The sequence below is a fragment of the Eurytemora carolleeae genome, unplaced genomic scaffold (genome assembly GCF_000591075.1).
Source record: "Eurytemora carolleeae unplaced genomic scaffold, Eaff_2.0 scaffold277, whole genome shotgun sequence".
Classification (NCBI taxonomy): Eukaryota; Metazoa; Arthropoda; class Copepoda; order Calanoida; family Temoridae; genus Eurytemora; species Eurytemora carolleeae.
The window spans coordinates 8278-144163 of record NW_019396330.1 but is presented as its reverse complement, the minus strand read 5'-3'; the positions used below and the strand labels follow the sequence as shown (position 1 = coordinate 144163).

The following is a 135886-nucleotide window of genomic DNA, read 5'->3' as shown; positions in this document are numbered from 1 at the left end:
CTATTCTATTCTATTCTATTCTATTCTATTCTATTCTATTCTATTCTATTATTCTATTCTATTCTATTCTTTTCTATTCTATTCTATTCTATTTTATTCTATTCTATTCTATTCTGTTCTATTTTGTTATATTCTATTCTATTCTAGAATGTTCCTTTGCCTGATAGTTGTAACACTTCTCTCTGAGATAGCTGGGATCATTTCTCTCAAAGTTCTGGATATCACGGTAAACAAACTGGTTAAAAGTTCTGGATATTACGGTAAACAAACTAGTTAAAAGTTCTGGATATCACGGTAAACAAACTAGTTAGTTCTGGATATCATGGTAAACAAACTAGTTGTAAGTTCTGGATATCACGGTAAACAAACTAGTTAAAAGTTCTAGATATCACGGTAAACAAACTAGTTAAAAGTTCTGGATATTACCGTAAACAAACTACTTAAAAGTTCTAGATATCACGGTAAACAAACTAGTTAAAAGTTCTGGATATTACCGTAAACAAACTACTTAAAAGTTCTAGATATCACGGTAAACAAACTAGTTAAAAGTTCTGGATATTACGGTAAACAAGCTTGTTTAAAGTTCTGGATATCAAGGTAAACAAACTTGTTTAAAGCGCAGGATATTACAGAAAACAAACAGTAAACGGTAAACAAACTAGTTAAAAGTTCTGGATATTACGATAAACAAACTTGTTTAAAGCTCTGGATATCAAGGTAAACAAACTTGTTTAAAGTTCTGGATATCATGGTAAACAAACTTGTTTAAAGTTTTGGATATGACGGTAAACAAACTTGTTTAAAGCTCTGGATATCACAGTAAACAAACTTGTTTAAAGTTCTGGATATCACGGTAAACAAAATAGTTTGAATTTTTGGATATGACGGTAAACAAACTTGGTTAAAGTTCTGGATATCACTGTAAACAAATTTTAGATAAATAGATAAAAAGATAGATATATAAGGAAAATTAGTATATATATAAACTTTAATGTCTATATATATATATATATATACAGGGTGTCTTAAAAAACGGGGAATAAGGGTCTACAGACTCGTTTAAAATCGGATTTTCAAGATTGAAACCATTTTTAAAATCTACTTACAATTTCTGATTCCATGGGGGCTAGAAGATCAAAAAATGACAATTTAAAAGGCTCCAAAGTTTCCAACTGGAAATAAAGAATTTCCGTTTGTACATAAGGGCAGACTTGTTTGTCATCGGATTTTAAAGATTGAGACAATTTTTGATGTCTACGTACAATTTCCAAGTCAATGAGTCCATTTTTTGGCTTGTACTGTCGTAAAATGTAACCTAACATTGAATATAAAATTGTGCAAACGGATATTGTCTTTTACTTTTCACTTCACTCCAGTTGGAAACTTTAGGAGCCTATAAAATTGTTACTTTTAAATTTACAAGACTAAAATTGGACACGTTAAATCGGAAATTGTACGTAGATGTAAAAAATGGTCTAAATCTTGTAGACCCTTATCCAAAATTTTTGAAACGGCGATTATCTTATAAAAAAGGAAATTGAAAAGATAACATCATACTTGTTGATAATATGTAATCAGTTTAAACAAAAAACATAATAAGATTAACTTGAAACAAAGAAGGAATTACCAAGAAAAAAATAGAAGAAAAATATCCAGCTTTTTAAAATTGTTACTAAAACCATAACCGCAAAAACGTATTAATACTGAGAAAATTTGATTAGAAAATCCATTACGTAAATTACAAAGCAGATTATTAACGGATAAGTGATGTCCCGCCATCACGCTTTTAAAGGGACTGTAAGCGTAATTTCGTGTAACCCTCAATGCAAAATGGAAATAGCCTATTCAGAACGGTACCCTTGAAACCTTTGTCTGATTTATAAGTGGAAGATGCCGTTGTTCTATGTTTCAAATTGTTAAATTGTCATGTTCTCCTGCAGTACAGAAACGCAAAAGTAAGTTCAGTAGAGAACACACAATTAAAAACAATTAGTTCATAAACATTTAATACTAGATCAGACAAAGTTTTTAAGGGTACCGTTGTGAATCGGAAATTGACATCTGTCCACGGAGGGTTGACTCGAAATTACGCTTACAGTGAAGTTTAAATCTTAAACATGTCTTACTTGCCAAGCTAAGATGAATGAACACTTGCACGGCCGCGGAATGGTTTGTTCCCTAACGATTCCGCATATTCCGTTTCCGGAAAAATAAATGTAAACAGTAGTAGGACATTCCAGGACGCATTTCTGTGCTGTAATTCTACGCAATTTTATATATTTTTTTAAAAAATCATGCGTTAGTTCATGATTATCACATAATTAAACCTAATTACTTGACTAAGTCATCCATGGAAATTTTCTTTTTTGTAAAAAGAAATTCAACGTATGAATAATTTTCAGGAACAAACAAAAACAGGATCGATTTTTTTCTTAAATATTTTTTTGTTTTAAACAGATTTTTTGCACTTACGATTTTTTATGTCTATTTTTCAGCATAACTTGCACATGTAGATGAAAATCCCTATTTTTTGATAGAACATAAAACAGTCTTTGTGCTTTTGCTGCAGGAAAACCAATACAAATTTACAGAATTAAGCACTTTTTAATTGATAAAAAACTGTCTTCCACATTATATTGAGCAGATAAAGGCAAGAGTACCGTGCAGGGGAAGGTATCTTGAAATTATTTTACACAAATGTTTGCTGAAGAATGTAAAATCAGAATTCTAGTACCTTATGGTAGTAAAACTATATTGCGTAATCCTGGTCATACACCTGGGCTAACATTACGCATTTTTTACGCTTACCGTAATTAACAGAGCACCAGAGGAACTAGAGTTGCGTAATATATAGACTAGAATTTACGGTTCAGGGGTGGGGGGAGGTTATAGGAGACATTGGATAATCGTTAAACCATTGTCGAAAGGGAGGGAGGGGGTTAGCATGTGTCGGAGGGGTGAGGGGGGGAAACCCGGCATGTCAGTGATAAGTGGTTTAGTGTGGACTATTTATAACGTTATTAAATCTGAAAGACATGATTTAAATTTTATTTTAAAAATCATAATATTTGTTCATTAAACATTTTTAGTAGGGTTTACATTATATTTTATAGTTTTATAGTTTGTTATACGGATTATTTTGATGTCAGCTAAACCTCTATTTATTCGATTCGAAAAAAATAGCTTTTAAAACAAATAAAATCAAACAGTTTTTACCCTTTATGTCATTTATAGAATTTTTAAGTTAAACATATTTATCTTTTTATTAAAGCACCATTGGAAGTAAGAGTCAGACACAATTTGAGAAGACATTTAAAGGGACCGTTCACTTATTTGGGTAATTTCAGGGTAAACTGAACTGCCTATTCGCTCTTGATTGGTAATAGTCTTACTTTTCAAAGACAACTGTGGCCGGAGAAAAAGCCGATTTTTCGTTCAGAATTTGAGCGGAAAGGGACGGTCCCTCTCTATAGACACTATTTGATGTTTTTTTCAGTAACAGCAGCCCAATAACATTTAAATTTATTATATTTGAATGTTATTATGTGTTCGTTATTATGTACTAAAATATGAAAACTTTTGATATTTGAGTTAGCAAGAAATTTACATTTTTCGCATTAAAACATGTAAAATGTGTATACAAAGACGACGTCTCTACGACAATCAATTAATCATTACTCGTATTTAGGTTCGTAGATTTTGTAAATTTTTTCCCGCATGTGCACAACTTTTCATTTGTCATGCCGCGTTCAATGCAGCTTTTTACACAGGCAATACACAATTTTGAATGCGATAAAATAGTGTTATTTTAGAAATAGAAAGTTAAAAAACAACAAAAATTAAAAAAATAATGACATTAACAATTTACGATTAGATACTACAGTTTAATTTTATATTCGAAATTTATTTTGATCCACAACATACTGAAAAAAACATCAATTAGTGTCTATAGAGAGGGACCGTCCCTTTGCGCTCGAATTCTGAACGAAAAATCGGCTTTTTCTCCGGCCACAGTTGTCTTTGAAAAGTAAGACTATTACTAATCAACAGCGAATAGGCTGTTTAGTTTACCCTGAAATTACCCAAATAAGTGAACGGTCCCTTTAATAAAATCAAGAGTAGTGGTATGACACGTGGTATATTTGGTATATTCGAAAATTATGGATTTTTAATGATTCACGAATTTAGCTCTGAACTTTAAAACTCAAAGTATATTGTATGCATTTGACAAAGAAAGTAAGCAAACTTAAAGGGACTTGTAGTTTCATGTGACCCTAGAATCTAGATTCATTTAAATAGTGTCATGCTTCATTCACAATTGGTAACCTTTAATCGGGTCAAATGTATGTTCAGATGCAGGTTTGAAGGGTTAAGCCGTTGTGAAATAGAGATACCCCTCTCAGTAATTGAAGGGTAACTTTGATTATCTTTGCTGGCCCTTTAAAGAGAATGTACGCATTATTTTAAAGAGAATAATAAGTAGGATATCAATGTTTTTTAACGATTTCAAAGCGAGCTAACATTTTGAGTATTATGTTTAGTATTCCAAACTGTTTTTGCATGGACTGAATTACTGACAACTTGTAAATTTTAATATTTATCAATATCTTGAAAAATCAAACAATATTTTGAACTTTATTCTCCTTGTTTTAAAGGGACTGTAAGCTCAATTTTAAGTAATTCTGCACAAAGATGGCAATGTCCGATTTAGAATAATCAGTTTTCAAAATTATAAAGATTGATATTAAATACATGTTTGATCAGACAAAGCCATCTTTGCATGGAGGGTCACTTGAAAATACACTAACAATCCCTTTAATTATCATAAATTTGAATGGAAATATCTTATTCTCATTATAGAGAGGATTAGAACAAGTTTGTTGAAGGAGAAAGGATAAACCCTAATTTCTAAATCTGATCTTTAACAATAAGAATATTCTATAGATTATTCTCAAGATAAATCTATTCTAATGCATAGACTCTTATCAGAAAATACATAGTACATAAATATAGTATTTAAATATAAAATGATATACATTATACATATAGATGCATCGTTTATATTCGGCTGCATAGGATGCATAGATACAGACAAGTTTATATTCGGCTGCATAGAATGCATAGATACAGACAAGTTTATATTTTGTTGCATAGGATACATAGATACAGACAAGTTTATATATGGTTGCAAAGGATGCATAAATACAGACAAGTTTATATTCGACTGGATATTGTTAGAATTGATCAATTTTACGAATAGAAAAAACTACATCTTCTCATTTTCTCTTCAGATTCAGATCGAAAAAGAACAATTAACAGTGACAAAGTATCTTTTTAAAAAGACAAAAAAAAATGTATTTAAAAAGAATGTTTTTCTCTCCTACTGTTTTTGTCTGTTTTTGTTGAAGAGCTAAATATTTGTTTGTTCAAGGTGTTTTGTTCTTTAATTACTACGCAGAATAAGAAACCAGTCAAAATAAGGTTTTCTTCAAAGGGAAACTTGTTTAGTTAGCGAGAATTGATTGTATTCATTAGGAAATGTTGGAAAAAAGTTTTTTTTAAAAGAATTTTATTACATTATTTATGCCCGATCGGTTCAGTCGTTTTGACGTTTCTTGGAAACAAACGGACGGAAACCCAGACAAGGAAAGTATATATAACTAGGCTTTCAGGGCGCTTCGCGCCCATCTTCTATTTCAATTGCTAACGTTTTCTCTTACATTGTAAAACAAAAATAAAATATTTTGCATATTTTAAAAAAATCGTGTATTTTCAAAATTTAATGAAAATCGAATTTTGTTTGAGGACAATTTTTTGAAATTTTGACCATCCATTAACCTTCCTTAGGGTCATGTGAGGTCCCACACAAAATTTGGGCCCAATCGTTTCTTTGATTTTGACGTTTATTGGATACAAACAGACAGACTGACAAGCAAAGTATACAAAAGAAAGAAGAAGGTTTGGGAATTAGCAAATATTATATTAAAATCAGAGTAATTATATCTCAGGTTTTTCAGATTTGTATCAATCAATCTATCAAAATGATACTAAAATTATTTTCCTGTGTAATTACATCTGGAATGACTTCCCGGAATTGAAGTTCAAACTCATGGATAAACAATCGTACATTTAGAACACTAGATCCCGTCTTTTCAAGATTTAGAGGTTTTTCATTCATAACAGCCCTGAGGAAGAGGTCCAAAGAAGTTACAAGCATGCTCTCTCTCTCTGTCTTGAAAATCAACGCTGCCTGCGCGGAACTCCTTTGGAACGAAAAACCTATGAACCTTGAAAAGACGACATCTAATGTTCTAAATGTACGTAAATTGTTGTTAATCTATCTTCAAACTTAACAGATTGAAGACATATCATATATAGATATTAGATATATATGATATCAGATCTATACATATTTTCAACCCTAGAAGAAGACGACAGATGCCGCAACTCCGCGACGTTTTTTCTTCTCAGCTACAGGGTGTCCCACGAAACATGACAGTTGGTAAATAGTTTAGAGAGTCTTTTTCCATTATTTGTTCAGTTGTTTGATACCATCGATCAATGAAAATATTATATGGGAGTCAAGTTATATTAAAATTGATTTAAAAGTAAAATATATTTAAGCAAAAGATTTGTTTAACTAAAATTAACTATTTATTAAATGTCATGTTTCGTGGGACACCCTGTAAGAATATTGAATATTACTTTTTTACCAGATGTAACATCAATCCATAAATTAGAAAAAATTAAGATCATATCCCCACAGTAGTTGACGACTATCTGAATAACCATTTTAAAGGGACTTACGCATAATGGGATGTAAGAGACCTTTAAAAGCGTTTCACGGACTTTAAAATAAATGAGATATATTCATGTTTTTTTCATTGAAAAAAAAAATTCTTAATTAGTTTGGTGCGTCACTTAAAATCCAAACGACAGACTATTCTAGAAAACTTCTAGATTTCATAGTATTAGAAAAACATATTTTTAATTTCCCTCGGTAGACTATAGACTCTTATCTGTACTTTCTCTCTAAAACAAAATACTCTAATTCTATAAACTTTAAAACAAAGTTAGAATATATGCAAAATATTCTAAACTTTAAATATTTACAAAAAAAACTTTAAGAAAGTTTTGAATCTCTATTTTAGTATTTGTTTGAATAATTTTTACCATTCATGAATATAGAACTTTACTCCCTTTTTCAACTTTTACTGTTCTAATTCCTTTTTTGAATCGTCGCGTTAAAAAAAATAAAATATTATTCTCCATATTTTTAAAGATCATTCTTCGCATTTTCATGTATTAAAGAAGCAATTTTTACTTTCTAAGTTTTCTTTTCTGCAATCATACTTCTAAATTCAAGTCTGGTACTGAATGCAAGAACAAAGAACAAAATTAAAATCAATCAAAAAGTTCAAAACAATCTTGGAAATGCAGAGTTTAGGTATTAACAAAAGAGCCTACTTTTTTTTTAACGCTTGCTAAATAAAACGACATTTTGAAAAACTCTAAGATTTTAAAATCCCAAAAATTTGATATTTCAAATTATAAATTCTGTTAGACCAAATAAAAAGGTTTAGACATTAGGTTGCAAAGATATAGGGATAAAAAACTTGTTGAGTTTGTTGCAATAACTAAATTTCTTTATTGCACAATGAATAATTGAAATTCTTTCAGCTATTATTGACCCTTCATCAGTCATCCTTATTCGTCTTAAGAAATCTATTTTTTAGGGCTTCATTAAAAAAATACGAACAAAAAGAAAAAGAAAACAAAAATACTAGAAATCAATCTTCACAACTTGCAATTTCAGAACCTTCAACTCGAAATAAATCATTTATTCAAGTTTAGAATTGAAAATATATTCAAACTTTTATCAACAGGCACTGATATAGTAGTGTAGTGTAGTGTAGTGTAGTGTAGTGTAGTGTAGTGTAGTGTAGTGTAGTGTAGTGTAGTGTAGTGTAGTGTAGTGTAGTGTAGTGTAGTGTAGTGTAGTGTAGTGTAGTGTAGTGTAGTGTAGTGTAGTGTAGTGTAGTGGAAGATAGTGTAGTGTATTCGGAAAATCAAAAGAAATGCATATTCGAAAATCGAAAGATAAATTTCAAAGTTCTGAAAAAGAGAAAAATTGCCTAACCATTAAATATATTTATTCTTTGAATAAAAAAAAAACTAAAAAAATTACGTTAAAGAAGAAAAGAATAGATTAAAATCCATGAAAGTACTCATCAACGATTTCTCCATATTTCGGAATTTTTCCAGAAAATGAAAATAAGAATACAATGTAAAAAAACACATATCTTTTGGTACCTAGGAGTTAGGACCGAGCCGGAGGCAAATTTATTATTTATTTTTGTTAAAAATGTTTGTATTTTTATTTTATTGACAAGTATTAGCAAAGCAAATTCATCCGTTTAAATATTATACATATTATACCAGGGGAACCAGGGGAACCAGGGGAACCAGGGGAACCAGGGGAACCACGGGAACCAGGGGAACCAGGGGAACTAGGGGAACCAGGGCAACCAAGGAAACCAGGGGAACCATAGGGACCATGGGAACCAGGGGAGTCAGGGGTACCAGAGGAACCAAGNACCAGGGAACCAGGGAACCAGGGAACTAGGGGAACCAGGGGAATTAGGGGAACTAGGGGAATCAGGGGAACCAGGGAACTGTGGAACCATGGAACCAGGAGAACCAAGGAACCAGGGAACAATGGAACAAGTGAATCAGTGACTTAGGAACCAGGGAACTAGGGAACCAGGGAACCAGGGAACCAGGGAACTAGGGAACTAGGGAACCAGGGAACCAGGGAACCAGGTAACTAGGGAACTAGGGAACCAGGGAACTAGGGAACAAGTGGAAACAAGGAACCAGTTAACTAGTGAACCAGGGGAACCAGGGAACCAGTAAACCTGGGAACCAGGGAGCCAAGAAACCAGGGATCAAGGGAACCAGGGGGGGGGACTAGGAAACCAAGGAACCAAGGAACTAATAATAAATGTTTAGTTTGAGAATGTACTAGAGGAGGGATGGAGTGAAGTGAACCAAGGAACAAGAAACCTCGTCCAACATCATGTAAGAGATCTATTTATTTACTTTTTAGGATTTTGTGCCATAACGAATTAACTCAAATTTATTTATCCATATCTTTGTAACTTGATTGATGTAAGTATTTGATATTTCAAACGTAGATTATTTTATTCAACAGAATTCATAGTTTGAAATATCTAAGGTCTCTCGCTCTCACGTTGCTCTGCAGAATATGGTGTAAAATATTTAATAGTTCGTTCTTCTATTGAATTCCATAATTGGTCAAAATTCTGGAAAAGCCGCCAATTAGGATAAATATAATGGTTAATGATATCAATGGACACTGGGCAGACATATTTATAAGAAAAGAAAATGCAGGGATGATATTTGAGCAATTTAATATCTGGTTTCAAATTAGACTTGCAACTTTTATGCTTTAGTTCACTTCAGTTTCAGATTTAATATTTAATTTAATTAATAATATGTCCCACGAAACATAACAGTTGGTAAATAGTTTAGAGAGTCTTTTTCCATTATTTGTTTAGTTGTTTGATACCATAGATCAATGAAAATATTATATGGGAGTCAAGTTATATTAAAATTGATTTCAAAGTAAAATATATTTAAGCAAAAGATTTGTTTAACTAAAATTAACTATTTATTAAATGTCATGTTTCGTGGGACACCCTTTATAGTAATATACATAAACAGACGGCAAAACTGAACTACTGAATCATAAAGTATAACATTTTATTTTGATTTCTCTTCACCAAGGGCAGAATGAACGTGTCCTGATGAAAAAATTAGAAATGTGACGGCAAGATGCTCAAAGTGTAAATATGGATCACAAGTGAACCATTCAAAAAACATTTACACATACAAATAAAAACTGCCAAATCATTTATTGCAGACAAAGTTTTGGATTGAGCTGTAAAAGGTGAAAAATAAATTTCTTTCCTCTTTTTCCTTTTTTTCAATTTTAGTTTACTTGTTCTATTTTTTTTTGTCTCAAATGAGGNACACACACTCTTTTGGTACAGACACACACACACATGACGTTTCCGCCCCCTGGTAAGAAAGTTACAAAACGTGATTTGGCACAGACCTGACATTGTGTTTTATGCCTTCTCAGCTCTTTTCTAGCTTCTAAACTGTTCGAATACGTCGGAGCAATGTGAGTAGAACCCCTAGTTAGATGAGTCCTCAGGGTGACCAAGTACAGTGAAACCCTTAATAACGAATACATCGAAAGAATTAATCAAATGTCGTATTCTTCACTTTCTGATAATGGAATGTTGCAGATATTCATGGCTATTTCTTTATTTTCACAAATACTGAAATTTACGTAATATAATATAAAAATCATTAAAAAATTGTCAAGACGACATTTGATAAAGTCTTCCGATGTATTCGTTATTAAGGGTTTCACTGTATAAAAAATGAAAAATCCAATAAAAATCCTCTTCATCCACTGAATGAAAATTGAAAAGCCAAAAATTTGGAACAATTTTTAAGGAAAGGTTTGACAATTAATTCAATATTCACCAAACATAAATTAGATTTTTAAAACAAAAATAGGGATAAATAATAGTTTTTAGACAAATAATATATTTTTTAGTGTTAATTATTGTTTTTCTGGTACAGTTCTTTTCTCTTATACGATCTATAAAATAAAAAATATCAAAATGAGTGAGTTCTTACTTATATTATCATTGGTTTACAATACATAACAACAATTTAGAGTTCAGAGTAAACTCGTACTGTACACTATACAGTACAGTACAATACAGTGTACAAGTGCTCATTTTTCAGTTCCCTGCATGTGCTGGAGAGTGGTAAACCAGTACCGACATTTTCTCCCAGAACAAAAATTCAATCCAAGATATTTTATGAAACTCAGTTTTAGGATGAAAATTCAGATCTTAATCTCTGTATTTGTGGTTACATTAAACTCTCCGGGTTGTTACGGACAATTCGGCTCCGGGTTCAGAAGCTCTTTCTCTTCATTTGGCTCCTCCTCCTCATTCAAGCCTGAAATTGAACCAGAATCCTCCTCCCCCATTCAGGTATTAGAATTGAGGACTGGAAATTTCATAATATGGACAGGACTTAAAATAAATTTTATTTCATTTTTTGTTTGTTTAGCGTCTGTGCATTAAACGTAACTTCTTTGTGCTATTTTGCTCCACATTGTATCTAAGTTTTTGTTGAATTTTCTTGGTTTTGTTTTGAGGTATTCTTGAATTTTCTTGTTTTTGTATTGTGGTCATCTTGAATATTCTTGGTTTAATATTATGGCTTTCTATAACATTTGGTGGTTTTGTATTGTGGTATTCTTGAATTTTTGTTGGTTTTATATTGTGGTATTCTTGAATATTCATGGTTTTGTATTGGGGTATTCTTGAATTTTTATGGTTTGTAATGAAGTATGCCTGAATTTTCATGGTTTTGCATTGTATTCTTGAATTTTCGTGGTTTTGTTTTGTGGTCCTCTTGTATTTTCTTGGTTTTATATTGAGGTTTTTCTTTAAAATTTTGTGGTTTTGTACTCTGGTATTCTTGAAGTTTCTTGGGTTTGTATTGTGGTCCTCTTGAATTTTGTTGGGTTTATATTGTGGTCCTCTTGAATTTGCATGGTTTTGTATTATGGTCCTCTTGAATTTTGTGGTTGTAAAAATTTGGTGGTTTTGTACTGTGGTATTCTTGAACTTACTTGGTTTTTGGCATTGCTTAATAATATTTATGATTAGTCTCTGGGATCTAGTGGCAGGTTCTCTATCTTTGGTTCAAGAAAACCCAGTGCTTTCAGTAGTTCATTTAACTCTGATACAACTACTCCGGATTCTACAACTACAGTTACCTCTTTTACTACAACAGCTTCAACAACAACGCCTACATCGACAACCTCAACTACAGAGACTGCTTCAACTAGAACTCTAACCCCAAGTACAGCTTCATTAACAAGACCTTCAAGACCACCTATACAAAGAACCCCTGAAGCAACCTCGGACCCAGATACTGACCCAAGATCATCTTTCACCTTTAGATCTCATTCCAGGTTTTTATTCATTCATTCATATAGTTATGTTGAAACTATTGTCAAGATAGTTTTAACCATTTCTTTTTAAGATTGCTCAACTCTCCGGGTTTAACCAAGGAGAACCCTAACCAAGAAATCCAAGAAGATTCTGTAAAGTCAACGCCTTTTCAAGGAAGGATTGATGGGTTTTCAGGGATTCGTAAAATCAAAGAACAATCTTTGCTAGTATCTGAGAAGATCGAACCTCGTCCTGGGATTGGTTCCAAGTTTTCTAATGGCACTGTGCTTCAACGTCTCCGTTTACCAAATAAACAAACGCAAAACTTAAGGTGTAGTTTTTGAATATTTAATTTTATTTTAAGAAAAATCTTTAGCAATGTTTTAGTCTATATTTGCAATGTTCTAATACATTTTAATATAGAATTAGCAGTAATATTTCCCGTCCAAGCCCCGTTTCTCAACCAGAAAAATCAGACTCCATTAAACCGATCTTGTCAACTCCGAAACCCAGAAAATCAGAAGAGGACTCTGCTAAAGAAAAACTTAAAGTGGGGAGTAAACCTGAGCTAACTATGGTTGAAAGGAAATCTGTTCTCCAACGATTGAATTTGCGAGGAAGTCTTCGAGATGGACGGAGAAAAATTAATTTTCTTCAAACCTCAGCCAATCTAGGAAAGAAAAAGCAAATATTTAGAACTTTTAGACTTTTAAAAAATCCAATATTTAACAAAATTCAGTTTTTAACCCTTTTACTTTTTTCAACTTTTCTTCAGACAAACCAGTGGTGGTGTCTTCAGTAGGACTTTCTTCAGGTCTCACTCCATCTTCAAGAACGACAACAACAACAACAACTACAGAATCAACTACATCTTTTAGAACAGAAACTTCGTCCTCATCGTCACAAACCAAGGACGAGTCAACTCCTCCTAGCAGGAGAGTTGTGACAGTTTTAGAGTTTTTTGGTAGTGATCAGTCAAAACATACCATTCCTTCCTCCCAGTCTTCCTCCACACATCAAGATTTTAGTGATAAGGACTTATCCAAGATACTCGACTCATCTACAACAGAACCTTATTCTACTACAAAATCGTATTCTTCTAGAGAACCTTATTCCACTACAGAATCCTATTCGTCTACGGAACCCTATTCGTCCATGGAACACTATTCGTCTACGGAACCCTTTTCAACTACAGAATCTTATTCCACTACAGAATCTTATTCCACTACAGAATCTTATTCCTCGACAGTTTATCCCGTTACAGTACTTTATTCCAGAACTTCTCCTACTCAAGTTTACTCCACTACCCAAGCATATTCCACTAGTTCTAGTTCAGAGCAGAATTTAGGTTCTGAAACCTCTACTACGGAACCTACGCAGTATCCGGATACTTCTACACACTCAGGGATAGAATCAGATCTAACAAAACATGGTTCTAGCAAGGTTGAAGGTTCAAACTTTTCTCCAGATCTGCCCGAAACAACGACTAAGAGAAAGATTATTACATTCTTTAATAGACAGGAGTTAAAAGATAAGCTAAAGGATGTTGTTTTATCCGCAATTCAGGATAAATCTGCAATCAGTATAGAGGAAAAGGTAATTCGAACATAATATTTATAATTAAAACGAACATATTATTTATAATTAAAATACAATGTTAACAAAAATGATTTTAATTTAGGTTTCACGCTTGCGTGATAAGATTGAAGCAGCAGCCCCTGAGGAGATAAAACAGCATATTCAGGAGAAACAGGAACAGTTTATGAAGGATGCAATCAGACTCTTCTCTCTTGAAAGGAAATCTCAACAGAATGAAGAAGAGGACAGCAGAGTTGTAATTCAGGAGTTTATGAAAACCATGGATATTCTGGAACCAACCTTGAAAGAATCTACCACAAGTTCTTCTGTGTTAGAGTCTAGAACTTCAACAGAACCTGGAGAAATGTCAACTATTGAACCAACCACAACAACTAGTGCTGGTAGAAGAATATCCTTGTTTAGCCATGAGAAGAATGAAGTACAAACCACACCCTCTGTCACAACCAACATCAAGCTTCAACCTGTGGTCCCTCTAACTACCACAACTACTACAAACCGACCAGAAGTCTCAACCACATATAAACCAACTTCCACATCTTCTCAACCTGACACAAGAACTGATTCTTCTGAACCTGATAGTTCGTTGCTCTCTAATCAAGGTACTGGAGAAAATATAAATATTTCTCCAGGGTTTCTGTTTGCTAGACCAAGCCTTGTTCAAACAATCAAATTGGAACCTGAATTGAAAGAAATGGCTAAGAATATAATTCCAGATAAACTAGGTAAGATTCTTTTTTCATCAGAGAATGAAACTTATGTATTGCATATTGTTGATCCCTTCAGAATACACTTCGTGGTAAGTCGGATTAACCTGTTTTTCAAGTTAAATATACTTTCCTTATATCTTTTAAGTGTTGACCATTAAAAAGCCATTGAAAAATTGTGAAAAGTCAAAAATTTTAACAGATTCAGCTCGTCAATTGTGTCAGAGGTTTTACACAGAGGTTCCAAACTCTGATTTACTATCCTGAAAAATATATTTTTTAATAAAACCTGTTTCCCTAGAATCCCAGATGAACAAGATCTCCAATCTATCCGAGGATGAGGCTATGACGGAACTGATTGATGAAGTTTACTCCAAGCGTCCTAGTTTTAGGATCAAATTGATCCAACCCAGCAACCATCCGGAGAAAAGTGGAACTGAATCTAAAATAACTGAGGAATTAATGGAAAATACGAAAAAAATTATGAAAATTATGAATCTCTTGGAACCTGAAGTTCGTCCAGCCTTGACCCAGCAAGCGACAGTGAATACACCTCAGCAATCAATTATCTTCCAGCAAGCTCCAGTGCTCCAATCAATCTCTGAGCAACCAAGTCTGTCCCAAAAGGTTTCAGTTTTACAAACAATTCCTGAGCAATCAACACGCTTTATGCCTAGGAGAAAGCTTGATGAATCCACAAAAATAACTGAGCACTATGAAACCTTAATACCCCTAAACCTTGGACGGATTAAGAATTTTAGAGAAGAGGAGAAAATTGACTTTGGTTCACTTGTTCAGAATGTTAACCAGAAGGTTTTCTTTGGGAAATCTCCGGGCACAACTACAAGAAACATCTCCCCTGAACCCACTAATCTAGTCAAAAATGGGAAGATTGAACCTGAAGCTGAGTTTAAACAAGAACCTAGTTTAGTAGTTCAACGGTATTCCTCTCCTCTATGGTCCGAACCTGTAGAAAGCTTTGATTTTCAAAGTGATCTGAATCCAACCTTCACTACAACCGTCACTGATTCATTAAGAACACAAGATTCAATCCAGGATTTTCCAGGAGTGGATTCAAAGTATTCAATCCAGGATTATCCAGGAGTGGATTCAAAGTATTCAATCCAGGATTATCCAGGAGTGGATTCAAAGTATTCAATCCAGGATTATCCAGGAGTGGATTCAAAGTATGAAGAGGAATACTATTATATATCAAATGATTCAGATTCAAGAAATCCAGATTTTGTTTATCTCGGAGAAAATGATCCATATGTTCATCCTTCATTAAGCAATTCTCCTGTTTATCCTACAGAAAGCAATTCTCCTGTTTATCCTAAAGATACTAATTCTCGTGTTTATCCTAGAGGAAGCAATTCTCCTGTTTATCCTACAGGAACCACTTCTCCTGTTTATTCTACCGGAACCACTTCTCCTGTTTATCCTACAGGAACCACTTCTCCTGTTTATTCTACAGGAACCACTTCAATTCTCCTGTTTATCCTACAAGGAGAAATCCTCCTGTTTATCCTACAGGAACCACTTCTCCTGTTTATTCTACAGGAACCACTTCTCCTGTTTATTCTACAGGAATCAATTCTCCTGTTTATCCTACAAGGAGAAATCCTCCTGTTTATCCTTCAGGAAGCAATTCTCCTGTTTATCCTACAGGAAGCAATTCTCCTGTTTATCCTACAGGAACCAATTCTCCTCTATATAATTATGAAACTCAGGTAAATTCGGGTTTTTATTCTAACGGTTGAATTCAGCCATATTTGTTTAAATTTATAACCACAAATAATAATTTTTTTCTGCTAGGGTTCTCTTCTTCCACGTCTACAGTTTGCAAACTTCGATTACGATGATGCTGGAAATATTATTCTCCTTAACTCTAGCGGAGAACCCATTGCTCAAGCTCCACAGGGTTCAATAATACCTACTAGAACTAGTATTGATGATTTACAAGGATCCGTCCGGATTACTCCGGTCTTTATAACCAACACAGGTTACAACTAATTAACAAAATGATAAGTTGAATAAAAAAAGGTTTTTAACATATATTTTATTAAGGTTTAAAAGAAAGTGATTCAACTGGAAGGTCTAGGGTGCACGTTGAACTAGAGCGCCTGCAGAATAGGTTTAAAGATGGTAAAATTCAGAGCTCAGGTCAGAAACATCAAACTGATCTTCTTAAACACCAGCGGGAAGTAGATAAGATAATCCAGCTACAGGAACTAGCTGCTCTACGGTTTGGATAACTGGAAAAATCAGATTTGAAGAAACAGAAACCAAAAACCAAGTGCTTGAACCATTGACATATTTTATTCTACTTTTAATATTTTGATATTCTACGACTTCTGTTTAAGACAAGATCTAATAAATATGACTTTGCATTATTTGTTTGATTTTTGCAGTATTTTAGTTAGACTAGAGTTTAGTCAATGGGTAGAATAAGAAAATTTAGATGATTATGTTGCTTAATCTTCGACTAAGATAGTACTTTGTAATAATAGGTGTTCCTTGAATATGGAATTTCCGCCGATTTACATAACCTTTATGATCATCTCTGATTCTTATAGTTTAAAGTTACATTTTACCCTGGATTAACCATGGTGAGACGGGTATGGTTTCTTAATTCCTCAATTTTAATTCAATCGCGTTTTGGTCTTCAATTCAACGAACTTTAAACTTTGGCAATCTAACGGCATCCGTCGTCAAAAATGTATAAATCAGAGAAAAAGCTAAAATATCTTTATTTAATGGTTCAATTTGTGATAGAAAGTCGCAGGTTGCTGGAACAAGAACCGAAGTGTTGAATTAAGAATGCTAGAGATATAATCGACTCCTTTTTAAAAATAATTATTTAATTGTTGGTTCTCTGATTTTCTTAAAGGGTACCGTTGTAAATCGAACGAATTTGACACATATACGGTATACCTATCTTTAATTTGAAGGTATAACTTAAAATTTCAATGACAGTCCCTCTAAAAGAATATTCTTCAGTGTTTTCGTTCAGATGAAAAATTACTTGAAGGACTAAAGACGTAATTCTTTATTCTAAAAAGAATTGGGATGTAAATGTACAGTACAGGGTTACCCACAAAGGATGAAAAATCAGAGACGACTGTACGGAATTTTCACTGGTCTGTTTCCTTATATTCACGATTTCCTGCATCTGCAGATTTGCTTTTTCTTTCTTTGCCAAATCATATTATAAAACATTAGATAACTATATCTCAGGAAGATTTAAATTAACCTTGGGATGTCAATGTTAGTAAAGTTTAATGGTCGTCTTTACAGTCTCATCCTTTATGTGTAGCACTAGTATCCCGTCTACGGACCGATATGATGAAGAAAACTTCAAAGGTCGTGCCACTGATTAAGTAGTAGTGTACTGTATACTTTTATAAAGTTTAATAAAAACCCATTTGAATTACTTTTGGGAAAAAATCCCATTTAATAAAGGAACAAACTTATTGCTAACCTACCCCACCTAATTTTAGCCTGTGCCTATTAATCTCTTTAAATTTTTTATCATGTGGAGATTTTTTCGAAAAAAAACCTTTTGGTCCAAAGACTTCAATGGAGATCTGAATGCTGGACGTGGAGACAGAATTGCAGAGGCTCGGAGACGGTTTTCATGGACTTTTAGGTCATTTTGCGAATCATTTTATTTTTGCTAGGCTCATGTGGTGGCCCTGCACTCTTATCCTCGATAAATAAGCTCCCACAAAAATCAAAACTGTCAGAATATGACTGAATTGTCTTCAGGTTGAATTTCAAGTATTAGGCTTAGTGATTTGGCAAAAATAAGAAACAATTTTACAGCTAAAACTAACCAAATTTTAAAGAAATTCTTGGAAGAATTATTTAGCATTTTATTGAATAGCTTGATTTTAGGAAACCAGCTTTGCCTGGACAATTAGTGGGTTAGACATGTACAGATAAAATATTTAATATTTAGCATTTTATTAAATAACTTGATCTTAGGAAACCAGCTTTGCCTGGAGAATTAGTGGGTTAGACATGTACAGATAAAATATTTAATATTTAGCATTTTATTAAATAACTTGATGTTAGGAAATCAGCTTTGCCTGGAGAATTAGTTGGTTTGACATGCACAGATAAAATATTTAATATCTAGCATTTTATTAAATAACTTGATCTTAGGAAACCAGCTTTGCCTGGAGAATTAGAGGGTTAGACATGTCTAGATAAAATATTTAATATTTAGCATTTTATTAAATAACTTGATCTTAGGAAACCAGCTTTGCCTGGAGAATTAGTTGGTTAGACATGCACAGATAAAATATTTAATATTTAGCATTTTATTAAATAACTTGATCTTAGGAAACCAGCTTTGCCTGGAGAATTAGTGGGTTAGACATGTACAGATAAAATATTTAATATTTAGCATTTTATTAAATAACTTGATCTTAGGAAACCAGCTTTGTCTGGACAATTAGTTGGTTACACATGTACAGATAAAATATTTAATATTTAGCATTTTATTAAATAACTTGATCTCAGGAAACCTGCAGCTTTGTTTGGAGAATTAGTTGGTTAGACATGTACAGATAAAATATTTAATATTTAGCATTTTATTTAATAACTTGATCTTAGGAAACCAGCTTTGCCTGGAGAATTAGTGGGTTAGACATGTACAGATAAAATATTTAAAGGGACAGTCCAAACACATTTATAGGATCAAGGAAAAATAGAATATGAAAGAGTAATGCATCCCTCTGTATATAGTTCTGTATTAGTCTCACAAGTCCTTAGTAGTCTCCTGAAGACAATCATTAGTCCTCCGTCCTCTTTTCTCTTATATCCTATAATTTTCATACTGACTGTATTTTATAACTCAAAAAGTATTGGTATGAGGTTGTAAATTTTTTTTGACTTACTCATAACAAACTTGAGTGCCCCTCGCTTTAGGCTAAAAGCTGGGCTTTTATACCTATACTGCCTGAGTCCTCAGGTATATACTGCCTGAATACCTTATTTCATCTATACCAGACTAAATCAATAACTTATTCCAACGATGCAATTTTTCGACACAATTATAATAAAAAAACTGGTATTTAATGACACATATTTATTATGAACAGACATTTGTGAATACATATTACAGATGAACTATACTTCTTCTCTATCATTTATAAAATCCCAACTTAAATCCCAACTCTGTTCTTCTAGTGATACTGATAACATCATTAAAATTAAGCAAAAATATATACAAAAAGAGACAAATATCTTTCACAACAAAATTTATTAGCAATTCATTAAATACAATGATATCATCTATATATAAATTTGGCTTGTCTGTCTGTTTGTCTGTTTGTTTGTTTGTTTGTATCCAATCCAATAAACCCCAAAACGGCTGAACTGATTGGGCAAACATTTTGTGTGGGACCTCACATTACCCCAGGAAAGGTTTATGAATGATCAAAATTTAAAAATTTAGCCTCCAACAAAATTGAATTGTCATTAAATTTTGAAAATCAGCGAATTTTTTGTATGTTTTTGTTTTACAATGTAAAGAGAAAATGTTCACAATTGAAATAGAAGCCGGTATTTGTACATAATAGAACAAATGTTTTTAAGGGTGGTGACGGGATTAAGTTTGTCGGGGGGGGGGGGGGGGGAAAAATTATCTTCGCGACAATTTTTTTGACCCCCTGTCATAATTTTTACCAAAAAAACAAGCGCAATTATATCCCCCCCCCCCCGGCTAATAAAAGTTCAATACAGGCCTCTCTGTCTCTTTGTTGCAAAGAAAAGTAGAAAGTAGAATAATGTAGTCAACGCCCTCCCCTTGATCTGTATACCACTCATACCACCCTCCCTGGAACTTTAAAGATATAAATCCTGAAAGGTCCCCTTTTTTCTTTTTGATCCCATAAAAGGACTTTACGAATAACTATATTGTGAAAAAGGAGCTTCACAGGGAAGATATTTTTAAAAATCCTTTATTAGAAACCGATTTAAAGGAACTGGGAGCGCTTTAAAATTTTAGGAAGTAGTAATTAATTTGCAGCCCCTCTGTTCCCTAGCCCCCTTGCATAAAAATTCTAACATCCCTATAAGCTAGCTGTGCTGTTTTCGCTGTATTCAGTCAATATTCAGCAAATAGCAATTCATATCGTACACATGTACTGTGTCAAAGTGACGTTGTAGCATTATATTAGAGTTGATCTTTCAATCATTATTAAGTTAACATTAGAGAAGAGCGTACCGTCAAACAGGCAGCTGCAAATCAGTGTTACTCGCGAATGCCGCAATGAATTATAAGACAGAGAGAGTGCCAGTTCTAGCCACGGCGCTCGGCCCCCTAGTCTGTCCTAACCGCAACGCGCGGCCCTAGCAGAGCCTCTAAACCCCTAACCTAATCCTAAACTATGCACTAATCTCTCTTCTTACAATTCATTGCGGCATTGGCGAGTAACAAAGTTTGGCCGCTACCCGTCAAACAAATGTTCCTTTTGTACCGTCACGACTTTAAGCTTTGTCACTCAAAATTATTTCCTTATATGGTCTTAGCCGGTAATGACGTCACATTTACTGCAGTCTAATATTAAAAATATATTTTTCTATTGATTAAAAATTTCACCTTTAAATTCAATAATTTTAAGTTTAAATTCAATAATTTAAAGTAAAATTTTAAGTTTTTATAAACTTAATCTACAAAATGTTGTTTAACCGGTGTGGGGTTGCACGCGGCAAACTGTTGGCCCGGCACGCCAGGGACGGCGGCGCCATCTGTGACTCATTCTTTCTCATTCTCCCAGTCCCAGTCTATAGTACTCTATCGTCAATTCAATTCTGCCGACGCATTCCTCTGACAGAAAATACGAAGGAAATTAGATATGTAACTATTAGTAGATTTCCCCTAGTTAATGTTGGTTTATTTGTTTCTACCCTTCTTGTAGATCGAACCGGATAAATCAGTTGAATAAAGAACGTGTGTTTAGTGTTATATGGTCGGAAGAAGCTGCCGGCTATAAGCTTTAACAAACATATAGAAAACCAATAATTCAATTTGGGTCCTTCCTTGTATACGATTTTTGGACCCCCCCCCTCCCTTTCCTCCTTCTCCTATAAATTTTGTAGATTTTGTACCACTTATTTTTCAGCAAAACTATTTATTTTTTACTAGTTTAGGGTTAGGTTAGGTTAAGACAATTTCTGGGCCTTTTTTAGGGGGATAGGTGGTATATTTAAAGATTAAATTTCAAAACTAATTAAATGTTGAAACTTTTTTAGCTTATGTTACCTTTAGGGTACCCATGGGTTACCTTTTGGCCAGCTATAGTGAACATGTAATACATGTATATCCTACAAATGTATATATGAGCTAAGAGCTTTATTATTTATTATTTAGATAGTACGTAAGAAGTCTACATCTTCACAATAAATCAGATCGACAAATGATAATTTTTTATCTTTATTTCAACTGCATATTTTCGGTTTTAGTGATATTTGCGTTTCAATCCCCACGATCTGAGAATCATTTTTAATTGATATTTTCTCACATTTTTGATCAACTTTGAGTGTCAAAATGTTTTGATCAAATAATTATCATAATTAAAAAACAAAATGTTTTGTTTTATCCATTGAATTAAAAATATTAATTATCTGCTTGTCATTCAGGATTTGTTTACTTTCAGAAGATAAGATTAAAAACCGCATTGAGTCAGATTCAGTCGTATTTGTGTGAAAAGAGGAGTCAAACCTAAACCTACCAAGATGGCAATGTCCGGAGTAAAACTGACTGAATCCTGTATGTCAACATACAACGATATTCAGAAGAGTAAGAAACACAGATACGCCATCTTCATGATCAAAGATGGACAGATTGATGTTGAGAAGGTGAGATCATTTAATGTTTATAATTAATCATTTTCTTTGTTAAATTGCAAAGTTACATTTGAGTTTTTTAGAAAAATTATTTTCAAAGAAGAATTTTATGCCTAGAATGTAGCGAGAATTTAATCAAGGAGAATTTTTAAATGTGAAAGTTTCCAATTTTATTTCCTTTTCTTTATTTGCCATTTATTCTATTAGATTCATCCTTTTCTTTAGCGTTAAGGTGACCCTCCAGTCGTATATAATAAGTTACATTCATGATTCACAACGGTACCCTGGGGCGAGAAAAAATTAGTAAACTTGATGGAAATATCCTCTTTTTAAATTTTCTTAGTAAGTGATGCAGATTTAAGATAAGGGAGTAAATTTGCTCATTACCTCAAAGAATGATGTTTTAATCATTGATATTCAATAAAAGGTTCTAATTATAGTCTTAAAGCAAAGCGCAACTCCTAAAATTCGTTAAAATAACACTGACGTATCAGGTTTCAAAAATAATTGTCGCTTTAAAGTTTTTTTTCTTCATTTTCATATTTCATATTTTTGTTCAACTACAAAGCACGAGATAATACAAATAAAAAATCACAATTTACTATGTAGTTTGGACCCATTTCGCATTTCATGTTTCATTTTTCGGTGCAATCTTCTAAAATAAGTCTTGAATTTTCATTAACACTCATAAAGATAGAATTTAATATTTCCTCCAGAGTTTTAACACAAGTCACAAGTGTTTTTTTTAAGCATGCAGAATAAATAATTGTTCAGAACTATGCTTTCGTTTTTAATCCTTTACTCCCCCTCCCAACACACTAGTTTTGTAAGAACAACCAATTCAATGCTATTTACATATTCGCCTGAGAAGTCATTTTTCCTCGCAATTAATTATAATAATTAAATTTTTTTAAGGTCGGAGACAGAAACAACAGTTTCGAGGATTATCTATCCGACCTTCATCAGAAGGACGGAGAGGCTGAGGACTGCAGGTATGGCCTCTACGACTACGAGTACAAGTATAATCCCGACGGAGCTGAGTCTACCTTCAAATCCAAGATATTCCTGATGAGCTGGTGTCCTGATAGCTCAAGGATTAAGAAGAAAATGCTCTACTCATCCAGGTTTGATTATAATTTGCTAAAAGGTTGTCCATTTTACATTTATCGCGTCTTGGGAGAATATTAACCTGAGGCCGAATTTAAAGAATTTGAGCGGCGGCTTAAACTTAAGCCGCGGCTCAAATATGGGGAGCTCAATTGAAACCGGTTTTTGGTTGATTTAAAACGCGGCTCAAATTCATTAAATTCGGACACTGGTCTCAGCTAATTTTAATTTTTGAATGTTTCGGATATTTCCGATAGTATTTCATCTTTTAGATTGATCTTGATGCGCAGAGTTTTATCGTTTCTTTAGTAACAACTTTTTATACGACACTTGCATTCGAAGCCTTGAATACGCAAGTTTTTTTACTATTCGGATACACTGTGCCCAAATATTCGAATCTCGGAATTTTTATTTTATTTCGTAGGTTTTTCGTTTTGACCTGTTGGATCTTTTGTTAAAAATGTTAACTTATATTCAAGAATAATAACCTATTTTTCGAATATATTAGTTTTTTTAGAAAATTCTGTTGAAAATAATAAAAATAAATATTTTAGTTTCGATACTCTGAAGAGAGCATTTGTCGGCGTGCACAAGGTTATCCAGGCCAATGACAAGAGTGAATGCGCACAAGATGCTGTAGAGGAGATCTTGAGATCTACAGATAGAAACTAGTTCAACCCCGACCCCCTGGCCTATGATGTATTTGTGTGATATATCGTGATAATTTCGCATTTAAAAAATATTATTTCAATCTGAGCTGTAATTTTAGTACATGTGGTTCTAAATAACATTTTAACTAAATCTACAATGTTTTGTTATATTCTTGAAAGGATGAAGAGTAAAGGACTGTCGGGATGTTGTTATATAATTTTCAAGGACATTCCAATTATTCTGTTTGGTTTAAGGTATCCTTTAAACTATTATCTGGTCAATAATTTAAAAGATATAACTAAACCCTATTGTTTCTTAAATTAAAAAAAAAACTGCAAGTTACTTTTACAGAGAAATCTTAAATGTAAAAAAACCTTACAAAAAGAGAAACCTGGATAGTCATTCATACTTGATCAGACACGCTTTTAACGTTTTAAATTGGACACAAACTGTACCATAAAACTTAGGAATTAAAAAAAAACTAATTTTAAAATCAAGTCTTGTCTAATGAACACGTGTCACGGTAATTGTCAAAATTGTGCCAAGGTTGTAATGCAAGGAAAGTTAATTGCAGTTACGTATTGCGTACATATTGAATCCAGTTCTCTCTGGGCGGAATTTGTAAACACGAATAAATGCATCTGTGTTTGTTTAGTATCCGAGAAGGTTAAAAGCATTAAATTTTGATAATTCACATAATTGTTTCCTATGACCAGAATATTTCATTGGTTTGTTATGTGAAGATCCCATGTCAGACTTCGACATCCATCTTGTGTACATTACCGCCCAGTGACAGTACACTGCAGTACAAAAGATGCGTACACCTCTGAAATAACTTTCCTTGCATTAAATCCTTGAATTGTGCAGAGAAACAAGACTCTTTTCACTTTCTAAGTGATTAAATAAGTTACTAGTCTAACTATTTACTTTGTAAAAACTCGATTTAATAGTCTTCATATTCCAGAGCCTTCTTGGTTCTCATACATATAAGTATATTTCGCTTGTCCGTCTGTTGATTAGATCCAATGAACGTAAACGGCTGAACCGATCGAGCCTATAAATGAGTTTTAAAGTTCAAAGCTAAAACTATTCGTATTAAGGAAGTGGATGGTAACATAAAATAACGTTTAGTAGCCTTTAGTAGTGAATTAATATTAATCTTTTAATTTTTCGAAGGCGGTAACAACGTAATTTGAGAAGGTTTTATTCAGCACAAATCATAATAACCGCGTCGATAATACATGAAAAAGGAAGGACTTCGGCAAGTAACGTGCTCGAGGAGAAAGTCGTAACAAAAAAATATGTGAATTGTATTTGTGTATATATTTGAGGCCGTAATCCTTATCAACCACATTGGGGGTTATTTGATAACAAGTGAACAGGTCGTAGATTTATTAGATTAAAGGAATATATTACGGAAAAGAAAATAAATAAAATCTTTTAACTCAAATCTTTAACAAGATCGAGAGATGCACAAGTTTTTAGAGAATCCTATGAACTATAAATCTGACAATGATTGATCTTATTTCCTGTCTTTAAAATGGGTATTATATAACACTTTATATTATATAAAGTTATACGCAAAGGGTGAGACGAGTGAGACTGTAAAGACGACCTGAAACTCCATAGTACGATGTTTTTAAGGGTTAAATTAAGTATTTTGTCATGAATATAGTCTTTTTCCGGTCTTCTTAATGTTAAGCTAAGGCAAAAAAAAGAAACAAGTGTATAGTTAGTGAATCATGAATCTAAGAAACAGACAGTGTAAATTCCGTGCAGTCATCCTTTGTGGGTAACCCTGTACAACACATTACAAAGATTTTCAGGGTTCCATAAAAATCTGAATCTCTAAACATAATAACGCTTAATGAGTAAAACACAGAAAATCGTTCTCAAATTGATTTTCAGACAAAACTTATTATTTTAATAATTTTTATTCTGTTTCAGTAACCCACAACTTAAGTTATCAGAGATAAAGGGAGTTACTTCTCGGGTCCTGAGAGAAAACCCGTAAAATTTCGTCTGTAAACTTGGCAATTTTTGCAAGAATTTCGCTAAACATACATTAATTTAACTATTGAAAGTTTACTCTTATGTAATGTGTTCAGAGAGTTAAGATGTTTACAGAAAGGTGAGCGCTTGTTGACCAAGAAAACATTATTTTTTCTATTTCAATGTGTCCCCGAGAACATTGTGCGCCATGCAGGGGTAGATATTTCCAATGTGTCCAATTGAACTTTTTGAAAGTGAAACATTTTCTTAAAGAAAAAGGTCGACAAGTTTAAGTCGATAGAACTTATCGTAATAAATTAAGAAGCAAGAACAGGAATCGTAATGAAATAAAAAAATGTCAAAATTTTTCCTGTATGAAATAACCGAAACAAGAAAAATCCTAGATTATGGGGGGACCGGTAAATCTGTGAAATATGACGACGACATTCTACAGTTTAAAGTCTACAGTCTACAGAGTCTATTGTCTATACTGTCTGCTGTCGACAGTCCACATTTTACAGAGTCTACCGTCTACAGTCTAAAGTCTACAGAGTCTACAGTCTACCTTCTAAAGTCTACAGTTTTAAAGAGTAACCCGCACAGGATGAGACTACAGAGACGACTGTACAAAATTTAATCAGACGTTTTTCTTTCAGTATTGTATCCTCACAACAGGAAACTTTTCTTTTCTTCTACAAATCATAAAGTAGATTAGTTGAGCTAAATCGACACAATTATAACCCTCAGATATTTATGTTCAATCAGTTTTTCATCGTCATTTAAGTCTTATCTTTTGTGGGGAACCCTGTACTTGTATTTTAAATCGATGTGTAAAGTATTTGTAGGACTCATAGACAAGTACAGCAGAAATTTCTGCGATCAGTATCGACAAACCCTGCAGATAAGAATAAATAAATTGTGAAAAATTGTCATCCCTGTTTGTGGGCGGATGAGCGAGGGGGGGGGGTAACTAGAGTATTTTAAGAGTATATAGATATATTATATAACTAAATAGCTGCAGGTCATCTCATCCTGTAAACATTTATACCTGACCAGTTCTATACAATTCAACCTTCAGACATATACAATAGACAATATAATCATAAAGTACACTGTACAATTTTAATATGAAGGGTACAGTACGTGTACTGCAGTGTAATTCAGTGCAACATCCAGTGATCTGTGAAAAGCGTAAAATGAAATGTTATGTATACACATCTGCGCGGGTACAATGTAGAAATTCTAACTAATCCATGAATATGTAATATTTATCATACTTTTTTTTTCTAAAACAGGAGATATATACCGATTCATATTGTTGTCATCTATGTTTCTAAAACAGGAGATATATACCGATTCATATTGTTGTCATCTATGTTTCTGAAATATTTCCAGATCAAGTTATAAAATGCCTAAAAATATTCTTTCATTTGAACTGCACAGGGAGGAAAAATAATACAATTAATTGTTCCTTGTATCAGATTGGAAATTGATAAGATGTCAAGAACACATTTTCAGAGAATTAAAAAAAATAAAATTGACATTTTTCAGAAAAATAAAAATCATTTTATCAATTTTTTAGAAAAATTTTGTTTGACAGAATGTTTAGAATTCATTAAAAAAATTTTATCAAATCTTTTAAATGAGTAAATTCTTGTTACTGTGCGTAATTGCAAAAATTATATAAAAAGTAACTCATCTCAATTTAATAACTTTTAATACACACAGGGGGGCTGGATCTTAACTACCTCCCCGTGTGTAATAGCCTGAGTCTATGCACTTTGGATAGTTTACTGATAAAGGACATCAATAGATTATGGCCTATTCATACAGTACAAACATCAAATATGCAGTACGCTTTCGGAGTACAAGTGTATGTTAGGGTTTTGTATCTTGAACAGATGATTCCCCGAGTACTGTAATATACAGATTGACCTTTGGAAGTGAAGTACATGGCCTGTACAATTAGTAAAGGATTAGAGTACATCATCACTATATACTATAACCTCGTTGACTGTACAGCTTGTTTCAGCTAATTAAAAGTCGGCCAGGTACTTAGAATGAACCGGAGTTTGTGCAGTGAATAATGTAGTTTAAGATGATTTTCACAAATTTTTATTTTATAAAAGACAAAACTAAATGATACATATATTTTCTGGAAATAAGAAATAGACTTTGCGAAAGGGGTTTAATGGTGGCGGGGGATATGTGTAAAATAAAAGAGATTTTAGTAGAAGAATCTTAATTTAAAAAAAACAGATGACCCCAAAGTTTCTGAAAATGGAAAATCTATAATCGAATTTATTTTCAATAAATTGAAAAATATTCATCCCTTTCAGAGAATTTTTTCTGTCAACTTTTTAGTATGAAATGCATGAAAACAAAAAAGTGTAAACTTTTTTCTTACAAAGAATTTGTCGTTCGCAATTAAAATTCTATAACTCTATTGTCTCAGGCCTTTTGGTGTCAGAAATAAAGACTTTTTAATGCGACATTGTTTGAAATAATTATTTATATCTATAGAGGATCCGACGAATCCGACCCTGTGGTTTGTTTTTAATCTTTGTGACAGAAACAATCTCAAGAACTGACGAGGGTCCACCCAGACCGAAATATATTTTCAATTAATGTGGAACTAACATCTACTTTTTTTTACTCTATACAGACTTTTGGTCCATCACCATTACCGAATTTAAAAATCAAAGTCAAATTAAGATAAAAAAGTCGGATATCGGCATGTTTTCGGTGAAAAATTAACAGATTTAGTAATTTTACACGACACGGCAATAACCAGAAAATTGGAATAATTATTGTCTTTTTTTCTTTCAATTATGAAATTTTTCTGTGTATATACTTTGGACATTTTTATCATAATATCCGAGAAAATGTGAAGAGGTAGGCATACTTCGACTTTAAACTGATGATCCTGTTACAAATTCTAAAATTCAAATAAAAAAGAAAGATAGAAGACGACGATCCCTCTAATGATTTCTAGCAGGGGCGTACACATGAATTTTTCCGGGAGGCTGGGGGGCTCAACTTTTTTCTCTCCAGGGGGAAGGGGGCCTCAGCACCCTTTGTGTATGCCTCTGAATTTTCTGGCTTTCACTCTGTACAAAGATTTTAGAATTTTAAAGATATTATTTGAATTTAAAGAGGAAACCCTTCTCTTCCTTGGGGCTTCTGTATTGTCGGAGGAAAAGACCAGGTGAAGTCCAAACTAAATTTTTGATGCTCCGCGCCTCAAAATTCAATTATTTATTTCGGAATTTCTGGGTTTGAAATAACTTGATTTTGGTGATGAAAATAGTTTTAAATCTTTTTTTGTGGACTTAATGAGCGGTCGGATAAATCAGGACATCTACAAAATGTGTGTTTCACTTTCAACTTTCAAATCATTTTAAAGGGAGTGTTCGCGAAAAATGAAAGGGAGTATAGGCTTAATGCGATAAAAAGGCGCTTTTGATCGCTACTAATCTTACTTCCATCTGTTGCGTCTATAAGGAGAAAATTGTTTAAAACGACTCACACCGAAGAACGTAGTGTTCATACAAATTCAGAAAGATGCAACATTCAACTCTGATCGTAAACAAATCAATTTAATTCCAAACAAATCATTCAGATATTACAAACAATAGTCATCGATTATTTTTGACGCATTCGTATGTTAATATTCCACAATATTATGTATTTTTCATGATCTGAGAGTTACTTTTGAAAACATTTATTCCTAATTCGAGGATTTTTGATAATGAAGACGACATTTTAATATTTTCCAGGAAATATTATGAAATATTAACTATATACGAATGCGTCGAAAAATAATCATTGACTACTGTTTGTAATATCTGAATTTGTATGGACGCTGCGTTCTTCAGTGTGAGTCGTTTTTAACAATTTTCTCCTTATAAACGCAACAGATAGAAGTAAGATTAGTAGCGACCAAAAGCGCTTTTTTAACGCATAAAGCCTATACCCCCTTTAATTTTTCGCGAACACTCCCTTTAAGACGTGGATCGATCTTTGTAACTATGTGTCTTTAAATAAACAGATATCAAGATTTTTTTCTAGGCGAAATATTTTTATACAGTTAAAATTGTCTAATATCTTACTCAATTTTGAACCAATATAAAAACGGATGATCGCAATTTCCGCTCGATTTCTTTAATAAGAAATGTCGCTTAGAATTTTATCCGTCTCCGCTTTTTTCAAAATTTTTAAAAACCTCTGTTTGTTGATCAGTTCCTCAAATTTTTGGTCCGCTTCCTCATTTTTTGATTCGTTTTTGCTTTTTTCAAAAACTTTAAAACTCTCAATTTGTTGATCGGTTTCCTCAAATTTAAGGTCCGTTTCCTCATATTTTTGATTCTTTTCTGCTCTTTTCAAAAACTTTAAAACTCTCAATTTGTTGATCGGTTTCCTCAAATTTTAGGTCCGTTTCCTCATATTTTTGATCCGTTTCCGATTTTTTCGAAAACTTTTTAAATCTTAGTTTCTTGATCGGTTCCCTCAAATTCTAGGTCCGTTTCCTCATATTTTTGATTCTTTTCTGCTTTTTTAAAAAAAACTTTAAAACTCTCAATTTGTTGATCGGTTTCCTCAAATTTTAGGTCCGTTTCCTCATATTTTTGATTCTTTTCTGCTTTTAAAAAAAAACTTTAAAACTCTCAATTTATTGATCGGTTTCCTCAAATTCTAGGTCTATAAACTATAAGACTGTAAGAATACAACCCTCTTTGAAGTCTCATTCTTGGGTAATCCTGTTTTTAACTGTTATTACTGATTTAGCCCTATAACAAGGTCCACAGCATAAAATAAAAATAAGCAGTTATAAACTCCAAAATCCTCAGAAACATCTATAATTTAAAGGGACTGTAAACGTACTTTCCTGTCCCCCTCCATTTATTACGGTTTTCATTAAACCTTCGTCTGTTCAAGGATGAATGAAATATCCTTTGTCTTCTCCCTGTAAAGTGTAAATTGATTATTCTCAATTGTTGTTCCTTAAAGGGACGTAAAGGAAAAATGAAAGGGGGTATAGGCTGAAACCTGAGCATTTTAGGAGTAGATCGATACCTATAAGAGTTCTATCTGATATTCCTGTCTCGAGGAATTGTGTCAAAGTTATACCAAAACTCATATATGTGAGATTTGGTGTAAGACTCACAGTTTTAAACAGATCATATTCAGCAAATACTTAACTAATCTGAAAACGACGATATCCCAGAGGAGCCTGAAAAATTCAGGTTTGCTCCTTTTATAATTTGAATTTAATAATTGTTCATTTTTAATAGATATAATTGATAATATAATTAGTACGTCTGTATCACATGATCAGAATTCCCACTAAGGCAGTGCAGTATCTTTGTCACGTGACACAGACGGAAAACTCTTATTGGTCTCGATCAACTCCTAAAATGCTCAGGTTTCAGCCTATACCCCCCTTTCATTTTTCATTTCCAGTCCCTTTAAATAAATGGAGGGTCTCTTGAAATTACGTGAACAGTCCCTTTAAAGAAAGTAAAAGACGAAAACTGTTCCGCTGATTATCATAATGTCTAATTTAGTGCACATGTGTACATGACTAGAGATACTGGAGATAATGTGATTTTAGGGTTTAACTGTGAAGATTGGGAATGTGAAGAGAAATACCCCTGCGTCTAGAGCAGGGCTTCATAAAATGGATTATCTAATCTCGGTAAATCAAGTTGAGATTTTTAAAACTAATTTTACACAGTTTTTGAAAACTGTATAGAAAAACTTTAAACACACAGATTCCTCAATTATTTGCTCAAGGAATAAACCATGAACCCTCAAGTATACTGCAGTTTATTTTCAGAGGAATGTAATTATTTAACCTGGAAATCAAGTTTTTACTGAACCCAGAGCCCAAAACTTAAGACAGGGTATCGTTATGAAAGCCAGTCTTGAAACCCGGGTTTCACAAATGGGGTTAGACAGTTTTGTTGATATCAATATTTTTGTTAAGAATATAATTTTATTTAGTTTCTTCAAATTCTCCATTTTTCTTCGAATCTCTCAAATCAAAATCTACACAAATGTTAGACCCCAAAAATCTAAAGTTTCGTTCAACGATACTCTTTTAAATTTTGAGCTCAAAGTACTCATGTTTCAAACCAAGAATACATTTACTGATTCTTAAAAACAGCTTTTAGCTCATTTACTTNAATCTAGAATACAACCTCCTATTTACTGAATCTAGAATACAACCTCTCATTTACTGAATCTAGAATACAACCTCCTATTTACTGAATCTAGAATACAACCTCTCATTTACTGAATCTAGAATACAACCTCTTATTTATGTAATCTAGATAGAATATAACAATGAAGTGTGAGACAAAAAATATAAATTCTATTCTAGATAAATGGAAAAGCTGTGTTTAACCTGACACATGGAGAATGTGTGAGAGATATTAAATCTTCAGCTCAACACCTGGTTCTGGAGTGTGAAAGGTAGAAAATATTTGACGCAAATCAAGTTTTTTTTTTAAAAATGAGGCATTGGAACTCATAGCTTTTGAATAAAAACTTTGTAGATTCTGTATAAGAATTTGCGGAAAAATAAGATTTTAGGAAACGGCGGATCTGACTGAGGGGTCCAAAATGTAAAAAGTTAAAAAATCATCGTACTTACTATAACAATTATGTGTCAAAGGAATAAAAATCAGAAAAAGTTCAAGAATGCCCACTTTCCTATTATTTTTTGTTGTAAAAATAAATGACTATTTAAAAATATTTTTTTACACAGTTTAAAATGTTAAGAATAAAATTTAATGCAACTTTCAAGTGTTAAAATCAGAAGTTCCTTTATTTGGCTACAGCCAATAGAAAGATAGAAAGATTTTGAAAACTATTCTATTTTCCATATATTTAGAGGAGATCATATAGTTCCTAGTTTTGAGGAAATGTTTCCTGGATTAAGATCCGGAGATAATGATCCTGAAACCACGAGTAGGAAGAAGCATATCGGAGACGACTACTACAATGATGCTATGCAGGTTAAAGACGATCTTAGTCTCCAGTATCAACAGTTTTCCTGAGGGACACTATTTTCAATACAGGGTGTCCCAATAAACATGGGAATTAAGAGACGACTTGAATATATCGTCTTTTATTTCCGATTGGTGATAAATGACAAAATATGTATCATAAAAAGATTTTATGTTTTATGAGCTTTTCAAAATGTGTTCTGCCTTCTTTGTATCTTCAAACATTTGAACAATTTTGTTGTTATTTAATAAATTGGAATCTGAACAGATTTCTCGATATCAACTTTGATGGAGCAAAATGGTAGACCTCATTTAAAAATTCTTGTGTAGTTTCTTATATTAATTGTTTAACTAGAATACTACTTAATTGTGTTCACGTAATAAAGCCGCGTTGAACTTTAAGACGAAATGGAACTCGTCACTTAATTCCCATGTTTATTGGGACACCCTGACCCTGTGGTTGTTATATGTTGAAGCCTCCATGTTTATTGGGACACCCTGACCCTGTGGTTGTTATACGTAGAAGCCTGTTCAGGGAGTTGAGGGCTGTAAGTTTGTGTTCTGTAAGATCTAATGTGCAGGGAACCTTGTGACAAAAAGTGGAAACTTGAAGGAACGTCATGTTCTTAACTTTATAAAAAATAGACCAGCCATGCATTAAAATCTAAAACAAAGAATTAAAGGGTTTATACTTCATAGTCTTTTAAACAGAGCTGGTAAATTTTAGAATTGGATAACTTTAATCCCGATCGCTTAATCTGAATATCCAATGTGGACACTTCTAATTTCTTGCTTAATCCACTCTTTTTGGATAAAGTACAGACAAATCAAAAACCAGTTTTTCAAATGTAGAGAGTCCATCCTGTCTCTGCATATAAATCTTATTTAAATGAGAGAACCCATTAAATTTCAAATTTCCTGGCTTCTTATACACCCCTCTTAGGCTCTGATTGGTTGAATTTTATACATTTTTCAGGATACAAACACAAGATTAGGTTAGTCTCAAGATTAAGAAAAAGAGAGGATCACACATTAATCTTGATATCCATCATTCTAAAGTTCCCAGCTCTGACCAATATTACGTACAGCTTACTGCACGCTACACTCTACATCCTGTACACCCTAGAGTCTATACACTGTACTAACATTTATTTTTTTCTGTTTAGAACCATGGACTAGGACATCTTCCACAACCAAACAATTTTACAACAGTTGGAAATAATCTTGGTATAGAGATTAATCAGTACAATTGTCCTATAGAGGTAAATACAGAGATTAATCAGTACAATTGTACTATAGAGGTAAATACAGAGATTAATCAGTACAATTGTCCTATAGAGGTAAATACAGAGATTAATCANTTTGTACAATTGTACTATAGAGGTAAATACAGAGTATAATCAGTACAATTGTACTATAGAGGTAAATACAGAGTATAATCAGTACAATTGTACTATAGAGGTAAATACAGAGTATAATCAGTACAATTGTACTATAGAGGTAAATACAGAGTATATTCAGTACAATTGTACTAGAGAGGTAAATACAGAGTATAATCAGTACAATTGTACTATAGAGGTAAATGCAGAGTATAATCAGTAAAATTGTACTATAGAGGTAAATACAGAGTACAATCAGTACAATTGTCCTATAGAGGTAAATGCAGAGTATAATCAGTACAATTGTCCTATAGAGGTAAATACAGAGTCCAATCATCACAATTGTATTATAGAGGTAAATACAGAGTATAATCATTACAACTGTACTATAGAGGTAAATACAGAGTATAATCAGTACAATTGTCCTATAGAGGTAAATACAGAGTTTAATCAGTACAATTGTCCTATAGAGGTAAATACAGGATATAATTAGTACAATTGTGCTGTAGAGGTAAATAGTAAATACAGAAATACAATCAGTAAAATTGTACAATAGAGGTAAACACAGGATACAATCAGTACAATTGTACTATAGAGGTAAATACAGAGTACAATCAGTACAATTGTACTATAGAGGTAAATACAGGATATGATTTGTACAATTGTACTATAGAGGTAAATACAGAGTATAATCAGTACAATTTTACTATAGAGGTAAATACAGGATACAATCAGTACAATTTTACTATAGAGTTAAATACAGGATACAATTGTCTTATTACAGTATACATATGGTCGTCGTCGTTTATATCAATAAAATAAAGACAACTTTATATTTTAATTTAAATTTCTGCAAAGTTTTTATACAGCATGGATAAACATAAATTTGGAAAGAAAGAGAATTGCTGTTAATTAACGGATTCTTTTATTGTCTACTTGTAATCTTGTAAGTTGAAAAACGCTTGTTATAAATCAAAACATAAATAGAAAAGTCATCTTCATTAAATTGATGTTAACACCGACCCCTGTATAGTCCCTGAAACTTAAGATAAATAACTGAACATAGTTCTGAAACCCCATAGTTTCCGAAATTTTGATGATTTAAACTATTTTAACGAGCAACAAGATCATGTTTGTTCAAGGAAATATTATTATAGGCAAATAAAGTAATACAGACAAAGCAATACACTGCATTGCATGCTTACAGCCCATCCCCTCACTCGTCTTGGTCTATTCTACCGGGGGCTCGGTTACTTCATTCAAATTCTCAAAATAAATATTTTTAAAATCTATTTATTTCAGGCGTACAGCGAGCAGTCAATAGAGGAGATGAAAGGAATGAAAGAAAAGGGAGGTTTAGAGATTGCAGGTACAGGGTGCCCCACAGAACATGACAAGCTAGAAGAAGCTTCAAGGTCGTCTTTGACATAAGAATTAATTTGCTAAATAAAAGTGAAATCCGAACGATGCTTAATATCTCCCGTATTGAAAGCATAACAATGGCAGACCACATTTTGGAAATGCCAGACTAGGTGAATTTTGTGGATATTGTTTTGAGAACCATACTTGTAAAAGTAGGTTGAAGACTGAATGTCACAAATAAATTTAAAGTTCTAAGACGACTTTCAAAGCGTCTTCCTACTGCTATTTTTCATGGAACACCCTGTATAAAGAATTTGGTTCCGATTTCAATTTATTGAGTAAGACCGAAATTGTCGAAATAAGCACAAAATATGCCGTGCATATTTTGGAAATACACTTGGACTAGAGCACTTTTAAAATAATAGTATTTAAATATTGGATATTAAACATTAGATGCCGGAAATTATCTATGACGAACCCAAAGTTGAATAACGTCCTTTGCCTTAAATATAGAAAGCTAATGGCTTTTTTAATGATTTGACAAAGAAAGAAAGAAGTTCGAGTTGCAGGAAATCGTGAATATAGACCAACACAGTATAAATTCCGTACAATCGTGAATATAGACCAACACAGTATAAATTCCGTACAATCGTGAATATAGACCAACACAGTATAAATTCCGTACAATCGTGAATATAGACCAACACAGTATAAATTCCGTACAATCGTCTCTGAAGTCTCATCCTAAACGGGCAATTCCCTGTATTAGCTCATTAGTTTTGTGGGTTTTGATACAAATTATTACTATTTTTTACTTAAGACAATGCATTTTATATATAGCTACTATAAATAAAAGATCAACCATTATTCCGTGGAAATCAAGGCGGAGGTCCCCTAAAAAATAACCACTGAAGGACGGAAATTGATGTAATAGTAATATTGTCTCAAGAGTCTCAATTCATTGAAAACAGAACATTTTTCATTCATAATATGAATGTTCCATGCACAGAACCAGACTTCCGAATAAACTCATAAAAATATGTAAAACAGTACCTTAAGGTTTCTCAGTAATAAATTTTGATATAGAAAGAATCTATGTACTATGTACAGGGTGTCACACAAAACATGACAGTTGATGAATAGTTTGGAATGTCGTCTTCCAAATACTGGATAAGATTTAAAGACTTTTTGCAGTTTAATTCGGTAGAAAAATCTTTTACTTCAATATATATTAATCTGCGATCGATTTTACTATAATAAAACTACCATATAATGTTTATTATTATTCTCTTTGGTATCAAGCAACAAGAAGATATTTTAAAATATTCACAAACAGTTGTGTTTCGTGGTACACCCTGTAAATTTTGGTCTTTTCGTAACCCAAGGAGTATTGAATAACATGGATCAGGGAGAGCAAAACGACCCATTTCACCTCTTCATATGGTTAAACATGTTTTGCTGGCCAGTCCAGTTGGAAAAAATGTCTTAATAGGTCGTTTTTGAATTAGATGTAGTTTTTTCATTTTTACTTTACTACATAAACTCATCTTTTTATTACAAAAATACCCACTCCATATTATTCTATACTCCGTGGGGTAAAACTGTATCAATTATCTTTTATGTTTAGGTCGTTTACCTGTAGTAGCCCAGGATAGGTTCAAGTTTGATCCAAACCGTAGCAATGCCATCAAGGAATAGCTTAAACATTAAACATTTTAATAATTTGATTTCATTCACAAACATTCTTTATTCGATCTCTCTTTTTTGTTTGAAAAATGGTTTTAAATATTTTTATTGTTTTAATATTATTTAAATTTAGTTTTTATCAATAATTTTTATTTTGACTATTGATTTATGCAAAACTAATGTTTGGCCGGATATAGGTTATAAATCAGATGGAAGGAGGGGATGGTCGATCTGCTTAATCTCATAACTATCAGTTCTTTTTACTACATCCATATTCGTGGTACCATTATAGGAAACTAACCTTTTCCTAACTTTAGACCTCTCCGTTTCCATAGGATTCTATTCCATGTACTGCAGTCAGGTCTACGGTTTCATAGGATCCTATTCCATGCACTGCAGTCAGGTCTACGGTTTCATAGGATCCTATTCCATGCACTGCAGTCAGGTCCACGGTTCCATAGGATCCTATTCCATGCACTGCAGTTAGGTCTACGGTTCCATAGGATCCTATTCCATGTACTGCAGTCAGGGATGGGCAAATAGCTAGATTCGTTTTACAGAAACTTTTAAGATTTTTAGACTTTTAAAAGGTTTTACGGCAATCTGAGAAGGTTCCAACATTTTAAAATTGTATTGTATAGAAGTCTGCTTTTTTCAAACATGTAATTTTCAAGGCAAAAACAAACTAAAAACGATAGTTTTTGCCCTATATTTTCTTTGATAAAAGCAAACTTCTACAGAATATAATTTTAAAATTTTGGAATCTAGCTATTGCCCATCCCCAACTGCAGTTAGGTCTAAAATTCCATAGGATCCTGTTCATGTACTACAGTCAGGTCTACGGTTCCATAGGATCATATTCCATGTAATGCAGTCAGGTCTACGGTTCCATAGGATCCTATTCCATGTAATGTAATGCAGTCAGGTCTACGGTTCCATAGGATCCTATTCATGTACTGCAGTTAGGTCTAAGGTTCCACAGGATCCTATTCATGTACTGCAGTCAGGTCTACGGTTCCATAGGATCCTATTCATGTACTGCAGTTAGGTCTAAGGTTCCATAAGATACTATTCCATGTACTTCAGTTAGGTCTACGGTTCCATAGGATCCTATTCATGTACTGCAGTTAGGTCTAAGGTTCCATAGGATCCTATTCCATGTAATGCAGTAAGGTTCCATAGGATCCTTTTCATGTACTTCAGTTAAGTCTAAGGTTCCACAGAATCCTATTCCATGTAATGTAGTTAGGTTTAATATTCCATAGGATCCAATTCCATGTACTGCAGTTAGGTCCAGGGTTCTATAGAATCCTATTTCATGTACTGATTTAGTTAGGTCTACGGTTCCATTGGATCTTATTCCATGTACTACAGTTAGGTCTAAGGTTCCATAGGATCCTAGTCCATGCACTGCAATTAGGTCTAAGGCCAGTTCTATTGGATCCACTTACATGTACTGAAGCTAGGTTCTATAGGATCCTATTAATTTAATGCAGTTAGATCTAAGGTTCCATAGAATCCTATTCCATAGGATCCATAGAATCCTATTCCATAGGATACTATTAAATGTACTGCAGTCAGGTCCAAGGTTCTATAGGTTCTTATTCCATGTACTATAGTTGGGTTCTATCTTCAAGTTTTATTGGATACTATTCTATGAACTGCGGTTGGTTCTATTGGATACAATTCCATGTACTGTAGTTGGGGTCTATCTTCTAGTTTTATTGGATACTGTTCTATGAAGTGCTGTTGGGTTTTATTGGATACTATTCCATGTACTGTAGTTGGAGTTTATCTTCTAGTTTTATTGGATACCATTCTATGAACTGCAGTTGGGTTCTATCGGATACTATTCCATGTACTGTAGTTGGATATATGGTTCTCCTAAAGAATATGTGTACCTGTATTTACTAACATTCCATTTATTTTAACAAAATCCTTTTACTTCTATTACCCTGGAAATAAATAAAGCGCATAGAGATTATCCCACATAGAGTTCATGATATATCATAAATAAATGTTTTTCTTGTGGATGAAAAAAAAATACAAGTTTTCCAATAAAGATTTAATAAATTCATTAAACATTAGAAGGAGAGTAATCATAAAAGTTAATTGTTAAGTCACTTAACTGTAATGATATGATCGGGTCAAGTTAAGAAATTTAATCATTCTTTTGCGTAATGTTATCAGCACGGAATAGTTATATTTGGATGAGTAAAGCCAATCCTTTAACTTGCGTGCGCTTCAGACGAATCAGTTATTTAAAAAGTTAGTCTTGTATAGAAAACATTTATTTGAATTGTTACAAACAAAAAATAAAGTAAATTAATTATCAGAATTTTTCAGTTTTCTTCTTTCTCTTGTCTCCATCTTCTAGTTTTCATCCATCTCCTCATCTAGAAATATTCAGAATTTAAATGTTTTATTATCAGAATACTATGACGAGCTTTGAAGGGTTTTTACATACAGGAATAACCACAAAGGATTAGACTGTAAAGACGACCTAAAAGTCTTGACATATGAAGATCTCAATGTTTAGATGGGTTTTACGCCTTGAATTTAGTCTTTTAAAGGCTGATTAATGATTTGTCAAAAATAGAACCTAGTTTACAGTTGCAGGAAATCATGGACATTAAAATAAAAGAACAGACACACACGCTGCATTTACATATGTCTCTGATGTACCTGTAGATGTAGGTTTAGCTCCTCCTGGTATCTGTCCTGTTCTCAGCATCTGGTTCAACCTCTCAACCTCCTCCAACGAACTGGCTTTAGCAATCGCAGCTTTGATATTCTTAACCTGAACAATATCTCTAGTAAATATAAACACAACATTAATTGGCTTTCCTAAACCCCAAAACATCGATGTTTCTTAATTCTGGTTTGAAAACTGAAAATTAACCGATATCTTTGGTTCTAGTTATCAAATTGACCAAAGGGCAAATCTCACAATAGTTATTACATTTGTCATTTTCCTCTACATCTTAAACGGCTTTTATACAATTTTTTAAATAAAATTAAGTAAAAAAGGTAAATATCATACAAATTAGATCTTCGAAAAAAATAAAATCAAAATAATTCGGAAAACAGTAAAGCTAGAATATTGCATATTGAGTAAGATTTCTTTCGATTATTTCTCCAGTACCTGCTCAGGGTTGAGACCAGCAGGATTGGTAGCTTTGTTGGTTGCCTCAGGCAGCGCCGCTCCGGGTACAAACGTCTTGGCCTTCTGTTGAATATCCTTCAACTGGGTTTTCCCTTCCTTAGATTTAAAGAGAAGTTTGGCGGTTTCTCGCTCCTTCTCTTTTATCTTCTTGAAATCCAATACCTAGATACAAGATATCTTGAGTCAAGTTTTATACCTCACTCTTTTACCGGCATTATACATTTATTTCCGTAGTTTAGAAAATGAAATTAAAGATAAAAATGTGACATTAATGAGTAATCTCTACCCATACTTTCCACAATATTTTCCTCGTAAATTTATTAACTTTCTACAATTTAGTGATAAAACATTCACTATATATTGGTAACAAATTATTTTTGGAAGGGTGAAAGTAATGAAGGAATGAAAGATGAGTGATTTTTCAACAAAATATTATTCATGTATCTATTGAGAAAATCATATACGTTTTGTGATTTAATTAATAAAAAGAGCAGACGATACATGAAAAACGAAAAAAAATACGAGAAGCACAAAATTTAAAATGAATTTTTTTAGAAATATGTAAATTATTGAGCTCTAGTAGATAATACATTTATTTCACCTTTAGATTAGGGAACTTATGAATGACGTAGGATCTATAGTTTCTCCTGGTTATAACAGGATTGTGTAACAGGGACAGCATTCTCAGACCCTGACAATATTACCTCATTTTTATTTGTTGATTACAGAATTTATAAATATCAATAAAATGTACGGTGTGTTCCATTAAAAAAAAAAACAATATTAGGACGAGCAGTTTTTTCAAGTAACATTTCAAAATGAATCGTAAAGTCTTTATCGTAAGTTACTTTTTATATTTTATTAGAAATAAACCCTCTTAAAATACCTTGATGGTAGTGAGAGGTTCAAGGTCTGCCAGCTCCTGGATTGAGTTGTTAGTGAGTATCAGAGTCTCTAGATGGGGTAGGTTCAACTCCAAACCTGATCAAATAATCAATAATTAGGAGTTAAGGTGGGGTAGGTTCATCTCGGTAAATTCCTAGAGAACGATTATTGGACCCTCCGCCCCTCCCCCCTCCTATCAATTTTGAACATGATTTTTTTCAACAATTTTCAATTAAATGGAAGACATGTGGCCGCAGCGCTCGGCCCTCTAGCCTGTCCTAGCCGCAGCGCTCGGCCCAGAGTGTCTTAACCTAACCTAACCCTAAATAAATAACAATTTAATTGAAAATTGTTGAAAAAGTCATGTACAAAATTGATAGGAGGGGGGGTGGGTCCAAAAATCGTTCTCTAGGACGGACCCTTCATCTCCAAACCTGATCAAATAATCAGTAATTGGGAGTTAAGGTGGGGTAGGTTCATCTCCAAATCTGATGTTAATTAATTACTTTTATATACAATTATAAAAACAATCTGGGAATAGATGCATAACAACTAGAAGTTAAGACTCATCTACATTTTAAGCATTAAAACATTTTGTAATTTATTTTATGACAAAAAAAGAAGGTAACATCCTTACCTTCTGAAATCCTGACAATTCTGTTGTTGTTCATGAGAAGAGTTTTAACCCTGGAGAGGAACGGGAACCCGTCTAGTTTACGGATCTCATTGTCACTGAAGTCGATTGTATCAAACTGGTCCAGGGTAGAGCCTAAGTTCTCTATGACCGGAATCTTGTAACCACGAAGATCTAGTTCCCGGTCACGAATAGGGTTGATATACTGCCCAGCGCACTCTATCAGGTCCGGAGTGCATTTCACCATTTTGGAAATCTGAGGAAAAATGATTATTAAAAAGACTTGTATAATATAATTAAATTCCAAATCTTTGAATGGACAACCCCCATATAAAAACATATATAAATATTATAAATCTCATGTCGATATCCAGACTGCAGTATAAAATTGACAGCTGAGTAGAGGAGATCGATATGGAGTTGTGTAAAAATATATTTTCTAGGTAAATGACGTGCATTTACCTAACAAAAATTTTTTAGAGAAAGGCGAAATTAAACATTGCAAAATAATAACATTAGTGATAAAATTTTAGAAACGATGCGCACTCGTAAGCGTAAATAAATAGAATGCCGCGCTGTATTATATCCGGTTATATTTCTGAAATGGAATCATAAAACTAAACAGAAATACAGTTATCAACCAATCAGATTGGTACACGGAGATCTACACTCTTCACAATCCGTCCTGCAGTTTACACAGACACAACAAATACTTTAATTAAGCCAACATTTAATGTTAATTAATTATAATTAATTCGTTAAAATGGCAGTCAGTAAATAATTTAATTTATCAGTTAGTCGTATCAAAGTGTAAAATGAGTGAAATATTTCGAGAAAAGTTGAGAAATGCGTCTAAATTATCGGAGGAGCGGAGGAAAAAAGAAATCGGAGAGAGTAAAATTCAAAAGCAAGATGAATACGACAATATGTTTAAGGTTGGTATTATATTTGTTCTATTCCTTCTTTTCAATAGTTATTCCACAAAAGTTTGATATCATCTATACCTTTACATGATCTGCACTCTCTGCACTGTTGACATTTTACAAAAATCCCAATAATAGGAAATTGGGTCCGTCCTAATATACAAATTTTTGCCCGCCCCCCCCCCTCCCTCTCCTGTAAATTTTGTAAGTGACCACTAATTTTCAGCAAAATTATGGGGGGGGGTCCAAAAATCGTTCTATAAGGAATTACATTTTCTATAACCTATCAACAGTAGAAAACCTTCCCATTTTATATATCCATAAAAATAGAGATTACTACGTAAAGTAACTAAAAACCCTAACTTTTTTATAAAATTTTCCATGTGTTAAACGACTAATTAAAGTTCAAATAAGTAAAATTCTGAATATTTAGGACGAATATCTCCGCCTAACTGGTAAAAATGAGAAACTAACTGGAACCTACTCCGTGATCCCTCCTTTCTATAAACCTCTTCCTAAGGAGGAGGACGTTTTACAGCAGAAACTCAGGTATTGTGTATTGGTAAAAATATAAATTAAAAAACTAGGTATGAAATAAAACAATGTTAAGTGTACATAAAGAAACATGGATACTGCTCCTTTAATAACTCAAAATCCTCATCTGAACTAAAATTAATAATTAAGAATATTATTTAGAGAGGAGGCAAGAGCGCATTTTTTACAACGAAGATCCCGCCAACTTCTTGATAACACGGAGCTCAAGGAACTCTGGGTCATCCTGGATACACATACCACTCCCCCACCCTCGGGAGAGGAGCAGATGATGGACTACAATCAGTACAAGGTCGTCTCCGGGCTTGTCGGAGAAAAATGCAGGGTATACTTGACTCCGACCTTGTTTGCTAAGCTTCAACAGGGGGATAGGATGGGACGAATATCAATCATGGCTCTGTTTAACTATATCATGCGTAAGGTTTGGTTGCATCAGACCAGGATAGGTTTGAGTTTGTATGATGTTACAGGACTTGGGTTTCTCCGGGAGTCTGATCTGGAAAATTATATTCTTGAATTGATTGAAACATTACCTCAGCTGGACGGATTGGAGAAATCATTCCATTCATTTTATGTCTGCACTGCAGTCAGGAAGTTTTTCTTCTTTCTAGATCCGCTGAGAACAGGAAAGATAAAGATTCAGGACGTTCTCGCCTGCTCTTTCCTTGATGATCTTCTTGAACTTCGAGATAATGAACTACCAAAGGATGCTCAGGACGCAAACTGGTTCTCAGCACCCTCCTCACTTCGTGTATATGGACAGTACCTCAACCTGGATACGGATCATAATGGAATGCTAAATCAAACTGAACTAAGAAAATATGGAACAGGAACACTAACACCAGTCTTTGTGGAACGCGTTTTCCAGGTGTGTCTGACCTATGAAGGAGAAATGGATTATAAAACCTACCTTGATTTTGTGCTTGCAATGGAGAACAAGAAAGAACCACAATCTCTACAGTATCTGTTCCGTATCCTGGATATCCGACATGACGGGTTCCTCTGCCTCTTCTCTCTCAATTATTTCTTTCGCGCAATTCAGGAGGAGATGAAGAAACATAACCAGGATCCGGTCAGTTTCGAGGATGTCAAGGACGAGATATTCGACATGGTTAAACCTGAAGATCCGCTCAAGATCACCCTCGCAGACATGATCCGTAGTGAGCAGGGGGACACCGTGGTGAGCATACTCACAGACCTCAACGGGTTCTGGAGTTATGAGAACAGGGAGGTTCTCGTTGTTGACTCCGGAGATAATGATGATTCTTGACAGGACGAGGAGATCATAATCTAATCTCGAGAGAAAACAAATCTATCCAACTTGATCTCAATGTAACTATTCTTAACTACATATTTCAAATTTCAGAATAAAATGATCTTTAAGTTTTTGACCTGTTTCCTTTTAGCTGTAAATCAGGTTCATAGCAGGTAAAAAAACATAATTACAGTGGTACATAGTTATTTTTGTTTTGTTTTTATGCTTGAAAGTATGTATTCGAAGGCGTTAATTTTCTAATTTGAACGATTTTTTAGCAACTGTAATTTCTATGGAGTTAAGGTAAATGGAAATATGTAAAATCTAAAATAAAATAGTTCTGTTGCGTATAGGGGTCCCCAGCATGTAACCTGTGGGAGTGTTGTTAAACTGATAAACTCCGGACACAAGATCCGTCTGCACAGTCATGATGTCAAGTATGGATCAGGGTCTGGTCAACAATCCGTCACAGGGATCACTCTCTCCGTAAGTATTTGATTGTTTGCAAATTGTAAAAGAAATAACGACGTCTTCTTCCACAGTTTAAATTTTGAATGTAATGCCCGACCTTTTAATCTTTTAACTCAAGCTGGTGTTAAGGCCAAATCTTGGGTTGACTTTTTATTGGTTCAGTTTATCCAATGAGATTAGGTTGGCTTCTTATTGGTTCTGTTCATCCAATGAGATAAGGTTGGCTTCTTATTGGTTCTGTTCATCCAATGAGATAAGGTTGGCTTCTTATTGGTTCTGTTCATCCAATGAGATTAGGTTGGCTTCTTATTGGTTCTGTTCAACCAATGAGATATGCTTTCAAAATTGTGTCTGAATAATCACAGCTTAATAGATCCAGATGTGCAGTGTGAATTTAAAAAACTCAAACTTTACTTACCTATATTGTGTGTTTATTTTATAAATCTAGCCTTTGACACAATAGATAATACTCGAGATTTAAAAATGTAAAAATGTAATAGTAAGTTTAAAAAAATTACAATCTCCGGCTGCAAGTCTGATGGAAGATAAAAACAAATAGGCCAGCTTTACTAGCTTAAACTTTACTTGGACGTAAATAGACGTTAAAGCCGAGATTTACTCTAACTTAAGCTTTCAAAATCTCAGCTTACTAATACAGTTTTAAAATGCAATCTTAGTTTAATTTTCGATTTATTTATCTAACCCTGGTTTAAGGACGTTATATCCCGGGGGGGGNCTGCTTTTCATGCACACAGAAAATTCCTTTTCACAATCCAGTAGCTAATAAAAATTGCTTTTCATCCAGGTTTTAATAATTTGTTTTTGTTTCTCCAGGAGGATGTGAACAGTCACTGGACGATAAAGGGACCCGGAGAGCTGAACTACTGTACACGAGGAGAACCTGTACAGTGTGGACAGAAGATAAGATTAGAACATCTCACAACTCATCGTAATCTTCATTCTCATCTATTCTCCAGTCCTCTCTCTAATGCACAGGTTTACAATTTTGTAAAGGAATTATGTTTATGTGTTTATGTTTTGATTTGAATATTTTCAGGACTCCAGGTGGAGTTTACATTATAAAAGAGAATTCATATTCATATATCACATAAATATGCAGATACAATTAAATTCAATATTTACGTATATTTAGCACATTAAATGTAAAAAGGAAGGAATTTAAATTTTTGGTCGATTTTTTTCGACATTTTTGTTTTTAGCCTTTTTAATATTCTTTTTTGTCCCAACATTATTTGATAAAAAAGAATCAAGACAACACTTCATTAAGCAGATTAGATGACAACAGATTATAATGTTTACATAATTTTCATATATAGATTTAAAAGTTAATGAAAACCTTAATAAAAATATTTCTTGAAAATTAAAACTTTCAAGAATAGAGAAAACACTCTAAAAAATCTCTTTTCTGAAAACTAAAATTTTGTAAATATTAATCCTTTTTACTATTGTTTAAAATCAAAAGCAACAAAAAAATTAAAATAACAAAAGAAATCAAAATAATAAAAGAAATCAATACGTTTTTGTGTGAAATGCATTCTAAATTCTACAATCTACAGAGTATAGTTCTAGATTACTAATTATTTTATTAAAATCAAAGAAATACATAGATATATTAGGGGAAATTAAAAAATCAATTAAACACTTGCATTAAACTAAAATATCTTAGCAACCTTATGACTTAGAAAGAACTTTGATAGTTTAAATTTGTATTTTGCTAGATCAAATATTTAAAAAAAAAACAATCATTTTAAAATGGATAGAGATAGGAAATTTAGAGTTTGAGACAAATATTTAGTTCGTTTTATTTTAGGAAGTATCTGCATTCGGTGAATCTGGTGTAGGAGATACCGGAGATGTCTGGAGCGTGATTTGTGAAGGAGATTTCTGGAACAGGGACGGGAAGGTTCGGTTCAAGCACCAGGATACTGGAGTTTATCTTGCTGCCAGTGGACATGCTTTCGGTAGACCAATCAATGGACAGGTTGGACATTTGTAAATAAAAGAAAGTTCCAAGATCATTTATTTTTGAAAGATTTACTTCATGTCTTGAAGTTTAAGTAATCTTCATATGATATCAAGTTTATAGACCCATTGATAATCAAAAATATACAAACTTTTCTTCTATAAAAGTTTCTCTTTGATTCTAACACTGTTGTAAGGTGGTTACGAACTTCACTGTATGTAAAACGGATGTTGTAATGAACACTGTACAGTGGACATTGTACACAACAGTGAGTAACGTAAACTTTACATGCTGAAGTAAACAAAGCAGTTTAAAATGTACCATTTGAAGAAGGTTATGGGTAAAAAAATATTAGCTAATATTTATCAAAATAAACCCATTTTTCTCTGTTCACTTTTCTTGCCAAGAAATTTGGAATTTATGAATAGAGAAGAAGTTAAACTAGGTACGGATAGTTGCTTTTTCTCTAGTGTTGCCCAGAGTGCTCTAGAAAAGTAGTTCAATAAGCCAAGCATAGTTCAATTACTTCTTCCTTTATATACAGAGCGTCCCATATCAAATTGGATTATCTTCAAGCTTTAACGCCGAAATACGCTTATAATATTCAAAAATAATCTAGTATTTTCTGCAAGAAATTCTTATATTAGCCTCATACACTTTTTTAAATTTACTGAAAAGTCCCTAAAATCTCTATTTAGAGCTATAAACGATCTAATATGATGTGTGCATTCCAATAAAATCTGTGAATGAATTTCTAAACTGTGTTCTAGATGGAGATTGTTGGATCTAGTTCTGTAGATGGATCTACCAGCTGGACTGCTCAGGAGGGAGTTTATATTCATCAGTCAGATTTTAATCCAAACAAATCCACATTGGGGCACGATGAACTTTAAACATTTTCTTGTGTTTGCACAAAACTGTGATATTTTAGTTGTTTCCTCAGTCAAGGATTTCTTGCAGTTTTTTTCTCTTAGATTTATAAATTGAATCGGAATCTTAACAACTTAGTAAAACTTAACGGGAACTTAAGTAGATCAGTAAATTTTCCTACTGACATGTACAATCGTGTACACTGTACGATGTACATTCATTTTCAGTAACGCTAACTTACACGATTTTATCCTTGTTAGTGAACAAAGTTGTTAGTCATTTTATGATTTTTTTTGTCAAAAACAGCATGATTGTCATCAAATATTCGTCTGATCGTTGACAAATATTATTAGCTTTATAAGTTATGCTATTTTAAGATATGTCGTTTTTTTCTAATTTTAACTATCCCTCTGCTCCCACAAAAATAAAAAATAAGAAAATTATAAAATTTAGTAATCTGCTCAACAGATATCAATATTAAAAATATATTGAACGTTGATGATCTTTCTTCAATATTTGTTCTCTTAAATTGTTGGATTGCTTGTAAAAAGTCGGTGAAATATTTTTATTGTTCATAAATAAGAATTTTGTTTTTAACCTTAAATCTCAGTTTTTTGGTTAGATTATCGCAAAATTTCCCGAATTACACGATTTTGTTAATGTAGTGAAATTTTCGTGTGTTTAATAAAAATCTAAGTTAAAAACCTAGTTAGATTAAATTTAGTTTTTAACAATATGTTTTTATAACTATATTCATAGAACAAGTAATTTGAAAAGTCGTCGATTGTGATTTTTCTTCTTATAACAATTTAGGAGGAATATAGGGAATTTAAAGGGAGTGTTCGCGAAAATGAAAGGGGGTATAGTCTTATAGCGAAAAATAAGCGCTTTTAAACGCTACCAGTCTTAATTTTATCTGTTGAGTCTATAAGGAGAAAATTGTTAAAACCCACTGATAACGAAGAACGTAGCACGTCCGTACAAATGCAGAAAGTTGCAGCATTCAACTCGGATCGTAAAAAAATCAATTTGATTCCAAAAAAATCAAACAGATATTACAATCAACAATCACAAATAATTTTTCGACGCATTCGTTTATAGTTAATATTTCATAACATTTTTATTTTTTTTATGATCAGAGCTGAAAATTTTAGAATGGGATATTCTTAATCCCGATTTGTTAATTGATCTTGAGATTAATAACAAGAGGAGTACAAGCTCTATTTAATCTGGAGATTAATAAAAAGAGGAGATCAAGCAATGATATCAATATCCACTATTCTAAAGTTTTCAGCTCTGATAGTTAATTTTGTAAACATTTATTCCTGTTTCGAGGATTTTTTATAATGAAAACGACATTCTCATATTTTTCAAGATTGTTCGAAAATCCAGCGACAGCGAAATATTATAAAAAAAATCAAAATATTTCATAATATTAAATTTATACAATGCGTTGAAAAATAATCGATGACTATTGTTTGTAATATCTGAATGATTTGTTAGGAATTAAATTGATAATTTTACGATCCGAGTTTATAACAAAATTCTCCTTATAGACTCAACAGATTAAAGTAAGATTAGTAGTGATCAAAAGCGCTTATTTTTTCCCGTAAGCCTGTAACCCCTTTCATTTTTCGCGAACACTCCTTATAATACCAAAATTCATTTGATGAATTTCGTTTGAGTACATTTTCCCGTCCTAAATCTGTAACCACAGTTCTAACCAAATAACAGGGGTTTATAATTTCCAAAAATAATTTCCCCCTTTAGAAAGTAATTTTCATTTTCCATAAAATTGAAGAATATTTGGGTATAAGTATCAAAAAAGAATGAAAAAACTTTAGCCTTTTGATGTCCCATTTTTCATTATTTCCCCCTTTCATCAAAAATCACTGGAGGAGAATTCTGAAAATATACACCCTTGTCAAATTATCACCCTTTATGACCCATTTGGGACTAGATCGAAAATTGTCAAGCTTATTTGAATCCCAGTTTGAATTTATTTTAGTTTTATGATTCCCTTGAAGGTTTCTCTATTTCCCAGCTCTGTATCTCGTCTTTACTCCGGGTAATACTAACTACTAGTCTGCAGACCCAGAGCAGAGAAACCTGCCACGTAAACCTTGCCGAGAGCTTTACTAAAATAAAATTAGAAAATGTTATCGTATACAACTCTAGATTTGGTTTCATCAGAAATTGTCATCGTACGTTATTTCTCAGTTGTCGTCCGATGTTTATCCTAATTTTGTCAGTTTTATTGTATTACGGTTACAAAGTGCATAGTGCAAAACATGAAAGTTGTTTATGTGAAAATTATCAGAAATCTGTAGTCATTTAGTATTATAAGTGATGTGAACTCGATTATATGTTTTTTTTTTATGTGCCTTTATTTATAATCTCGTCAACGTGGTTCTTTATTTCAGTGAGAATGCCACTAAAGCTTGACATTAAGCGGAAACTGACCGCTAGGTCTGACCGTGTAAAGTCATGTGACCTCCACCCCACTGAGCAGTGGATGCTGGTCTCCCTGTACAACGGGAATGTGCATATATGGAACTATGAGTCCCAGCAACTCGTTAAATCGTTTGAAGTTTGTGATCTACCGGTGAGAGCTGCTGTATTTGTTCCCAGGAAGAACTGGGTTGTGACTGGATCCGACGATATGCAGGTGAGCTACTAAATAATGTTTTGTATGTATGTCTCATTTCTGTGCGTCTGATTTATGGGTTCTCAATTTGCGTCCTCGTTATAATACAATACCCCGTAGTACGGTCTCATTTGTATGTAAGAATAAGTGCCTCCTTATTATAATACATACCCCATAGTACGGTCTCATCTGTATTTAAGAATAAGTGCGTCCTTATTATAATACATACCCCTTAGTAAGGTCTCATCTTTATGTTAGAATAAGTGCGTCCTCATTATAATACATACCCCATAGTACGGTCTCATTTGTATGTAAGAATAAGTGCGTCCTCATTATAATACAAACCCCTTAGTAAGGTCTCATCTTTATGTTAGAATAAGTGCGTCCTCATTATAATACAAACCCCATAGTACGGTCTCATCTGTATTTAAAAAAAAGTGCGTCCTCATTATAATAAATAGCCCGTAGTAAGGTCTCATCTTTATGTTAGAATAAGTTCGTCCTCTTTATAATACAAACCCCGTAGTACGGTCTCATCTGTATGTAAGAGTAAGTGCGTCCTCATTATAATACATACCCCTTAGTAAGGTCTCATCTGTATGTAAGAATAAGTGCGTCCTCATTTTAATACATACCCCATAGTACGGTCTCATCTTTATGTAAGAATAAGTGCGTCCTCATTATAATACATATCCCGTAGTACGGTCTCATCTGTATGTTAGAATAAGTGCGCCCTCATTGACTTAATTCCACAGAAAATGTTTTTAACTATTGCCAGCTTCATTGAGGGACGTAGAGTCTTTTATATATAGAGTTTTATATGTTCTCTAAGTCGTCTTGGATACCTGGATTCGGATCCTGGCCCAAATACAATATTGGATTATATCCAAGCTTTAACTCAAATACCCACATATTACTCGAAAAACCTAATATTTTCTGCATACACAGTTTTATATTCCCCTTGAGAATTTTATTCTTTTAAATTTTCTGATCAGTACCGAAAATTCCAATTTAGAGCATAAACGATCTAATACGATGTGGGACGATGTATGAAAGGTATTCAAATTTAGAATGAGATCATGAACCTAAATGATATAGCAGGGTATTTGAGAGAGTTTGTCAGGGTTAAAAGTAATGAAATCGGCGGGGTTTTTTCTTATTCGGTGGCCGGATGAGGGGGTGGATACAGGGGCTTTACTTTTATTAGGGGGTAATTTGTCTGAAGATGCCGAAAAGTTAAATCTTTATCTAGATTTAGTCCCAAAATCATGCAGAATGTTTAAAAATTCTCGAATTTTTTATTCAAAAATGTTTTGTTTGCTATGAACCCTTTCACTGTCTTCTAAAATACATATTTTTGATCAGATCAACTCAGCTGAACTGAATAGTTTTTCTAATCAATTATTTTCCAATTTAAGGGATTTTGTAAATACTAAATTTGCGAACGACTCGCATCATCAGTTCTATGATTAGAAAAATACTAATTAGAGTGGCGAGGGTAAAGAAGGGGTGCAAGTAGGAATAATATTATGTTTTTTCTCAGGTTTTTTAACCATATTTGATTATTTCAAATTTGAATAACAATATTTTATTTTAGATCCGTGTGTTTAACTACAATACACTTGAGAGAGTTCACAACTATGATGCACACAGTGATTATGTGAGAGCTATTGCTGTTCATCCAACCCAACCTTTCCTTCTCACTAGCAGTGGTAATAATAATTGTTGTTCTCAGTGTTATTTCAGAAAAGATAATTTTACCTAAATCATTTAACTTTAGTTTTCCAAGTTTGAATTTAATATTTCTGTGCCCTTTTCTAAAATTTCTTTCAACACAATAAATCCATTGCCTTTTGTATTTTGATCTTAAATCATAAACAAAGCTAGCTCGTTCAATGGGGACGTATTTAATATTTTTTCTAACCTAATTAAAATCTGATTTTAAATGGTTTAAGACGACATGCTGATAAAACTGTGGAACTGGGAGAAGGGATGGCTGTGCCAGCAGGTGTTTGAGGGACACACCCACTACGTGATGGAGGTGAGGATCAACCCTAAGGATAACAACACCTTCGCCTCCGCCTCCCTGGATAAGACTGTGAAGGTCTGGCAGCTGGGTTCTGCTACTCCTAACTTTACCCTCGAGGGACACGAGAAGGGAGTTAACTGTGTTGATTACTATCACGGAGGAGATAAACCTTATCTTATCTCTGGAGCAGACGATCGTCTTGTTAAGATATGGGATTACCAAAATAAAACCTGTGTCCAGACCCTGGAAGGGCATGCACAGAACATTGCCGCAGTGTCCTTCCATCCTGAGCTGCCGATCATCATCACCGGTTCCGAGGATGGAACTGTTAAGATCTGGCATGCGAATACGTATAGACTGGAAACCACATTGAACTACGGGCTGGAGAGAGTTTGGTCGATCGGTAAGAGCATTGTTATTATCCATCTCATTTAGTCGAATATCAAATTATTATGTTTCATAATCCAAATACAATTTTTGAAGTGAATTTAATTTGAATAGTAAAAAATAATTTTCACCTTACGAAAGATAAACCGATGATTTCATTAGTTAAGATTTTGACTAATAATAGATCTGCTAATCCTCCAGCAGGGTGAGAATGAGCTAAACTCATTCTGTTTATTTAAAAGTTTCCAGCTCGAACAAAAATGAGCTTAATCTAAATCTAGGTGTACTGCGAGGATCCAATAATGTTGCTCTGGGTTATGATGAAGGAGCAATCCTGATCAAGGTTGGTAGAGAGGAACCAGCAATGTCTATGGATGCTGGTGGGAAGATTATCTGGGCTAAACACAGTGAACTCCAGCAGGCCAGCCTCAAGGCTATAGACAGGGAGGAGATTAAGGACGGAGAGAGGTTACCACTCCAGGTTAAGGATATGGGAAGCTGTGAGGTATTTCCTCAGACTGTTCAACACAACCCTAATGGAAGGTAAGAACTTTTAAAATGATTAGTTAATTTTCCTACTGACATGTACAATCGTGTACACTGTACGATGTACATTCATTTTCAGTAACGCTAACTTACACGATTTTATCCTTGTTAGTGAACAAAGNGGGGGGTTCTAGAAGTATGTACAGAAGTTAGAATTTGATTAATACAGAAAATAAACTCAAATACTGAATCCCTGAACTACAACTCATCTTGGTTCAGTATTAGAAACACATTATACCTGATTTTATATATCAAGTATTCATCTCAATAGAAATATGTACTCTAGACTTGACAGACATGAACTCAGAAAGTTTAGTAGAGCTATACTATAGAGTTTAAAATAAATCATTGATGATTTGTCTTGTTTATGTTTTGGTTTTAACTGGATTGGATAAATATGATAATTTTGTTAGGTTTGTTGTTGTGTGCGGAGACGGAGAATATATCATCTACACCGCCATGGCACTGAGAAACAAATCCTTTGGTTCAGCTCAGGAGTTTGTCTGGTCGGCAGACTCATCGGAGTACGCAGTCAGGGAGTCATCATCCAGTATTAAACTATTCAAAAACTTCAAGGAGAAGAAATCCTTTAAACCAGAGTTCGGAGCGGAGAATATATTCGGAGGAAATCTGATCGGAGTAAAATCTGTTTCTGGTTTGGCGTTCTATGATTGGGAAAACCAGGTAATAAACAATCTCTATATTTATAATTGGGTTGTCTGTTGGTTATATTTTTTTGTGGTAACTCACATAACCTACTAAAAAGTTTGTCGCAGGTCTAAAAAAAAAAAAATTGCTATAAAAATTCGAATTTAAAAATGTTGGAAATCCGCGAATTTTTTATTAACTTTAAGCTTGTAGGTCTTGTTACAAAATAACTTGATAATGAATTCCATGTTGATAAATGATGATAACCAAAATATCTGTCCAGGATCTGGTGAGAAGGATTGAGATCCAACCTAAGGCAGTTTACTGGTCCGAGAGCGGAGAACTCTGCTGTATTGCAACCGAGGAGAGTTATTTTATTCTCAAGTTTAACAACGAAGCAGTCGGAGCTGCAGCTGAAAATAAGGATAAGGTAAATCTACGGGCTTAGAATTAAAATCAGACACATTTCTAATGTGTATTGAATCTTAGTATTTTAACTGCATTAAAAGGAACTTATCAATTTCTTAATAATCCGTATTTCTAACCCTTATAGCTTTATAACCTACTGTCGAAAGACATTTTATTATTAAGAATTCTGCCAGATCAATTAATCTGAAATTTCTAAATTTACACCATCAGATACGTACATTGCATTAAAGGTGTTGATTCGCATAAATTGTTTTAGAAAACCTGTCATTTTTTATTTCTGAGAAAATAGTTTTTGATGCTTTTAGTATATTTTTTTCAATTTTTATTTTTGGTGTTTTTTCCAGATCTCTGAGGATGGAATCGAGGACGCGTTTGATGTGTTGGGCGAGGTCACGGAGTCTGTTAAGACTGGTCTCTGGGTTGGAGATTGCTTTATCTACACAAACAGTGTGAATAGATTAAACTATTATGTTGGAGGAGAGATCGTAACAATCTCACATCTGGACAGGTCTTAATACATTTTCTACTATTTTTTATAAATCATGATTCAATTAAATTTTAAACATTTTCCATGTCGTTTCTCATTAAACTTTATTTTACCTAACTAATATTTATTTTTATTGTCAGGACGATGTACTTGTTGGGGTATATACCTACAGACAGTAGGTTGTATCTTGGAGACAAGGAACTGAATGTTGTCAGCTTCCAGCTTCTCCTCTCCGTCCTGGAGTACCAGACTGCTGTCATGAGACGAGATTTCGAAACTGCTGATAAGGTAAGGACTTAAGTATGTTAATTTACAACCTTAAGTCGTAACTTTTGTATCGTTAATCCATACAAAAACTTAAGCACTAATCTTAATCTTTTGTGGTCTGGTGGATTAACTTAGATCTTTGTGGATATTTTTGAAGAACGAATTTAGAACCAATCAGAGGTCATAAAAAATATACTTTCGGGTTTTTCACTTAACCATGAGCATTGAAAGTTTCTATTCTTGATATCGAGTTCAGGCTTCTATGATTAGCGCAACTTCATACAAAACATAGAACCAGCTCTTATTAGAGTACTTAATTACCAAATGTTAATTTGAAAGAAAACAAAAAAGCTATTAAAATTGTGGTTCCTTGATCATATATTTTGATTTCGTCTTAATAAGTTGATATATTAAACATATTCAGGTGTTACCGACAGTTCCCAAAGAGCAGAGAACCCGTGTTGCACATTTCCTTGAGAAACAAGGGTTTAAGAAACAAGCTCTGGCAGTCAGCTCCGATCCGGAGCATAAGTTCGACCTTGCAATCCAGCTCGGAGATCTAGAGGTGGCAACATCTCTAGCGAAGGAGGCAGGATCAGAGCAGAAGTGGAAACAGTTGGCAGAGCTGGCAACAAGCCGAGCAAAGTTTGATCTAGCGCAACAATGTTTACACGAAGCTCAGGATCACGGAGGTTTACTCCTCCTGGCAACTGCAGCTGGGAACGCAGAGATGGTTGAGAAACTAGGTTCGTCCTCTGAAGAGAGTGGGAAGCATAACGTTTCCTTCCTCTCCTACTTCCTGCTGGGAAACCTAGAGAAATGTTTAGAGATTCTAATTTCAGCAAATAGAATACCGGAGGCTGCTTTCTTTTCCAGGTAAATCTTCTATATAAATAAAGTAGCAGTCTGTTTGTCCGATCATAACTTGTGAACCCCTTGACCGATTTGCCTGCAATTTTTAGTTTGGAACTTTGTGGAACGTTAGGAATGTTCTTAGTCTGGTTTTAACATTTCTAGTTCAGTGGGTTGATATTTATTATTTATAGAGAAAGCTTAGTTTCCAGGCTCATCTGGGTTTCTAAGTTAGTTACAAAATTAAAATGCGAAAAAAAATTTACTCAGCAAAAATGACAATTTGCAAGAGTTTTCTCCGACAATCGTAAAAAAAACCTGATATTTTAGAACCTATCTACCGAGTCAAGTATCCAGAGTAGTTGAACTGTGGAGGGTTCAGCTCGGCAAGGTATCGGAGAAAGCAGGACAAAGTTTAGCAGATCCTAAGGATTATCCGAACCTGTTCCCTGAGTTCGATGCTGCAATTAGAGCAGAAACTATGCTGAAGAAGGAGAGATCTCAGTTTATCCCAGCAGCAGATTATCTAGAAATTATGGTAGGTTTTTTAATACACAATTACTTTCTATTTTCACCATCATTTGTGCAAATAGGGAAAATTGGCGGAAAGCAAATAAGGGGGGAGGGCACAATTCTTTTAATTATTTGATAATTTGACGCACATTACAATCAGTATCCTAAAACCTTCATTTTTTACAGAGCCGGGTACTTCCTGAGCCTCTAATAGTATATCATATTACAAACTTTTTCTATTTTCAGCCAAATCATGAGCGTAAACCTCTTGAAGAGCTGAATGCTGGAGCAGAGGTTGATGACGATGATATTATGGATGAAAAAGATCATCCTGTCATGGGTAAGTACAAAGTAAAATAAGAGATTTTAATTTGGACTCTAAAGGTCCACACAAAGAGGCGCAACTTACCAAGAACTTATTCCAAAATTATTTGCACTAATTAAATTTTTTATAATTGGACTTGAATTTATTTTTTTGTTTTTCAAAATAGTTAATCGGAAGAGTTTGGTCGTTGAAAACATAGAAGCGGAACCAGATTGGGAAATGGAAGACGATATTCTTAGCTCGGTTTCAAACGAGGATTTAGAGAATAATTCTGAAAACGAAATATCCGAGAATAATTTAGAAGATAATGATGGGAATGATGAGGGTGAGAAAGTAGTTCGGTTTGAATAGTTTGTGTTTAGCTGAGAAACTTTTGTAAGAGCAGCACAACCCTGTACTTTATTGCACTGTTTTATTTCTTTTCTTGATTTTGTTCTGATCGGTGGAGGATTAAACTTGATCAAATAATATTATTTATAAAAATTGTATGTTTAGGTGAACCTTCCAAACCCTCTGCTCCTGTTCCAGTCCAGGTTCAATCAGCTGATGATCTTGAAGCTGAACTTGAAGCAGACCTGGAGAATATTAAGTTGGATGATATTGATACATCCGACGTGAACCTTGATGATGAAGACTTATTGGAGGATTAGAACCGGAGGAGATTTGTAAAAAAGTCTTGCATTTCCATACACGGCTCACCAGTGATAGTTTATATGTTTTATTTATATTTGGTTTGAATTGTGATGAGATATTTTAATGTATTCGTTTGATAATATATTTTGTTTATATGTTTTATTTATATTTGGTTTGAATTGTGATGAGATATTTTAATGTATTCGTTTGATAATATATTTTAAGCCACTCGACTATAAAATGATCTCACAAAATCAAGGGTTAGAACCTAGCAACCTACACGAGTTTAAAGTAAATATTAAAAAGATTTGCATTTTAAACACAGACAATGTTTCATCAAATCAAATTATACAGGGTGCCCTAAAAAGCATGGGAATTAAGTATTCTTCATGTGAACACATGTGCGGCATCATTTTGTGTAAACAATTTTAGAAGCATCCCAGTTAAAATAGTTTACATTTAGAATTTAAAGTCTCTGAAACTCCAAATTTGGGGTTTTCTTATTTTTCCTACAAAACTACATATATTAGAAAATGAGAACTTTGTCAAGATATAAATCTTCAAATCGCAGCTTCCATTCTTGTGAAGACCACATTTTTAAGAACCTTTTAAGACGTACAATCTTTCAATGCACACTGTTATTCATCTATCGGAAATCAAAGACGATTTTTAAGTCGCCTTTTAATTTTCATGTTTATTGGGACACCCGTTACTTTATTTAAAATTACTGTATTTAACATTTAAGGAGTACCCTTCATTTAAGTATTTCAAAAACATGTTTCCTCAGGAACACGTCTCATGTGACTATGTCTTTTTGGATTGGTCAATGACATTGGACAAGCAGCAAAATTTAACTTTAAATTCTGAATGTTTGGTTTGAATAGAAACACAGACATAGTAACCTACAATGGATGCCACTTGAATGACGGAGCAAACAAATTTGGGACAAAGATCTGAAGGTTGAATTTGGTCTGTTGATGTTAACATACAGGGTGTCCCACATCATATTAGACCGAGAACGGGTCTAAATTGCAATTTTCGGGACTAATTAGAAAATTGCATTAGAATGAATCATTTGGAAAAATAACATAAGGCTTATATAAGAAAATTCTTGCGGAAAATGATAAGTTTTTCGAGTATCAAGGCTTTATTTTGGTGTTAAAGATTCGAGATAATCTAATATGATATGGAACGCTCTGTATATTATCCTTACACTTTGTCACTTAAAGTGACTTACATTTTGTCACTTCATGACTTCGTATAGAAAGAAACAAGTTTTAAGTTGTAGGGAATAAAAAAAAGTGTACTACACATCACCTCTTCTTTCTGTTGTTCTTTAATGTTCTAACTTTAAAATGGACTAAATTGTAGGATGGGGGGCAGGGGGTCTTGCTCTCCCCCCTGTTTACGCCCAATTGGGCAATGAGCATGGCTTCTAATCGCGATTTTTAGAAATTTATTGGAAAACAATATGCTATATAAAGAGAGAACCATAAATCTCCGTGACTGGAAAACGACTTTCGGACTCAAGGTCCAATAAACATGAGACTCAAGAGACACAGCAATTGTGCTGTGTTAACAGATTCATTTCAATAATTAATTGATTTGATACGTCACTAGAAAACTGCTAAATTGCTAAATTGCTAAAATGTCGTCTTCCTATTCCACATTTTTCTGGTTATCATAAACTTCAAGATCACAACTTAAAATAAAATTTTACATTTTTAAAATCTTCTTTTCACACCTGGTATTGACTTCTCAAGCAGAAAGTACATTACCTATCCTCTATTCTAACATGTGCAGTTGAATCGTGCATAGAGAATATTCAAGGAGGGAGAAAAAAAAAGAATTATCACCCCCCTTATATCCCCCCCCATCAATTCCAATTTGAGAACTAAACTTTACAAAAACGATGGCTCACATTGATCTCCGATAAACCTTAATGTCCAATTATAAAATTAGCGGAGAAGAAAATATTTTGCTGAGCTCTGGGATATAAACAAGCAGAATGTACACTGTTGAACAGCTGGAGAAGGTTTAGTGTAAACACAACTTTTTTAAAGATAAAAACACAACAATAAACATTTGTTATATTCTTAAATTGTGTATTTTTCAGATTTTGTGAAATTGGAATAAACTTACTATTTGTTCCTACACGATCTGTGGATGATAAACTTGAAAACCTTCAAGAAAAGATAAAATAATGTCTCAAAGATCCCGTGTAATAAATTTGTACAAGACTCTGTTATACTTGGGACGAGATTATCCACAAGGTTCTGATTTTTATCATTAATTAATTACTAAATTGTCTTCATTCTGTAAATATGGACAATTTTAAAACTTGCTTTAAGCCGATTAAGAAAACACCATATGTTTACTTTTACTATTAATTGAATATTTACAACTCGTATCGTAGAATGACTGAAAATCCTGAAAAACCATTTAAAATATTTCCAATTATTTATATTTGTTTGCTGATCCGATCCCTCTAAAAAGGTACATACCCGATTTACATCAGCACCCTTGAAACCTTCATCTGACTAATAACGTGGACAATTTTTCAAACTTGAAAGTGATCAATTCTGATAATTTCTCCGTAGTTTTTCTGCGGCAAAAACACACAAGTCACTTTTTTAGATTAATCACAATTGAAAATAATCAGTTTTTACAATCTTAAACATTAAAATCTAATTCATACTTGGATCAGTCAATAGGTTTATGGGGACTGTTCTGGATCAGACATAGCAGTCTATAAATGAAAATACGTATATAGACCCTTTAAGGCTTATCTTTTACTATTTAGGTTACGACTTCTTCCGAAGGAAGTGTCACGCTGCGTTCATGCGTAACAAGGATCTAAATGAGAAGGAGGCGGAGGAGTGGGTAAAGAAAGGAGATTACATCATCAAGGAGTTGGAATCACTGTATATGCTCAAGAAATACAGAACTATGAAGAGAAGATATTATCCAGATGATTAGAAGTCTGAAATGAAGTTCTGAAGTATATATTTATATTTTTATATAAATATTTACCTTGGATTAATGGCTGTGTAAGCTGTACATACAAAATATTATCTGTAGTCAAAATAAATTTTAGATATTATATTTATTTAGTTTCAGATGAGAAATGGAGAGTATTTATTTGAAATGTCCTGTGACTGCCCTGCTCGGGACGGATATCTCCGGAGATGAATGTATCCTGGTTGGACAAGGATCCTTTATCTCTCTACTCAAGCAAAACCAAACCTTGCTCAAGCTGAAAGTTTTCACCGCTTCTTATGTTCATGAGATACTTCGGTTCGGATCCGATATTCTTGTTCTAGGGGGGAAGAGCGTTTGCTTGCTCGAGGTTCAAGGCGGAAAGGTAATTATCAAGAGTTCGGAGGAAATATTTCAAGACTGGATTTGGGACGCACTTAAAATAAATAATAGATTCTTTTTCCTCACCGCTCATAACCGAGTTATCGCTACAGACGAGCAGTTAAATACTTTTCAAACTTATGGTTGTAAAGAGAAATGTATTTTGTATTCTGGACACTTGGAGTCATGGAACGGAGAAGTTTGTGTTCTGGCAGGTTCAGTTTTCTCTGAAGTTCTAATATGGACCCGGAGTTTAAAAGAGGATCAAGATAATTCTTCACATGAGTCACCAGTTCTACACAGGTAGGTGATATTTCATGTAGCAATATACCCCATATCCGTTCCTTCAGGCCAGTATTTTTTAATTTTGAGATTTGTTCTATCAAAAAAAAAGTTGTGAATGTAAAGATAACGCGTGTGAACATCAAATTTAAACCAAACCAGAATCACAAACTTCAAACTGTCATAACTTACTTAACTACAGTGCTAACAACCTCTGAAATGTCGATCTGAAATGTTAAAAAGAATTAGAAAATGTCCCAATATCCTTGATGCTGTAGTGACTTTAAAACTTGTTTTTAATCACTCTCTACTAGTGTGTACACCAAGTTTTGCTTTTAATCATTGTTTAAGTTTTGTTTTCTAGGTTATCCGGTCATGAAGGAGTTCTCTTTAGGAAACTGAAGTTTAAATCTTTATTTTTAAAATTTAATTTTGATTTGATTTTTGCCTGAAATGTCAAATTGTTGGAATTTGATTAAACTTGTTCAGTTTAGTATTAACATGTGCTCCGAAAAAGGATTGATTTGCTCCACTTCAGATGATCGATCTGCTCGGGTTTGGAAGGTTTCCTTTAGCTCCGGTAGATCCTGGGAGTCTGCTGAGGTTTATCAGCTCCATGTCCTATACGGCCACACGGCCAGAGTATTCAGGTTCAGTATTTTTTACAATTTTTGGCGTAAGAAATTTTAATTTAATTATTAAACATCCTTGAATAATATCTTTAGTTTACCTACCCAACTATCTGTACTTCCAGGTCCTGTATGACTGAGACAAGATTGATAACAGTTGGTGAGGATTCTAAGATTTGTCTTTGGAACTTGGAACATGGAACTCTAGGTATACATTGTAATCCGTGTATTCTCGAGATTAAGAGAAAAATATGCACTATAGAGACTAAAGCTTCTCAGAAGAATGTTTAAAAGTTCTGAGCGTAACAAATAATAAAAGTGTTTTTAAATGCTCTCATTTTTTTAAGTATGTCAGATGAATTATTTTTTTTCAACTCAGACTACATCACCCAAAACTGTTTCAGAGCGCAGTATCGAAGATTGCCACACCGGATCTCCAATCTGGTCTCTCTCCGTCCTAGGAGACAAAACTTTAATATCAGGAGGAGGAAACGGAGCAGCTTCATCCTGGGACCTGGAAACCTTGAACCAACCAACGGAACTTAACTGTGATATAAAACCCGGAGACTTTCCTAAACTTGTTAAATTCATTGGAGACAGAATTCTTGTTTTAACAAATGACGGACTTCTGATATCTGTGATAAACGAGATAGAATGGATCCGACCTTTCCCCATTCTCAAATCCTATGCAGTTATGGAGAATAACTCCGAGGAACACATTCTACTGGGAAGTCTCTCAGGTTCTGTTCATATCCTTCAACTCCGCCCAGAGATTAAGCCTATCTTGGAGGAAACTATAATCCAGGGAAAGATTTTTTCAGCCGCTTTGTTCTCGGATAGATTCCTTGTGAACGGATCAGAAGGTCGGTTAGTTCTCACCAGTTTTACTCCGGGTGGAACCTGGAGTAAAATATCTGAAGGTTCTTTACCCGACTCCAAGCAACGTTGGTTCTCTGTAGCAAGAGAGTGGATAACTTTTATAGTTCTTGGAGATAGGGTTGGGAGTTTACATATATATTCACATGATCTAGTCCTCCAACAAAGTTTCAAAAAGATTCATAATAGGAATGGAGTCACTGACATAAAAATATCTGGGTAAGCAAATACAAAATTATCTTAATATATGATTTATTCATTTAATCTTTTACTTTTTCAGGAATTCTTTCTTAAGCTGTGGTCGAGACGGAACTGTTAGAAGATTCCGTCTTGAAGGTTCTGAGGTTGAGCAACTATCTTGTATCAGGACAGGAGTAGACTGGTTGGCTAGACTAGCTCCTGGTCCCGGTATCACAGCAGTATCCTTCCATGGAACTAAACTTTTACTCCAGGATGTTGAGCAGAGCAAGCTTCTAAGCGAGGTAGAGTGTGGAGGAGGGCATAGATCCTGGGATATACTAGGGACGGAGAAACTAGTGTTTATCAAGGAAAAGAAGATATTTACACAAGTTTTCAACTTTCAAGGAGAACTGCCAACCTGCCCTGGTTCTCACACTCAGCAAATAAATACAATGTCTTCCTTCAGGTATTGGTGTAAAATATTTGTTGAGTTAGATTTTTTTAATTTTCAGAATATTTTAATGTTTATTAAATTATATTAATTTCCCAGGTTTTTAGAAGACCTATACTTGTGCACTGGCGGAGAAGATACCTTGATTAGGATTCATGCTGTACATCCCAACCTAGAGGATCTAGAACCAAGATTAGTTCTCAGGGGTCATGTTTCCAGTGTAAAGTGTATAAAACCATTAGATCTAAGAAACGGAACCGTCCTTCTCTTTACAGGGGGAGGAAGGGCTCAGTTGAAGATTTGGAGAATATTGAACCTGGACGGAGAACTGGTCGGTTCTGAGATAGCTGACTATATGCTCCGTGGATCTGACAAGGATATCAGGAGAGCCTGGAGAGAAGCTCAGAGCGAAGTTCGGCATGATCCTGAAACCAGATTCTTGAGTTTGGAAATTATTGAGGAGAAGAATGGAGTTTATATTTATGTTGGATGTTCAGATTCAATACTCAGGGTTTTTATTTACTCGAAGAACACGATTAGTTTACTCCAAGAAGGGAAGTTTCAAGATCATTGTATTCTACTGGTGAAACAGTTCTCTCTCAACAAGAATGGGTTCATCCTCTCCTGCACTACAGGTGGAAGTATCTATTCCTGGAGAAGGAAGAATATTTTATCCGAAGATTATCATGAGTTTAAACTCCACCAGTCCGGGATAAACAGCCTGGATATTCTGGAGAAAGATTCCCACTGTCTCTTCGTCACAGGAGGGGATGATAATGCCCTGGTCCTATCTCAGATACAAGAGATAGATAATAAAATATCACACTTTGTCCTGTGGAGAGAAGACAAAGCCCACGCCGCTCAAATCACCGGAGCTCACTTTTCAGGTGAAAACATATATTTTCTAAAGGAGAGGAAGGGGACGAAGTTTGGGAGGAAATACTAAATATTAGTGGTAAAAAAACTTGAGCCATTACTTTCTAACAGATTGAAGGAATTTTTTTTTGTATACTACTGCACATATAAAATCCAACAAAGTTATTTTTTAATGAAATTTCTTTAACATCTTTTTTTAGGATCGAATCTATACTCCGTATCTGTTGACCAACGAATAGGAATATGGAAGAGGGAGGAGAAGAGGGAAGAATATAAGTTGGTTAAACTAAAATCCACCAACATTGCAGATATTCAAGAAACCTTACTTATTCAAGCTCAGAACAGAAACCTACTCTGTACGGTGGGAATAGGTTTACAAATTTTTTCTACATAATTTTTTTCAGAATGTTTTCGGCATTTAAAAAATTGGCAAATAGAAGTGACACTCCTGGTTCTCAAAATGGGACTGGGACCAGTATTTCTCCGGGTGGGGTTCAAAGTATGGCACACAATCTCCAAAAGAAATTCTCCAAGGTAATGGAATTGAGTTTTTGCCACAAACTGAAATATTCTAATCCCTATATATTTGCAACCTTGTAATGTAAACTCAATTCCTTTTGGTTTGAGAAATTTTAACCCCTTATATAAGAATTTAGATATTACAATTTGATTTAATTATTTTAAGACTTTATTTTAAGTGCCTGTTAAAAAGATTATAATCTAATAATGATTTATTTTATTAGGGTTGCAACTATAATATGAAGATAGTAATACGAGGAGATAAGAATACTGGTAAATCTTGCCTTCTTACCAGACTTCAGGTGAGTCAACCAGACACCAGACAAAAGTTAAGAAGCTAAACCAGACAACGAAACCAGACCGGAAATAAAAATGAATATATTTAGGGTGGAGTATTTAAAGATAAGTATATTTTGGGCGGAGTATTTAAAGATGAATGTATTTAGGGCGGAGCTTTTACAGATGAATAAATTTAGGCGGAGTATCTAAAGTTGAATATATTTCAAGGCGGAGTATTTAAAGATGACCATATTTATAGCGGAGTATTTAAAAATGAAAATATTTAGGGTGGAGTATTTAAAGATGAATATATTTAGGGCGGAGTATATAAAGATGAATATATTTAGGGCGGAGTATTTAATATATTTAGGGCGGAGTATATAAAGATGAATATATTTAGGGCGGAGTATTTAAAGATGAATATATTTAGGGCGGAGTATATAAAGATGAATATTTTTAGGACGGAGTGTTTACAGATAAGTATATTTTGGGCGTTGTATTTAAAGATAAATATATGTAGGGCGGAGTATTTAAAGATGAATATTCTCCAACTGATGAAATCCAGGTTGCTTCAATAAACTGGAGTTACAAGAATACTGACGATATTGTTAAGGTAACACTTCAGTCAGGAATCAAACCCTCATACAGGATCAGACTTTAATGTCAATTTAAAACTCATAAAAAATTTGTTTTAATGTTAAATTTGATCTCTTACTTTGGATATAAAGAGTCTATTTAATGAATTGGTTGGTAACAAAAGATAAAGAGTGAAAAATTATCTTTAGGTTGAGGTTTGGGACGTTGTAGATGTAGCAAAGAAGAGGAAAAAGCTTACAGGGCTAAAAATGGGACCTGGAGCAGAATCAGAAACTTTTGAACCCGGTCTAGATGCACAGTTCCTAGATGTATATAAGCAGGCACACGGAGTAATTATCATCTTTGATATTACGAAACCCTGGACGTTTGACTACACGAAGAAGGAGTTAGATAACGTCCCGTCTAATATCCCGGTTCTCGTCCTAGCTAACTTTTGTGACGCTAGTCATCATAGACAAGTAACAAAGTTGCAGGTCGCAGATTTTATTGAAAACTTTCAGAGAAAAGGAACAGATCCTGCTCAGGTATAGTTCAACATTAAAAAAAAAGATTTTAATTGAATTTTATCTAATTGTAATTTATGCATCTCTAAAAATAAAAAATTTAAAAAATTTCCAAATTTATCAGTTCAAATTAAAAGCTATTTCAAATCTTCGGAAAAGGGAGGGCCGAGCACATTTTCAAATATTAGGCATACTTNTTAGATACACCCGGTACATTACATCCTTTTAGATACACCCGGTACATTACATCCTTTTAGATACACCCGGTACATTACATCCTTTTAGATACACCCGGTACATTACATCCTTTTAGATACACCCGGTACATTACATCCTTTTAGATACACCCGGTACATTACATCCTTTTAGATACACCCGGTACATTACATCCTTTTAGATACACCCGGTACATTACATCCTTTTAGATACACCCGGTACATTACTTCCTTTTACGAATGAAATTTAATTTATTTAGGTTCGGTGGGCGGAGTCTAGTTTAAGAAATGGTTTCGGATTGAAGTTTTTACATAAATTTTTCAATGTTCCTTTTCTAACCCTGCAGAGACAATCCTTGCAGCAGCAGTTGGAGCAGAACACGAGGGAGATCCAGGCAACACAGGTAAACATCATTATTATCATTATCTCCCTTATTATTATCTTTATTTTCATCATCTTCATCATCTTCATCATTATCATCATCTTCATCATCTTTATCATTATCATCTTCTTTAGCGTATTCTTAGGCAAAAGGCATACTCTTAAGGTGATATTGATTGTTAACATGTATTTCTACATCATCTCACCGATTTATACAAAACTTCAATAATTAAATATATGTATACATATACGAATGATAAACCAAAAAGAAGACTTCTTTAAAAAAACATTTAGGTCTTCAAAAATGTATTTCGGTATTTTTAAAACTTAATAATCATTTACTAGGAATTTTTACTTTCTAAGAACTAAGACATATAAATACTAGTATGATTGAAGAGTGAGATTAATACTATGCTATTATTTGTGTGAAATGCAGTATCACTAGTTCATGCGTCTTATTGTGAGCAATGGAATAGATTTAATTTGACTATATTTCAGTATAATCTGTATACTTGGGACATTTTAAGTTTACAATTTTGGTTTTCAAATAAGAAAACTCTAGAAGATTTCAACAAATATTTATAATATGAATTTGAAATAGCGATATTAACTAGAAGAAGAATTGAATTTTATAACACCTTGAGAAATTATTTTTTATATTTTGTTTTGATAAGGATGAGCTGGATCTGTACATGGAGTCGGATGATGCAGATTACGGAATGTTCTCTCAAGGATTAACAGTTCGGAGAAGATTGGCAGCTGAGGAGGTGGCTCCGTTAGCAACTAGATCTATAGGTAACACAAGGATGAAGGAGACCTTCCCCCTGTCAATCTTACAATCTCTCTTTAAACCTCAAGACCCCAAAAATACAACTTTAAACCCACCAAAGCTAACCTAATTCTTTTACAATTCTTTATATTTTCTCAGTTGTTGGGCAAGCTTCAAACCGAGTTGAAATCTCCGCTGAATCCTCGACAGATATCACCTATTCAAACCGATCCAATCCTACCACGGAGAAACCAAACAAACCCTCTCCTCAACCCTCCCCGGAGGTTCCAACCACCCTGAGAAAGGACATAAGTCCTGCTAAACCTGGTAAACTAGATGTTGAGAACTTTGTACCGGATACAGGAGACTTTGATACATTCCTGGAGGAGGAGAACTCTACATCCAACCAGGGGACGAACAGAGCAAACGGGAACCTGGATTCCAGGTTAGAAAAAAATGAATAGATAAAAATAAATCGTATTTAAATATTGATTTATTTCGCAAATATTTGTTCAAGTGTATCTAGTACGTAATGTATATTTATAAAGTTTTATGTTTTATATTGGCTAAATAATTCAAGGGTTCCGTACACTACACATTTTTTAGACTAAAACATAATGATGAGAAGGACTGATTTTTAATTTCTTTTCTTCATAAACTAACATACACAATTCTCATATTTTCAGTTGGCTAGTGTATTATTATTAATTGCCTAAAAAATTGAACTAGTGGTGTTTGTGAATTAAAAACAAAGCTTGCTTTTAACTTTATAATTTTACTTATTCAATCAATTCATATCCGGCTAAAAAGTGTGGGTAGGTGCAGGTTGGGACTAAATCTACTTTTTTGGATTAAAAAAACGTAAATCAGACATATCAAGTTTTTTCTCTAATTGCATATGATAAATAAAAACATAAAAACTTAGTAAAGGGTGACTTAAAGGAGGGAGGGAGGGACAGGGCACGGTGGCACCCCGCAAACACCGCTAAATAACGTCTGAGCCAGCTCCACATCGGAAGAAATTAAGTTTGTTCCTTTAATGGCATCTCTATTCTCTATTGCTGTCTTTTTTGGAAGGTTATTTAGCTGGAACCGGGCGCATAGTGATATGCGATTGAGAAATTAGTGTCCTAGTGTGTTTACCATCCTTACGATAGAATAATAGGTGTTAATTAACACCCCTCCAATGGAGAAATTAGTATTGCATTAAAAATGTTTAATGTCCGATTTGCCTCAATTATTGATTGGGAAACTAGTTAAAACCACGGGAATTTTCAAAGCTTGAGCAAATTTGAATCGGATGACGTTTATAGTGAAAGTTAACTTTTAAATCAGGGAAACGCTGGGTTCCCAAGCTAGTGCACAATAAATACATAAAATCCTGGGGCGTATGCAGGGTATTTCTTATAGATTAATCGGATATGTCGTGTTTAATATTCTCATTTTTAGTCGAGCAACTTCTGCTAAAATTTGTCGAAAATATATATTTTGTTAAGTGATGACGAGGGGGATGGAAACCCAATGGTTTCCAAGTTTGCTGAAGATGTAGATCTGGAGGAGTACCAACCCGTCCCAGACATAGAGATCGATCCAGTCCTAGTTCAGGAGGAGAATAAGCCCCGAGTGAAAGCAAAGAGTAAGAAGAAAGATGTGATTATCTCCGACCTTGAACCTAGCTCCGTGGAGGAGGTTAAGCTTGGAGAACTAGATCTGGATGATTTTCTCGGTGAGGTTGAAAGCAGTGTGGAGATATCTCACTCTACACATGATGGATATGATGAATTTTAACTTCTCTCAGTATTATGGTTTCGATAACCCAGTCAGGGGAACAAATTAAAAGCTTTATTTTTACATTTTAAATCTTCTTAATCTTCATAAATATTCTATATTTTCTGAAATGTAAAAGTTTATGAATTCCTTATATTTATTAAAATGTTGATCTATATATCTAGTTTATATGATGTAAATGTATTTTATTTAATTTCCATCAATGTACCATTGTACCATCTTTTTATTCCAACCCTTACATCTATGTACCATTTATGAATTTTATTGTGATATTTGTTTTGTTATCAAAGTTAAGTATACTTTCAGATGAAGTAATATGTTTTGCTAAACTGCAGTTCGGAGGTTGTATTGGAGCTGAAGGCTGAGGGTTGGGTGTATCCAGGTATCCAGGATGAAAATAAATGAGAAGACTCTGGTCAGCTATGCCTGTAATAAACTGCCTCCTGATATGGAGGGTTGGCTGTGGAAACGAGGAGAGGTAAATCTATCATTAATACTTTCTCCTTTGTGTTTCTCCAAAAAGCTGGAAAGGTATTAAAGAATTTATATTTCTGGTTCAGATAAAAAATTAAAGTTAAATTCCCAGATATTATTAACTTTTTCATGTTTAACCTGCCTTTAATCAGATTTTTCTCCTTTAATATTGTTAATATGTTGTATTATGTTTTTTCAAATATTGTCGTAATATTGTTATATATTGTATTTTTGGAAAATGTATGTTTTTATCCTTGGTTAAGGTGTTTCGTAACCAACGTAAAAACTTATCCTCAACACGGTTATGAAGAACGTAGAGACAAATAAGTTGGCAATCTATATTTATTCATCTCAAACAGGGGTTTTCATACTGAACAATACAGAACATTATAATTATCAATTTAAAGTAACAAAAATATAATTAATATATAATTATAAAATACAATTAGTATACCTATGACGCTGAGGGGATATAATCCTATAGTCTGAAAATATCGTCAATAAGTTTGTACTATGTGATGACAAAATGATGTTTATAAATAGAAACCAGTTCTAAAGTGTACTGCACTTTGGGGGCGATTTTAATAATTAACACAATAAATTTAATAATATTGACAAATCACATATCTATCCATAGATCCAAAAATATTCTTACATGTGTAAAAGTCTTTAATGGATTAGATGAAATTACTAAAGGGTTCAATACTTTTTTTTGTATAAATTGGCAGTGAGTTAGCATCCGCTATTCCAAACTCCGATACATATTTTTGTAGTTTTCTTGGAGATCCCTTTAACATAAATTTTATTTTTGCAAATATTACCACTCAAAAAGTTTATGAAATTCTGAACCTACTTCAAAGTAAAAATAGTTCAGGAACAGATAATATCTCAATTAAACTACTGAAAACAGTTATGCTTTTTATTATTGATTCAGTGGTTCATTTATTCAACCTTTCTTTACGCTTAGAATACATTCCAAACTCTTATAAATGTGCCAAGGTAAATCCTATTTACAAATTACAGTCTTCTTTCTTTCTTTTCTGAACTTTTAGAAAAAATTATCACTAAAGATATTTAGATATCTGAACAAGTAACAAGTTAGCCTACTCCCATCAGTATGGATTTAGACCTGGGCATGATATGGATTTAGACCCGGGCATGATATGGATTTAGACCTGGGCATGATATGGATTTAGACCTGGGCATGATAACGAACAGACAATTCTGCAAATTCTAGATAAAATATATTCTTGTCTAAATAAAACAAATATTCCTGAATACTTTATAGGAATATTTCTTGACCTAAAGAAAGCATTTGATACTGTTGAATACACTTTTCAAAAGTCACATGGAATTCGGAATAACATGTTGGGGTGCTTCTAAGAATAAAAAATATCATAAATATTAGGAATATTGAAAAAAAGGCTACAAGAGCAGTTTCAAATTCAAGCTTCAAAGCGCATACAATTCCACTTTTTGACAAACTAAATATTTTGAAACGGATATGATATCTTCAATTGAAAGGTTTAATTTTGATGTAAAAATACTTATAGTGACAATTAAAAAATACTTCAATGTCACTAGAAATAAAAAACTCTTGTTCTTTTAAACTGGTTAAAAAATAAATTTCTTGTGGAAAAAACATATATGTATCTGCGATTTGAATGTTCAAGATCAAACTGTTATTCATGTATTTCTAAATAAATAAAATAAATAAGTTCTGAGCTAGCTATTGACTATGGTTGAGCTACATACCCCCCCCCCTCTCTTCCTAATACCTCCAAAACACCTCCAATTGTATGATTTAAAAGTTACATCATACAATAACATCCGGGACTGCCATTAAATTCCCGTCATTAAGGTGTTTGTTTAAAAAAGTTATGTATGTAAATTATGTACTATAATATATCTATTTATCTTTCTTTCTATTTTTCTATCTATCTATCTATCTATCTATCTATCTATCTATTTACACAATTGCTTATTGAACAAACTGTATATTTCAATAAAAACGCTAGCAGTCTCCTTACCATATATGACGTAAGCTGTAATATATTAACTTTAATAATAGTTATGCCTAAATCTCGTAGATGCATGCAGAGTTTAATTCCACGGAAAAATCACTCTATGATAATGATAATAATATTTTAGGTGAATAAAGGGTTCCAGAAGAGGTGGTGTATGCTCCGGGGGAACTTACTCTTCTACTCAGAGAAAAAGGGGGATAAGGAACCCATTGGAGTAATCATCCTAGAGGGATGTACTGTAGAACTAGCAGAGGAGGAGACGGAACATTATGCTTTCAAGGTGGGTTCAATTATTTTACTACAACAGTGGCCTATTCAAGAGGGGTCATGATTCCGTCTGTTCCTTATTATTTTATTTATTGAGTTATAATTGAAGAAAAACTTTATAAGGAGAAAGTTGCCAGGATTAATACTCCCCCTCACAACACTTTATATTTCATATTTTATTCAACTACAAAGCACGAGATAATACAAATAAAAAATCACAATTTACTATGTAGTTTGGACCCGCCTAACCAGAGTAGGTTGATATGGTTGATGTCGAAAAAATTGAAAGGTTTATGATTCATGCCCTTTATCTTCATAGTGAAAGGGTTTATGGGCACTATACCAGTGTAAAGTGTTTAGTTGAATGTACAGTGTACAGTTAAATGTACAGTGGACAGTTAAATGTACAGTGTAATGTACAGTGTACAGTTAAATGTACAGTGTTCATTGTAATGTACACTGTACATTCCTAGTGTACAGTGTACAGTGAAATTACAGTGTACAGTGTAATGTACAGTGTACATTGTAATGTACACTGTACAATATAATTTACAGTGTACAGTAATACTCATTTCATATTTTGTAGTTGGTATTCCACACAGAAGGAAGAACAGGGAGAACATATATCCTGGGAGCCTCATCTCAACCTGATCTAGAGAAATGGATGAAGCTCCTGGCCTGCGCCAGCTACGACTTCATGAAGCTGATGGTGGTTGAGCTTCAGCATCAGATTACTGAGATAGAATCAGGTGGAAGCAGTAAGGCGGAGGGTTCTGGTGTCGGCGGAGAACCCCGTCCTCCGCCTCGAACCCGGCACAATCCCTTTAATACAGGGAAAGAAAAACATAAATATACATGGTTGGACTGGCATACTGGATACGGGGAGAGGATTCTCCAGGATAGAGAGGAATGGTTGGAACAGCGTAGGAGGACGGAGCAGGAGAGATCTCATCAGATTGAGATGTCCGGAGATAATTTATTGATAGTTCTTTAACCTGGAGCTCAAACCTAGTTCTAACCAAGATATTACAAGATACTTACTTTGCTGAGACGGATCTATATTTGGTCATGTCCGGTATTTGCTCCTTTGTTTATTTTACATATTTGCTCCTTTGTTTATTTTACATTGTATCTCTTAAAGAACAGGTTCCATATTTGTATTGACCAACCAGCAACCTTTTCTACATTTTTAGTTCCTGCATTATTGTTAACCTTTGTGTGACCTACGCTTGTTTTTACCTTTCTTTTTGTTTAATAGAAAGATGGTTTTTTGTGTCATTTTTCCATATATGCAAATCGTATGTACATTGTACAATTTACAATTAAACATTTCCTGAAAAAATAATTTTCTAGATTTAAAATATCATTTTAGTTTTGTTACACACGACCCCCTTTTCGAACTGTTCAAGTATAAATTTACTATAATTTAAACATGGGGAGTGGTAATCTATTAAAACCATTTCCTAGTTCTCAAGATGAACTTCCGGCTTAAAGTGTCATTATTTTAAGAGTTCTGTTCAAATTTTTGCATAAAGAATTTTTTGAGAAAAAAAGACAAATTTTTCAGTTAAACTATAAATGATTTTTATACTTAGATACAAATTTTTTTGCTCAATTTGGGAATATTAGTTTTCTTCAGAACAAGGACGTTGCTGAAAAACTGTAACATGACCCCGTTTTAATTTTAAATTTTAATTTGTTTGATCCTAAATAATCTTCATTTCAACAGTGATGTACAACGTACACTCAGTGTTATATATTTATCACTTGCGGGGAAACAACGATAACTTCGAACAGTACAATTTCTGTCACTCGAGGCCAAGCCAGTACATTAAATGGGTTCCCATTAAGTGAACATGAATCAAAGGTTAGAAATTCGAGGTAATTTGTTCTCTTAGAATTAATTAAAGCTGTAAAGGATACGTTGTAATGGATCCGGATCCTGTATTTGTCCAACTAAAACATATTATCCTTACAAACATAGTCTACTGCAGATTCTGTATGAATGTTTTCAAACTCTGTTCAATTTAGGCTGGGGTTCCTCCCAGAAACTGCAGTACACTTCGTTCTTAATCAAAGATCCATAGGTTCCCGGTTTATCATCCTTAATTAATGTTTTTATCTATCCTTAAAACAAGAAGCTTATTTTAAACCGGATCGGGATCAAAACATCCGGATTCTTTAAGCAATGTTTGTTTACAAAATGTTGTTCAAAATGTTTTTTAAATTGAGAAATATTAAATTCATTAATTGACTCATAAGAAGAATACATATTGAACACTTGTTCATACCCTCCTATAATATGGAAACAGTCAATATTAGAGGGCCAAGGTTTTATTATCATTACACAACATTCCAAGGAAGGGGGGGGGGAGGCACGATGACAACCATTACCCGACAGGTCATTTTTCTATACTGAAAAGTTTGAAACCTTGGTAGAATAACCTTAGTTCCTTTTTCGCACCATTTCCTATTCTAGTTGGGCCAATTAAAGGAATTCTATTAATTTGGGCATTTAATTTAAAATTTATGGGAGAAAACAATTTATATTTAGAAAATATTGTAAAAGTCCTAGATGGATAGTGTTGAATCACTGAAAACATTTTGTAAGATGAATCATTTAACTTTTCGTGATATTTATTTATTGTGATTTTAGTGTAATTATTAATTAATTTTATTCAGTTTTAAATATGTCATGTCTACAAAATGTAGTGTGTACTTTGGGTTTTATGTTTAGTTTTTATTCTTGTTTTTCAGAAATAATGTTGAAGGATTCCAGGGACTGATGGTTGGTTAAGAACCAACTATTAGAGTAGATTGAATAGGTGATCTTTCATCATCATTGTTTCATGTCAATTCATATCAATTTTGATATTTATTTTATTATATTCTGCTTTGTGGTTAGATCTACAAAAATATTGTTAAAATAATGTTTATTTTGACCAGGTCTAGTCAGAAACTGGATTAAACCTCTTTGTATATTCTTCCTGTGGTTTCAAGATAAGTCTGGGAAACATCTGATAAAATGGCTAATCCAGGGAGCAGTAGTAGATACGGAGCAACCAACCTTGTCAGCAGGTAGTAACCAATCTTGTCAGCAGATAGTAACCAACCTTGTCAGCAGATAGTAACCAACCTTGTCAGCCGGTAGTAACCAACCTTGTCAGCAGATAGTAACCAACCTTGTCAGCAGGTAGTAACCAACCTTGTCAGCAGATAGTGACAAACCTTGTAAGCAGATAGTAACCAACCTAGTGAGCAGGTAGTAACCAACCTTGTCAGCAGATAGTAACCAACCTTGTCAGCAGATAGTAACCAACCTTGTCAGCAGGTAGTAACCAACCTTGTCAGCAGATAGTAACCAACCTTGTCAGAAGGTAGTAACCAACCTTGTCAGCAGATAGTAACCAACCTTGTCAGCAGGTAGTAACCAACCTTGTCAGCAGATAGTAACCAACGTTGTCAGCAGATAGTAACCAACCTTGTCAGCCGGTAGTAACCAACCTTGTCAGCACATAGTAACCAACCTTGTCAGCAGGTAGTAACCAACCTTGTCAGCACATAGTAACCAACCTTGTCAGCAGATAGTAACCATTCTTGTCAGCAGGTAGTAACCAACCTAGTCAGCAGGTAGTAACCAAGCATGTCAGCAGATAGTAATCAACCTAGTCAGCAGGTAGTAACCAACCTAGTCAGGAGATAGTAACCAACCTTGTCAGCAGGTAGTAACCAACCTTGTCAGCAGATAGTAACCAACCTGGTCAGCAGGTAGTAACCAACCTTGTCAGCAGGTAGTAATCAACCTAGTCAGCAGATAGTAACCAACCTAGTCAGCAGGTAGTAATCAACCTAGTCAGCAGATAGTAACCAACCTTGTCAGCAGGTAGTAACCAACCTAGTCAGCAGGTAGTAATCAACCTAGTCAGCAGATAGTAACCAACCTTGTCAGCAGATAGTAACCAACCTTGTCAGCAGATAGTAACCAACCTTATCAGCAGATAGTAATTAACCTAGTCAGAGGTAGTAATCAACCTAATCTGCAGGTAGTAACCAACCTTGTCAGCAGATAGTAACCAACCTTATCAGCAGATAGTAACCAACCTAGTCAGCAGGTAGTAATAAACCTAGTCTGCAGGTAGTAACCAACCTTGTCAGCAGGTAGTAACCAACCTTGTCAGAAGGCAGTAAACAACATTGTCAGCAGGCAGCACCCAACCTTGTCAGCAGGTAGTACCCAACCATGTCATCAGATAGCAACCAACCTAGTCAGTAGAAAGGGGGCAACTTTTTATTTAGATTGACAGATTATGTTAACAGAGGTTGGAACTTATGTTTTAGAATACGCGAAGCCACAACGATTAATCTCAATATATCCTCTTTGGAAACTCTTTTTTTTTAATTTGATTTAATTTGCAAAAACAGCTGTCTCATAATCTCGCGCTCTATTATCGAGAAATGAGATCCCGATGAGATTAATTACATCCGTCCGCCGTTTAAAATTTACGGATTAGATATTTCTAAAGGGATTTACATTAAGTTGTAACCTCAAATTAATCATTTCTATTTATTAATATCTATTTATTAATATAATTGTTTGTTTAAGGTTGTTAACAAGAAATAGTTCTGAAGACATGGCTCAGCTTGTTCAAGGACAGCGAACCCTTTTCAGGTCTCTCGACTTTATCATTCTGTTTAGTTCTAATTGTTTGTTTTTAATCATTTTTACTGCAATGTTTGTTCGTGTGTGTGTGTGTTCAGTGTTTAGGATCCGTTAGATCCGCAACATTTTGGATCCATGGATTCACGGGGCAAAATACAATTCCAAACCTGTTAAAAATGTACACAAATTTCAACTGTTTACTAATGAGCGATTATTTAAACTTCATAATCTCCGAATGTTTTAGCTTAAGAATGAGCGAAAACAAAAGAAAAAATGAAAACTTTTTATCTGTTCAAAAGATCAGTTTAGAGGAAATGTCCAATGTTCATGACCCGGATCCGGTTTTAGATCCAGATCCATTTTTACAGGGGGAATCCAGGACTGGATTCGCATCAAAATTAAATGGATCCTAGTTTTCGTCTTTACATTCAAGACAGAAAATTTGGAAATAAATTTCTAGATCGTTGAGTGGAGCTCCTGACAGAACCAACCTACTCCAGGATTCAACAGAAGAGGATGGAAGAACTCTGGGAACTCTCAAGGGAGTGTTTGCTCCTGTCTCACTATCCATGTTCTCCGCTCTACTATTTCTCCGTATGGGATATATAGTAGGGAATGCTGGGTTCTTGGAGACAGTTCTCCAGTTCTTGATTGCTTATACAATCCTAGTTTCTACAGTATTCTCAATCTGTGCTATTGCAACCAATGGAGCTGTCAAGGTAATACAAATATTGTCTCTAATGATTTAATAAAACTAAAACAAAAATTCTGATTACGCAGAATGATTTTTTACTCTGATACGAATATGAATCCCATTTATAATGTGTATAACTCTACACACTTATACATTGATAAACAATTAATGAATTATTATTGCACCAATGGTCTTATATGAGACTTCTAATGTCTATTTTACTCGACAAGTAATCCATTGATAACCTTTGATTTAGTTTTAAGCATTTTTGCCTATATTGTTCTTGTTTTTATTGTTTTTAAGCTTATGTTAATTATGTTAAAAGTAATATTGTAGTAATTTTCGCAACTAAAGAATTGAGCTCTTCCCACAAACTCTGATTTTTAATCCCTATATTTTGCAACCCATTGGCGTAGATTTTTGAAATATAAATAGGAATTCAGAGTTGGCAACTTTTGAATGGTGGATATCAGGATTAATGCTTGATCTGCCCTTTTTCTTAATCTCGAGATTAAAAAATACTTGTTCTCCTCTTGTTATTAATCTCCAGATTAATTACACGATCGGGATTAAGGATATCCGATTCTAAAGTTTTCAGCTCTGTTAGATCAAACAGTCTAATTTTAAAATACCGATGGTTTCACCTTTAGGTTTCAAAAATATAGAGATTTGTAACTCTCCGTTTACTTAACTGTATTCTAGGGAGGAGGTGTATACTTTATGCTGTCTCGAACTATGGGACCTGAGTTCGGAGGTTCTATCGGAATTCTTTTCTACTTTGCTAATGTTGTGAGCAGTGCTTTGTATGTAACTGCATGTGTGGAGGGGATTACAAAAAACTTTGGTCCTGAAGGAGCTTTTATGGAGGTACTTTAATTTATTTTCATGTCTTGGGAATTTTTATTCTATCGATTTTTTTGTAAGAAAAACTATTGTGAACTTTTAATGAACAGGAGGAGCAGAAATGCAGAAATTGTTTTTGATAAGTTTTTTTATTGGTCAAGGTTTGGGAGATTTAACCAATGAAAGATGAGGAATCTATAAGCTCAACCAATGAGAGATCTAGTTACTTCTTACTTAATTTAATGGCTGCAAAACAATGTGGTTCATAAACGCAGACGTCTGGTCCTTGATCTTCATATATAAAACAAACTTGTTGTTCAGTGTTCAATATGTAATTTCTGGTCTATGATTTATTTAATAAATATTAAGGCCAGCTTTAAATATATTTTGGTTTCTGGAATTTTTCAGTTTGTCAGCTGAAATATTTCTTTATTTGCAAATATGATAAACGTAAGTTAAACTCAAAAATTCAGAAGTTTCGGAAAAGGTCAAGAAATTAAGCTAATTACGTTGCGAAGTTTCAATTACAGCTTTAATTTATTGCATTGCAGTTGATAAGCAATAATAATTTAATTAAGGAAATTTTGCTTTACCTTAGGTTCCCAAGACCAATTTTGGTCTAAGGAACCCGTGGTTAAGTAAAATTTCCTTAACTTCCCGAATTTATCGTCTTTAAAGATGAAAATGGGCAAATTTTGTTCAGAAAAACTTCTCATGGCGGAAGGTTATTTTACTTAATTGCTGGAAAATCATTGGTCGGTAATCTTGATGTACAGGCGGTGAAAATATTTCTTTTTTATCATGGTTTGTCTAGAACTTGTTTTGTGTCGTAAAAAAAAATAATTTTGTTGTTTAAGTTGCTTCCTGATGGAAAATGGTGGAATATACTCTACTCGTCTTCCTTCAATATTTTCAACTTTCTCCTCTGTTTGGTCGGAGCAGAACTATTTGGGAAGACGAGCATTATTATTCTGGCAATTGTAAGTATTTCTTTATATCATTCTCTGTTAAAAAATAGATCTTTTTGTGAGAATTGTTACTTTTTAATTTAGTAATTTACTAACTGAAGTGCCTGCAGCGATGCCCGTTGAAGTTTTCGATTATTATTAGCCTATGTTACCCCAGGGTACCCATGGGTTCCCTAAAAAAAATTCAGCAAATTTGGTCCAGTCGGCTGGCCATATATAGCTAACATCTTTATATAAGAGAAGAGCTTTATTATATAGATTATTCTTCAATCTAATTTTTTTATAATTTTTTATATAATCATGAATCTATACTATCTATTTATGCAACTGTCTTGTTTTATTATGCGGGACAATATGCTTTTTTGGCCGGGATTTTTACTTTTTACCTTGTAAGGTTTAAATTCAAGAAAGCAAACAAGTAAGTAAAAATCACAACAAAAACATAATTTCCCAAATGATAGCACAAAACAGTTGAATATATAAATTTATTCAATTCAAGTTTCATACAAATTTGCGATTTTTTTTAATTCCGCGAAATAAAAAGGAAAACCTGCTTTGCCGGTATTTAATGTTACTTTTGATTTAGTTGATGAATCAAGCATTTATCCTATAATTTAAAAGTAACGACATTAGATATCGAGATAAGCGTTCAAGATATGAACGATACTCCAGATTAAAAGTAATGAAATCTTATTTTTTATATAGGTTGCGAGGATCAAAGACGATCGTTATGTCTCTTAATTATCATCTTTGGTATTGTTAAAACTTATTGAAATTATGATATTTGTTACAGGTTACTTTATGTTGTACAGGGGTAATATCCTCATTCTTTCTGGATAATTATGTTTCTACGGAGTACAATGTAACTATCTCCAACGGAACGGCCAACTGGACGGAGATAGTTAACGGAACCTTTTCCGGGTTGAGCTGGAACTCTCTGGAGGGTATAACTGAGCTGTGGTATCAGAACCTGTATCCAACCTATATCCAGGACTGTGAAGACTCCAGTGCTAAAGTCAGTTTCTTCACTGTCTTCGGAGTTCTATTCTCTGGAACCACAGGTCAACATTTAACAACGTATATAAAATATCAAGACCAAGATCAAAGAATTATCAAATCATCAATTTTACATATTTTGATAAGATGATATTTTTGGACAAGGGTTGAAGTATTCTATAAAACGTTGTATTATTCTTTATAAAAAGAAATGGGATAAATTCTATAGGGTAGTAGAAATGTTTACGATGTCGGCTATCCACATCATAAATTCACAAATCATGATTCCCTCTTAGATATTCTCAAAAATGTTTATTTATATAGGTATAATGGCCGGAGCTAATTTATCCGGAGAATTAAAGAACCCTGGTAAATCTATACCTCGGGGAACACTCTCAGGCTGTGCCTTCACCTTCGTCACATTTATTATTCTCTCCGTCCTAACCTCCCTCACATGCAACCCTGTCTTACTACACCAGGTATACAGGGATAAAGTACAATGAATACCAAAATCTAAAAACGCCCTAAGAGCTACAATGAATACCAAAATCTAAAAACTACCTAAAACTACAATGAATACCAAAATCTAAAAACGACCTAAAACTACAATGAATACCAAAATCTAAAAACGCCCTAAGAGCTACAGTGAATACCAAAATTTTAAAAATGACCTAAAGCTACAATGAATACCAAAATTAAAATCGACCTAAAACTACAATGAATACCAAAATTTAAAATCGACCTAAAACTACAATGAATACCAAAATCTAAAAACGACCTAAAACTACAATGAATACCAAAATCTAAAAACGACCTAAACTACAATGAATACCAAAATCTAAAAACGACCTGAAGTTACAATGAATACCAAAATCTGAGGGTTACATTCGATCTTGTGCGTTAAATGTAATCTTCTTAAAGAAAATTAACAATTAATTATATAATTAAAATGAGTTATAGCTGGAAAGAATCATGAATGATAGAAAAAGACAGAATAAGATCTGTACAGTCGTCTCTAATGTCTTATTCTTTGTGGGTAGCCCTGTAACCTCATTTTTCATATTCAGTAAATGAAATTATTTAAAGAGATATGTTTAATTGTCTTTTTGTCCAGATTCAATCAATATTACAGTGATCCAAAGGCTGCAAGCTCTTCCGTAAACATAGTTTTGCTTCTTATTAAACTTAAAGTACTTTGTATTTCTAAATTTAACATTTACGAATAAAAATATAATTCAGTTAGTGAGATAAAATCAAAGGCCAAGGCGTTGCGATACTTAAAAGTCGGCCCAGTCTTAAAAAGTGATGCAACTTTTCATAGCAGTCTGGATCTTTGTGATATGTAATACAGTAAAGTATTGTTGACTCCATTGTAATATAATGTATTGTCGACTCCATTGTAATATTATGTATTGTCGACTCCATTGTAGTATTATATATTGTCGACTCCATTATAATATTATGAATTCAGGATTGTATGTACATGGTACATTTTACTTTCTGGAAATGGTTGGTTCTCATCGGAGTAATATTCGCTACCTGGTCTGCATCCTTGAGCAACCTGATCGGAGCCAGCAGGGTTCTCCAGGCAGTAGCAGAGGATACAATGTTTGGTCCGTTCCTTCATTTTATACTCAAGGGGAAGATTAGTAACAATCCAATTGTATCCGTCCTAACAACATCGCTCCTGGTTCAGGTAGCAGTCAAACAATTCTATCTCTTAATCTTTCTAAAATGCAACCTACGGAATTTTAACAAATATCATACCACAACAAATATGAGCTTTTACAATTTACGCGAGTTTTTTTAAAATTTATGTTTAATTACGTTTTTGTTTTATTGTTTTTATTCAGTTATTGAATGATTGTCAGCGAAATACCATTCAAGAGTTGAAATAATAAGGTTTAATTTATATTTCAGATTTGTTTCTTCCTTGGTGGTTTGAACCAAATTGCGCAGCTCTGCTCTGTTTTATTTCTTCTCTCCTATGCTAGTGTGAACCTGGCTTGCCTGGGTCTGGTTCTCTCCTCTGCTCCGAACTTCAGGTACGTGCAGCGTGGGCTCAGTTTTCGTGCATTTTTTCTTTTACAAAAATCTGTCGCATTTTTTATATTAAACGATTTTATTTTTATTTTAGACCTGCGTTTAAATATTTCTCTTGGCACACCAGCCTGGTTGGATTAATTGGAACATCTATCATGATGTTCTTAATTTCACCATTGTTTGCTGCAATCGCGATCCTGCTCTGCCTATCCCTCATCCTTGCCTTGAACTTCCTCTCCCCCGCCAGGAACTCTAACTGGGGTTCCATCAGTCAAGCTCTTATATTTCATCAGGTTGGAATTGTAAACTGTTGAGTCGACTGTAGAAGTTATTTTAAATGAACCTCTATTTTAAATGTTACATGCCCTCTTGGAAAGGATATAACTCTTTAAACGTTTATCCAAGTAACATAAGGCGGATTTAAACGTTTATCTAAGTAACATGAGGCGGATTTAAACGTTTATCTAAGTAACAATAAGGCGGATATTGTCGTTTTTTTTATCTTGTAGAGATACATTTTGTCAATCACTTTCTTGGTGTCTGCTGCATAAATCTCCAAGTCACTTTTAAAGTACAATCCGTAATTGAGACTGTCAATTTTTAAGACAGAAAAACAAAGATATCCGTTAGTTATGTAATGGTGAGAATCGGTGATGTTACTCTTCTCACATAAGGGATGAATCGAAATAATTTTAACAGTTTTGTTAATGTTAAACTATATCCTCTTAGGTTCGGAAGTATCTTCTCCTGCTGGATCCTCGTAAATCCCATGTCAAGTTCTGGAGACCTCAGATCCTTCTCCTGGTTCATAATCCCCGGTCTACCTGCGCACTCATAGATTTCGTCAATGCAATGAAGAAGGGAGGATTGTATGTATTGGGTCACGTGACCTCAGGAGACCTTGCAGCAGTTGAAGAGGATCCTATTACTAAGGTAGGTTGGGAGAGTAGAGTATGTTCACAGTTCAGGTAGGACAAAATATTCAAATCAAATAGGACTAATGTAACACCGTGAGGACGATAGTAGGACGGGTTTAATCTGGGTCGATAGATCATTTTAATAAGTAGGACGAATTACTGAACGAGTATACTCAAGTAGGACAGAATATATCTACTCATATATTACGGAGTAGGATCAATTAGTATGAAATATATTTCAGTATAAGCATAACACTTAATTCCAACGATCTAAGTGTTATTTTATTATTTTAATTTCATTTTCATTATAATAAAGTCCCAAACACGAATTACGCGAAAATCTAAGATTTAGCCTAATTTGTTTCGTCAAAATTTTTTCCTAACATTTTTATTTAACATTAAATGTTTTAGGAATATCCAGATTGGTTGGGACTAGTTGATCATCTCAAGGTTTGTAACTTTTACAACAACAACAAATAGTTTTGTCCAAATTCGTATTTTTATTACTTTTTGTCTTTCCAGGTGAAAGCCTTTGTGGAGGTAACGATGGCCTCCAGTGTGAGGAACGGAATAGAACAATTAATCCGTGTATCAGGGATCGGAGCAATGAAACCTAACACTATTCTTCTAGGTAGGTCAGGCTCATCTAGCTTAACCTAGAGATTGATTATAACATAATTTTACTTAAATATTTGTATATTCTATGTTTGATTAAATTATTATTAAAAACACAGATTATTTTTCCATTTTATAGCTGAACAATTTCTTTCTTATTAAGACGCTTCTAATTGAAATATTTCTCTACATCTATATATACATTATATATACTTTGCTTGTCTGTCTGTTTGTATCCAATAAACGTCAAAACGTCTAAACCGATTGGTCCCACATTTTTTGTGGCAACGCACTTGACCCAGGGAAGGTTTTTAGATTATTAAAAGATGAACAAATTTTCTCTTAGAATAATGTTGGCATTTATTATTTTTGAAAATGTAAACAAGTCTGCAAAGTACAATTAAAAAAATGGCAACTTGAAGAGCAACAGTTAAATTTGTTACTAGAAAATGGAAGCCTAGTCTCATTAGTATTTTATGTTGGAGTCAATTTAAATGATCCAAGATGAGTCATTTTTTAAACCTCCCCCCCCCCCCCCGCGAAACTGGAAACATATTTTCCAAATCCTAAAAGTTTCTGATAGTTTCCTCTGCTTATTTATCACTCTAAGGATTTCCTTTTATTCCTAAAACTTATTTAATCTGTTTCAGGGTTTAGAGATGACAGTGTTCATTCGGACGATCTGATCAGTTCCACTTCTCCGTACTGTGATCCAACCTTTCACGATGCTTTTCCGTCCATAGACCAGAACTACAACAAGTGGGGAAATTATTTAAATTTTTTTTAAGATTTCCTCTAGTTTATTTTTTAATGCTTTTTTAACAATTTTTTAAAATCCTTTGAAGAGTATGTACGATTGTATCCAGGATATAAACTCTTGTATATCTAGGATATATTGTGAAGAGTATGTACGATTGTATCCAGGATATAAACTTTAAGATATCTAGGATATATTGTGAAGAGTATGTAGGATGTATCTAGGATTTATACTCTAGTATATCTAGGATAGTATATCTAGGATATCCTGTGAAGAGTATGTAGGATATATCCAAGATATAAACTCTAGTCTTTCTAGGATATATCCAGGATATAAACTCCAATATATCTAAGGTATCCTGTAAATAGAATGTAGGATGTATTCAAGATATAAACTCTAATATATCTAAGGTATCCTGTAAATAGTATGTAGGATATATCCAAGATATAAACTCTAATATATCTAAGGTATCCTGTAAATAGTATGTAGGATATATCCAAGATATAAACTCTAATCTAGGATATCCTGTGAAGAGTATGTAGGATGTATCCAGGATACCTTGAAACTACAGAAAAATATAGGTTTGTGTAGAAACTTCCAACTCTTGGACAGAAATGAAGTTTTCAGGTAAACCAAATTTACTCAACTTGTAAAAACATTATTCTGATCAATCATAATCTCTCCCGAGCTGAAAACTTTAGAATTGTCGATATCAAGATCGATAATTAATCTCCTCTTTTTATTCATCTGCAGTCGAATTTAGTATTACATTAATAATTTAGAAAAGTGTCTAAAGTACAACCAATCAGAATTCTGATTGCAGAAACCGAACAGCTAATCAAAAGCCGAGTAATTTTGCGCGCAAAAATGAGAGAACTCTCATTGATCGTAACTTAGCTTAGATATTCTAAAGAGAGGTTTAAGCAGAAAATCAAAAGTTTTCAAAGTGGATATCGAGATTAAGGTATCGGGATTAAGGGTATCCAAAACAGTTTTCAGCTCCGGAGTAATTATTTTGAATTGAAACTTTCCAATAATTATGTGATGAACCTAATAAAAATAAAAATTAATCTTGGATTGATTCTACAGGAGATCGTAATAAACATGGGAGTTGTGTAAAGATTCAAAATCGTTCTTTAACTACGCGGCATTTTTTCTTAACCCGAAAAGTATCCAGAAATTTAAAATTCGGATCTTGTTTCTTATGTTTCTTATTCCTTGCTTGGTTTGTACTTTGATTTTGCCAGATATATTAGGAATATTTCGCGTACATTTTTTATTACTATAAAGACTTCTGGAAGTTGAGAGTTCTTCTCAATTTTTCTATTCTTTTTTATAAAGAAAAAAAATCCTTTTTTAATGTCTAATATAAAAAAATGTCCATTCAATTCAATTGTGACTCACTGTAAAAAAATTTCAAAACGATTATTTATTTTCATATTTTCTATTTTTCAACCAGCTTATTTTACTTATGAGAAAACCTAAATTATTATGCATAATTTTTTATTTTAAATCTTTTTATATTTTCTATATTTTTAGTTCCGAGTTAAAGTACCGTATACGGGCTGGAAGAAAACGTTACCTGGATGTTTGGCCGGTCAACTTCCTGAGCGGAGAGGATACAGATATTACAGATAACACATCACTCTTCCTCTTCCAACTAGCCTGTATTGTTAATATGGTGAGTACTTAGTAATAAGTAAAAATCCACTAAAAGTGTAGGTTAGCCACTTATACAGTACATAATCTATAATCATATCTTCCAAACAAACTAAATTTGGAAAAATATGAAAATGATTTTAAATTTCTTTGTAAGATGATGCTTTATCTTATTTAATGATTAGTTTTTAGTCTATTAGACCAGATAGAAAATATAAATCAAGGCTGGAAGATCATTTTTCAAGAAAATCATTTTCCATTAAATTACCTTTCATCCAATACTTTTTCATTAAATTATTTTCCTTACACCCTTACATTAACCTTTATCTAAGTAACAATAAGGAAAATACCGTGTTTTTTTCTCAAAAAGTGTTAAATTCGGTTAATTTCTTCCATGTCTCTAAAAATCAAAAGTGCAAGTCAATTTTATACAGCACTCGCAATGGAAAGTAATAAATTTGTAGCTAGACAAATAGGATATTTTGTTCATCCTTGATCAGACAAAGGTTTAAAGTGTAAATCAGAAATGTCCCTATTTCTAGGTTCCAAAGTGGAGAAAGCATCAGCTTCGTGTATTTATGTGTGTCAGGGCCGCAGATTCTGATATTGCAGGTTGAAATCTAGGCTTTTATTTTTTTATTTTAGTCTCTTTTATTATCGCTTCTTTTAGCATAGTCTATAGTACAGGGTTATCCACAAAGGATGAGACTGTAAAGACGACCTAAAACTCTTTAAATCAAATGATTTCAAGGTTAAATTAAGTTTTCTACCTTGAATACAATCTTATTATGGCTTATATACTTATTATGAAAAGAAAAAAAAACAAGTTTAAAGTTGCAGGGAATCATTAATATAAGGAAACAGATAGCATCAATTCTGTACAGTTGTCTCTGAAGTCTCATCCTTTGTGGGTAACCCTTTAGCTCTTGAATACTAAGGTACTAATGCAAGGAAAGTTAATTGCGGTTGCGTATACTCTGCGTACATATTGAAACCAGTTCTCTCTGGGCGGTATTTGTAAACAAGAATAGATGCATCAGTGTTCGTTTAGTATCCGAGGAGGTAAAACGCATTAAATTTTGATAATTTTGAAAATTCGCATAATAGTTTCCAATGACCAGAATATTTCATAGATTATTATTGTAAAAATGGATCCCATGTCAAGCAGTGACATCCGTCTCGTGTTTACTTTTCCGCCCAAAGACAGTACTCTACAGTACAAAAAATGCGTACACCTCTGAAATAACGTTCCTTTCATTGGTACCTTGCATCCTTTGTGGGTAACCCTTTAGCTCTTGAATACTTTGTTCCTTTTAGGCTTGGTATTTACATCTAGTACTTAGTGACATAGCTTATAGTAATTTAGTCCCTACTGACTCTATCTCTTATTCGTGTAAAGTCGCCAAACTCCTTTTAATTTAGTCTTTGATTAGTTTTTAAATTCTAAGCTATGTATCATTAATGTTTTTGAAAAGTATCTTAAATTCTTAGTAAAATGAATTTAGTTTGCAAAGGATTATTCTAGTTTTTGAAAGAAAAATAGTTGAACATATCCTAAATCATTAAACCCTCTTGTATAGATAATACAGGTTGTATGTATGAACTATTATTGTTTACAAGAATGGAAGCCATTTTTATTGTTTACATTGCTAACAATATTCAAATAAACCTGACAAAAGAATGAATAAATATAATACATTTTTATAGAATAAAAAAATAAAATCATTTTATCTGAAATTTCTCTTCCTGCAAATAAGATTGAAAACCAGTGTTTAAGCTTAAGACGAGTTGAGCTTTAAATAACAAATAAAAAATCTTGCATGAAAATGTCCAAACAATAAAAAATCTTTAAATCGTTGAAATTCCCGTTTAAAAAATCCGAATCAAATAAAAAATATTCCCATTTCTAAATGTCCAATTTTATTTTAAATTAAATATCACTATAAAAAATGATTATTAATAGTTTAATGCCGTTCTCACTGAACCCCGAGGCCGAATTTAAAGAATTTGAGCCGCGGCTCAAATAGGGTTGGTTCCACTTTAAATCATGTTCATTGTTTCAAGACTTAAGCCGGTGCTCAATTGAAACCGGTTTTTGGCGAATTTTAGACGCAGTTCAAATTCATTAAATTCTGACACTGATGTGTTTTTATTATACAGTGCAATGTTAGGAAATGATAGAAATGTTTTGGTTTAAGTGCAGTCGACACGCAGTGGGACCAATACAACTGTGGAATACAACGAGGTTATAGTGTATAGAGTGATGATGTACGCTAATTGTACTGGCCACTTACTCCACTTACTTACTGCGAAATCGTACTGCTGTATTTGATGTTTGTACTGTATGATTAGACCATAATCTCCTTACATCATTTATCAGTAAACCTTCTTGATTTTACACTTAAGCTGAATAGAAGGGCAGGTAGTTAACGACCAGCCCTCCTGGTGGAATATTAAGAGTGCAGACGACTGGTCACAAGCTATGATTTTAAATAGTCTAATACTGCAATGAAGCACGGCAATTTCAGGCCTATTTCAGGCCTATTTCACTTAATACATTGATTTTAACGGCTTACTGTCGTCTACGAATTCCACAGTTTTATGGACTGTAAATTAGTATATATTTCAGGAAAGGAAGCAGATTTGATTAGATTACTGGAACTACTCAGAATCAAGGAATTTTTATCTTCTCAATAATGCAGTCATTAAATCCTTTACTCTTATCTAAACCCTTTCATCTCTTCATTTTCTAGCAAACCATCATTTTCATAAATGGCTTCTTTCTAAATTTAATTTTTCTTTAATATCCAATCATTGTTTATTACGTTTTTCTTAAAAATCCAGTCATTGTTTAATACTCCACATTTCCCGACTACTTTTTGATTGTTTCTTACTGATTGTGGATGTTGATTTACTCTTGATTGTTTATCTAATTTACTGGATATTTTCATCTAGACTATTCTACAATATGAACATATATATTACAAACAAATAGTTTTTTTACCACCTAATCTTGGTCTTATTTATGTTTTTGTATTCTCATAGTTTCAATATTATTGAAAACTAGCTTGGGAACCCAGCGCTGCCCAGGTTACTCATAGTTACTCCCGCTGTTTACCCGCACTTGAACGATTTTACCGGGAAACTAAATTTTCGATATTAAAATCTTAAAACCAATCTAAGAACATTCCTGTGGGTCTCCCGAGTTCCCCAATCAAAATTTGGGGTAAATCAGTCCAGGGGTTTCCAAGTTATGATCGGACAAACAAACAGACAGACAAACAGAGATTACAACTTTATATTTATATAGAAGATACATGAAGCAAGTTTGAAATCGATTGATTTTTTCAAGTTAAATCGAAAAATCCAAAGAAATTCGAAATTTAAGAAACTTAAGATCAGTATTTAAACATGTATAGTTCAGTAAACCTCTGCATATATTTGCCACGAGCTCAAATTTTCTAATCCCAATATCTTTGCAACTTGGTCATGTAAACCTTTGATATCTAAGGTTTAGGACGTTGGGTTGCAAAGATATAGGGTTTAAAAATTCAGAGTTTGTGACAAATACTCAATAGTCAATTCCTTTTAAGAATAATGAGAAGATAATTAAAACTTGAAGGCTGAGACTCATGTTCTGATTTGGGATCATTTAACAAGTCTTTTCCAGGCAGAATCATCTCAAGTTCTGACTGAGGGTAAGAATACAATATTACTTTATTTGGTGATAAAGGCATTTTTCAAGGGGAACTTTTTCCCAAAGGCAAAGTGCATCTGCTCTAAAGGAAATGTCACGTAATTTTAAGTGCCCCCCCCCCCCAATTAAAAAATTGAATCATGATTCATTACCGTATCATTTACACCTTTATATAAGCCAATATTTTATGTATTAAACTTGATCAATAGCGTTCCTTCTCTATGCCGCATTAAAATTACAAGGCAACTGAGTTCACGTACTTTTGGGGACGATATGTTGGCCGCTAGATGTCTCATGCAAAATTCTTATCTGTGTAGATAGATATTTCTCCGTACATTTGACAACCAATATAGAAGACATCAAGTTGCCGACAAATGTAGTTTATGGAAGGAACGGCCTTTGTAATAAAGACAAAGGTTTAAAGGGTACCGTTGTGAGTCTGGCGTGCAAGTTTTTATATAAAGGATCACTTAAAATTACGTGTACAGTCCCGTTAAAGCTACCAAGCTTAACACTGTAAAAAAATTGCCGCCCCTAAATGCAAAAATTAAATTTAGATTTTTTTTTGCTTAAAATACATTTCTTGAATTCTAAGTTTTGTTTAAAATATCCCAAAATGCCACAATAAAAATATACTTGTCTTTTTCTCACAGAGAATATCTGAAATTTAAAAAGTTTTTAAATAAACTGGGTGAGTGTTTAGGATTGAAATTAATAATTAATTACTTCTAGAATTGAAATATAAATATTATATGAGTGTATAAAAGTATAAACTAAAAGAATATATTTATTTCTAGGATATGTAAAGAAATAAAACTGTTTATTTGTAGAATGTGAGGAACCAAATATCAGTCAGGAATATCTCCTGGAATCCAATGAATTTATTCGTTCTAAGTGTGTTGAGACAGCTGTATCCTTTATATACCTACCCCGGCCTCCTGTATCTCCAGACCTTCATGTTCAGTATCTTCATCAGCTAGATCTTCTTACTAGAGGACTTCCTCCATCCATCCTTGTACATGGAGTTAGTCCTGTTATGACAACTACTTTATAGTAGATTATTCTATATTTTCTTAATTCAATATTCTCTTAAATCCCCTCTCTAATCCCTTTTTCCAGTCAATTCTTCTATCCTTTCATATTTTTATCCTCCTTTATTCCTTTATTCTTGTATATTTCCCTCTCTTCCTTCCTCAACTTTTTTAAAGAAATAAGAAAATATCTGATTAGCTGATCAAACTTTACAACACAACTTGATCCATCCATATTTTCTAGAATTTATACAGTTCAGATTTTTACAAGAATTAACGAAATTGTAGATAATTTAAGATTATCTATAAGAAAATGATAATAAAAAGCAAACATAGTTGTTTACGAGAGAAATTATGCCAAAAAATGAAACCAATTTATTCCTGTTCTCTACCACGGCATTTTTGTAAATAATTGAGATTTTAGGTTTAGATTAAAGAACATAACTACCCCCCCCCCTTACATCTTTTTCTCTTTTTTATTAATGTGAAAAATGTTCTTTTCCTTGTCACTTACAGGTTTCAACCAATTACTGATACAGTTTTACCAATAAGGATTATAGATTTTAATTAATTTATATAATTATCTAAATTATTCCCAGTGTTTTAAGTATTTTAGATTTTCCCCTGAAGGGATTCTTCAATGTTTTTTTAAATTATTTATTTTCAATTTATTTTAGGAAAACCAAATCAAATCTTCACAAAGTTTTTTGCTTGTGCTTGGCTAATCCGCCAGAGATAAACCGGTTTTTCTGTTGAAGATCCGTTACCTGTACTTTTCATCAAATAATCTTTTTACAAAATAAACAATAAAACCAAACGATTTTTTATCTCTGTTACAGAATTTTTTTTAGAAGTGAAATTAATTAGAGATTTGTAAAATAATTTTATTGCTGAAGTTTTTTAGAAATATTATAAAATTCAAGTTTCTTTAAGCATTTTTCTTTGTCAAAATTTGTTAAAATTGAGGCCCAAGGTTCTCTTATCCAACTCCAAAAGACGAATTTTGAATTTTTCAACACTTAAGTTATGAATGGTAAAAATGTATTTCACTGTTTTCTCGAACGAGATAAAGTTTCAGATAAATAAATGGCATTTTTTCTTTAATTTGATCAAACCATTTTCATTCCTAATATTAATGTCATTGTATAAAAATGCATTTAAAAGAATTTGTAATGTATTATTCGCATAATGTAAATGTATTATATTATATCTACATGTTATGTATTATGAAACTAATATTTATTGAATTGCATTTTAACAGACGCATAATAAATATATTAATATATATATATCATCAGTTTTATTAGATAAATCAGTTGAAAACTTTCCAATATTGAAACAACTGTTGGCGTATGTTATAGATAGTGTTATTAATCGTTTTCTTTCGTTTTTTAAAAACTCTTGATAAAATTTCCAAGATTTTAAAACTATATTTTGTATGCTTCGCAATATTTTATCCTAAAAATATTTTTTACCATTTTCCGTCATAAAGCACATGTTTCTAATAAACAATTTTGAAAAAGTTTGCTGATCTGACACTATATGCCGAATTTGTACCCTGAAAGGAAATAAAGGCAAAAAACTAACTTAATGCACATCACTATTCCAGGGGATATTAGTTCCAAAACTAACACTTGCCCCATTTCTAAATGGTCCAAATCTGCAAAGTTATCTATTTCAAGAGTATGTATCTTTAATTCCAAGATGAGTAGATCAAAATTACACCAGATATTTATAAAGAATGACTAAAACTATATATTGAAGCAATAAATGTCAATTTTAAACTAATAAGGTGTGAGAATTAATTGTTGACGATTCTTGATTTCATTTTCGAACATATCATGTCGCGTTTTCGAACATATCATGTCGCGTTTTCGGAACATATCCTGGTTTTGAGACAATTACCGGAATTCATATTAATGTCAATTTTTAAGTATACGCACTTATGAAACAAAACAAGATTTTTTTATAAGATAAAATTTAAACAAAATAGGAAATAAAAACAAACTGTTCTTTTATAATTCAAAGATCATTACAGCATTTAGAAATCAAAATATTAATATCATTTGTTCTTACAATATAGATTTAACTAGAAATGCGGGAAACTATTTGTTTAAAATGATTGAAAATAAATCATCCATATTCTCTAATTTAACAAATAAAATGTGGAAACTTAGATTCTAAAAATAATTCATAAGATAATTTTTGTTTTCAGTGATTTATTTTTTAAGTTATGAAAGTGAGTTTTGTTTTGAATTGCGGATTATACTCAAAAACCGGAAAGTGGGTTTTGTCTCGAACACGCGACAATGTATCAAATTCAGGATATGTTCTAAAATGGAGAACATAACATTGTCTTGAAAACAGTCAAGAGCTTTAATATAAAAAGAACATCTATTACAATTTTAATTTAAACAAAAGTTTTAAATTGGGAATTGTTGTCCTCGTCATGTTTAATAAAATGTTGGTTATAGTTTTTATTATCGATATCTACTTTTACTCTGGATATAGGCCGGGATCCCAAAAACCCCGTCTTTCAATTTGTGCCCATTTTTAACACTCAGAATGGGCCAAGTGTTAGTTTTGGAACTAATGTCCCCTCTATTCACAGAGTGACTTTTATCTCATTTACTTCCTGACCTAGAACTCGAATTTTCCGAATACTTGTTTTCAAACCAACCCCAAACCAAACCAAACGACAATCGGACACTTAACAAACGTACAATCATTCGAAATTACGTTTACAGTCCCTTTAAAGTCCCTCAGCATCTTCCAACTTATNCCCGGTTTCCTATTTTCCCTAAATTGCAAAAAAATCTCTAAATTATCTTTTTAGAAATGCCCAGCTTCCGTTAATTTACCAGATACCTAATAAAGATAAAACTGAGTAAGGGGGCTCCTTAGTCCTTAAACTAAATCGAGATTTTTAAATCATAATTCAACGCTCTTAAGAATGGATTTTTTTTAGCAGGTCAACCAAAAAGTTAACGACTTGTTAACCAACTCTAAGGTGTTTTCCCACTCAATGGTACATTAAATGTAATGTTTGTAAAGTGAGAAGTGAGTAAGCACTAAGCACCGATATTTTGAACTCCTGCCTAGGATCCCTAAAGTTTACCGGAGGCTGTAGTTTAAAACACAGTTTCCAGGTGCCCTCGGAGTATTACAGTCAACTTGAACACTAAACTAGGTATTCTATTGTTATTGAATAGGAATTAAATAGTATTAGAGCTGGAGAATAAACCAGAAATTGTATTTATGGAGAGAATTGGGTTCTAGAAAATCAGAAATGTACTTAAAAGAGATTGTAGACGTAATTTCAAGTGGCACGTCCAATTCACAACGGTACCCTTGGTGTCGTCTGGTCAAGAATGCGTGAGATATCCATTATCTTCTATGTAAAAGTGGGATTATTTTCCATTGCTTCAATTTCAGTTTCTCTATGAAGTGACTTGCCCATTTGCTCTTATCTGCTTCAGAAACAATGGAGGAAAATTACAGAATTTAACACTTTTCTAGCTAGAAAAACCACGATATCATCAACCTTATTAGTCAGACGAAGAGTTGAAGGATACCGGTGAGCTAGGCATGTCCCTCTTTACACGTAACAATACAACATTAGTTCTTTAATGCTTTATGTTCGGATCTGCAGGAACAGCAAATTGTGGGCAACTAACTCTAAACTAAGCTTTCGGCGTGTACTGCAGTGATCTACAGTACTCTGACCGAATAAACAGCAGGGTTTAGCAGAGAGTTATCTGGATACTAAATCTATAAAGAGAAATAATTGGTATCTTATATACAGGGTGTCCCAAAAAACATGGGAATTCAGTGACGAATTTGATATCGTCTTTGTTATGAATTAGCAGTGTAATACCTAATTTCAAAAGCCATAATATTATTATGTCTGCTAGAGCTTATTTTATGAAAAGGGTAAAAGACTGTAAAGATGTGTCTATAATGTCTCCGCAAGATGAATGTACAACTGTATGCAGTCAAAACATAAACAAACAAAATGTAAACATAGCAGACGAAACTCTTACAGATTACAGCTTTCTCAGTAGGTATCACTACACTAAATCAAGGAATTATTTGAAAAGACGATATCGAATTCGTCACTGAATTCCCATGTTTTTTGGGACACCCTGTATATACTAGGCTTTTAGAGAGCTTCGCGCCCATCTTCTATTTAAATTGTGGACATGTTCTTTTTGTTTACATTTTAAAACAAAGAAGAAAAAAATTTGCGGATTTAAAAAAAAAATTGGCGGATTTCCAAGAATTTAAATTTTTTTACAAAATTAAAAACCTTTAATTAAAACACATTTTTTTTATCATTCATAAACCTTCCCTGTGGTCACGTGATGCCCCATAAAAAATTTGGGCCCGATCGGTTCAGCCGTTTTGAAGTTTATTGGATACAAACAAACAGACAGACAAGCCAAATTTATATATAGATACTGTAAAAATAGAAGATGCTCAGAGATAAAGCCACAATTAAAAGTTGAAATAGAAGATGGGCGCGAAGTGCCCTAAAAGCCTAGTATATATATACTTTGCTTGTCTGTCTGTCTGTTTCTATCAAATAAACGCCAAAACAGCTGAACCGATCGGGCCCAAATTTTTGTGGGACCTCACGTGACCCCAGGAAAGGTTTATGAATTATCAAAATTTCAAAAATTTGTGCTTAAAAGTTTTTATTTTTGTATAGTGTATATAGTATCCAGGGTTCCAAAAATACAAAAATATATAGGTTCACTTTATACTTTATTCAGTGTTCTAGTAGTACAAGAGAGTAAACCTGAACCTATATACTGTATCCAGGGTTCTCATAGTACAAGTGAGTAAACCTAAACCTATATACTGTATCCAGGGTTCTAGTAGTACAAGAGAGTAACCCTGAACTTATATACTGTATCCAGGGTTCTCATAGTACAAGTGAGTAAACCTGAGCCTATATACTGTAGCCAGGGTTCTAGTGGTACAAGAGAGTAAACCTGAACTTATATACTGTATCCAGGGTTCTAAAAGTACAAGAGAGTAAACCTAAACCTATATACTGTATCCAGGAGTCTCATAGTACAAGAGAGTAAACCTGAACCTATATACTGTATCCAGGGTTCTAGTAGTACAAGAGAGTAGACCTGAACCTATATACTGTATCCAGGGTTCTAGTAGTACAAGAGAGTAGACCTGAACCTATATACAGTATCCAGGGTTCTAGTAGTACAAGAGAGTAGATCTGAATCTATATACTGTATCCAGGGTTCTAGTAGTACAAGAGAGTAGACCTGAACCTATATACTGTATCCAGGGTTCTCATAGTACAAGAGAGTAAACCTGAACCTATATACTGTATCCAGGGTTCTAATAGTAACCTAAACCTACATGTTCCATCCAGTTTTCTAAACCTATATATTGTATAAAGATACGTTTGTATTCCGAGAGAAAGGAAGGGTTGGGAGGAGCTGGTTAATGTAAGATAAAACTTAACATTTGCATAAAATACCAATTTTCTTTCTTCATAATGTTTTCGTATTTTTACATCTGCAGGTGGTTTAATTATCACGTGTCTATAGGAACGTGACATAATTGTCACAATTCTAATTAATTAATTACTTTCTTCTACATTTTACAAAGATATGGCACTGGATTCAATTTTTGTAAATTTTAGAATTCATTACGCGATCAAATGATTCATTAATTACTTCTACACATTACATATGGACACTGAAGTTAGTTTTTGTAAATTAAGAGTGTATAAAGATCGGATTTAATTAATAGGGAGAAGTAGTTAAACTAAATATGGATAGTTGAACTACTCTCATCTAGTATGAATCTAGATTAACCTAGAGAAGAAGTTCAACTATCCCTGCCTAGTTAATCCTATTCACACAATTCATAACATCCGACCTCAGGGCTATGAAAAGATTTGTGAATAGTCTCTTTAATAGTATTATATATGTTCACTATTATTTCATTGACCTCAAATACCATGATCAGAAACCAGGAAAGACAATCCACTTAACCTAATTTGTTTATCTTTGCTAACTGTCCATAAACTTCTTGCATGACATGAAATCGTTTTTTCCTCATTATTTTCTCCTACTCGTGTTAAACTTTTTGAAATGCTAAAATACTGCAGGATCAGCAGAATTGTCCTAGTTCAACCCCGGAGCCTGTAGGTTCGTGTTCTAGGAGATCTTGTGCAAACACGTTAACCACAACAATGCCAGTACCATCAGGGTTGGGTAGATCAGGTTCAACTTCTCTCAAGAAACCGCTTCTTAAGGTCGGGAAGAGTACTGGGATACTAGATGAAAATGGGGTGAGTAGTATTTAAGAATATTTAATCATATCCGTCCTGCTCTCTCAGCTTTTAAGATAAACTAATGACGTAAAGGAAATTTTGCTAAGCAGACTCCACGATTAATGTTTAAATTTTACATTATTCATTGAACACAGGTTCAATAATATACAACATATCATTAATTGTAAGCTTCAAAGAGTTATAATAAGCTACAGATAGTTCTAATAAACAAGGAACAGGGAATTGTTTTTTTATGTTTTTTCTTGTCAAGATTTATGATAAGTATAAATATCTTATATCATGAGTCTATGTTACTTCTGTCCAACGGCATTTCCGTCCTACAGTACTTCCGTCCTATGATACTTCGGACCTAAACCATTTACAAAGTATTTAAACACATTGCATCGCAGAAATGACCATTATTTTAAATTATTTTTTTTTCTTCATTTTTATAAAAAATAAATAATTTTATGCATATTAAAGTTAATTAAAACTTATATCTTAATATCTCTAATCCTAACCTTGATTTGCTCTCCAAGCAGAGATAAGAGAGTTACAGGAATCGATTATCAGCTAAAATATGCGATATTTTCCACAACATGTTCTATTGTGTACAAGTACTGTACACGACCAATCGGCAAACATCTGTATTCTGGGATATTTAACGATACTTTGGATACGAAACACAAAATCTTCAAAAAAATTAATACATAAATGTTATGTTTCATGTTTAAATGTTTAAGTTATAAAACTTAACCCCTGAATGGGTATTATGTTCAACAAGTGGCCGTGAGATGGCACTCTAAAAACCAATCGTAAAAACGTAGCATGTCGTGCCGGGTCAACTTAGGCCTACGTAGCCTACCCTGTGAAAGGAGATAAGCAGTCTGTGTAGTCTGTGTCTCCAAGCTTGATATATCTACTCCCAACCTCAATATCCTTACTCATAACCTTGATATCTTTACTCCCAACCATGGAACAACTCCCAACCTTGATATATCTATACTCCCTAGATTAAAACATAGCTTCAAACTATTATTTACAATCCGGTTCTGCTGTATATAATCTAGGGTATTATTGACTTACCTATCTCATGTTTATTATTTCAACAAAAATTATAGTTTTCATTTTATATTTTATTGCTCATTAACAATTTAACAATTTTTACCTTCAAATAGAAATCAATTCTCTTTATTTACTTTCACTTTCAAGCTTTAATAACTAGAACCTTTTTTAAGACGCCAGAAACTGAAAGCTTTTCACAAAAAGTGAATTGTCACAAAGTTCTCTTTTCCATCTTGTACGTTTGTTAAATGTTAGAACAATAATTAAGAAGATTCTGAACGAAAATAGAAAATCTCTTAAACAAGAATAGGAAATTATATAAACATTGAATTGTTTATAATTATTGCAAAAGAAAATAAATAAGCTTTCTCACTTTTAACAGTCAATTAAGTATTTTTTTCGAAATCCGTAAAAATATCTGAAAAGATAAATTAGGTATTAGATAGATAAGGATAAATCAGAACGGAGAAGAGATTAGTATGTAGAGGATAGATCAGGACGGAGAAGAGATTAATATGTAGAGGATAGATCAGGACGGAGAAGAAATTAGTGTGTAGAGGATAGATTAGGAAGGAGAAGAGCTGGATATGTAGAGGATAAATCAGGACGGAGAAGAGATTAATATGTAGAGGATAGATCAGGACGGAGAAGGGATGGATATGTAGAAAATAGATCATGACGGAGAAGGGATGAATAAAAAGTGGGTAAATCATTACGGAGAAGGGATAGGATGAGAGAAGGGATGGAGAACTAGGGAAGGAAGGGGAGGATGAGAGAATAGATGGAAAAGTAGAGAAGGGAGAAGAAGATGGAGAATGGATGGAGAACTGGGGAAGGAAGGGGAGGATGAGAGGAGGGATGGGGAACTAGGGAAGGTTTTTATTCAAAGTATTAAAATGTTAATTTTCCAAATTGATGAAACATTATAAATCAAATTGATCCAAAAAACAAATTAAAAACACATTTTAGCATATCTTAACAATCAAAGACGAACCTTTTATCAGTTTTCAGCCAAAATTCGATTGTTATTTTGACAGTGAGTTGGGCCTTTTGCAGGAACAGTTGTAAGCTGTAAGGAAAGCATAATTTCTTATTTCAAAGTTTGTATATGTTGTGTATTTTCTAATGCATGAACAATATCTACATTGTCACATGAAGAGTACGTGATTTAATATTACAGTATCATCTTTATAAAATGTAACAAAGTAAAGGGATAAAAACCGGTTTTAAGAAATCATCAGAAATCAATGAAAACTGGATTAGTTCATCTTTCGTTTTGTATAAACCTATTTATTATATTCTTTTTTTATATGTAGAAAAGATCCGCATTTAGATTAACAAAATAACAATTTGAAAAGAATTTTGACACTTTATAAAAAATGAAGCTGGCGAAACCGCCAAAATTCTTCACTTTGGTGCAAAGTTATTGAAAACTTTGAGAAAAGGAGGGCCGCAGTTGTGGAAAAAAGTAAGAAAAAAGTTCCGATAATCACCACATGCACAGTCAGTTTCGGGCAGGGCTCATATTTTGACTTTGTTCCTCCAATGTAGAGCAGAATAATGTTTTTGACACTGGAGGATAAGATAAGCACATAAACTTCTCAAATCTCAATCTTTTAAATTAATCTACATAATACTTTACATATTTGAACAATTTTAGATACACAAAACTGATACATTAATTGCACCAGGATGTCTTTACTAAAAATCGTAATGCAGTACGCTTCCCTCGAATTTGCAATTCTCTGTTTTTGGCTGTCTATAGTGTTTATATTGTACTTTATGTATTGTCTCGTGTTCTGCTAGAATATCAGGATTAAGATTAATCCCTAACTACTCTTACAAGATTTACGTTCATCTTCTGGTATCATGTTCCTCACTTCTCTGGAGGTTTTTGCCTACTCACTCTGATTTCCATATTTTCAATTTATTTTGCATAAAGGAATTGACTCTTTGCAACAATTACTCAAATATATTTTTGCAACCTTGTGTAGAGTAAACCTTTGGTATTTTAAACTTAGATCATTTGATCTAACAGAATTCATAGTTTAAAATATCCAAGGTCTACGACATTGGGCTGTTTAGAGAATCTAAACGGTTAGCAAAGACTCAATTGCTTTCTTTTGACGAAAAACAAACAAATTATTGATTTAAGGTTATAAATGACGATACGGATTGCACAGAAGAAGAAAAGAGGATGTACACTTGATTAAACTGTATCTAAACTTTAGACACTATCTCATGTNTTGTACATCTATACACTGGGAGGGCGAAACATCGCCTACCCTACTGTCTGTATGCACAAACCCGGAAGTATTATATGTCTTAAAACTATTTTCAGAATGCTTTGAGTGCACTTTAATCTTGAAGTGTGCCTCGGATCAAAACATTTGGTATTTGGGGTTGAGGTCTAGCTTAAACACATTCAAAAGTTTGGACTTTTTATAATCTTTAACATGCCTGCACCCTCAAGCATCCATGGATGAGTTTTTCCAGGTTGAACAGATTACATGAAGAAAAAAAGTGGAAAAAATTGAACCTGGTGTTATTTCAGCTCAAACAGCTGTGAATCAGGGGTAACATATAACCGGTTAAATATTACTTTGTTATCTTAAAAAAGGAAATCTTTTTGTTCAAATAATATTTGAGACAAGGTTTAGTGTGAGAATAATTTGATCCGTGATCAATGGATGGATATATCTCACTCCAGGGTCTAAACTAAACAATATGAATTAGTGGGTTCACATGAGGATTGCTACACAGAATCTAGTTAACCTAATGTATCTAATAACTAAACTGTAGAATCTAGTTAACCTAATGTATCTAATAACTAAACTGTATCTAGTTAACCTAATGTATCTAACAACTAAACTGTAGAATCTAGTTAACCTAATGTATCTAATAACTAAACTCTGTATCTTTAAATATAAAGATAGTTTTATTGGTTAAGAACAGATTGCAAATAGTCTCTTTAATCATTTTTGCAAAAATTTAAACAAATTATTTTCTTTTGTTGTTTTCCGGATCATAAGCATTTACAAAAGATAATCAGTGTGTGTATGTAACAGAAAAATAATTATCTTAAATATAAGCCTTAACTTCTGTATACTCAAGTATACTCCAGTATGGTACAGTATACTCCAGTATACTCCAGTAAATTCCATTATACTCCATTATACTCCAGTATACTCCAGTATACTCCAGTTTACTACAGTATACTCCAGTATACTCCAGTATACTCCAGTTTACTACAGTATACTCCAGTATACTCCAGTATACTCCAGTATACTACAGTATACTCCAGTATACTCCAGTATAGTCCAGTATACTCCAGTATACTCCAGTATACTCCAGTATACTGCAGTATACTGCAGTATACTCCAGTATACTCCAGTATACTCCAATATACTCCTTTATTCTCCTGTATACTTCTATATACCCATGTACACTCCCAGTATACTCAAGTTTACCCCTTGTATACTCCAGTTTACTCCAGTATACTCCTAAGTTTAAATCTCTGTCTCCACTTGTCTCCTAGAGCTGAGGAACCTGGGACGGGTATATTTATATCTCCGGGTATACGGCACGTGTGTGCCTGGATAGAGAAGGACGGAGCTGAGGGAAGGATGGGTGGATTGTGGGGAAATAAGCAACAGGGTGGGAAGGGGCTGGGTTGCAAGTTTAGAGGGTGAATTTATAGACCCAAGAGAGAGGAAGGAGGGTGGAGGAGAGGGGGGGGGGTCAGGTATGGAAAATATGCAGGAACCTGAAGAATGTGGGGAGACAGTATCTGCTAGTGAAGAAGGTGTAGGGAGATAGAAAGTTAGTGATAATAATATTTACATCATATATACATTATGTATATTCTAAGCCATGAAATTTTGTAGTCATACGTAACAGTAAGAAAAAAATATTTACAAAAACTGAAGAAAAAAATTTAGAATAAAGAAACATGAAGAAGAGCACAAAAATAACTTTGGAAAGAAAAATTGCAGCTGAAAACACAAACAACAAATATACAATTCATGATTTTCGAGGTTTACTTTATGCATGCAAACAAGTTTATACATCTTTTTGATAAGAGTCAATTCCGACTTTTTTAAAAAAGGGCAGAAAATATCTCTTTAATTTAACAACAAATGGTGTGTTTTGTACTAAAAATAATGCAATTTCTGTGTTGATGAAGTGATTATTTATATTAATGGGGAAAAAGCAAATTTAATAAGCCAAAGCTCAGTAGGAGAGTTTATTTTAATTAGGTTTTCTCTCCAGATAACCTTGTACATCTATACACTGTACACTGTACCCTTGTACACTGTACACTGTACAGTGTACACTGTACATACTGAAGCATGCCCAAAACTTTAGACAGGGTATAGTTCTGAAAACCAGTTTTAAAACCTGGGTTTCACGAATGGTGTCAGGCAGTTTTGTGGATATCAATATTTTTGTTATTTAGTTTCTTCATATTCTCCATTTTTTTCGAATCTCTTAAATCAAAATCTACACAAATGTTAAGACCCCCAGAAAGGAAACTCGAAGGTTTCGTTCAACGAAACGCTTTTAAATTTTGGGCTTTGATAAACTGTGCGTCATTGTACAATGTACATACTGAAGTACTTTAACTTGCATCTGTCTGTCTGTTTGTGTCCAATGAACGTTAAAACGGCTGAACCGATCGTGCCCAAACTTTTTAGGTAACTCACATGATCCCAGGGAAGGTTTTTGGACGGTCAATAATGACAAATTTTGCCAGAAAAAATGTCGACATATATTTTTTTAGAAATGCGAAAATTTCCATAACTTTTACATCCGGGAGTATTCTTTTTTGAGTCAGTACGTTTGAGTAGATTTTGATTTAAGAAGCAATAATGATATTAGAATATTTAGGCAGCCATCTGAAATTAACTTCAAATACAATGGTGTCTAGGATAAATTTTTTTCAGTGTTTTTTTCTTTTCAAATATACTTTTTCTTCGACTTTAATTATCTAAAGATTTCATTTTTTTAGTGTAACTCCATATAATCAATGGGACTGTAAGCGTAATTTCAATTGACCCTTCATGCAACAGTGACAATGCTCGATTATCAATGGTACTCTTAAAAGCGTTGTCTGATCAAGTATGAATTAGATATCCATTTTTATAATATTTTAAACTGATTATTTTCTGTTTTATTTTCTCTTCAAAAATTACTTCCGCATTTTGCTCCGTAGGAAACAAAATATAAGAATTATCAAATTAAAAACTTTTAAACCATGAAAAACGACAATATCTTCCAAATAGATTAAGGTTTAAAGGGTACCCTTGTGAATCTGACACTGCCATCTTCGCATAGAGGGTCACTTGAAATTGAATATTTATAAATATTATAAATACAATATTTGTTTTAACTTACGGGAGTCTAGAATCTACAGGTAATATTACTAAATCGAAAATATAAAGAACTTTTTAGATTCCGATATATTTAAGTATCTTAATAAGTCCTAGTTTCTTTTATTATACAATGTTTATTGTTTAAACAGTTAACTGAATATATAAAACCAAATTAAATCCTTCCCCGGTTCATGTAATATTTATATAAAACCATTTCATACAATCAATAATTCTTTGCTTTCTTTCACCATTTATCCATCTCCATCTTACCAAGGTAGAAATACCATTTTCACAATAATTTTAACCAAAGGAATTGAGCTAGTCTTTGCCGCAAACACTGATTTGCAAATATCTTTGAAACTCAATGTCGTAGACTTTGGATATTTGAAACTTTGAGCTTGAAATATCAAAGGTTTCCAGTCATCACGTTGCAAAGATATAATGATTAGAAAATTTGAGTTTGTGGCAATGACTCAACTCCATTAGATATGCAAAATGTCAATGCATGCCAAAAAAAAGAATAGTTGTAAATTATTTTTATGAAAGCTCCGTTTTAAAGAATTTATCTGTGATTTCGCGTCGATTTTACTTTATTATCGAATTTCGATTGGATTGGTTTAAAAAGTTTGAGATTTAAAAGTTCAGAAGTTTGAGGTTTTACAGGTTTAGCGGGTAAACTCTTTGAAAGAGTTCTCACAGATTTATTTTAGTATTTTCTTTGTTAAAGGAACTGAGTTTTTGCCACAAATTATGATTTTACAATAGCTATATCTTTTCAACCTGATGGTTTAAACCTTTGATATTTCAAACTATCATTATTTGATCTTTAAAATAATTCACAGTTTGAAATATTTAAAGTCAACAACATTCAAATGCAAAGATATAGGGATAAGAAAATCAGAGTTTGTGACAAAAACTCAATTCCTTGATTCATTTATTTTACGATAGTTTTGAATAAAAAAATTAGATTATATTTAAAATAAAAAATTAAATTATATTTAGGTGAATTTACACTTTATCAACGATTTTTATTTTGTAGCAAAATAACTAAAGCTCTTGATGATATCTTGGGAATAATAAACATCCACTATACAAAGAATAATTATGAATCCCTTAATAGCTTTTCAGTTTAATTTATAGTTTATATTGATATTATCGATTTCAGATTTACGTATTACAATATTACAATGCGCTTTTGTTCCTTTGCTCCAATAATAGAATAAAGTTTAAGGTTTAATACAAGGTTAGAGAATACAAGTATATTTATTCGTTCATACTGTTTATACAATCATTGTGTTTATACGGTGACTAAAGAGAATAGAATATATATTAGAGTGGAATTTAATAGAAAAAAGTGTAAAACGGCCATTTTGTTGTACTGTTTCCATACTGCAGGTGTACTTCACAAATTTGCGCTATATAACCTTTTGGGCCCTGGAACATCATTTTATAGAAAATCTAAAATTAATATTAAAAAAAAACCAAATTATGAAATAGGCTGGTTTCATAATTGACCAATGATCATTTCACATAGACTCTATGCCTTTCACTTTACAAACGATGATTTTCCGTTATAACTATAAATCAAATGATGTTTTTTATTCAATTAATTCATTTTATAAAGTTTATTTAACAGCTTTAAAAAATTCGAAATTGAAATGGATAGTCTAGGGAACATACTGTATTAATGTACTCTACTGCATATAATTTGTGAACATTTACATGATTTGTACACTTTAACCTCCCTTTCAGGCTGAAAGGGACTGACAAAATTCATACCGAGGGATTGACTAAATTCCACTCTAAAATATATTCTATTCTCTTTGACGGTGACACTTCTAAAATAAAGGATAAATAAAGCTACTAAACAATATACTGTAATGAATGCTATGAATTCTGCTAAATCAAAGAGCCATATATATCATTTGTATCATTCTAGATTGTAAAGATGAAGGGTTTGGGAAATTAGAGTTTGAGGCAGGTGTTCAGTTCTTTTCAAAGAAGTATCATATTTTTAAGTTTGCTTCCATTACCATGGATAGGATATTGAATCATGGAATAAGATATAGTTTCAAAACCCCCTGAAATGTGGATGTATGAACAGTAAAATGTACTCTAATCTAAAGCTTCATTAAGAATAAAAATTCATAAAATTCATTATGGGTAAAATGTTTAGTGTTTTTTTTCTTCAAATTTTATGATCTGTCTTTAAATTAACCATTCATTTATTCATCTATTTATCTATTTATCTATTCTTCTATTCATCTATTCATCTATTCATCTATTCATACTTTTATCTATTCATCTATTCACCTATTCATCTATTCATCTATTTATCCATTCAACTATTAATCTAATTATCTATTAATCTATTCATCTATTCATCTATTCATCCTTTCACCTATTCATCTATTCATCTATTCATCTATTCATCTATTCATCTATTTATCTATTTATCTATTTATCTATTTATCTACTTATCTATTTATCTATTTATCTATTTATATATTTATCAATTTATCTGTTTATCTGTTTATCTGTTTATCTGTTTATCTGTCTATCTATTTATCTATTTATCTCTTTATCTATTTATCTATTTATCTATTTATCAATTTATCTGTTTATCTGTTTATATCTGTTTATCTATTAATCTATTTATCTCTTTATCTATTTATCTTTTTTATATATTTGACTATCTATTTATTTATCTGTTTATCTGTTTATCTGTTTATCTGTTCATCTGTTCATCTATTTATCTGTTTATCTATTTATCTGTATATCTATTTATCAGTTATCTGTTTATTTATTTATCTGTTTATCTATTTTATCTATTTATCTATTTATCTATTTATCTATTTATCTATTTATCTATTTATCTATTTATCTATTTATCTATTTATCTATTTATCTATTTGTCTATTTACCTTTCTCATCCCCTCATCCTCACCGTCCCCTTACCTTTGCTCTAACAGAAATAGAACTCTTAACTCGGGTTCATTCCTCCATATGCAAACATGAAGGGCCCCAAAATACTGTTTTGTAAAATTATAAAAAACTAAATAAATTCTATTAAACCACGTCAAGAGATTTAGCAGGTTAAGGTGTGAAGGTGAAGTTGTTAATGTTGGTATAAATATAAAATCAAATAATTTTCCGGAAACAAATATTTGTTTCGGGGCCCGCATAGGTGAGGGAAAGGTAAAAATAGCGGATATATTCCCTATCCACCCTCCCCCTTCCTCACAGAACATCTTTAAATAATCTGCACCCTCTCCTCATCATCAGTTCAATCCTCAGGTTCCAGGTCTAAACATGCCTGATACACTTGTTCCTCTAGTCCGGAGACCGGTTCGGAGAACATCAACAACAACTGAAACCAAAACTGATGTGAATTCAGAACCAAGAAAATTAAGCATCGGAGGAGAATCAAACACAAGAACTTCTCCAGACCGTCCTGATCCAAGCAGGCTCAGGAGAACATGGGTTCCACACAAGGAGAAAGATGTTACTCCGAGAGAGGAAAAGAAACCTTTAATTAGAGAAAGTAAACCCTTTAAAAAAGAAGAAATTCTCCCTCCTCCAGTTTCTCCAACCTACGAGGTTCCAAGTTTCTCCACTGGTGGATTTCCTCACGTGAATAAGACCAATTTACCTCCTCTACCTGTGGCCAAGAACAGAGTCCAAAAAACCCAAGTGAGTATTTTTTTCAAAGATTTTGAACCTGATGATAACGTATCTGAGAATACTGCTAGGAGAAAACTCGTGAACTCAATCGGGATAAATCGGAGCCTTTATCTCGTACTAAAGGGTAAATGCACCGATTAGCCCCGGTTGCGTTTCCATCATCAACTAGATCTATAAATACTCTCTACTCTACTCTACTCTACTCAAGATATCTAGAATCCCTGTGTATTTATGTTTATATACAAGGGGAAGACTAGACCCGGAGTAGATTTAAACCTGGAGGAATGTATCCACCTGTCTACATCACAGGAGAACTTCTATCCTCGACAACAATTAAAAGCAATCAAATCTCAGCCTGGTCTTTCAGAAGATCATACGATGAATATACTCACATCATGATCTACTGCAGGGCCAGGTTTAGGTTTATAATCCTCAGCAGATTCAGGTTTAAGTTCATAATCCACAGCAGGTTTTAGGTTTATAATCTACAGCAGGTAAAGGTTTAGGTTTATAATCCACAGCAGGTTTTAGGTTTATAACCTACATCAGGTTCAGGTTTAGATTTATAATCCACAGCAGAACCAGGTTTAGGTTTATAATCCACAGCAGGTCCAGATTTAGCTTTATAACCCACAGCAGGTTTAGGTTTGGGTTTTTAATGTTTATGCAGGTTTCGCTTGACTTTTTTATTATTAGGGTTTATTGCAAGGAAAGAAAAATTAGAAATCCAGATTTATTATATTTATTTATTAATGTCTAGAATAAAGTATAAAGTATACACTATAAATATTTTCTTTGATATATTGAACTCGGTACTCATAGGATAAAGTAAAAACAAGCCAATTGGTGCTTAATGTGGTTTTCGACAATACTGAAATAAGAACTAAAAAACTTAAAATATTTCATTCATGTGACATTTTTGAGCAAAGAAGATTTTTAAAAACTGCAAAATTTGAACAGTTCCAGTCAGCGTTATACAACTTTGAGACATATTTGAAATTTTACCATATTATAAATTGTTTTTACCATTTTGTATTTTACTTTTTTAAGATGCTTTTAAACATTCGTATTTATCAAATCATCAGTTCAAACATTATATAATATGCATCTTCTATATTTTTCAATGGGTATTTTAACCTTATCATTAATTATATTATATCATTTATTGTCATTACATTAAATCAAAAAGTACAACTTCTGTAATAAACTAGACTAAAATAAATCTTTTGCAATCAATAACGTATGCAAAGCTTTTTTCCTTTTTTTCGAATGTGAGAACTTTTTGATTTGATTTACTCCATAGACTGTATTCTAATAATATTTTTATTCTAGCGGGATCTGGATCTGGAGCATAAGGTTCTACAGTGGATAATGTCGGTTGTTCATGAGAAACCAAACACGGATTATGAAACCTTTATCCAGGACGGATCCGTCCTTGCCAAGGTTATGACAAGTATCGTGTTTAACTCCGTTCCTCTGGAGCAGATTAATGATAACTGGGGAATGGTAAGATTTGTACTCTCTTTCTTTTTATAAATTATTTGAATTCAAAATAATATTATTTTCATTCTAGAATCCTGCCATGGATAGAGTTAAAGCTGTTATCCGTGAGATCCGCAGATACGGAGTAGTTGAAGTTTTCGAACCTGAAGATTTAATTGAACTCAGGAATATTCCCAAAGTTACAAAGTGCTTGGCTCAGCTCTCGAAACTGGTAAGATTTTTCAGTCCTCTGATTTTAAGTTTCTTTTAGATTTGATGTCTTTATTTTTATTCTTACTTTTTAGGCGGCTTCAGATAAAGATAATCTTCTGAACTCCAGTTACTAACTCAAGTCAACTCAATCGATTCGATCTCTTGAACCCAAATCTACGGAATGTCACAATATGGCAAGCTGAATCCAGCAGCATACCTTCTCCTGAATCCACTCAACCCGCCAACTGAATCCAGCAGCATACCTTCTCCTGAATCCACTCAACCCGCCAACTGAATCCAGCAGCATACCTTCTCGTGAATCCACTCAACCCGCCAACTGAATCATTTATTCTTCAAATCCCTAATCTCCTGAACTCATCCTAATGAATCTACTAAATCCTATAAACTCACTGATTGAATCCAATATATCGAATGATCTGAATCAGAATCCGGAATTCTCCAGAACTGAATCCTTATTGTATTTACGTTTTATCTTTTTTAAGCAAATGTGATTAAAAATATTTCTGTTGATTTTAAAATTTAAAATTTTGTATAGATATAGATGTCTGAAGTTTTTATAATAGATATATTTATGTATTTATCCGAAAGTTAAATCTAGTTGCAGTTTAAATTGTGCATATGTTATTTAATTAACATAACTTGAGTTATTCTAGTCAAACCTCACCAAATTTAGTCAATTCGTATATATAGATGTAAATAGATATGCTTGTAATCTATTTACAAACATTAATAAATTTTCTCATTATTTGATCTTTTTATATTTCTATGAATAATATAATAATAATAAACGTATAATACAAATAGATTATCAAGTACAATAGGTGGCAACAGAGAAATAGACCAATTATACACTACGTCACAAGTGTCAAATAAAACGAAATTTTCTCATATTAGTTGACTTGTTTCCAATATTAAATAAAAAAGTGTAAGAGAAGAAAATATAGAGCGCATAAAATTGCACTTATTTTACCGTAAGATAAGCACTTTATTTCCAAATTATCACTATTACTAATAAAACAAAAACTGAATTGACACTTATGAGGTCAGAATACAGCTGTACTGAGTGTGTACAAATTTTACATTGCCATAACTCATGAACTATTCAACAGATTTGCCTCAAATTTGATTAGGAAACTCGGTAGAACCACGGTTATGTTATGAGCTTGGTTTAAAAGTTCTAATTTAATAGAGTATGTTGACTTTTACAGGGAAAACTTAGTTTCCCGGCAAAACTGGGTTTTCAAGCTAGTTTATATATATATGCATGCAAATATAAGACAAACTGAACAGATTGTGAAGATCCAATATTTGGATTCAATATTACACAAAATATATTAAATTTTTCTGTCTTTTTATAAGTCCGACCATCCATAGATCAAAAAAAGAAGGAGATGGAATAAAAAAAAGCTTTTTAACTTGAAAAAACAAACTTTTCATAAAATTACGTAATTCATATAATTTAAAGCTGAAATATAAGTTTTATACAATTAGGGTTTTTAAAAAATATCTTAGATTTGAATTCGGTTTCCTCTTACTTCCATTCAAATCAAAAAATTCTCTGTTCGCATTTGTATTGTATTTTGTTTCTGATCTTGCCTGTATTGAAAAATTATTTACATGATAAAATCTAGCATTTATCATAATTTTATCATACGTTGATTTTTTGCTTAATTTACAGAAAAATTCTTATTTTAATAGAAATATAAAATTTAAAGATTATAATAACCAAATCTTCTAAAAAACATTTGAACGGTCAAGCGAATTTTCGAAGAAAGCCACAAAGTCTGATTTTCTAATCCCTATATCTTTGCAACCCAATAAATAATATAAAAAATGATAAAAGTTTGAGTTTCGTAATTAGGTCGCAAAGATTTGTTTGTTTAACATTCTTTAGATCATTATTTCTTACACAAAATTAAACTTTTACAAAAGTTAATTTGAATATGTACGTTGTACATTTATATCTGTGAACAGTATGCAATGTACATGTTAATTGAATGTGTACATTGTACATTTATATCTGTGAACAGTATGCAATCTATATTATCATATATTTTAAAACTTGGTAATTTCTACTCAGCGAAGCTGTTAGATTCAGGATCGATGCGTTTGCAAATTAAATGCAATTCTAAGCTTCTTTTTAACAAGAAAATATGTGGTTTTTATGTAGAGGAGATTATACAGTAATTCTACCATTAGAGCTCAATATGTGCAGAGGGAGCCATTAGGTTTCAGCAAGATAGGGTTTAAGGAGTTCAGAGAGGATCTTGATATCATATCCCTTATTCATTATGGTTAAGGAGGTGAAGGGGGGACACAAGGAAGAGTGGGGATAGATGGAAAAGAAGCAGAAGGTTGAGAACAAGGATGAAAAGAACTAGAAATAAAAAGGGGGAGATGGAGGTGAAGGAAGAGAGTGAGGAGAAGGAGGACAAGGAAGAGGATGAGGATGAAGGAGAATGAAGTGAGTGAGGAGAAAGAGGAGAAGAAAGAGGATAAGGAGGAGAAGGAGAAGAAGGAAAAAAGAAACGTTTTAGATGTAATCAAGGAAGGAGTTCAAAAAAACTCATAGACGCAGGTGGTTTATGCTATGGTATATTCATACTTATAAAGTAGTAATCACTGCTTGTCTGTCTGTTTGCTACAATGTCCGATAACAACTCATTAACCTCTTAATCGACTTGCCTCAAATTTTGATTGGTTAACTCGCTAGAACCAAGGAAATGTTCTGAGCTTTGTGAAAAAATTCTAAGCTTAGTGGGTTGACGAAAACTGGGTTTCCAAGTTAGTAATTTAATAGACTGTTCTAAATCGGTAAAATATAAAATAACCTTACGCCCCCTTTGTTCTTTCTAATCATATTGGTTGAAATAGAATTTTCAATCAGAATATTTCCTGTTAACAGTTGAATTTATTCAGTCTGCTCTAGATAACAGCTTGCTAATGGTTGAAATTTACATTTTATGAACACTATTCGAATTTTAAACATTCATATCATTCTTTATCTTAAAATAAATTGTTTTTATCAAAAGTATCACCTTCCCGCGGTCGGATTTAATCAAAAGTAGTAAAAGTTCTAGCTGGTAACAGGCCCGTAACTGGGTGTTTGTAGTTTGCACCGAGTGAAACGAAGTGAACAAGGCGGTGGGTTGCTTAGAAAAATTTTGATTTTTCTGTCTGAAAAACTAACTTTTTTACCTTGAATTTGTGAAGTGTTACAATCTATTTCATTGGTTAATTTCATATCATTGAAATGTCATCAACACACCATTTTAAATGAACAATAATATCTAACTATATAAAATACTAAAAAAAACTAGTTTAAGATTTGTAAAATATATTGTAGAAATGCATTTTCTGGTCTAAAAACCAAATGTATCTTTAGTTTCAAGACTTGATTAAGATGATTCTGGTTTTTTGCGATATTTTTTTAAACTGTTAATGGCAGGGTTAATAGGGTTAATGGCAGGGTTAATAGGGTTAATGGCAGGGTCGCCGAATATTGTGAGTTGTCCTTAACAGTCTAAATACATGTTTTAGTCAAAATTCAAAGCTATAAGTAAACTGTACGACTGTTTAAGCACTGCCTATAAAAGGGGTTTTTGAAGTGGAATCCTTGAAAATCACATCAAAAAGACTTTTTTAGGCCGTATCTAGTCAGTCAGGCAGTTGACTTTAGAGTTTCATTTTTTTCATTTCAAATCCTAGTATCTTAGTATCCTGGTACCCAAGTATCCTAGTATCTTAGTATCCTGGTACCCAAGTATCCTAGTATGCTAGTATACCCTAGTATCCCACCTTCAGCTAAGCTTTAGGTACGTTCTGTAGTAATCTGCAGTACACTGACCAAAGATATAGTAAAATTTAGCAAAGAGTGATTCCACAATCCTAAGATCCTATAGTATCCTATCACCCAGTATCCTAATATTCTAGTATTCTAGTATCTCATAGTATCTAGTGATTTATAAAAGTTTGCTTTTACTAAACTTTGCAAATTTTTATCCTAAGAGAAAATAAAATGAAAAATAAATGTTGGTTCGTTTTTTGCATATATCTTCTCGCACAAGTATCTTAGTATCCTTATAGTGTTCTAGTATACATCATTAGTATCATAGTATCCTAGTATCCTAGTATTCTAGTATATATCATAGTATCATAGTATCCTAGTATCCTAGTATTCTAGTATATATCATAGTATCATAGTATCCTAGTATCCTAGTATACGGTGGTAGACGATAATGTAAAAATATCGAAGACGACTTTTTTATTTAAGTTTTAATTGTTAAAAAGCTCGAATTACAAATAATTATAGAGAAGATTTTTTTATTTACAGCTTCTTTTTGTATCCATGTTTTGTTTATTCATGCTGTTTAAACCTGGATATAAATCAAAATTGAAATTGAAAGTCGTCTTTATTATATTGATATAATCGCCTACCACCGTAGTATCACAGTATCCTAGTATCCCTTTATACTGGTTTATGAAAGGTAAAGTTTCTCCGGTAACGGATGTTTGCTTGGCTCGTTGATCATACGAATATATATATATATATATATATATATATATATATATATATATATATTCGTACTCGTATATACAGGGTGTCCCACGAAACATGACAGTTGATAAATAGTTTTGAATGTCGTCTTCCATACACTGTATTAGATATTAAAGGCTGTTTGCAGTTTATTTCGTTAAAAAATCTTTTGCTCTAGTATATTTTACTTTGAAATTAATGTTACTATAATATGACTCCTAAATAACATTTTTATTATTGTCTTTCGTATTAAAAAACTTATCAAAGTATGGAAGAAGACATTCTAAACTATTTATACCAACTGTCATGTTTCGTGGGACACCCTGTATATTATAATAATGGATCTCACACTACATTTATTTCTAGAAAACAAACTTTCACGCAAAAACAACAACTGACAAACCAGAAGTGGTTTTAGATCAAACACTTTTTATTCATGATTTACTCTTTTATGATTAATTGTATACCGATCCAATATGTAATTTTTAATTCAAATGGATAATTTTAATTTCATTTTTAGATGTATTGATTGATAAGACGAAATAAAACCACCATTGATAAAAATATTTTGCTAACCGACCATTATTAAAATAACAGAAAAAAATTGTTTCATACTCCATAAAAAAAGATAAACTATATAAAGTTGTAAACCACCGCATGATATTGTTTACCAGATAAAAAATTCAAAATCTCTTTTTTTATGTCACATGAGTTCGTTCATGTTGTGGGGCTAAAAATCTAAAGAAAATGTTCAAAATTGGATCCAAAATATCAAAGTCAATTGTAGAAAAATACGGGGGATGGGAGGTATTTAGAGTGTTTCAACAAATTTTTCATCTATTTCAAAAAAACTTTTAACACTTTTTTAGAAATTATTTATTTGATAAAATGACCTGTTTACGTTGATGTTATTTTACTTGATTTCTAGAATAGTGAACGTATTTCCTTGCAGGGAATGACTGTAAGTATTTCTAGTGCTCGACAAAATACAGGAAATATTTAGTTTGTTTCAGGAAATATATGAGAAAAGCTAGCTTATTAGAGGCCATTACTATGTAGATATGGAAAAAATGTTGTAGGGAATAAATTGAGAATATATGTTTCAGAAAAGTATGATAGGGCGGTTTAAGGGAAGGAATGAGTCATGAACAGACGGTTTAAGGAATGGGGATGAAAGGACGGGTTTGGGGAAGGAAAGGGGATGATAGAACGGGTTTAGGGAAGTAATGTGAATGATTATGATAGGAATAGCTCTCGACTGTATCAGTATGATAGGAATGGCTATGATAGGAATAATTATAGTGTTTAAGGTTATGGTTGGATTGGCAAGACAGTGATGTGAATGGTTGGATTGGCAATATTATGATGTGAATGGTTGGATTGGCAATATTATGATGGGAATGGTTGGATTGGAAAGATTATGATGGAAATGGTTGGATTGGCAAGGTTATGATGGGAATGGCTGAATTGACAAGGTTATGATGGGAATGGTTGGATTGGCAAGGTTATGATGGGAATGGTTGGATTGGCAATATTATGATGGGAATGGCTGGATTGGCAATATTATGATGGGAATGGCTGGATTGGAAATATTATGATGGGAATGGTTGGATTGGCAAGGTTATGCTAGGAACGGTTTGAATATTAAATTCGGTTTGTAAGTGAGAAAGTTCTCTGTGGAAAGCCGAGAATAAAACTACTAAAACCGCAGGTTCCGAGTTCGGAGGTGAAACCGGGGGTTCAGAATTATGTTTCCTCCGTAGGTTTCAGTTCCTACCCACCTTCTCCAGGGTTTAGTTCCTGTCCACCTTCTCCAGGGTTTATTTCCTATCCACCTTCTCCAGGGTTCAGTTTAATTCCTATCCACCTTCTCTAGGGTTTAGTTCCAATCCACCTTCTCCAGGGTTTAGTTTAATTCCTATCCACCTTCTCCAGGGTTTAGTTCCTACCCACCTTCTCCAGGGTTTAGTTCTTACCACCTTCTCCAGGGTTTAGTTCCTATCCACCTTCTCTAGGTTTCAATTCCTACCCTCCTTCTCCAGGGTTTAGTTCCTACCCACCTTCTCTAGGGTTTAGTTCCTACCACCTTCTCTAGGGTTTAGTTCCTATCCTCCTTCTCCAGGGTTAAGTTCCTACCACCTTCTCTAGGGTTTAGTTCCTATCCACCTTATCGAGGGTTTAGTTCCTACCCACCTTCTCGAGGGTTTAGTTCCTACCCACCTTCTCTAGGGTTTAGTTCCTATCCACCTTCTCGAGGGTTTAGTTCCTACCCACCTTCTCCAGGGTTTAGTTCCTACCCACCTTCTCCAGGGTTTAGTTCTTATCCACCTTCTCCAGGGTTTAGTTCCTACCCACCTTCTCTAGGGTTTAGTTCCTACCCTCCTTCTCTAGGGTTTAGTTCCTATCCACCTTCTCCAGGGTTTAGTTCCTATCCACCTTCTCGAGGGTTTAGTTCCTATCCACCTTCTCGAGGGTGTAGATTTATCCATCTTCTCTAGGATTAAGTTCCCATCCACCTTCTCTAAGGTTTAGTTCCTATCCACCTTCTCTAGGGTTTAGTCCCTATGCACCTTCTCCAGGGTGTAGTTCTTATCCACCTTCTCCAGGGTGTAGTTCTTGTCCACCTTCTCTAGGGTTTAGTTGCTATCCACCTTCTCCAGGGTGTAGTTCTTATCCACCTTCTCTAGGGTTTAGTTCCTATCCACCTTCTCCAGTGTTTAGTTCTTTTCCACCTTCTCCAGGGTGTAGTTCTTATCCACCTTCTCCAGGGTGTAGTTCTTATCCATCTTTCTATGGATTTTTCCTGGGTGAAATTTTCGACCTATTTTCTTAGGTTTTTTCCAATCAACGTTTTTCTTCAACATAATTTAATGTCCACCCCTTTTCTTCTCTGAGACTCTGGATTGGATTCTAGCCAACCTTCTCTATGGTTTAGTCTCTAATCCTTCTCGGTTTATTAAGTAATCATGTAAATCATGGGTAAATGTCAAGTTTATCAATCCTTATTTTTGCTTAGTATTATAGGTTTCAGGGGGAACATAAATTGAGGTATACAAACATTCTTTGACGCGTCGCGCCCCTCTTTCTTAAATTATTTTACCTACATCCATTTATTCTTCTTACGTTTAAAAAAAAAATTTTAAATTTCCTACATTTTTCTGTTTATATTTAAAAGTCACACAAAAAAGTTAAGTCATTCCAATTTTTTATTCATCCAATAAACAAACAAGCAAAGCCAAATAAATATATTAATGGCATTTTTTCATATTTTGAATATCAGTTTTAAAAACGTTAAACATTATACAGAGTTACCTCCAATAAAAGAGATTGTAAAGACGACCTGAAACTCTCAAAATACGACTGTGTTTATAGATTGAGTCTTTTGACTTGAATATAGTGTTTAAATGGCTTATTTAATGATTTGTCGAAGAAAGAAAAACGTTTACAGTTCTTATCGGTTGAATATAAGATAAGTATAATAGAAGTTTGGAAAGGAATGCGCGAAAGATATCAATTGATTAAACTGAAAGCTAATGTTTGCCTCTGTGTGCAAATATACAGTAAAATTATTGCAAATTCAGTTAACTAAAGAGAAAATAGTGAATACTTAGAGTATGCAATATGGAGCAGGAGATTGCAATCATAAACATTACTAGGAAGATTGCAATTTTACATCTTGAAGTAGCAGATTACGAAAATAAATGTTAAACATACAAATGGGCTATACCGACAATAAAACTGGACTATGCCGACAATAAAACTGGGATATACTGACATAAAACTGGACTATACTAACATAAAACTGGACAATACTGGCATAAACTGGACTATATCGCATAATCTGGACTATCTTTAGTCTAAACTGGACTACATTTAGCATAAACTGGACTATATTTAGCATAAACTGGACTATATTTAACATAAACTGGACTACATGTCGCATAAACTGAACTATATGTAGAATAAACTGGACTATATTTAGCATAAACTGAACTATATTTAGCCTAAACTGGACTATATTTAACATAAACTGGACTATATTTAGCATAAACTGGACTATATGTAGCATAAACTGGACTATATTTAACATAAACTGGACTATATGTAGAATAAACTGGACTATATTTAGCATGAACTGGACTATATGTAGAAAAAATTGGAATATATTTAACATAATCTGGACTATATGAAGAATAAACTGGACTATATTTAGCATAATCTGGACTATATGTAGAATAAACTGGAATATATTTAGCATAAACTGGACTATATTTAACATAAACTAGACTATATGTAGAATAAACTGGAATATATTCAGCATAAACTGGACTATATTTAGCATAATCTGGACTATATGTAGAATAAACTGGAATATATTTAGCATAAACTAGACTATATGTAGAATAAACTGGACTATATTTAGCATGAACTGGACTATATGTAGAATAAACTGGACTATATTTAGCATAAACTAGACTATATATTAGCATAAACTGGACTATATTTAGCATAAACTGGACTATATTTAGCACAAACTGGAATATATTTAACATAAACTGGACTATATGTAGAATAAACTGGAATATATTCAGCATAATCTGGAATATACAAACAATTTAAAACATATTCTATATTGATAATTTTGATAATAACACCTTCCTTATGAATATCGATATGTTTCATAAATTATTAAACATATTCTAGACAGTTGTCGACTAAGCATTACTAATTCCTAACTACACATTAACTACCTGATCATGGGATGTGAGTAGATTATAAATACTCTTTAAATAAATACATAATATTTTAAACTTAGATTATTTGATCTAACAGAATTAAAAGTTTTGGATACCTAAGGTCTATGACAATTATAAAATCAAAGTTTGTGGCAAAATTTCTTTGGTTTTATAATTTGAGAGTTGAAAAAAAATGAAAGATCGACCACTTTAAATATATTTATGTTTAAGTACTTAATTTATTTTTAGGTTTATTTCTTGTGTTTAGTGCTTTAATAGTTTCTTGATTTATTTAGTTCTCAAGTTAACTGATTAAATATTTAAAAGAGGAGAAATTATGGAGTGGAAGCATGGTTCTAAACCATGTTATACAATAATACTTAAACTTTTTCATGTTTTGACAAATAAAACGAATTATAGCAGTTGCCATGTAAAAACGACAATTTTTATGATTTTGTCATAAAAATATATTTGCCGTCATTTATAATTTTCATTGACTTGATAAATGAATTTCTAATTATTTTCTATATTGTATAAACCTGGTTGAATGTTAGATTAAAATGAAGAAGTTTGAACAGATAGATTGACCAGCTGTATAGGCAGGAACAGGTTCAATATGTTCCTTCTCCTTCTCCTTGTACTCGTCCTTACATCAGGATCCTCAGCTATATCTCAGGTAAAACGAGTACAAAGAGCCCATTGAAAAAATCCTAGATATGAGACACATTTTTTAGAAGGGGTAGGATGGGACTAAAGACTAGTTTCAAAATAACTTTAAAAATATATTATTTCTGCAAATGTAATGAAAAAAAAACAGTTTTGGAATAATATTAGGGTATTAATTCTCGAGTAAAGTACCACCAATCAATTGTAAATCTTTAGACTCTGGTATCCTTATAGACTATTAATTAATAAGATGCATACCTCCAACCAATAGTAAAGTGTCTTGTATCCTTAGATTATTAATTCACTAAATATATACTGAAGTGTCTAGTATCCTTAGAGTATAAGTTCACTAGATACATACCTGCAACCCATAGTAAAGTGTGTGGTATTCTTAGAGTATTAGTTTACTAGACACATACCTCTAACCCATTGTAAAGTGAATGGTATCCTTAGAGTATAAGTTCACTAGACACATACCTCCAAACCATAGTAAAGTGCATGGTATCCTTAGAGTATTAGTTTACTAGACACATACCTCTAACCCATAGTAAAGTGTGTGGTATTCTTAGAGTATTAGTTTACTAGAGACATAACTCTAACCCATTGTAAAGTGAATGGTTTCCTTAGAGTAAAAGTTCACTAGACACATACCTCCAACCCATAGTAAAGTGTATGGTATCCTTAGATTATTAATTCACTAGAGATATACCTCCAACTCATAGTAAAGTGTAGAATATCCTTAGATTATTAATTCACTAGATACATACCTCCCAACCCATAGTAAAGTGTCTTGTTTCCTTAGATCATTAATTCACTAGATACATACCTCCAACCCATAGTAATGAAATGAAAAATATCCTGTATTAATGTGTCTTGCAAGTGCACAATGACAAGAGTGACATCTTATAAAGAAAAATGGGATCAAAATTGAAGTCTAATGCAAGTAGTTCTAAGTACATGTCTAGAGAATTAGTGATCATAGTGTCTGAAACCTGTTATGAGAAGACCTAACATAGTCTAATTGTTCGTTTTCATTGACATTTTTCTAAACCTCTACTCACCTTTAAGAAAACTTTGTAATCTAAGGTCACCTGAGTTGGTTTAAGCGGATAATGAGTGGATATCTCATTAAAAACTCCGCTGCTTAAATCAATACTTTTCAATTTTACCTTCATGCAGTCCTGAACAAAATTAAACTAAATCACACGGGTATATTAAATAAAATCTTCTATTTTTATCTTGATTCTATCAAACTCAACCTTTCTCAAAGGATTGGCATTTTAGTTCATTAATATCTGAGTAGTGAGTTAGGTAAAATAAAAAAAATAAAAATAAGAGAGTTTTTTTCACAATATATATTTTGTGAAAGATAATTTGATTAAAACCATGAAAGATCCTTTTAAACTCAGAAAAGTCTTGCTTTTTTACAATAATAATCTTATCTTTAGTTTTTCCTTTGATTTGATTTTTGTTTATTTATTCAAATTTGAAATGATAAAAACGTTTGAACTGGTTTCCCATTGGTCCTGTTCCAATTTTGCGTTTCCCATAATACAAAAAAAAGTTTCTAAAAAAGTTTTTTTTAAATGTTCTTTTAAAAAGCTTTCTGATCTAATAATATCTCATCTACTATATTATAATATGGCATAATATCAAATCAAAAGAAGCAGCAATTTTTTTGTTTTTTTTTTTATATAAAAAGCGAAGACTGTTTTAAAATATATACAGAAAATAATTCTCCACATGTTTCTTTTCTTTCAATTAGATTTATATTAAACTAGAATAAACCAGTAAATATATTCCTGTTCTCCTGTTCTCCCTTCCTCTGCAGTAAATATATTCCTGTTCTCCTGTTCTCCCGTCCTCTACAGTAAATATATTCCTGTTCTCCTGTTCTCCCGTCCTCTGCAGTAAATATATTCCTATTCTCCTGTTCTCCCGTCCTCTACAGTAAATATATTCCTGTTCTCCTGTTCTCCCGTCCTCTGCAGTAAATATATTCCTGTTCTCCTGTTCTCCCGTCCTCTGCAGTAAATTCCTGTTCTCCCGTCCTCTACAGTAAATATATTCCTGTTCTCCTGTTCTCCCGTCCTCTACAGTAAATATATTCTTGTTCTCTACATTAAATATACTCCAGTAAATAGAAAACTAAATTATAAGTTTAATTGCTTCTTAAAAAAGATTTACAAACTGTGCATTGGTTGGTTGAGAACGAAAACTAAGTTGTTTAGCACTTTCCAATTTTTTCCAATAGACATTCCTGAATCTTCCAATGTTTTTTTTTTGGAAAAATAACTTAATGTTGATACTTGAGCAGTTTTTCCTTTTGCTGGGTTAAAAGTGTTTCAAAATTGAGGATTTTAACAGTTAAACCTATATTTTGTGCCAATAACGATTATCAACTAGATACTTTTAAACTTTTGTTTAGTAATCAAAGCTTTAGTGTTATATACCCCGTATAACACTTTCAAACGAAGGCTAACTTAAAGGGAGTGTCTGGCTAGACATGGTAGTTGAGATGAGAATGCAGCATTGTAGAGACATATTTTTAGGATTCATTTGAGACCTATCACACATAAATTTTACTAGAGGGGGATCATTGCTTTGTCGTACTGTCCCGTTTAGTCTGTATTTGTACTGTACTGCTTGCCCTGGTTAGTTGAGATTCGGCCCGGTACATGAAATGAACTGGAATGTACCGTGATCAGACGTTTTAAGTTGCATTTTTGTTGCAATCTTTAAAACCCTCATTGATTGTACATTTTGGAGGGATGATTTTGAGAATCAGTTTTTAGAAAATTATTCAATAAAGACACCGAAAAATGTAACAAAAATTCTATAATCTACAGAAAACTAATTAGTTGCTGAACAAATATGCACCGTAAAAACGTCTGATAGGTCTCAAATGAATCTTAAAAATTTTCCTAAATACTGCATTCTCAACTCAACTACCATGTCTAGCCAGACACTCCATTTAAATATAGTTAACGATCCCTTGAAAAGAAAAAATGAATTAATTCCATATTATTATTCCATTGACTAGAACATATTGAGAGAATTGTGTGCCAATATTAACTTTAATGAAACAATTTGTTAAGTTAAATTAAATTAATAAATACTGAATATCTACAGAGTAATAAATAGTATTGTAATTAGCATGGGCTCGGTATTACGTCACCAGCACTTCAGTCAAAGACAGTGCATCGTTGTCACGTGATACAGACGGACAAAACGTGACCAGTATACTGCACTGCCATTGGCTGAAGTTCTGGTGACGTAATACGGACTAAACGGAATAAATGTAATAAGATTATCAATGCATAATAAAAATCATATAATTATAACAGTATCAAACCTGAGATTCTCAGGTTTCTGTAGGATCTAGTCTTTTTCAGATTGGTTTTGTATTTGCTGAATATGATCTGTTTAAACCTACAACTTTATACAAAATTGAATATACATATGAATTTTCGTATAAACTTGACACAGTTTTATATCAATTTATCGAGACAGGAACATCAGATTGATGTCTTACATGTATTGTTCAACGCCTGAGATTCTCAGCTTTCATCCTATACCCCCTTTCATTTTTCCTTTACAGTCCCTTTAAAGAAACTGTAAGTGTAATTTCAAGTACCCCTCCATGAAAAGATGGCAATGCCCTGATTCACAACGTTACGTTTGAAACATGATCAATAATCTAAACATTATTGCATACACCCCTGACCCTTTAGTAAAAGTAAATTCAACCTAAAGTCTGACCGCGTCAACCTTGTTGCACAGGCTGGTCCTATTGAGTGTCTGCTTAATTTAACCAATGTCCGGGCGATACAGTACAAGCTGGGACCGGAAAGGTTGACCCGGCTCGGAAATTCAAATGTACTACGGCTGCTCGTGATTGTCCTGTTTCAGGGTTGAAAAATGTCAGATTTAGATAATTTTGATAAGTTTTCCTTCAGTAGAAATGCGCAAGTCACTTTTGCAGAGAAACCACAAATAATCCGTTTTTTTAAACTATAAACATTAAAATCTTATTTATTTTTGACCAGACAAAGCTTTTCTCGATATAAATCGGGCATTGCCATCTTTTCATGAAGTGTTTACTTACGCTTATAATCCCCTTAAATGTATATCTTAAAAGAATAATTTCAATCTATATCTCATCACAAATATATCTTTTATAAAAGTATATGTTTAGTCTTCATCCTGTAGTAGTTCTGTGCAAACCTACATCTGCCTTCCATCAAACTATTCTAGTAAACATTTTTTGGCAAATTTTTATCTTTCTTTTATATATTTGCGGAAAAACATGGTGATAGAAAAATATGCATTTTTTTAATTTACCGTTTCTTGCCATCGGTTTATCAAAGCTGCAGTGAATAAAGCTAATAAAAAAGCTGCAAAAAATAAAGCTAAAAATATAGCTAAACCAGAAGCAGAAGCCAACCCATGAGCTTGAATATAATTTTAAACCGCAATTTTTAGATGAAAAAAAGGATAATAAACATATAAGTTCCGTAAATTTGCTTTTCAATATAGATAAAAATTTTACAAATAATGTTAATAAGTACATATACAAATTTGAAAATCCTATGCCAAAACGTTTTGTTTGTAACTCTATTAGAAACTGCGTTACAAGCAAAAGAGAACTAGTAATTTTTAGTCGAACCCTTGATTTTGGCAGATTTTTCTGATCACCCTGTTGTTTCAGCAAGAATATGAAAGATTGATAAAATTTGATTAACAATGTTTTTTAGAACATACAAATTGAAAAAAATCTTTTGACAACAAGTTTGGTTTGTAAATACAATAAAACTGCGTTACAAGCAAAAGAGAACTAACAAGTTTTAGTCGAACCCTGGATTTTGGCAGATTGTTCTGATCACCCTTAGTTCTACTTACATTGGATAGATCCATTATAATACAGTCGTCGTCACAAATATTAAGACGACTTTCGATTACAATTTTGATTTATATCCAGCTTTTAAACAGCATGGATACCCATAAACATTTAAACAAAGAGAAGCTGTTAATTAAAAAAGCAAACTTGTAATTCAAAAAAGCTTGTTAACAATCAAAATTTAAATAAAAAATTCGTACTCATTGTATTGATAAAATCGCCGACTACTGTATGACATTTTTTTTAAGTCTGTGACGAAAATAACATATTAGGTTAAGCATTGTAGGTTATTTACTGAGAAAAGAATTTCTCAGTGTACCATTCTTTGTGCTTATTACATCATTCTAATACTCAATGCGTAAATTAAAAAGTATTTTTTTTTCAGGAAAACTTGATAAAGATAGAGATCCATATCAGCGATGTTCTGGTGATAAACGACAGAGATTTCTCCATCACGTACTCTTTGTACTTTAATGTTCAGTGGTGGGATCCTAGAATTCATGTTAATACAGGCTTCTTTCAAGACAGGTGATCCGTTCTTCTCCAGGTCCTATTCTACTGCAGAATCCGTCCCTCTCCGTAGATACATTAAGAATCCCAATATAACAAGGATAAGAAATACACCCTGAAACACGAGTTAATCACAATATTCTTCACTATAGAACTTTCAAGGATTAATACTGTTTTTTTTCCTCCATTCTTGGTTTTATCAGTTGTATAATAAAAATATGTCTAACCCTGCAAATGATTGAGATGTCCCTGCAGGATACAAGTTATACTTTACTGGGTTCCATCGTATCCAGTTGGAGAACAAGTACAGACTTCTGGAAAATGAAAGAATTATTTTTACAATATCAGCATTTTTTATAACTTTCAATTCAGTTCACGAAAATGAAATTCAAACAAAAAGTTAAGAATGAAAATGAAATGTTGCAGGTTTGATACACCAGAAGGAACTCTAACACCGGTAGATCTAAACCTGATTAACGATCTCTGGGTTCCAAATGTATTTATCTACAACCTCAAATCATTCCAGGTCATTTTTTCTGTAGGGTCAAAATTACGGTGAAGGTATTATATACGGGTTGGTAAATATTCTAGTAGGAGATCTATGGTATCAGTAGGTTCCTATCCTAGTAGGAGATCTATGGTATCAGTAGATTCCTATCCTAGTAGGAGATCTATAGTTCAAGTAGGTTCCTATCCTAGTAGGAGATCTATAGTTCAAGTAGGTTCCTATCCTAGTAGGATATCTATAGTTCAAGTAGGTTCCTATCCTAGTAGGAGATCTATAGTTCAAGTAGGTTCATATCCTATTAGGTGATATATAGTTCAAGTAGGTTCCTATCCTAGTAGGAGATCTATAGTTCAAGTAGGTTCCTATCCTAGTAGGAGATCTATAGCTCAAGTAGGTTCCTATCCTAGTAGGAGATCTTTGGTATCAGTAGGTTCCTATCCTAGTAGGAGATCTATGGTATTAGTAGGTTCCTATCCTAGTAGGAGATCCATAGTTCAAGTAGGTTCCTATCCTAGTAGGAGATCTTTGGTATCAGTAGGTTCCTATCCTAGTAGGAGATCTATGGTATTAGTAGGTTCCTATCCTAGTAGGAGATCCATAGTTCAAGTTGGTTTCTATCCTAGTAGGAGATCTACGGTATTATTAGGTTCCTATCCTAGTAGGAGATCAATGGTATCAGTAGGTTCCTCTCCTGGTAGAAGATCTATGGTATCAGTAGGTTCCTATCCTATTAGGAGATCTATAGTTCAAGTAGGTTCCTATCCTAGTAGGAGATCTATATTTCAAGTAGGTTCCTATCCTAGTAGGAGATCTATGGTATCAGTAGGTTCCTATCCTAGTAGGAGATCTATAGTTCAAGTAGGTTCCTATCCTAGTAGGAGATCTTTGGTATCAGTAGGTTCCTATCCTAGTAGGAGATCTATAGTTCAAGTAGGTTCAACTTTTATTACAGTTAAACGAATTATTAAATTACTGCAGACCTAACCTTAATTTAAACTTTCCATAGAATGTTTTTAAAACTTTGTAAAAAATAGAACTTGTTAAATTTAAAGTATGACTTATATTTCATTTCAAAACATTATCTTTTTAATTACAATTATTAAAGATAATTAGTATTTTTGGCATTTATTGATTTTAGTTGAATGCTTGCATATCAATTAAGTAGAATAACCGTGGAACGTAATCTATCATCAATAACAACTTGTAAAAGAAACACTGTATAAAATATCAACACTAGGTTAGAACTTGAAACACTGTATAAAATATCAACACTAGGTTAGAACTTGAAAGAGAATTGAATTTAAAACTAGGATTAGGAGAAATAATCCAAAGACCGATTTAATTCTAATGTCGATCTAATTTATCATAAAACCAGAGCAGATATTTAGGTCTGCTAAATCGGTTCCCATATTAATGAAATTTATTATTAGTACAGGGTTCAAAATCAATAGCAAAAAAAGCCGACACAGTTTTACCATTGTATGAAACCGGTTCCACAAAGAATTTTTGCTTAAAACTGTACTAAACTTTTCAGTTCATATTTTCATCAAAGTTTAGCAAAGGTCAAAGAAGCTTTCCCTAGACCAACTAGATTACAAAATATAATAGATGGCAACAGAGAAATGGACCAATTATACACGACGTCACAAGTGTCAAATAAAACAAGGAAAACTAAATTTTCTCACATTCGTTGACATGTTTTCCAAGATTAAATAAAAACAGTGTAAAAACAGAAAATAAAAAACGCTCAAATTTGCACTTAGGACTTTATTCTAAAATTATCACTATTATTAATAATTTTGTCGGACACAAAAACTGAGTTGACACTTATGACGTCAGAAAACAGCTGTACTGAGAGTGTACAAATTCTACAATTGCCAATTATTGTACTAGAATCTATTTGATCGAGATCTCTTTAAACAGTAAATATCTTTATGCTTCCTCCTACCTTATATATTATACAAAATCAAATCTTTGGATTAAAAATATTAATATAATCTTCCTGATGAAGATTTATAATTAGAAACCATTTATATAGGATTAAATCATTTTTAGTTTTGAACTCATGATGATTAGAAATAAATACTTAGTTTAGTTTGCTACTGGATATCCACCCAGATATCTAGGAATATACAGTGAGAACCAGAAAACAGTGGAAAAATAAACCGACATAAAAGCAATATTTAAGCTTATTTGATGTCATTATAAAGCAAATAGTTTTACTATGAAGCTTATAAATCGCTAAAAAAGTGAAATAGTCCGTGCACAGTGCACACTGCAAAATTTCATATTCATTGGACTATTTAAAAACCTAACTTGAGTCGAAAAGTCGTCTTCCTACTTCAAATTTTTTTGTTCTCACTGTATATATATAGTAAAAAAATATTCAGTTAAGATAAGATAAGATAAGATAAAGTTTATTGCTAAAATACATGTATCTGTAAACAGAACGAGTTTACAATTACAAATTGATGATTATATTAACAGTACACGTATAAAGCAATTAGGTGGAAAATAGCTCTTGGCTGTTTATTATTATTTTTTCCACCAAATTTCAATAATGATAACAACACATTTCAATTAAATAGATTTAAGGAGAACTATTAGAGATCAGGGTGCGATTTTATCTTATAGTTTAGTGTGGATATCTAGATATCTAGGAATATATATCTAGTAAATAAATATTTAGTTTATTGTGGATATCTAGATATCTAGGAATATATATCTTGTAAATAAATATTTAGTTTAGTGTGGATATCTAGATATCTAGGAATATATATCTGGTAAATAAATATTTAGTTTAGTGTGGATATCTAGATATCTAGGAATATATATCTGGTAAATAAATATTAAGTTTATAATAATATTAATAAATGTGCCAGGTGATTGATGTTTTGTCTAAGCTGGCGGGACTATGGGTCAGTCCTAGCAAGAATATTATGTACTCACAGGTATAAAAGGCTAGCAAGAACAATGAGATTTTCATGGAGACTTTTTGAACACTGTAACTTTAATTGCAAGTAACCCTCCATGGAAAAATGATAATGGTGGAATCACAACAGTAAGCATTAAACCTTTGTCTAATCAAAAAGTGGAAGATATTGTCGTTTTTCTAGGTGTAAAAAGTGTTTAATTCTGATAATTTAAATAAAAAAAACAGCTGACTCGTATTTCCACAATCCCTGATTGGCTGAGAGCAGACTTTGCATCTTTATCCGCTTAATTCGTCATACCATGAAAAATTAGAGTTTTCTGAAAGAATTAAAAATAGAAAAGCTCCGGCCTCAATTAGACCAAGGTTATAATGCAAGGAAAGTAATTGCAGTTGCGTATACTTTACGTCCATATTGAAACCAGCTCTCTCTGGGCGGAATTTTTAAACAAGAAAAGATGCATCGTTGTTCGTTAAGTATCCGAGGAGGATAAAAGCATTGCATTTTGAAAATTTTAATAATTCACATAATAGTTTCCTATGACCAGAATATTTCATTGATTTTTTATGTGAAAGATGGATCCCATGTCAGGCTTCGACATCTGTCTTGTGTTTACATTACCGTCCAGAGACAGTACACGGCAGTACAAAAGATGCGTACACCTCTGAAATAACTTTTCTTGCATTATAACCTTGAATTAGACTATACGAAGATGTTGATTTTATATTTTTTTTGTTTCAGGCAAGTCAGATCACATTCATCTGTCCAATGATTTTCAACTACTTCCCACTAGATACTCAGGTAGATTTATTATTTAAACCTTTCTAAATACAGGGTGAGTCAAAAAAAAGTGTGATTTGCGTCCCCTGGTGCAAAATTATACCCATTTTTGCGCAACGGTCCTGTATGGTGTTTTTTCTCAATATTTTTTGAAAATTTGTAACTTTTTTTGGTACTCCAATCGACCGAAAAAAAATCCGCGAACCTTTTTTTCTCTCAAAATCAAAAGTTTAGAGAAGCAAAAATGTGTAAATAAATTATTTCTATCGAAATCTAAAATTGTAAAAAGATTGAATCACAGAATCACAAAAAAATCGCAAAATTGTAATTAGAAAATTCGCAATTTTTAATTCTGGTCTATTTTTTAAGGAAAAGTTATTTAAATTCTCTAGTTCCTTTCTTCTTAGTTTATTCTAAAGTATTTAATATACGCTGTTCAGTTGAAACCTTAAGAATCATTGAAAGACAATTTTTCCGTAAAAATTAGACCAGAACTGAAAATTGTGAGTTTTCATATTACAATTTTGCATATTTTCTGCGATTCTGTGATCCAATCTTTATAAAAAGAAAGTTCGCGGATTTTTTTTTGGGGCCATTGGAGTACCAAAAAAAATTACAAATTTTCAAAAAATATTGAAAAAACACCATTCAGGAGAGTTGCACAAAAAAAGGTACAATTTTGCACCAGGTTACTAACAATATTCTTATATTTTCTATCTGAAAAAGAAATTGAGTTTTTGCCACCATATCTAATTTTCTCATCCCTTTATTTTTGCAAATAAACCCAATGTCGTAGACCTTAGATATTTCCTACTATTAATTCTGTTAGATAAACTAATCTAAGTTTGAAATATCAAAAGTTTACACCACCAGGCTTCAAAGGATTAGAATATTTTGAGTTTGTGGCAAAGACTCAATTCCTTTGGCACGGAAACATAACATATAATTACAAAATATATAATTATAAAATATAAACAAAACATATAATTTGATATATATTTGATATAAGTAACATAAGATATAAAGTACAAAAGTATAAGTTATAAAAGATATAATTCCACGATCTATAGAAAGGTAAATGTTACAGAATATATAAAATGTTCTTTACCTCAACTTCCATTGTATTTACACAAAAATAGTTCGAATGAACCAGGAAATACTTCAAATTGTTTTAACCTAGCCTAACTATGAACTAATTCATACAATTAAACTTTTTTGAACGTTTTTTTCGGTTCATTCAAACTATTTTTTGTTCATTTGAACTATTTTTATGTTCGTTTTAACTATTTTTATGTTTATTTAGCGATCGGCCCCATAGCCTGCCCTAACCCCAGCGGTCGGCCCAGAAACTGTCTTAACCTAACCTAACCCTAAAATAATACAATTTCTTGTTCAAATGGACATAAAAATAGTTAAACTGAACAAAAAAATAGTTCAAATGTATGTATTAGTTCGGGGTTAGGTTAGGTTTAGACAGTTTCTGGGTCGAGCGCTGCGGCTAGGACAGGCTAGGGGGCCAATCGCTGCAGCTTGTAGTTCAAATGAACATAAAAATAGTTACAATGAACCAGAAAATAGTCTTTATGAAATGTTCAAATGAATGTTTGTAATTTTCACCTTTGTAGATTTTATAATTTTATCTTTGTAATTTATATCTTTTGTAATTATATCTTTGTAATTTATATCTTTTGTAATTATATCTTATGTTACTGAGCCGAACATTTATAGTTTTCAATGTGCTTTCTCTATCAAAGTCACCGCTGTGGATTTATGCAGCAGAGTCAAAAAATAAGTTGACAGAAATTTCTTTTTACGTTAGAAAAACGAAGATATTTTTCTCGGGTAAAGGTCTCTTTAAATGGCGTCGACAGTTCCTTTAAAGTCCTCTAGTACCAGTATATACCTGGATATTCCTAGTTCCAGTATGTACCTGGATATTCCTAGTTCCAGTATATACCTGGAAATACCTTGTTCCAATATCTGGATATACCTGGTTATTCCAATATCTGGATATACCTGGTTGTTCCAGTACCTGGATATACCTGGTTGTTCCAGTACCTGGATATACCTGGTTGTTCCAGTACCTGGATATAACCGGTTGTTCCAATATTTGGATATACCTGGTTGTTCCAGTACCTGGATATACCTGGTTGTTCCAGTACCTGGATATACCTCGTTGTTCCAGTACATGGATATACCTGGATATTTATGTTAAAACTTTTGTTTAAAGTTTGAAAAAGAAAGAAGGCATAACTCCCGGTTTCTTTCCTTTATTATTTCCTTTGGAAACATTTGTTTGTTTAAAACTGTTTTGCAATTTAACAAAAGATATTTCACATGTAAGTATGTTTCAGCAAACACTATTGTTTATCCTTTTAGAAATTAGTATTTCAATTCTTCAGTGTCCACACACCTTCACCCTAAACTAAGCTTTCTGTGTGAGTGTACTGCAGTCATCAGCAGTAAAATTACCGAAGAAGAGGGTTTATGCGGAGAGTGCCTTCGGGGCAGATTAATGGAATATCGAGACAAATTTGAACAAGAATTTTCATGAAAATCAAAGGAATTGCCACAAACTCTGATTTTCCAATCCCTTTTTCTTTGCAATCCGATGTCATAGACCTTTGATATCTGAAACTATTATAAATGATATAAAACTAATGAAACATAAAATTGATGATAAAAAATTCATAAAAAATATATTTGCTACGCTCATAGTACGGTAAGAGGCGACCCTTATTAGCCAACCGAACCAAACCAAACCCTTATTTTCCTGCTGAACAAAACCCAACCTTACCTTATCTACTTTCACTAGACAAACCTGGTTAAATATTAATAAGTTAAATCAAACAATTTTACTAAATATTCCCGCACGATGTTTTATACAAATATTTTATTTTCTATTCCAGCTGCTTCATTTTAATCTTATTTTCTATTTCTTATTTGCTATGAGCTAAAAACTCTTGTATCATGGATACTGTTAATTCTGATATCTAAATCTTTGTATCCACTGTTCACACTTTTGATTTTATGCTTAATCCTCTCTTTTGGATTTACCTTTTGGATTGCAACCAATGAGAGTTGTCCCATTGATTGGGCGCGCAAAATTTTAAAATGTCTTGGCTTCTGATTGGCTGTTCGAATTATTCAATCAACACACTGATTGGTTAACTTATATACACTTCCCAGGATACAAACTAAAAATTAAAGAAATTGAGTTTTTGTCACAAACTCTAACAATTTGAAAATCAGAATTTGTGGCAAAAACTCAATTCCTTAGTCTTTAGATCAAGCATTGATATCGATATCCTCAATTCTAAAGTTTTCAGTTCCGTCCATTGACTTGCTTTATTATTATTTGCTCCGGTCCCCTGAATATTTTCTTACTACCCCCCCCTTCCCTCTTCATGTTTCTTATTCACTCCTTCCCCCTTCTTCATGTTTCTTATTCACTCCTCCCCCCTTCTTCATGTTTCTTATTCACCCCTCCCCCTTCTTCATGTTTCTTGTACCCCCCTTGTTTTGGAATCATTAAATCAAACCAGGAATGACAAGGCCGGATTAGAAAGCGTTTACTTGGCAACCATGCCAATAGATATTTACATGATATGTATGTACTTTTTTCAATACACACATTTACATGATACAATAGTCAACAGCATGAATTGGTCGAAATAAGGATCCTTACAGGTTTTAAGGTTAAAAATCATACACATGAACTCTGCCTAATGAGATGCAAACCTCTGATGTAAAAAGTCAAAATTGAAACCCGAATGGTTTTTTGATTTTTTTAAAGATGTCTCTTATTTCTTGGTGCTTGTTCAATCATAACCACACACGGGCAGCCGTAGTACATTTGAATTTCCGAGCCGGGTCAACCTTTCCGTTCCCAGTTTGTACTGTATCGCCCGTACATTGGGTAGATAAGGCAAACACTCAATAGGACCATTCGGTCAGACTTTAGGTTGAACTTACTTTTACTAAAGGGTCAGAGGTGCGTGCACAAAGTGGGAGTAAGCAGTCTTTCGTCTTTTAATTAGAAACTATTGTTAGAGATTTTGAAATTAGTTATATCAATCTAGTACAAATTACAAATTATCTACATTTCTATTCAAAATATTTTACAAATTCGACTTATATTTTGCTTTATTCATTCTTCTCGAAGGAAGTTTGACTATATTCGAAATCCAAGATTGAAAAAGAAGGATTTACAGAAATTTTAAAGCAAGGATTTAATGCAAGGAAAGTTATTTCAGAGGTGTACACATCGTTTGTACTGCAGTGTACTGTCACTGGACGGTAATGTAAACACAAGACGGATGTCGAAGCCTGACATGGGATCCATCTTTCACATAAATACTTAATGAAATATTCTGTTCATAGGAAACTATTATATGAATTATAAAAATTATCAAAATTCAATGCTATTAACCTCCTCGGATACTAAACGAACGTACACAGATGCATCTATTCTTATTCCGCCCAGAGAGAACTGGTTTCAATATGTACGCAGAGTATACGCAACTCTAATTAACTTTCCTTGCATTACATTCTTGTTTTAAAGTAAATCTTACAATGTAAAGATTATTATTAACTTTGAGGAAAAGATTGATAAAATATTATGTAAACCCTGAAACTATAAAACTATTGCGTTTGACGCCGATATGGGCGTCACCGATATTATTGTCATTTTCTGTCTGAGGGAAAACATCAAACATCAATGACGTCGTAAGATCGCTCTAAAATAAACTTTAAAAACTATTCTCTGCGAAAGTATTCAATTCTTACCGCCGCCAAATAATTTCTTTTAAAAATCCTTGTCTGATATCCTTGACAGATATCCTTGACAGATATCCTTGACAGATATTGACAGATATCCTTGACAGATATCCTTGTCGGATATCCTTGACAGATATCCCTGTCTGATATCCTTGACAGATATCCTTGTCTGATATCCTTGACAGATATCCTTGACAGATATCCTTGACAGATATCCTTGTCTGATATTCTTGACAGATATCCTTGACAAATATCCTTGACAGATATTCTTGTCTGATATCCTTGACAGATATCCTTGTCTGATATCCTTGACTGATAGATTTGTCTGATATTATTGACAGATATCCTTGTCTGATATCCTTGACAGATATCCTTGTCTGATATCCTTGACAGATATCCTTGTCTGATATCCTTGAATGATATCCTTGTCTGATATCCTTGACAGATATCCTTCTCTGATATCCTTGACAGATATCTTTGTCTCATATCCTTGACAGATATCCTTGACAGATATCCTTGTCTGATATCCTTGACAGATATCCTTGTCGGATATCCTTTACAGATATCCTTGTCTGATATCCTTGACAGGTATCCTTGTCTGATATCCTTGACAGATATCTTTGTCTCATATCCTTGACAGGTATCCTTGTCTCATATCCTTGACAGATATCTTTGTCTCATATCCTTGACAGATATCCTTGACAGATATCCTTGTCTGATATCCTTGAATGATATCCTTGTCGGATATCCTTGACAGATATCCCTGTATGATATCCTTGACAGATATCCTTGTCTGATATCCTTGACAGATATCCCTGTATGATATTCTTGACAGATATCTGTTTACTTTTAAAAAACTAAAATTGCGACATTTACCGTCAAATAATTAACTACAGTTTTCTTATGCAAAATTCCTCCTTCACGCAGCAATTTTCTGTCAATACTTTTCCACCGGTAAATATGCATAAAAAAAATTCATAGAACTATCAATCTTTAAAACTTACCAAACCATATATGTAGACCTTGACTACCAAACTCAAATGTATTTAGACTCTAAAAAGGTGGGAAAATATGTTAAAACAAAGGAATTGAGTCTTTGATATTTTAAATTTAGACTTTTATATCTAACAGAATTCATAGTTAGACCTATTTAATGTCTAAGCAATTGGGTTACAAAGATATGAGGATTGTAAAATTGAACCAAAAGCTCATTTCCTATATGAGAATAATCTATCTTTTCCATATTTCAGTTTATGTATGTTTACGAGTAAAATATTAATAAGAATAAAACGAAAACTTCGAATACAGGGGTTTAAAATATTTGAAAGATATAGAAATATTTCAATATTGAAAAAGGAAAAAGTTGAAGTGGTTATAGGAAGCGTTTTAATTTGTGATAACTAAGAGGTGGAGATCATTAAAACGAAATACGATGAAAATGCTTGAATCTAATGAGTCTGGAAAAAGTCTTTTTTCGTGTTAAGAAATCTATCATGAAATCTATACTAAATAAACATAAACATAAACATAAACATAAACATAAACATAAGCATAAACATAAACATAAGCATAAACATAAACAGAAACATAAACATAAACATGAACAGAAACATAAACTAAATTTAAAATTTGAGATAAATGTGATAAATTAACTTGATTAAAAAGTTTGCAGTGCATGGAGAGTAACACATTTATTCTAAAAACTTCTCAGCCCCTCTGATTAAACTTTAAACAGTGAATTATCCTTTACGGTACACTTTTACCAAATATTCTAGTTTTTCTATCTGAAAATGAATGGTTTTCAATTTCTATTTCGTATCAAATGTTTTGTTGTGGACGAAGACAAAAAAGGGAATTTAAAGAATTGAACACGTTTTAAGAGTGAAAAACGTGGACCGTCCCTTCAAGAATTGAAACTTGGATCTTGAAATTAAAAATTCTCAATTTAGAATAAATTATTGAGCTGATTCAAGCAAAACTTATTCCAGATTTAAACAACTTATAAGGAATTTAAACTAAGTTGACATAAGAAATGATATTGGAATATTGATTAGGAGTGCATAAAACCAGAAGCGGCACTAACGGTGGAGACACCCCCCCCCCCCC

The 135886-nt window shown here is 32.9% G+C and overlaps 15 protein-coding genes across 31 annotated transcripts in view; 14 read left to right on the top strand and 1 right to left on the bottom strand.

Moving 5' to 3' along the window:
• LOC111701067 (uncharacterized) overlaps positions 1 to 9132 on the top strand; it is an 18550-nt gene extending 9418 nt beyond the window's left edge. Inside the window, exons 4-5 of the mRNA XM_023472197.1 lie at positions 148 to 226; positions 9013 to 9132. Coding sequence (XP_023327965.1) covers positions 148 to 226; positions 9013 to 9132 — 199 coding nt within the window. The remainder of the gene's footprint in view (positions 1 to 147; positions 227 to 9012) is intronic.
• Positions 9133 to 10848: 1716 nt separating this feature from the next.
• LOC111701063 (flocculation protein FLO11) lies at positions 10849 to 16770 on the top strand. 4 transcript variants are annotated; one of them, XM_023472190.1, is made up of 11 exons: positions 10849 to 11102; positions 11787 to 12094; positions 12166 to 12405; positions 12498 to 12748; positions 12850 to 13670; positions 13756 to 14395; positions 14679 to 15433; positions 15470 to 15860; positions 15893 to 16107; positions 16193 to 16379; positions 16445 to 16770. In XM_023472190.1, the coding sequence occupies exons 1-11, from the start codon at positions 10857 to 10859 to the stop codon at positions 16630 to 16632; spliced, it is 4242 nt and encodes a 1413-aa protein (XP_023327958.1). In that variant the 5' UTR covers positions 10849 to 10856; the 3' UTR covers positions 16633 to 16770. The 4 variants fall into 4 exon arrangements, with proteins under 4 accessions (XP_023327958.1, XP_023327957.1, XP_023327959.1 ...); XM_023472189.1 differs by having other exon boundaries at positions 14679 to 15443; positions 15480 to 15860; XM_023472191.1 differs by having other exon boundaries at positions 14679 to 15824; positions 15911 to 16107.
• Positions 16771 to 22041: 5271 nt separating this feature from the next.
• Positions 22042 to 24149, top strand: LOC111701064 (cofilin/actin-depolymerizing factor homolog). The gene is made up of 3 exons (XM_023472193.1): positions 22042 to 22246; positions 23150 to 23358; positions 23896 to 24149. The coding sequence occupies exons 1-3, from the start codon at positions 22124 to 22126 to the stop codon at positions 24011 to 24013; spliced, it is 450 nt and encodes a 149-aa protein (XP_023327961.1). The 5' UTR covers positions 22042 to 22123; the 3' UTR covers positions 24014 to 24149.
• Positions 24150 to 29084: 4935 nt separating this feature from the next.
• Positions 29085 to 39501, top strand: LOC111701062 (uncharacterized). 3 transcript variants are annotated; one of them, XR_002765132.1, is made up of 9 exons: positions 29085 to 29192; positions 31599 to 31682; positions 32370 to 32461; positions 32883 to 33006; positions 34164 to 34259; positions 35679 to 35745; positions 37366 to 37430; positions 37622 to 37785; positions 37912 to 39501. XR_002765132.1 is itself a non-coding variant. In XM_023472187.1 (9 exons), the coding sequence occupies exons 2-8, from the start codon at positions 31665 to 31667 to the stop codon at positions 37661 to 37663; spliced, it is 504 nt and encodes a 167-aa protein (XP_023327955.1). In that variant the 5' UTR covers positions 29085 to 29192; positions 31599 to 31664; the 3' UTR covers positions 37664 to 37704; positions 39315 to 39501. The 3 variants fall into 3 exon arrangements, 2 of the variants coding, with proteins under 2 accessions (XP_023327955.1, XP_023327954.1); XM_023472187.1 differs by having other exon boundaries at positions 37622 to 37704; positions 39315 to 39501; XM_023472186.1 differs by having other exon boundaries at positions 37622 to 39501.
• Positions 39502 to 39778: 277 nt separating this feature from the next.
• LOC111701060 (U2 small nuclear ribonucleoprotein A') lies at positions 39779 to 42385 on the bottom strand. The gene is made up of 6 exons (XM_023472184.1): positions 42113 to 42385; positions 41477 to 41571; positions 41192 to 41281; positions 40570 to 40752; positions 40110 to 40224; positions 39779 to 39820 (listed from the first exon to the last, which is right to left on the bottom strand). Exons 1-6 carry the CDS (start codon positions 42354 to 42356, stop codon positions 39798 to 39800), a joined length of 750 nt encoding a protein of 249 aa, XP_023327952.1. The 5' UTR covers positions 42357 to 42385; the 3' UTR covers positions 39779 to 39797.
• A 349-nt stretch (positions 42386 to 42734) lies between these two features.
• Positions 42735 to 44952, top strand: LOC111701059 (serine/threonine-protein phosphatase 2A regulatory subunit B'' subunit gamma). The gene is made up of 3 exons (XM_023472182.1): positions 42735 to 43044; positions 43466 to 43581; positions 43729 to 44952. The coding sequence occupies exons 1-3, from the start codon at positions 42925 to 42927 to the stop codon at positions 44852 to 44854; spliced, it is 1362 nt and encodes a 453-aa protein (XP_023327950.1). The 5' UTR covers positions 42735 to 42924; the 3' UTR covers positions 44855 to 44952.
• Positions 44926 to 50587, top strand: LOC111701061 (stromal cell-derived factor 2). The gene is made up of 6 exons (XM_023472185.1): positions 44926 to 45012; positions 45193 to 45325; positions 46145 to 46306; positions 47142 to 47312; positions 48065 to 48714; positions 50257 to 50587. The coding sequence occupies exons 1-5, from the start codon at positions 44957 to 44959 to the stop codon at positions 48185 to 48187; spliced, it is 645 nt and encodes a 214-aa protein (XP_023327953.1). The 5' UTR covers positions 44926 to 44956; the 3' UTR covers positions 48188 to 48714; positions 50257 to 50587.
• On the top strand, positions 50513 to 58075 carry LOC111701058 (coatomer subunit beta'). Of its 2 annotated transcripts, XM_023472180.1 has the most exons (13): positions 50513 to 50832; positions 52409 to 52523; positions 52767 to 53243; positions 53509 to 53770; positions 54187 to 54457; positions 54705 to 54851; positions 55195 to 55358; positions 55478 to 55625; positions 56029 to 56480; positions 56787 to 56994; positions 57216 to 57309; positions 57461 to 57619; positions 57790 to 58075. In XM_023472180.1, the coding sequence occupies exons 1-13, from the start codon at positions 50530 to 50532 to the stop codon at positions 57942 to 57944; spliced, it is 2955 nt and encodes a 984-aa protein (XP_023327948.1). In that variant the 5' UTR covers positions 50513 to 50529; the 3' UTR covers positions 57945 to 58075. The 2 variants fall into 2 exon arrangements, with proteins under 2 accessions (XP_023327948.1, XP_023327949.1); XM_023472181.1 differs by lacking the exon at positions 57461 to 57619.
• Positions 58076 to 60015: 1940 nt separating this feature from the next.
• LOC111701057 (electron transfer flavoprotein regulatory factor 1) lies at positions 60016 to 61048 on the top strand. The gene is made up of 2 exons (XM_023472179.1): positions 60016 to 60200; positions 60731 to 61048. The coding sequence occupies exons 1-2, from the start codon at positions 60131 to 60133 to the stop codon at positions 60904 to 60906; spliced, it is 246 nt and encodes an 81-aa protein (XP_023327947.1). The 5' UTR covers positions 60016 to 60130; the 3' UTR covers positions 60907 to 61048.
• On the top strand, positions 61046 to 64987 carry LOC111701052 (WD repeat-containing protein 6). Of its 3 annotated transcripts, none has more exons than XM_023472167.1 (8): positions 61046 to 61590; positions 61934 to 61963; positions 62064 to 62219; positions 62324 to 62406; positions 62603 to 63293; positions 63355 to 63720; positions 63805 to 64592; positions 64782 to 64987. In XM_023472167.1, exons 1-8 carry the CDS (start codon positions 61055 to 61057, stop codon positions 64973 to 64975), a joined length of 2844 nt encoding a protein of 947 aa, XP_023327935.1. In that variant the 5' UTR covers positions 61046 to 61054; the 3' UTR covers positions 64976 to 64987. The 3 variants fall into 3 exon arrangements, with proteins under 3 accessions (XP_023327935.1, XP_023327936.1, XP_023327937.1); XM_023472168.1 differs by having other exon boundaries at positions 61466 to 61590; positions 62108 to 62219; XM_023472169.1 differs by having other exon boundaries at positions 61550 to 61590; positions 62059 to 62219.
• LOC111701055 (rab-like protein 6) lies at positions 64884 to 69755 on the top strand. The gene is made up of 8 exons (XM_023472177.1): positions 64884 to 65115; positions 65325 to 65402; positions 65900 to 65992; positions 66165 to 66500; positions 66955 to 67098; positions 67751 to 67871; positions 68005 to 68290; positions 69342 to 69755. Exons 1-8 carry the CDS (start codon positions 64987 to 64989, stop codon positions 69631 to 69633), a joined length of 1479 nt encoding a protein of 492 aa, XP_023327945.1. The 5' UTR covers positions 64884 to 64986; the 3' UTR covers positions 69634 to 69755.
• A 153-nt stretch (positions 69756 to 69908) lies between these two features.
• Positions 69909 to 74268, top strand: LOC111701056 (sesquipedalian-1-like). Of its 2 annotated transcripts, XR_002765131.1 has the most exons (4): positions 69909 to 70111; positions 72259 to 72414; positions 72988 to 73809; positions 74041 to 74268. XR_002765131.1 is itself a non-coding variant. In XM_023472178.1 (3 exons), the coding sequence occupies exons 1-3, from the start codon at positions 70025 to 70027 to the stop codon at positions 73393 to 73395; spliced, it is 651 nt and encodes a 216-aa protein (XP_023327946.1). In that variant the 5' UTR covers positions 69909 to 70024; the 3' UTR covers positions 73396 to 74268. The 2 variants fall into 2 exon arrangements, 1 of the variants encoding a protein (XP_023327946.1); XM_023472178.1 differs by having other exon boundaries at positions 72988 to 74268.
• Positions 72271 to 92125, top strand: LOC111701053 (solute carrier family 12 member 9-like). 6 transcript variants are annotated; one of them, XM_023472172.1, is made up of 23 exons: positions 72271 to 72281; positions 75159 to 75226; positions 75348 to 75479; positions 77005 to 77070; positions 77522 to 77780; positions 78458 to 78622; positions 79456 to 79578; positions 80360 to 80627; positions 80887 to 81041; positions 82034 to 82258; positions 82483 to 82607; positions 82700 to 82898; positions 83335 to 83538; positions 83934 to 83972; positions 84045 to 84153; positions 84788 to 84896; positions 85414 to 85521; positions 86434 to 86575; positions 87096 to 87165; positions 89183 to 89229; positions 90176 to 90251; positions 91081 to 91303; positions 91570 to 92125. In XM_023472172.1, coding segments are annotated over exons 3-23 (2766 nt in total). In that variant the 5' UTR covers positions 72271 to 72281; positions 75159 to 75226; positions 75348 to 75426; the 3' UTR covers positions 91571 to 92125. The 6 variants fall into 6 exon arrangements, with proteins under 6 accessions (XP_023327940.1, XP_023327938.1, XP_023327939.1 ...); XM_023472170.1 differs by having other exon boundaries at positions 91481 to 92125; XM_023472171.1 differs by having other exon boundaries at positions 91459 to 92125.
• Positions 92126 to 94405: 2280 nt separating this feature from the next.
• On the top strand, positions 94406 to 110007 carry LOC111701071 (uncharacterized). Of its 3 annotated transcripts, none has more exons than XM_023472204.1 (5): positions 94406 to 94471; positions 97427 to 97609; positions 109048 to 109221; positions 109289 to 109429; positions 109503 to 110007. In XM_023472204.1, exons 2-5 carry the CDS (start codon positions 97511 to 97513, stop codon positions 109542 to 109544), a joined length of 456 nt encoding a protein of 151 aa, XP_023327972.1. In that variant the 5' UTR covers positions 94406 to 94471; positions 97427 to 97510; the 3' UTR covers positions 109545 to 110007. The 3 variants fall into 3 exon arrangements, with proteins under 3 accessions (XP_023327972.1, XP_023327973.1, XP_023327971.1); XM_023472205.1 differs by having other exon boundaries at positions 94454 to 94471; positions 97480 to 97609; XM_023472203.1 differs by lacking the exons at positions 94406 to 94471; positions 97427 to 97609 and adding an exon at positions 107284 to 107724.
• Positions 110008 to 124600: 14593 nt separating this feature from the next.
• The window catches only part of LOC111701073 (glycine receptor subunit alpha-1), a gene marked incomplete in the record, with an annotated part of 11773 nt that continues 487 nt past the window's right edge, over positions 124601 to 135886 (top strand). Inside the window, 4 exon segments of the mRNA XM_023472209.1 lie at positions 124601 to 124798; positions 125207 to 125306; positions 128171 to 128239; positions 128963 to 129022. Coding sequence (XP_023327977.1) covers positions 128228 to 128239; positions 128963 to 129022 — 72 coding nt within the window.

What these genes read in the sequence shown, in the direction of transcription:
- LOC111701063 (XM_023472188.1), top strand. Translation starts at nt 10,857, where the DNA reads ATGTGCTGGAGAGTGGTAAACCAGTACCGACATTTTCTCCCAGAACAA. An exon ending in TATAATTCCAGATAAACTAG is followed by an intron (nt 14,396 to 14,678) that starts GTAAGATTCTTT and finishes CTGTTTCCCTAG; the next exon opens with AATCCCAGATGAACAAGATC. An exon ending in TATATAATTATGAAACTCAG is followed by an intron (nt 16,108 to 16,192) that starts GTAAATTCGGGT and finishes TTTTTCTGCTAG; the next exon opens with GGTTCTCTTCTTCCACGTCT.
- LOC111701064 (XM_023472193.1), top strand. Translation starts at nt 22,124, where the DNA reads ATGGCAATGTCCGGAGTAAAACTGACTGAATCCTGTATGTCAACATAC. An exon ending in GACAGATTGATGTTGAGAAG is followed by an intron (nt 22,247 to 23,149) that starts GTGAGATCATTT and finishes AATTTTTTTAAG; the next exon opens with GTCGGAGACAGAAACAACAG. An exon ending in AAAATGCTCTACTCATCCAG is followed by an intron (nt 23,359 to 23,895) that starts GTTTGATTATAA and finishes TAAATATTTTAG; the next exon opens with TTTCGATACTCTGAAGAGAG.
- LOC111701062 (XM_023472187.1), top strand. An exon ending in CTGGTTCTGGAGTGTGAAAG is followed by an intron (nt 32,462 to 32,882) that starts GTAGAAAATATT and finishes CCATATATTTAG; the next exon opens with AGGAGATCATATAGTTCCTA. An exon ending in ACCGTAGCAATGCCATCAAG is followed by an intron (nt 37,431 to 37,621) that starts GAATAGCTTAAA and finishes GGCCGGATATAG; the next exon opens with GTTATAAATCAGATGGAAGG.
- LOC111701060 (XM_023472184.1), bottom strand. Translation starts at nt 42,356, where the DNA reads ATGGTGAAATGCACTCCGGACCTGATAGAGTGCGCTGGGCAGTATATC. An exon ending in AACCTCTCACTACCATCAAG is followed by an intron (nt 41,282 to 41,476) that starts GTATTTTAAGAG and finishes TAATATTGTCAG; the next exon opens with GGTCTGAGAATGCTGTCCCT. An exon ending in CTGGTCTCAACCCTGAGCAG is followed by an intron (nt 40,225 to 40,569) that starts GTACTGGAGAAA and finishes GATATTGTTCAG; the next exon opens with GTTAAGAATATCAAAGCTGC.
- LOC111701059 (XM_023472182.1), top strand. Translation starts at nt 42,925, where the DNA reads ATGAGTGAAATATTTCGAGAAAAGTTGAGAAATGCGTCTAAATTATCG. An exon ending in AATACGACAATATGTTTAAG is followed by an intron (nt 43,045 to 43,465) that starts GTTGGTATTATA and finishes CTGAATATTTAG; the next exon opens with GACGAATATCTCCGCCTAAC. An exon ending in GTTTTACAGCAGAAACTCAG is followed by an intron (nt 43,582 to 43,728) that starts GTATTGTGTATT and finishes AATATTATTTAG; the next exon opens with AGAGGAGGCAAGAGCGCATT.
- LOC111701061 (XM_023472185.1), top strand. Translation starts at nt 44,957, where the DNA reads ATGATCTTTAAGTTTTTGACCTGTTTCCTTTTAGCTGTAAATCAGGTT. An exon ending in TCACAGGGATCACTCTCTCC is followed by an intron (nt 45,326 to 46,144) that starts GTAAGTATTTGA and finishes TTGTTTCTCCAG; the next exon opens with GAGGATGTGAACAGTCACTG. An exon ending in GTCCTCTCTCTAATGCACAG is followed by an intron (nt 46,307 to 47,141) that starts GTTTACAATTTT and finishes GTTTTATTTTAG; the next exon opens with GAAGTATCTGCATTCGGTGA.
- LOC111701058 (XM_023472180.1), top strand. Translation starts at nt 50,530, where the DNA reads ATGTTTTTTTTTTATGTGCCTTTATTTATAATCTCGTCAACGTGGTTC. An exon ending in ATTTCGAAACTGCTGATAAG is followed by an intron (nt 55,626 to 56,028) that starts GTAAGGACTTAA and finishes AAACATATTCAG; the next exon opens with GTGTTACCGACAGTTCCCAA. An exon ending in AAAAGATCATCCTGTCATGG is followed by an intron (nt 57,310 to 57,460) that starts GTAAGTACAAAG and finishes TTTTCAAAATAG; the next exon opens with TTAATCGGAAGAGTTTGGTC.
- LOC111701057 (XM_023472179.1), top strand. Translation starts at nt 60,131, where the DNA reads ATGTCTCAAAGATCCCGTGTAATAAATTTGTACAAGACTCTGTTATAC. An exon ending in GGGACGAGATTATCCACAAG is followed by an intron (nt 60,201 to 60,730) that starts GTTCTGATTTTT and finishes TTTACTATTTAG; the next exon opens with GTTACGACTTCTTCCGAAGG.
- LOC111701052 (XM_023472167.1), top strand. Translation starts at nt 61,055, where the DNA reads ATGGAGAGTATTTATTTGAAATGTCCTGTGACTGCCCTGCTCGGGACG. An exon ending in CATGAAGGAGTTCTCTTTAG is followed by an intron (nt 61,964 to 62,063) that starts GAAACTGAAGTT and finishes TGTTCAGTTTAG; the next exon opens with TATTAACATGTGCTCCGAAA. An exon ending in CTTGGAACATGGAACTCTAG is followed by an intron (nt 62,407 to 62,602) that starts GTATACATTGTA and finishes AAACTGTTTCAG; the next exon opens with AGCGCAGTATCGAAGATTGC.
- LOC111701055 (XM_023472177.1), top strand. Translation starts at nt 64,987, where the DNA reads ATGTTTTCGGCATTTAAAAAATTGGCAAATAGAAGTGACACTCCTGGT. An exon ending in AAGGAACAGATCCTGCTCAG is followed by an intron (nt 66,501 to 66,954) that starts GTATAGTTCAAC and finishes TAATTTATTTAG; the next exon opens with GTTCGGTGGGCGGAGTCTAG. An exon ending in GTTAGCAACTAGATCTATAG is followed by an intron (nt 67,872 to 68,004) that starts GTAACACAAGGA and finishes ATATTTTCTCAG; the next exon opens with TTGTTGGGCAAGCTTCAAAC.
- LOC111701056 (XM_023472178.1), top strand. Translation starts at nt 70,025, where the DNA reads ATGAAAATAAATGAGAAGACTCTGGTCAGCTATGCCTGTAATAAACTG. An exon ending in GGCTGTGGAAACGAGGAGAG is followed by an intron (nt 70,112 to 72,258) that starts GTAAATCTATCA and finishes ATAATATTTTAG; the next exon opens with GTGAATAAAGGGTTCCAGAA. An exon ending in CGGAACATTATGCTTTCAAG is followed by an intron (nt 72,415 to 72,987) that starts GTGGGTTCAATT and finishes CATATTTTGTAG; the next exon opens with TTGGTATTCCACACAGAAGG.
- LOC111701053 (XM_023472170.1), top strand. Translation starts at nt 75,427, where the DNA reads ATGGCTAATCCAGGGAGCAGTAGTAGATACGGAGCAACCAACCTTGTC. An exon ending in GCAACCAACCTTGTCAGCAG is followed by an intron (nt 75,480 to 77,004) that starts GTAGTAACCAAT and finishes TGTTTGTTTAAG; the next exon opens with GTTGTTAACAAGAAATAGTT. An exon ending in TCCTCTGCTCCGAACTTCAG is followed by an intron (nt 82,608 to 82,699) that starts GTACGTGCAGCG and finishes TTTTTATTTTAG; the next exon opens with ACCTGCGTTTAAATATTTCT.
- LOC111701071 (XM_023472203.1), top strand. Translation starts at nt 107,344, where the DNA reads ATGCCTGATACACTTGTTCCTCTAGTCCGGAGACCGGTTCGGAGAACA. An exon ending in TTAATGATAACTGGGGAATG is followed by an intron (nt 109,222 to 109,288) that starts GTAAGATTTGTA and finishes TTTTCATTCTAG; the next exon opens with AATCCTGCCATGGATAGAGT. An exon ending in TGGCTCAGCTCTCGAAACTG is followed by an intron (nt 109,430 to 109,502) that starts GTAAGATTTTTC and finishes CTTACTTTTTAG; the next exon opens with GCGGCTTCAGATAAAGATAA.